General features: G+C 51.1%; 1 long non-coding RNA gene across 2 annotated transcripts; it reads left to right on the top strand.

The window, feature by feature from the left end:
- Window positions 1-84290: 84290 nt before the first annotated feature.
- On the top strand, window positions 84291-125174 carry LOC119717959 (uncharacterized). Of its 2 annotated transcripts, XR_011811849.1 has the most exons (5): window positions 84291-84503; window positions 113691-113802; window positions 122111-122252; window positions 123088-123178; window positions 124178-125174. It is a non-coding gene; the product is annotated as an uncharacterized lncRNA (long non-coding RNA). The 2 variants fall into 2 exon arrangements; XR_005268388.2 differs by having other exon boundaries at window positions 123088-125174.
- The last annotated feature ends 17068 nt before the right edge of the window (window positions 125175-142242 follow it).

Below are 142242 nucleotides of genomic sequence, written 5' to 3'. Positions count from 1 at the left end.
CGGTTCCTGCAGCTGCTCCAGCTCCAGCTCCAGCTCCTGCAGCTGCTCCAGTCCCAGCTCCTGCAGCCGCTCCAGTCCCAGCTCCTGCAGCTGCTCCAGTCCCAGCTCCTGCAGCCGCTCAAGCTCCTGCAGCCGCTCCAGCTCCAGCTCCTACTGCTGCTCCAGTCCCAGCTCCTGCAACTGCTCCAGCTCCAGCTCCTGTAGCCGCTACAGCTCCAGTTCCTGCAACTGCTCCAGCTCCTGCAGCCGCTCCAGCTCCTTTGGCCGTGTCAGAGAAACGAGCTGTAGCAGTGCAAGTTGACCCTGCAGAGGGTATTCCAACCTCTGTGGCAGACCCTGTAACAAAGTTAGAGAAACAAGCAGTAGCAGTGCAAGCTGCCCCTGCAGAGGGTATTCCAACCCCTGTAGCAGACCCTGTAACAAAGTCAGAGAAACGAGCAGTAGCAGTGCAAGCTGCCCCTGTAGAGAAGGTGAAAAAATGGTATAGAGATTCAGGTCGTTTAGAACGCAGAGAGTCTTCTGCCAATCCAGGTAAGGCTTCTGCCAAAACTAGGTATAGAGATGACGAAGATGACGACGACGCTGGGCCATCAAGGATTCAGGAGGAGGAAGATGAGGATGTCAAAAAATCAACAGTAACTACCCGAAGCCTAAACGAGCGCGAGCTACGAGATGTGCGAAAAGATTTTGGTCGCTGTATAGGTGAGCAGCTTGTCACCTGGCTGCTCCGGTGCTGGGACTCTGGAGCCAATTGTGTGGAATTAGACGGCAGGGAAGCCAAGCGGCTGGGATCCCTTGCTCGAGACGCCGGCATTGACAAAGCAATTGCAGATGGAGCACAATCCACCAGCCTCTGGAGGCATCTCCTCTCAACTGTGAGGGAAAGGTATCCCTTCAAGGAAGAACTTTTATGTCTACCAGGCAAGTGGACCACTATGGAGAAGGGAATCCAGTACCTGAGGGAATTAGCCGTACGGGAAGTGATTTATGAGGATCCAGACCTCAGACAAACATCCAAAGATCCAGATGAAGTCAAGTGTACACGACCCATGTGGCGGAAGTTTGTACGGAGTGCACCATCATCATATGCCAGCTCATTGGCAATAATGGCCTGGAAAGAGGATGAGGAACCCACAGTGGATGAAGCGGCTAAACAACTCCGGCAGTACGAAGAAAGTCTCTCCTCTTCCTTACAGGCCTGCGTCTCAGCTGTGGAGAAACTTTCTGAAAAGGTTCACCAACTTGAAGAGAATCTATTGTCCTCCCCACCTGAACCAAACAGTGTCCACCGACCAAAAGAGAACACCTGGGAGAAACTTTCTGAAAAGGTTCACCAACTTGAAGAGAGATTATTCTCCTCCGCACCTGTACAAAGCAGTGTCTCAGCTGTCAGGGGTAGGCGTTCACCCACACAAGGAAGACGATATGGTGGATACTCACCCCGTGCCACCCTGTGGTTTTACTTACGAGACCATGGAGAGGACACGAGAAAATGGGATGGAAAATCTACCGCGACCCTAGAGGCACGGGTACGTGAGTTGCAAAAGAAAACAATCAGGAAAAAGGAATTCTCCGAAAAGTTTGCTGCTCCAACTTCCAGCAGACAGTCCTTCAAACACAGAAACGAAGAAGATTCTGACCAGGATTAGGGGGGCCCTGCCTCCAGCCAGGGGGAGGAAAGGGATAATCGAGTTTATTGGATTGTGTGGATTCGATGGCCTGGCACATCACGTGCACAGAAGTATAAGGCTTTAGTAGACACCGGTGTACAATGTACTATAATGCCATCGAGCTATAAAGGACCAGAGCCCATCTATATTTGTGGAGTGACAGGAGGATCTCAGCAGTTGACTGTATTGGAGGCTGAAGTGAGTCTGACTGGGAATGAGTGGGAAAAGCACCTCATTGTGACTGGCCCGGATGCTCCATGTATCCTTGGCATAGACTATCTTAGAAGAGGATATTGCAAGGACCCAAAAGGGTTCCGGTGGGCTTTTGGTATAGCTGCCTTAGAGACAGAGGACATTAAACAATTATCTACCTTGCCTGGTCTCTCAGAGGACCCCTCTGTTGTGGGGTTGCTGAGGGTCGAAGAACAGCAAGTGCCAATCGCTACCACAACTGTGCACCGGCGGCAATATCGCACTAACCGAGACTCCCTGATCCCCATCCATAAGCTAATTCGTCAATTGGAGAGCCAAGGAGTGATCAGCAAGACCCATTCACCTTTCAATAGTCCCCTATGGCCAGTGAGAAAGTCTAATGGCGAGTGGAGACTAACAGTGGACTATCGTGGCCTGAACGAAGTCACGCCACCACTGAGTGCTGCAGTGCCGGACATGCTGGAACTTCAGTATGAACTTGAATCGAAGGCAGCCAAGTGGTACGCCACAATTGATATCGCTAATGCATTTTTCTCCATCCCTCTAGCAGCAGAGTGCAGGCCACAATTTGCCTTCACTTGGAGGGGAGTCCAATATACTTGGAATAGGCTGCCCCAGGGGTGGAAACACAGCCCTACCATTTGCCATGGACTGATCCAGTCTGCGCTAGAGCAGGGGGAAGCTCCTGAACACCTGCAGTACATCGATGACATTATTGTGTGGGGTGACACAGCAGAGGAAGTTTTCGAGAAAGGGAAGAAAATAGTCCAAATCCTTCTGAAAGCCGGTTTTGCCATAAAACAAAATAAAGTCAAAGGACCTGCACGAGAGATCCAGTTTTTAGGAATAAAATGGCAAGATGGACATCATCAAATCCCAATGGATGTGATCAACAAAATAACAGCTATGTCTCCACCAACTAACAAAAAAGAAACACAGACTTTCCTAGGTGTTGTGGGGTTTTGGAGAATGCACATCCCAAATTAGTCTGATTGTAAACCCACTCTACCAAGTAACCCGTAAGAAGAATGAGTTTGAATGGGGCCCTGAACAACGACAAGCCTTTGAACAAATCAAGCAGGAAATAGTCCATGCAGTAGCCCTTGGGCCAGTTCGAACAGGACCAGATGTAAAGAATGTGCTCTACACTGCAGCCGGGGAGAACGGCCCCACCTGGAGCCTCTGGCAGAAAGAACCTGGGGAAACTCGAGGTCGGCCCCTGGGGTTTTGGAGTCGGGGATACAGAGGATCTGAGGCCCGCTATACTCCAACTGAAAAGGAGATATTGGCAGCATATGAAGGAGTTCGATCTGCTTCGGAGGTGGTCGGTACTGAAGCGCAGCTCCTCCTAGCACCCCGATTGCCGGTACTAGGCTGGATGTCCAAGGGAAGGGTCCCCTCTACGCATCATGCAACTGATGCTACATGGAGCAAGTGGGTTGCACTGATTACTCAGCGGGCTCGAATAGGAAACCCCAGTCGCCCAGGAATATTGGAAGTGATCATGGACTGGCCAGAAGGCAAATACTTTGGGATATCATCAGAGGAGGAGGTGGGTCGTGCTGAAGAAGCCCCACTGTACAACCAGTTGCCAGAGAATGAAAAGAAATATGCCCTGTTCACTGATGGGTCCTGTCGTATTGTGGGGAAGCATCGGAGATGGAAGGCTGCTGTATGGAGTCCTACGCGACGAGTTGCAGAAGCTGCTGAGGGAGAAGGTGAATCGAGTCAGTTTGCAGAAGTGAAAGCCATTCAGCTGGCTTTAGACATTGCTGAACGAGAAAAATGGCCAGTTCTCTATCTCTACACCGATTCATGGATGGTAGCAAATGCCCTGTGGGGATGGTTACAGCAATGGAAGCAAAACAACTGGCAGCGTAGGGGCAAACCCATCTGGGCTGCTGCATTGTGGCAAGATATTGCTGCTCGGGTAGAGAACCTGGCTGTGAAAGTACGCCACGTAGATGCTCATGTGCCCAAGAATCAGGCTACTGAAGAACATCAAAACAACCAGTAGGTGGATCAGGCTGCTAAGATTGAAGTAGCTCAGGTGGACCTGGATTGGCAGCATAAAGGTGAATTATTTATAGCCCGATGGGCCCATGACACCTCAGGCCATCAAGGTAGAGACGCAACATACAGATGGGCTCGTGATCGAGGGGTGGACTTGACCATGGACGCTATAGCACAGGTTATTCATGACTGTGAAACGTGCTGCAATCAAGCAAGCCAAACGGTCAAAGCCTCTTTGGTATGGAGGACGATGGCTGAAATATAAATATGGAGAGGCCTGGCAGATTGATTACATCACACTCCCTCAAACTCGCAATGGCAAGCGCCACGTACTTACAATGGTGGAAGCAACCACCGGATGGCTGGAAACATATCCTGTGCCTCAGGCCACCGCCCGGAACACCATCCTGGGCCTTGAAAAGCAAGTCCTATGGCGACATGGCACCCCAGAAAGAATAGAATCAGACAATGGGACTCACTTCCGAAACAACCTTATAGACACTTGGGCCGAAGAACATGGTATTGAATGGGTGTATCACATCCCCTATCATGCACCAGCCTCCGGGAAAGTTGAACGATACAATGGCCTGTTAAAGACTACCTTGAAAGCAATGGGCGCTGGGACGTTCAAAAACTGGGATACGCATTTGGCAAAGGCCACCTGGTTAGTCAATACTAGGGGATCTACCAACTGAGCTGGACCTGCCCAATCAAACCTATTACGTACTGTAGATGGGGATAAAGTTCCTGTAGTGCATGTAAAAAATATGCTGGGTAAAACAGTCTGGGCTACTCCTGCCTCAGGAAAAGGCAAACCTATTCGTGGAATTGTTTTCGCTCAGGGACCTGGATACACTTGGTGGGTGATGCAAAAGAACGGAGAGGTGCGGTGTGTACCTCAAGGAGATTTAATACTGGGTGAGAATAGCCCATAAACTGAATTGTACCATGTTAATTAGTATATCACACTGTATGTTATCACTACCATGATTACTATAGGTGACTAATTAGAATGTATGGAAAAGAGTGTAACCTGAGCATGACATAAATGGTATGGAATAAGGGGTGGATAGATGTCCTGGTTTCAGTTAGCACAGAATTAATTTTCTTCCTAGTAGCTGGTGGAATGCTGTGTTTTGGCTTAGGATGAGAAGAGTGCTGATAACACCCCGATGCTTTAATTGTTGCAGAGCAGTGCTTATACTAAGCCAAAGACATCTCAGCCTTTTGCTCTGTCCTGCCAACGGGCAGGCTGGGGGTGCAGTAAGAGCTGGGAGGGGACAGACCCCGGACAGGTGACCCAAACTAGCCAAAGGGGTATTCCATACCATCTGACGTCATGCTAAACAATATATAGGGGTGGTTAGCCAGGGGAAGGGGGCCGGACTGCTCGGGGTTAGGCTGGGCATCGGTCAGCGAGTGGTGAGCAATTGCATTGTGCATCACTTGTTTGTACATATTTCCCTATTATCACCATTGTATTATTATTGTTATTATTGTTATTATTATTTTGTTATTATTATTTTCCTGTCTTATTAAACTGTCTTTATCTCAACTCACGGGCTTCACTTTCCATTTCTCTCCCCCGTCCCAGAGAGGGAGGGGGGAGGGTGAGCGAACGGCTGCGTGGTGTTTAGCTGCCGGCCGGGTTAAACCACGACAGGGTTAGGGTTAGATCTGTTACGGTTAGGGGGTTATGGTTGGGGGGTCGGGGGTTAGGGTTGGGGGTTTAGGGTTGGGGGTTAGGGCGTTGGGGGGTTAGGGTTAGGGGGTTTGGGGGTTGGGGTTAGGTACTTGGGGGGTTAGGGGTTGGGGGGTTAGGGTTAGAGGATTAGGGTTAGGGTTAGATCTATTAGGGTTGGGGGGTTAGGGTTAGATCCGTTAGGGTTAGGGGGTTAGGGTTGGGGGGTTAGGGGGTTGGGGGCTTAGGGTTAGAGGGTTAGGGTTAGATCCATTAGGGTTAGGGGGTTAGGGTTAGGGGGTTAGGGGGTTGGGGGGTTAGGGTTAGAGGGTTAGGGTTAGTTCCGTTAGGGTTAGGGGGTTAGGGGGTTGGGGGGGTTAGGGTTAGAGGGTTAGGGTTAGGCTTAGATCCGTTAGGGTTAGGGGGTTAGGGGGTTTGGGCGTTAGGGTTAGAGGATTAGGGTTAGATCCGTTAGGGTTAGGGGGTTAGGGTTGGGGGTTTAGGGTTGGGGGTTAGGGGGTTGGGGGGTTAGGGTTAGGGGGCTTGGGGGTTGGGGTTGGGTACTTGGGGGGTTAGGATGGGGGGTTAGGGTTAGAGGATTAGGGTTAGGGTTAGATCTGTAAGGGTTGGGGGGTTAGGGTTAGATCCGTTAGGGTTAGGGGGTTAGGGTTGGGGGGTCGGGGGTTAGGGTTGGGGGTTAGTGTTAGAGGGTTAGGGTTAGATCGGTTGGGGGGTCGGGGGTTAGGGGGTTGGGGGGTTAGGGTTAGGGGGTTTGGGGGTTGGGGTTGGGTACTTGTGGCCCGCGGGGCGCCCGGTGGCCCTACCGGCGTCACCAGCGGCCACCTTGGGGTCAACGGCGGCGGTTTTGGGGTCAACGGCAGCGGTTTTGGGGTTTTGGTCTGGAGGGTGCTGACATGCCCCCCCCCGCACCCCCCCAGGCATCCTGGCCCTGCAGCTGCCCCCGGGGAGGCTCGACGCCGAGTCCTACAGGTGAGAACCAGTCCCCTGCGCCCCCTAAATGCGCCCCCAGCCCCCAAAATGCCCCCAGACCCCCCCCAAATTGAACCCCCCAATTTATTCCCCCCCCTCCAGCGCTTGCCTCCACCTGGCTGAGATGCAGCATCGGGTGCGGAAGGCGCTGGCAGAGTGCGAGCGGCTGCTGCGGGCACGGGTAGGACGGGGGGAGAGACAAATTGGGGGGGGGGGACCAGGGGGGGGGGTCCATGGGGCTTGGGGGGACCCCAAGGGTGGGGGGGAACCAAAATGAGGGGGGAACCAAGTTTGCGGGGTGCGGTTGCCGGGGGGACGCATTTGCGGGGCGCACCGGGGGGGCGGTCCATGGGGCTAGGCGGGACCCCAACGGGGGGGCGGAAGGGGGGGGAACCAAAATGAGGGGGGAACCAAGTGTGCGGGGTTTTGTTTCCGGGGGGACACATTTGGGGGGCGCACCGGGGGGGGGAACCAAAATGAGGGGGGAACCAAGTGTGCGGGGTTTTGTTTCCGGGGGGACACATTTGTGGGGCGCACCGGGGGGGGGGAACCAAAATGAGGGGGGAACCAAGTGTGCGGGGTTTTCTTTCCGGGGGGACACATTTGTGGGGCGCACCGGGGGGGGGAACCAAAATGATGGGGGAACCAAGTGTGCGGGGTTTTGTTTCCGGGGGGACACATTTGTGGCGCGCACAGGGGGGGGGGGACCAAAATGAGGGGGGAACCACGTGTGCAGGGTTTTGTTTCCGGGGGGACACATTTGTGGGGCGCACCGGGGCGAGGGAACCAAAATGAGGGGGGAACCAAGTGTGCGGGGTTTTGTTTCCGGGGGGACACATTTGTGGGGCGCAACGGGGGGGGGAAACAAAATGAGGGGGGAACCAAGTGTGCGGGGTTTTGTTTCCGGGGGGACACATTTTTGGGGCGCACCGGGGGGGAACCAAAATGAGGGGGGAACCAAGTGTTCAGGGTTTTGTTTCCGGGGGGACACATTTGTGGCGCGCACAGGGGGGGGAACCAAAATGAGGGGGGAACCAAGTGTGCGGGGTTTTGTTTCCGGGGGGACACATTTGTGGGGCGCACCGGGGGGGGGAACCAAAATGAGGGGGGAACCAAGTGTGCGGGGTTTTGTTTCCGGGGGGACACATTTGTGGGGCGCACCGGGGGGGGGAACCAAAATGATGGGGGAACCAAGTGTGCGGGGTTTTGTTTCCGGGGGGACACATTTTTGGGGCGCACCGGGGGGGAACCAAAATGAGGGGGGAACCAAGTGTGCAGCGTTTTGTTTCCAGGGGGACACATTTGTGGCGCGCACAGGGGGGGGGAACCAAAATGAGGGGGGAACCAAGTGTGCGGGGTGCGGTTGCCGGGGGGACACATTTGTGGGGCGCACCGGGGGGGGAACCAAAATGAGGGGGGAACCAAGTGTGCGGGGTTTTGTTTCCGGGGGGACACATTTGTGGGGCGCACCGGGGGGGGAACCAAAATGAGGGGGGAACCAAGTGTGCGGGGTTTTGTTTCCGGGGGGACACATTTTTGGGGCGCACCGGGGGAACCAAAATGAGGGGGGAACCAAGTTTGTGGGGTGCGGTTGCCGGGGGGACGCATTTGCGGGGCGCACCGGTGGGGGCATAGGGTTAGGGTTAGGGTTAGGGTTAGATCCGTTAGGGTTAGGGGGTTAGGGTTGGGGTTCGGGGGTTAGGGTTGGGGGTTTAGGGTTGGGGGTTAGGGGGTTGGGGGGTTAGGGGGTTTGGGGGTTGGGGCTGGGTACTTGGGGGGTTAGGGGTTGGGGGGTTAAGGTTAGAGTGTTAGGGTTAGATCTGTTAGGGTTGGGGGGTTGGGGGTTAGGGTTGGGGGTTTAGGGTTGGGGGTTAGCGGGTTGGGGGGTTAGGGTTAGGGGGTTTGGGGGTTGGGGTTGGGTACTTGGGGGGTTAGGGGTTGGGGGGTTAGGGTTAGAGGATTAGGGTTAGGGTTAGATCTATTAGGGTTGGGGGGTTAGGGTTAGATCCGTTAGGGTTAGGGGCTTAGGGCTGGGGGGTCGGGGGTTAGAGTTGGGGGGTTAGAGGGTTAGGGGGTTAGGGTTAGAGGGTTAGGGTTGTCCTGGTTTCAGTTAGCACAGAATTAATTTTCTTCCTAGTAGCTGGTGGAATGCTGTGTTTTGGCTTAGGATGAGAAGAGTGCTGATAACACCCCGATGCTTTAATTGTTGCAGAGCAGTGCTTATACTAAGCCAAGGACATCTCAGCCTTTTGCTCTGTCCTGCCAACGGGCAGGCTGGGGGTGCAGTAAGAGCTGGGAGGGGACAGACCCCGGACAGGTGACCCAAACTAGCCAAAGGGGTATTCCATACCATCTGACGTCATGCTAAACAATATATAGGGGTGGTTAGCCAGGGGAAGGGGGCCGGACTGCTCGGGGTTAGGCTGGGCATCGGTCAGCGAGTGGTGAGCAATTGCATTGTGCATCACTTGTTTGTACATATTTCCCTATTATCACCATTGTATTATTATTGTTATTATTGTTATTATTATTTTGTTATTATTATTTTCCTGTCTTATTAAACTGTCTTTATCTCAACTCACGGGCTTCACTTTCCATTTCTCTCCCCCGTCCCAGAGAGGGAGGGGGGAGGGTGAGCGAACGGCTGCGTGGTGTTTAGCTGCCGGCCGGGTTAAACCACGACAGTCTTTTTGGCGCCCAACGTGGGGCCCGAAAGGTTGAGATAACGGCAGATCTGACCAGAGTGTGTTAAACTAAAATTGGTGTAAGGATTAGACCTGCTTAATAGTCACTTGTCATAATGCTGATTGCTTTAATCTCAACTCTGCTGCGCCTGTTTTCCAAATTGAGTATTATAGTACATTATTTTCCGTATTTGCTCTCTGTCGTGTTGTTTATCCTCTCCGGGCCCTGGTTTCAGATCATTATGGTACTGTGTGTTGTAGCAATGGCTTATGAGACGATGAAATATGTGGTCATGACTCTAACTTGTTATTTGTATTCAGTAACATCGTCGACTCTGTACTTTGGAAACTGTATCTTGGAAACTATTAGCAATTATACCTATTGTTTTTTTTTCATTAGGGAGTCAATCTGTGGAGGGGAAAGGGGAGGATATTTTTCCTTACTTGCTTACTCTCCCTTTCTCCTTCACCCCCCCTGTATCCTCCTGGATCACTCTGCCTTCCTCCTTCACCACTCTCTTATCCCCTGAGCTTGTCAAAATAGCTCTCCAAGATATTGAATATTTCTGGAATACTCAGAATACCATAGTCTTGTTGTTCTGCCTCATGAATGCACTTCAGATTCTGCTTAAAGTTAAACAACTACTTGGGGAGCTCATCTGGAGATCTGCCCGGAGGCAGGATAGTTGTGGGTGGCAGGGAGTATGGGCGGATATGGGCAGGCATCTAGAGCAGTTGGCACCCCCAGTGTGTTGGAAATTCACCCCTGAACAATGGCAAAATCCTCAAAAACTGGCAGAATGCTTGAAAAAAAGGTGTCATGATTCTGGCAGTTCCAAAGTAACACAAATCATTGTAACGTGCTGGGGCCTGGCTCATGCCTATCGAGCTGCCATTGATACTGCTATCAACTTAGTGACAGACCCTGCGGCCACTCCAAGCCCTGTGACAGATCCAACGGCCACTGTGACCCCTACGGTGGATTCTGCAGCCGCTCCAGCCCCAGCTCCTGCAGCCACTCCAGATCCGGTTCCTGCAGCTGCTCCAGCTCCAGCTCCAGCTCCTGCAGCTGCTCCAGTCCCAGCTCCTGCAGCCGCTCCAGTCCCAGCTCCTGCAGCTGCTCCAGTCCCAGCTCCTGCAGCCGCTCAAGCTCCTGCAGCCGCTCCAGCTCCAGCTCCTACTGCTGCTCCAGTCCCAGCTCCTGCAACTGCTCCAGCTCCAGCTCCTGTAGCCGCTACAGCTCCAGTTCCTGCAACTGCTCCAGCTCCTGCAGCCGCTCCAGCTCCTTTGGCCGTGTCAGAGAAACGAGCTGTAGCAGTGCAAGTTGACCCTGCAGAGGGTATTCCAACCTCTGTGGCAGACCCTGTAACAAAGTTAGAGAAACAAGCAGTAGCAGTGCAAGCTGCCCCTGCAGAGGGTATTCCAACCCCTGTAGCAGACCCTGTAACAAAGTCAGAGAAACGAGCAGTAGCAGTGCAAGCTGCCCCTGTAGAGAAGGTGAAAAAATGGTATAGAGATTCAGGTCGTTTAGAACGCAGAGAGTCTTCTGCCAATCCAGGTAAGGCTTCTGCCAAAACTAGGTATAGAGATGACGAAGATGACGACGACGCTGGGCCATCAAGGATTCAGGAGGAGGAAGATGAGGATGTCAAAAAATCAACAGTAACTACCCGAAGCCTAAACGAGCGCGAGCTACGAGATGTGCGAAAAGATTTTGGTCGCTGTATAGGTGAGCAGCTTGTCACCTGGCTGCTCCGGTGCTGGGACTCTGGAGCCAATTGTGTGGAATTAGACGGCAGGGAAGCCAAGCGGCTGGGATCCCTTGCTCGAGACGCCGGCATTGACAAAGCAATTGCAGATGGAGCACAATCCACCAGCCTCTGGAGGCATCTCCTCTCAACTGTGAGGGAAAGGTATCCCTTCAAGGAAGAACTTTTATGTCTACCAGGCAAGTGGACCACTATGGAGAAGGGAATCCAGTACCTGAGGGAATTAGCCGTACGGGAAGTGATTTATGAGGATCCAGACCTCAGACAAACATCCAAAGATCCAGATGAAGTCAAGTGTACACGACCCATGTGGCGGAAGTTTGTACGGAGTGCACCATCATCATATGCCAGCTCATTGGCAATAATGGCCTGGAAAGAGGATGAGGAACCCACAGTGGATGAAGCGGCTAAACAACTCCGGCAGTACGAAGAAAGTCTCTCCTCTTCCTTACAGGCCTGCGTCTCAGCTGTGGAGAAACTTTCTGAAAAGGTTCACCAACTTGAAGAGAATCTATTGTCCTCCCCACCTGAACCAAACAGTGTCCACCGACCAAAAGAGAACACCTGGGAGAAACTTTCTGAAAAGGTTCACCAACTTGAAGAGAGATTATTCTCCTCCGCACCTGTACAAAGCAGTGTCTCAGCTGTCAGGGGTAGGCGTTCACCCACACAAGGAAGACGATATGGTGGATACTCACCCCGTGCCACCCTGTGGTTTTACTTACGAGACCATGGAGAGGACACGAGAAAATGGGATGGAAAATCTACCGCGACCCTAGAGGCACGGGTACGTGAGTTGCAAAAGAAAACAATCAGGAAAAAGGAATTCTCCGAAAAGTTTGCTGCTCCAACTTCCAGCAGACAGTCCTTCAAACACAGAAACGAAGAAGATTCTGACCAGGATTAGGGGGGCCCTGCCTCCAGCCAGGGGGAGGAAAGGGATAATCGAGTTTATTGGATTGTGTGGATTCGATGGCCTGGCACATCACGTGCACAGAAGTATAAGGCTTTAGTAGACACCGGTGTACAATGTACTATAATGCCATCGAGCTATAAAGGACCAGAGCCCATCTATATTTGTGGAGTGACAGGAGGATCTCAGCAGTTGACTGTATTGGAGGCTGAAGTGAGTCTGACTGGGAATGAGTGGGAAAAGCACCTCATTGTGACTGGCCCGGATGCTCCATGTATCCTTGGCATAGACTATCTTAGAAGAGGATATTGCAAGGACCCAAAAGGGTTCCGGTGGGCTTTTGGTATAGCTGCCTTAGAGACAGAGGACATTAAACAATTATCTACCTTGCCTGGTCTCTCAGAGGACCCCTCTGTTGTGGGGTTGCTGAGGGTCGAAGAACAGCAAGTGCCAATCGCTACCACAACTGTGCACCGGCGGCAATATCGCACTAACCGAGACTCCCTGATCCCCATCCATAAGCTAATTCGTCAATTGGAGAGCCAAGGAGTGATCAGCAAGACCCATTCACCTTTCAATAGTCCCCTATGGCCAGTGAGAAAGTCTAATGGCGAGTGGAGACTAACAGTGGACTATCGTGGCCTGAACGAAGTCACGCCACCACTGAGTGCTGCAGTGCCGGACATGCTGGAACTTCAGTATGAACTTGAATCGAAGGCAGCCAAGTGGTACGCCACAATTGATATCGCTAATGCATTTTTCTCCATCCCTCTAGCAGCAGAGTGCAGGCCACAATTTGCCTTCACTTGGAGGGGAGTCCAATATACTTGGAATAGGCTGCCCCAGGGGTGGAAACACAGCCCTACCATTTGCCATGGACTGATCCAGTCTGCGCTAGAGCAGGGGGAAGCTCCTGAACACCTGCAGTACATCGATGACATTATTGTGTGGGGTGACACAGCAGAGGAAGTTTTCGAGAAAGGGAAGAAAATAGTCCAAATCCTTCTGAAAGCCGGTTTTGCCATAAAACAAAATAAAGTCAAAGGACCTGCACGAGAGATCCAGTTTTTAGGAATAAAATGGCAAGATGGACATCATCAAATCCCAATGGATGTGATCAACAAAATAACAGCTATGTCTCCACCAACTAACAAAAAAGAAACACAGACTTTCCTAGGTGTTGTGGGGTTTTGGAGAATGCACATCCCAAATTAGTCTGATTGTAAACCCACTCTACCAAGTAACCCGTAAGAAGAATGAGTTTGAATGGGGCCCTGAACAACGACAAGCCTTTGAACAAATCAAGCAGGAAATAGTCCATGCAGTAGCCCTTGGGCCAGTTCGAACAGGACCAGATGTAAAGAATGTGCTCTACACTGCAGCCGGGGAGAACGGCCCCACCTGGAGCCTCTGGCAGAAAGAACCTGGGGAAACTCGAGGTCGGCCCCTGGGGTTTTGGAGTCGGGGATACAGAGGATCTGAGGCCCGCTATACTCCAACTGAAAAGGAGATATTGGCAGCATATGAAGGAGTTCGATCTGCTTCGGAGGTGGTCGGTACTGAAGCGCAGCTCCTCCTAGCACCCCGATTGCCGGTACTAGGCTGGATGTTCAAGGGAAGGGTCCCCTCTACGCATCATGCAACTGATGCTACATGGAGCAAGTGGGTTGCACTGATTACTCAGCGGGCTCGAATAGGAAACCCCAGTCGCCCAGGAATATTGGAAGTGATCATGGACTGGCCAGAAGGCAAATACTTTGGGATATCATCAGAGGAGGAGGTGGGTCGTGCTGAAGAAGCCCCACTGTACAACCAGTTGCCAGAGAATGAAAAGAAATATGCCCTGTTCACTGATGGGTCCTGTCGTATTGTGGGGAAGCATCGGAGATGGAAGGCTGCTGTATGGAGTCCTACGCGACGAGTTGCAGAAGCTGCTGAGGGAGAAGGTGAATCGAGTCAGTTTGCAGAAGTGAAAGCCATTCAGCTGGCTTTAGACATTGCTGAACGAGAAAAATGGCCAGTTCTCTATCTCTACACCGATTCATGGATGGTAGCAAATGCCCTGTGGGGATGGTTACAGCAATGGAAGCAAAACAACTGGCAGCGTAGGGGCAAACCCATCTGGGCTGCTGCATTGTGGCAAGATATTGCTGCTCGGGTAGAGAACCTGGCTGTGAAAGTACGCCACGTAGATGCTCATGTGCCCAAGAATCAGGCTACTGAAGAACATCAAAACAACCAGTAGGTGGATCAGGCTGCTAAGATTGAAGTAGCTCAGGTGGACCTGGATTGGCAGCATAAAGGTGAATTATTTATAGCCCGATGGGCCCATGACACCTCAGGCCATCAAGGTAGAGACGCAACATACAGATGGGCTCGTGATCGAGGGGTGGACTTGACCATGGACGCTATAGCACAGGTTATTCATGACTGTGAAACGTGCTGCAATCAAGCAAGCCAAACGGTCAAAGCCTCTTTGGTATGGAGGACGATGGCTGAAATATAAATATGGAGAGGCCTGGCAGATTGATTACATCACACTCCCTCAAACTCGCAATGGCAAGCGCCACGTACTTACAATGGTGGAAGCAACCACCGGATGGCTGGAAACATATCCTGTGCCTCATGCCACCGCCCGGAACACCATCCTGGGCCTTGAAAAGCAAGTCCTATGGCGACATGGCACCCCAGAAAGAATAGAATCAGACAATGGGACTCACTTCCGAAACAACCTTATAGACACTTGGGCCGAAGAACATGGTATTGAATGGGTGTATCACATCCCCTATCATGCACCAGCCTCCGGGAAAGTTGAACGATACAATGGCCTGTTAAAGACTACCTTGAAAGCAATGGGCGCTGGGACGTTCAAAAACTGGGATACGCATTTGGCAAAGGCCACCTGGTTAGTCAATACTAGGGGATCTACCAACTGAGCTGGACCTGCCCAATCAAACCTATTACGTACTGTAGATGGGGATAAAGTTCCTGTAGTGCATGTAAAAAATATGCTGGGTAAAACAGTCTGGGCTACTCCTGCCTCAGGAAAAGGCAAACCTATTCGTGGAATTGTTTTCGCTCAGGGACCTGGATACACTTGGTGGGTGATGCAAAAGAACGGAGAGGTGCGGTGTGTACCTCAAGGAGATTTAATACTGGGTGAGAATAGCCCATAAACTGAATTGTACCATGTTAATTAGTATATCACACTGTATGTTATCACTACCATGATTACTATAGGTGACTAATTAGAATGTATGGAAAAGAGTGTAACCTGAGCATGACATAAATGGTATGGAATAAGGGGTGGATAGATGTCCTGGTTTCAGTTAGCACAGAATTAATTTTCTTCCTAGTAGCTGGTGGAATGCTGTGTTTTGGCTTAGGATGAGAAGAGTGCTGATAACACCCCGATGCTTTAATTGTTGCAGAGCAGTGCTTATACTAAGCCAAGGACATCTCAGCCTTTTGCTCTGTCCTGCCAACGGGCAGGCTGGGGGTGCAGTAAGAGCTGGGAGGGGACAGACCCCGGACAGGTGACCCAAACTAGCCAAAGGGGTATTCCATACCATCTGACGTCATGCTAAACAATATATAGGGGTGGTTAGCCGGGGGAAGGGGGCCGGACTGCTCGGGGTTAGGCTGGGCATCGGTCAGCGAGTGGTGAGCAATTGCATTGTGCATCACTTGTTTGTACATATTTCCCTATTATCACCATTGTATTATTATTGTTATTATTGTTATTATTATTTTGTTATTATTATTTTCCTGTCTTATTAAACTGTCTTTATCTCAACTCACGGGCTTCACTTTCCATTTCTCTCCCCCGTCCCAGAGAGGGAGGGGGGAGGGTGAGCGAACGGCTGCGTGGTGTTTAGCTGCCGGCCGGGTTAAACCACGACAGGGTTAGGGTTAGATCTGTTACGGTTAGGGGGTTATGGTTGGGGGGTCGGGGGTTAGGGTTGGGGGTTTAGGGTTGGGGGTTAGGGCGTTGGGGGGTTAGGGTTAGGGGGTTTGGGGGTTGGGGTTAGGTACTTGGGGGGTTAGGGGTTGGGGGGTTAGGGTTAGAGGATTAGGGTTAGGGTTAGATCTATTAGGGTTGGGGGGTTAGGGTTAGATCCGTTAGGGTTAGGGGGTTAGGGTTGGGGGGTTAGGGGGTTGGGGGGTTAGGGTTAGAGGGTTAGGGTTAGATCCGTTAGGGTTAGGGGGTTAGGGTTAGGGGGTTAGGGGGTTGGGGGGTTAGGGTTAGGCTTAGATCCGTTAGGGTTAGGGGGTTAGGGGGTTTGGGCGTTAGGGTTAGAGGGTTAGGGTTAGTTCCGTTAGGGTTAGGGGGTTAGGGGGTTGGGGGGGTTAGGGTTAGAGGGTTAGGGTTAGGCTTAGATCCGTTAGGGTTAGGGGGTTAGGGGGTTTGGGCGTTAGGGTTAGAGGATTAGGGTTAGATCCGTTAGGGTTAGGGGTTTAGGGTTGGGGGTTTAGGGTTGGGGGTTAGGGGGTTGGGGGGTTAGGGTTAGGGGGCTTGGGGGTTGGGGTTGGGTACTTGGGGGGTTAAGATGGGGGGTTAGGGTTAGAAGATTAGGGTTAGGGTTAGATCTGTAAGGGTTGGGGGGTTAGGGTTAGATCCGTTAGGGTTAGGGGGTTAGGGTTGGGGGTTAGTGTTAGAGGGTTAGGGTTAGATCGGTTGGGGGGTCGGGGGTTAGGGGGTTGGGGGGTTAGGGTTAGGGGGTTTGGGGGTTGGGGTTGGGTACTTGTGGCCCGCGGGGCGCCCGGTGGCCCTACCGGCGTCACCAGCGGCCACCTTGGGGTCAACGGCGGCGGTTTTGGGGTCAATGGCAGCGGTTTTGGGGTTTTGGTCTGGAGGGTGCTGACATGTCCCCCCCCGCAACCCCCAGGCATCCTGGCCCTGCAGCTGCCCCCGGGGAGGCTCGACGCCGAGTCCTACAGGTGAGAACCAGTCCCCTCCGCCCCCTAAATGCGCCCCCAGCCCCCAAAATGCCCCCAGACCCCCCCCAAATTGAACCCCCCAATTTATTCCCCCCCCTCCAGCGCTTGCCTCCACCTGGCCGAGATGCAGCATCGGGTGCGGAAGGCGCTGGCAGAGTGCGAGCGGCTGCTGCGGGCACGGGTAGGACGGGGGGAGAGACAAATTGGGGGGGGGGCACCAGGGGGGGGGGGTCCATGGGGCTTGGGGGGACCCCAAGGGTGGGGGGGAACCAAAATGAGGGGGGAACCAAGTGTGCGGGGTTTTGTTTCCGGGGGGACACATTTGGGGGGCGCACCGGGGGGGGGGAACCAAAATGAGGGGGGAACCAAGTGTGCGGGGTTTTGTTTCCGGGGGGACACATTTGTGGGGCGCACCGGGGTGGGAACCAAAATGAGGGGGGAACCAAGTGTGCGGGGTTTTGTTTCCGGGGGGACACATTTGTGGGGCGCACCGGGGGGGGAACCAAAATGATGGGGGAACCAAGTGTGCGGGGTTTTGTTTCCGGGGGGACACATTTGTGGGGCGCAACAGGGGGGAACCAAAATGAGGGGGGAACCAAGTGTGCAGGGTTTTGTTTCCGGGGGGACACATTTGTGGGGCGCACCGGGGGGGGGGGGAACCAAAATGAGGGGGGAACCAAGTGTGCGGGGTTTTGTTTCCGGGGGGACACATTTGTGGGGCGCACCGGGGTGGGAACCAAAATGAGGGGGGAACCAAGTGTGCGGGGTTTTGTTTCCGGGGGGACACATTTGTGGGGCGCACCGGGGTGGGAACCAAAATGAGGGGGGAACCAAGTGTGCGGGGTGCGGTTCCCGGGGGGACACATTTGTGGGGCGCACCGGGGGAACCAAAAAGAGGGGGGAACCAAGTTTGTGGGGTGCGGTTGCCGGGGGGACGCATTTGCGGGGCGCACCGGGAGGGCGGTCCATGGGGCTAGGCGGGACCCCAACGGGGGGGCGGAAGGGGGGGGAACCAAAATGAGGGGGGAACCAAGTGTGCGGGGTGCGGTTGGCGGGGGAACGCATTTGCGGAGCGCACCGGGGGGGCGGTCCATGGGGCTAGGCGGGACCCCAACGGGGGGGCGGAAGGGGGGGGGAACCAAAATGAGGGGGGAACCAAGTGTGCGGGGTTTTGTTTCCGGGGGGACACATTTGGGGGGCGCACCGGGGTGGGAACCAAAATGAGGGGGGAACCAAGTGTGCGGGGTTTTGTTTCCGGGGGGACACATTTGTGGGGCGCACCGGGGTGGGAACCAAAATGAAGGGAGAACCAAGTGTGCGGGGTTTTGTTTCCGGGGGGACACATTTGTGGGGCGCACCGGGGGGGGGAACCAAAATGAGGGGGGAACCAAGTGTGCGGGGTGCGGTTGCCGGGGGGACACATTTGTGGCGCGCACAGGGGGGGGGAACCAAAATGAGGGGGGAACCAAGTGTGCGGGGTTTTGTTTCCGGGGGGACACATTTGTGGGGCGCACCGGGGGGGGGAACCAAAATGAGGGGGGAACCAAGTGTGCGGGGTTTTGTTTCCGGGGGGACACATTTGTGGGGCGCACCGGGGGGGGAACCAAAATGAGGGGGGAACCAAGTGTGCGGGGTTTTGTTTCCGGGGGGACACATTTGTGGGGCGCACCGGGGGGGGGAACCAAAATGATTGGGGAACCAAGTGTGCGGGGTTTTGTTTCCGGGGGGACACATTTTTGGGGCGCACCGGGGGGGAACCAAAATGAGGGGGGAACCAAGTGTGCGGGGTTTTGTTTCCGGGGGGACACATTTGTGGCGCGAACAGGGGGGGGGAACCAAAATGAGGGGGGAACCAAGTGTGCGGGGTGCGGTTGCCGGGGGGACACATTTGTGGGGCGCACCGGGGGGGGGGGGAACCAAAATGAGGGGGGAACCAAGTGTGCGGGGTTTTGTTTCCGGGGGGACACATTTGTGGGGCGCACCTGGGGGGGAACCAAAATGATGGGGGAACCAAGTGTGCGGGGTTTTGTTTCCGGGGGGACACATTTTTGGGGCGCACCGGGGGAACCAAAATGAGGGGGGAACCAAGTTTGTGGGGTGCGGTTGCCGGGGGGACGCATTTGCGGGGCGCACCGGGGGGGGGGCATAGGGTTAGGGTTAGGGTTAGGGTTAGATCCGTTAGGGTTAGGGGGTTAGGGTTGGGGTTCGGGGGTTAGGGTTGGGGGTTTAGGGTTGGGGGTTAGGGGGTTGGGGGGTTAGGGGGTTTGGGGGTTGGGGCTGGGTACTTGGGGGGTTAGGGGTTGGGGGGTTAAGGTTAGAGTGTTAGGGTTAGATCTGTTAGGGTTGGGGGGTTGGGGGTTAGGGTTGGGGGTTTAGGGTTGGGGGTTAGCGGGTTGGGGGGTTAGGGTTAGGGGGTTTGGGGGTTGGGGTTGGGTACTTGGGGGGTTAGGGGTTGGGGGGTTAGGGTTAGAGGATTAGGGTTAGGGTTAGATCTATTAGGGTTGGGGGGTTAGGGTTAGATCCGTTAGGGTTAGGGGCTTAGGGTTGGGGGGTCGGGGGTTAGAGTTGGGGGGTTAGAGGGTTAGGGGGTTAGGGTTAGAGGGTTAGGGTTGTCCTGGTTTCAGTTAGCACAGAATTAATTTTCTTCCTAGTAGCTGGTGGAATGCTGTGTTTTGGCTTAGGATGAGAAGAGTGCTGATAACACCCCGATGCTTTAATTGTTGCAGAGCAGTGCTTATACTAAGCCAAGGACATCTCAGCCTTTTGCTCTGTCCTGCCAACGGGCAGGCTGGGGGTGCAGTAAGAGCTGGGAGGGGACAGACCCCGGACAGGTGACCCAAACTAGCCAAAGGGGTATTCCATACCATCTGACGTCATGCTAAACAATATATAGGGGTGGTTAGCTGGGGGAAGGGGGCCGGACTGCTCGGGGTTAGGCTGGGCATCGGTCAGCGAGTGGTGAGCAATTGCATTGTGCATCACTTGTTTGTACATATTTCCCTATTATCACCATTGTATTATTATTGTTATTATTGTTATTATTATTTTGTTATTATTATTTTCCTGTCTTATTAAACTGTCTTTATCTCAACTCACGGGCTTCACTTTCCATTTCTCTCCCCCGTCCCAGAGAGGGAGGGGGGAGGGTGAGCGAACGGCTGCGTGGTGTTTAGCTGCCGGCCGGGTTAAACCACGACAGTCTTTTTGGCGCCCAACGTGGGGCCCGAAAGGTTGAGATAACGGCAGATCTGACCAGAGTGTGTTAAACTAAAATTGGTGTAAGGATTAGACCTGCTTAATAGTCACTTGTCATAATGCTGATTGCTTTAATCTCAACTCTGCTGCGCCTGTTTTCCAAATTGAGTATTATAGTACATTATTTTCCGTATTTGCTCTCTGTCGTGTTGTTTATCCTCTCCGGGCCCTGGTTTCAGATCATTATGGTACTGTGTGTTGTAGCAATGGCTTATGAGACGATGAAATATGTGGTCATGACTCTAACTTGTTATTTGTATTCAGTAACATCGTCGACTCTGTACTTTGGAAACTGTATCTTGGGAACTATTAGCAATTATACCTATTGTTTTTTTTTCATTAGGGAGTCAATCTGTGGAGGGGAAAGGGGAGGATATTTTTCCTTACTTGCTTACTCTCCCTTTCTCCTTCACCCCCCCTGTATCCTCCTGGATCACTCTGCCTTCCTCCTTCACCACTCTCTTATCCCCTGAGCTTGTCAAAATAGCTCTCCAAGATATTGAATATTTCTGGAATACTCAGAATACCATAGTCTTGTTGTTCTGCCTCATGAATGCACTTCAGATTCTGCTTAAAGTTAAACAACTACTTGGGGAGCTCATCTGGAGATCTGCCCGGAGGCAGGATAGTTGTGGGTGGCAGGGAGTATGGGCGGATATGGGCAGGCATCTAGAGCAGTTGGCACCCCCAGTGTGTTGGAAATTCACCCCTGAACAATGGCAAAATCCTCAAAAACTGGCAGAATGCTTGAAAAAAAGGTGTCATGATTCTGGCAGTTCCAAAGTAACACAAATCATTGTAACGTGCTGGGGCCTGGCTCATGCCTATCGAGCTGCCATTGATACTGCTATCAACTTAGTGACAGACCCTGCGGCCACTCCAAGCCCTGTGACAGATCCAACGGCCACTGTGACCCCTACGGTGGATTCTGCAGCCGCTCCAGCCCCAGCTCCTGCAGCCACTCCAGATCCGGTTCCTGCAGCTGCTCCAGCTCCAGCTCCAGCTCCTGCAGCTGCTCCAGTCCCAGCTCCTGCAGCCGCTCCAGTCCCAGCTCCTGCAGCTGCTCCAGTCCCAGCTCCTGCAGCCGCTCAAGCTCCTGCAGCCGCTCCAGCTCCAGCTCCTACTGCTGCTCCAGTCCCAGCTCCTGCAACTGCTCCAGCTCCAGCTCCTGTAGCCGCTACAGCTCCAGTTCCTGCAACTGCTCCAGCTCCTGCAGCCGCTCCAGCTCCTTTGGCCGTGTCAGAGAAACGAGCTGTAGCAGTGCAAGTTGACCCTGCAGAGGGTATTCCAACCTCTGTGGCAGACCCTGTAACAAAGTTAGAGAAACAAGCAGTAGCAGTGCAAGCTGCCCCTGCAGAGGGTATTCCAACCCCTGTAGCAGACCCTGTAACAAAGTCAGAGAAACGAGCAGTAGCAGTGCAAGCTGCCCCTGTAGAGAAGGTGAAAAAATGGTATAGAGATTCAGGTCGTTTAGAACGCAGAGAGTCTTCTGCCAATCCAGGTAAGGCTTCTGCCAAAACTAGGTATAGAGATGACGAAGATGACGACGACGCTGGGCCATCAAGGATTCAGGAGGAGGAAGATGAGGATGTCAAAAAATCAACAGTAACTACCCGAAGCCTAAACGAGCGCGAGCTACGAGATGTGCGAAAAGATTTTGGTCGCTGTATAGGTGAGCAGCTTGTCACCTGGCTGCTCCGGTGCTGGGACTCTGGAGCCAATTGTGTGGAATTAGACGGCAGGGAAGCCAAGCGGCTGGGATCCCTTGCTCGAGACGCCGGCATTGACAAAGCAATTGCAGATGGAGCACAATCCACCAGCCTCTGGAGGCATCTCCTCTCAACTGTGAGGGAAAGGTATCCCTTCAAGGAAGAACTTTTATGTCTACCAGGCAAGTGGACCACTATGGAGAAGGGAATCCAGTACCTGAGGGAATTAGCCGTACGGGAAGTGATTTATGAGGATCCAGACCTCAGACAAACATCCAAAGATCCAGATGAAGTCAAGTGTACACGACCCATGTGGCGGAAGTTTGTACGGAGTGCACCATCATCATATGCCAGCTCATTGGCAATAATGGCCTGGAAAGAGGATGAGGAACCCACAGTGGATGAAGCGGCTAAACAACTCCGGCAGTACGAAGAAAGTCTCTCCTCTTCCTTACAGGCCTGCGTCTCAGCTGTGGAGAAACTTTCTGAAAAGGTTCACCAACTTGAAGAGAATCTATTGTCCTCCCCACCTGAACCAAACAGTGTCCACCGACCAAAAGAGAACACCTGGGAGAAACTTTCTGAAAAGGTTCACCAACTTGAAGAGAGATTATTCTCCTCCGCACCTGTACAAAGCAGTGTCTCAGCTGTCAGGGGTAGGCGTTCACCCACACAAGGAAGACGATATGGTGGATACTCACCCCGTGCCACCCTGTGGTTTTACTTACGAGACCATGGAGAGGACACGAGAAAATGGGATGGAAAATCTACCGCGACCCTAGAGGCACGGGTACGTGAGTTGCAAAAGAAAACAATCAGGAAAAAGGAATTCTCCGAAAAGTTTGCTGCTCCAACTTCCAGCAGACAGTCCTTCAAACACAGAAACGAAGAAGATTCTGACCAGGATTAGGGGGGCCCTGCCTCCAGCCAGGGGGAGGAAAGGGATAATCGAGTTTATTGGATTGTGTGGATTCGATGGCCTGGCACATCACGTGCACAGAAGTATAAGGCTTTAGTAGACACCGGTGTACAATGTACTATAATGCCATCGAGCTATAAAGGACCAGAGCCCATCTATATTTGTGGAGTGACAGGAGGATCTCAGCAGTTGACTGTATTGGAGGCTGAAGTGAGTCTGACTGGGAATGAGTGGGAAAAGCACCTCATTGTGACTGGCCCGGATGCTCCATGTATCCTTGGCATAGACTATCTTAGAAGAGGATATTGCAAGGACCCAAAAGGGTTCCGGTGGGCTTTTGGTATAGCTGCCTTAGAGACAGAGGACATTAAACAATTATCTACCTTGCCTGGTCTCTCAGAGGACCCCTCTGTTGTGGGGTTGCTGAGGGTCGAAGAACAGCAAGTGCCAATCGCTACCACAACTGTGCACCGGCGGCAATATCGCACTAACCGAGACTCCCTGATCCCCATCCATAAGCTAATTCGTCAATTGGAGAGCCAAGGAGTGATCAGCAAGACCCATTCACCTTTCAATAGTCCCCTATGGCCAGTGAGAAAGTCTAATGGCGAGTGGAGACTAACAGTGGACTATCGTGGCCTGAACGAAGTCACGCCACCACTGAGTGCTGCAGTGCCGGACATGCTGGAACTTCAGTATGAACTTGAATCGAAGGCAGCCAAGTGGTACGCCACAATTGATATCGCTAATGCATTTTTCTCCATCCCTCTAGCAGCAGAGTGCAGGCCACAATTTGCCTTCACTTGGAGGGGAGTCCAATATACTTGGAATAGGCTGCCCCAGGGGTGGAAACACAGCCCTACCATTTGCCATGGACTGATCCAGTCTGCGCTAGAGCAGGGGGAAGCTCCTGAACACCTGCAGTACATCGATGACATTATTGTGTGGGGTGACACAGCAGAGGAAGTTTTCGAGAAAGGGAAGAAAATAGTCCAAATCCTTCTGAAAGCCGGTTTTGCCATAAAACAAAATAAAGTCAAAGGACCTGCACGAGAGATCCAGTTTTTAGGAATAAAATGGCAAGATGGACATCATCAAATCCCAATGGATGTGATCAACAAAATAACAGCTATGTCTCCACCAACTAACAAAAAAGAAACACAGACTTTCCTAGGTGTTGTGGGGTTTTGGAGAATGCACATCCCAAATTAGTCTGATTGTAAACCCACTCTACCAAGTAACCCGTAAGAAGAATGAGTTTGAATGGGGCCCTGAACAACGACAAGCCTTTGAACAAATCAAGCAGGAAATAGTCCATGCAGTAGCCCTTGGGCCAGTTCGAACAGGACCAGATGTAAAGAATGTGCTCTACACTGCAGCCGGGGAGAACGGCCCCACCTGGAGCCTCTGGCAGAAAGAACCTGGGGAAACTCGAGGTCGGCCCCTGGGGTTTTGGAGTCGGGGATACAGAGGATCTGAGGCCCGCTATACTCCAACTGAAAAGGAGATATTGGCAGCATATGAAGGAGTTCGATCTGCTTCGGAGGTGGTCGGTACTGAAGCGCAGCTCCTCCTAGCACCCCGATTGCCGGTACTAGGCTGGATGTTCAAGGGAAGGGTCCCCTCTACGCATCATGCAACTGATGCTACATGGAGCAAGTGGGTTGCACTGATTACTCAGCGGGCTCGAATAGGAAACCCCAGTCGCCCAGGAATATTGGAAGTGATCATGGACTGGCCAGAAGGCAAATACTTTGGGATATCATCAGAGGAGGAGGTGGGTCGTGCTGAAGAAGCCCCACTGTACAACCAGTTGCCAGAGAATGAAAAGAAATATGCCCTGTTCACTGATGGGTCCTGTCGTATTGTGGGGAAGCATCGGAGATGGAAGGCTGCTGTATGGAGTCCTACGCGACGAGTTGCAGAAGCTGCTGAGGGAGAAGGTGAATCGAGTCAGTTTGCAGAAGTGAAAGCCATTCAGCTGGCTTTAGACATTGCTGAACGAGAAAAATGGCCAGTTCTCTATCTCTACACCGATTCATGGATGGTAGCAAATGCCCTGTGGGGATGGTTACAGCAATGGAAGCAAAACAACTGGCAGCGTAGGGGCAAACCCATCTGGGCTGCTGCATTGTGGCAAGATATTGCTGCTCGGGTAGAGAACCTGGCTGTGAAAGTACGCCACGTAGATGCTCATGTGCCCAAGAATCAGGCTACTGAAGAACATCAAAACAACCAGTAGGTGGATCAGGCTGCTAAGATTGAAGTAGCTCAGGTGGACCTGGATTGGCAGCATAAAGGTGAATTATTTATAGCCCGATGGGCCCATGACACCTCAGGCCATCAAGGTAGAGACGCAACATACAGATGGGCTCGTGATCGAGGGGTGGACTTGACCATGGACGCTATAGCACAGGTTATTCATGACTGTGAAACGTGCTGCAATCAAGCAAGCCAAACGGTCAAAGCCTCTTTGGTATGGAGGACGATGGCTGAAATATAAATATGGAGAGGCCTGGCAGATTGATTACATCACACTCCCTCAAACTCGCAATGGCAAGCGCCACGTACTTACAATGGTGGAAGCAACCACCGGATGGCTGGAAACATATCCTGTGCCTCATGCCACCGCCCGGAACACCATCCTGGGCCTTGAAAAGCAAGTCCTATGGCGACATGGCACCCCAGAAAGAATAGAATCAGACAATGGGACTCACTTCCGAAACAACCTTATAGACACTTGGGCCGAAGAACATGGTATTGAATGGGTGTATCACATCCCCTATCATGCACCAGCCTCCGGGAAAGTTGAACGATACAATGGCCTGTTAAAGACTACCTTGAAAGCAATGGGCGCTGGGACGTTCAAAAACTGGGATACGCATTTGGCAAAGGCCACCTGGTTAGTCAATACTAGGGGATCTACCAACTGAGCTGGACCTGCCCAATCAAACCTATTACGTACTGTAGATGGGGATAAAGTTCCTGTAGTGCATGTAAAAAATATGCTGGGTAAAACAGTCTGGGCTACTCCTGCCTCAGGAAAAGGCAAACCTATTCGTGGAATTGTTTTCGCTCAGGGACCTGGATACACTTGGTGGGTGATGCAAAAGAACGGAGAGGTGCGGTGTGTACCTCAAGGAGATTTAATACTGGGTGAGAATAGCCCATAAACTGAATTGTACCATGTTAATTAGTATATCACACTGTATGTTATCACTACCATGATTACTATAGGTGACTAATTAGAATGTATGGAAAAGAGTGTAACCTGAGCATGACATAAATGGTATGGAATAAGGGGTGGATAGATGTCCTGGTTTCAGTTAGCACAGAATTAATTTTCTTCCTAGTAGCTGGTGGAATGCTGTGTTTTGGCTTAGGATGAGAAGAGTGCTGATAACACCCCGATGCTTTAATTGTTGCAGAGCAGTGCTTATACTAAGCCAAGGACATCTCAGCCTTTTGCTCTGTCCTGCCAACGGGCAGGCTGGGGGTGCAGTAAGAGCTGGGAGGGGACAGACCCCGGACAGGTGACCCAAACTAGCCAAAGGGGTATTCCATACCATCTGACGTCATGCTAAACAATATATAGGGGTGGTTAGCCAGGGGAAGGGGGCCGGACTGCTCGGGGTTAGGCTGGGCATCGGTCAGCGAGTGGTGAGCAATTGCATTGTGCATCACTTGTTTGTACATATTTCCCTATTATCACCATTGTATTATTATTGTTATTATTGTTATTATTATTTTGTTATTATTATTTTCCTGTCTTATTAAACTGTCTTTATCTCAACTCACGGGCTTCACTTTCCATTTCTCTCCCCCGTCCCAGAGAGGGAGGGGGGAGGGTGAGCGAACGGCTGCGTGGTGTTTAGCTGCCGGCCGGGTTAAACCACGACAGGGTTAGGGTTAGATCTGTTACGGTTAGGGGGTTATGGTTGGGGGGTCGGGGGTTAGGGTTGGGGGTTTAGGGTTGGGGGTTAGGGCGTTGGGGGTTAGGGTTAGGGGGTTTGGGGGTTGGGGTTAGGTACTTGGGGGGTTAGGGGTTGGGGGGTTAGGGTTAGAGGATTAGGGTTAGGGTTAGATCTATTAGGGTTGGGGGGTTAGGGTTAGATCCGTTAGGGTTAGGGGGTTAGGGTTGGGGGGTTAGGGGGTTGGGGGGTTAGGGTTAGAGGGTTAGGGTTAGATCCGTTAGGGTTAGGGGGTTAGGGTTAGGGGGTTAGGGCGTTGGGGGGTTAGGGTTAGGCTTAGATCCGTTAGGGTTAGGGGGTTAGGGGGTTTGGGCGTTAGGGTTAGAGGATTAGGGTTAGATCCGTTAGGGTTAGGGGTTTAGGGTTGGGGGTTTAGGGTTGGGGGTTAGGGGGTTGGGGTTTAGGGTTAGGGGGCTTGGGGGTTGGGGTTGGGTACTTGGGGGGTTAAGATGGGGGGTTAGGGTTAGAGGATTAGGGTTAGGGTTAGATCTGTAAGGGTTGGGGGGTTAGGGTTAGATCCGTTAGGGTTAGGGGGTTAGGGTTGGGGGGTCGGGGGTTAGGGTTGGGGGTTAGTGTTAGAGGGTTAGGGTTAGATCGGTTGGGGGGTCGGGGGTTAGGGGGTTGGGGGGTTAGGGTTAGGGGGTTTGGGGGTTGGGGTTGGGTACTTGTGGCCCGCGGGGCGCCCGGTGGCCCTACCGGCGTCACCAGCGGCCACCTTGGGGTCAACGGCGGCGGTTTTGGGGTCAACGGCAGCGGTTTTGGGGTTTTGGTCTGGAGGGTGCTGACATGCCCCCCCCCGCACCCCCCCAGGCATCCTGGCCCTGCAGCTGCCCCCGGGGAGGCTCGACGCCGAGTCCTACAGGTGAGAACCAGTCCCCTCCGCCCCCTAAATGCGCCCCCAGCCCCCAAAATGCCCCCAGACCCCCCCCAAATTGAACCCCCCAATTTATTCCCCCCCCTCCAGCGCTTGCCTCCACCTGGCCGAGATGCAGCATCCGGTGCGGAAGGCGCTGGCAGAGTGCGAGCGGCTGCTGCGGGCACGGGTAGGACGGGGGGAGAGACAAATTGGGGGGGGGGCACCAGGGGGGGGGGTCCATGGGGCTTGGGGGGACCCCAAGGGTGGGGGGGAACCAAAATGAGGGGGGAACCAAGTTTGCGGGGTGCGGTTGCCGGGGGGACGCATTTGCGGGGCGCACCGGGGGGGCGGTCCATGGGGCTAGGCGGGACCCCAACGGGGGGGCGGAAGGGGGGGGAACCAAAATGAGGGGGGAACCAAGTGTGCGGGGTTTTGTTTCCGGGGGGACACATTTGGGGGGCGCACCGGGGGGGGGGGAACCAAAATGAGGGGGGAACCAAGTGTGCGGGGTTTTGTTTCCGGGGGGACACATTTGTGGGGCGCACCGGGGTGGGAACCAAAATGAGGGGGGAACCAAGTGTGCGGGGTTTTGTTTCCGGGGGGACACATTTGTGGGGCGCACCGGGGGGGGGAACCAAAATGATGGGGGAACCAAGTGTGCGGGGTTTTGTTTCCGGGGGGACACATTTGTGGGGCGCACCGGGGTGGGAACCAAAATGAGGGAGGAACCAAGTGTGCGGGGTTTTGTTTCCGGGGGGACACATTTGTGGGGCGCACCGGGGGGGGGGGGAACCAAAATGATGGGGGAACCAAGTGTGCGGGGTTTTGTTTCCGGGGGGACACATTTGTGGGACGCACCGGGGCGAGGGAACCAAAATGTGGGGGAAACCAAGTGTGCTGGGTTTTGTTTCCGGGGGGACACATTTGTGGGGCGCACCGGGGGGGGGAACCAAAATGAGGGGGGAACCAAGTGTGCGGGGTTTTGTTTCCGGGGGGACACATTTGTGGGGCGCTCCGGGGGGGGGGGAACCAAAATGAGGGGGGAACCAAGTGTGCGGGGTTTTGTTTCCGGGGGGACACATTTGTGGGGCGCACCGGGGGGGGGAACCAAAATGATGGGGGAACCAAGTGTGCGGGGTTTTGTTTCCGGGGGGACACATTTGTGGGGCGCACCGGGGGGGGGAACCAAAATGATGGGGGAACCAAGTGTGCGGGGTTTTGTTTCCGGGGGGACACATTTTTGGGGCGCACCGTGGGGGAACCAAAATGAGGGGGGAACCAAGTGTGCAGGGTTTTGTTTCCAGGGGGACACATTTGTGGCGCGCACAGGGGGGGGGAACCAAAATGAGTGGGGAACCAAGTGTGCGGGGTGCGGTTGCCGGGGGGACACATTTGTGGGGCGCACCGGGGGGGGGGAACCAAAATGAGGGGGGAACCAAGTGTGCGGGGTTTTGTTTCCGGGGGGACACATTTGTGGCGCGCACCGGGGGGGGGAACCAAAATGAGGGGGGAACCAAGTGTGCGGGGTTTTGTTTCCGGGGGGACACATTTTTGGGGCGCACCGGGGGAACCAAAATGAGGGGGGAACCAAGTTTGTGGGTTGCGGTTGCCGGGGGGACGCATTTGCGGGGCGCACCGGGGGGGGGCCATAGGGTTAGGGTTAGGGTTAGGGTTAGATCCGTTAGGGTTAGGGGGTTAGGGTTGGGGTTCGGGGGTTAGGGTTGGGGGTTTAGGGTTGGGGGTTAGGGGGTTGGGGGGTTAGGGGGTTTGGGGGTTGGGGCTGGGTACTTGGGGGGTTAGGGGTTGGGGGGTTAAGGTTAGAGTGTTAGGGTTAGATCTGTTAGGGTTGGGGGGTTGGGGGTTAGGGTTGGGGGTTTAGGGTTGGGGGTTAGCGGGTTGGGGGGTTAGGGTTAGGGGGTTTGGGGGTTGGGGTTGGGTACTTGGGGGGTTAGGGGTTGGGGGGTTAGGGTTAGAGGATTAGGGTTAGGGTTAGATCTATTAGGGTTGGGGGGTTAGGGTTAGATCCGTTAGGGTTAGGGGCTTAGGGTTGGGGGGTCGGGGGTTAGAGTTGGGGGGTTAGAGGGTTAGGGGGTTAGGGTTAGAGGGTTAGGGTTGTCCTGGTTTCAGTTAGCACAGAATTAATTTTCTTCCTAGTAGCTGGTGGAATGCTGTGTTTTGGCTTAGGATGAGAAGAGTGCTGATAACACCCCGATGCTTTAATTGTTGCAGAGCAGTGCTTATACTAAGCCAAGGACATCTCAGCCTTTTGCTCTGTCCTGCCAACGGGCAGGCTGGGGGTGCAGTAAGAGCTGGGAGGGGACAGACCCCGGACAGGTGACCCAAACTAGCCAAAGGGGTATTCCATACCATCTGACGTCATGCTAAACAATATATAGGGGTGGTTAGCTGGGGGAAGGGGGCCGGACTGCTCGGGGTTAGGCTGGGCATCGGTCAGCGAGTGGTGAGCAATTGCATTGTGCATCACTTGTTTGTACATATTTCCCTATTATCACCATTGTATTATTATTGTTATTATTGTTATTATTATTTTGTTATTATTATTTTCCTGTCTTATTAAACTGTCTTTATCTCAACTCACGGGCTTCACTTTCCATTTCTCTCCCCCGTCCCAGAGAGGGAGGGGGGAGGGTGAGCGAACGGCTGCGTGGTGTTTAGCTGCCGGCCGGGTTAAACCACGACAGTCTTTTTGGCGCCCAACGTGGGGCCCGAAAGGTTGAGATAACGGCAGATCTGACCAGAGTGTGTTAAACTAAAATTGGTGTAAGGATTAGACCTGCTTAATAGTCACTTGTCATAATGCTGATTGCTTTAATCTCAACTCTGCTGCGCCTGTTTTCCAAATTGAGTATTATAGTACATTATTTTCCGTATTTGCTCTCTGTCGTGTTGTTTATCCTCTCCGGGCCCTGGTTTCAGATCATTATGGTACTGTGTGTTGTAGCAATGGCTTATGAGACGATGAAATATGTGGTCATGACTCTAACTTGTTATTTGTATTCAGTAACATCGTCGACTCTGTACTTTGGAAACTGTATCTTGGGAACTATTAGCAATTATACCTATTGTTTTTTTTTCATTAGGGAGTCAATCTGTGGAGGGGAAAGGGGAGGATATTTTTCCTTACTTGCTTACTCTCCCTTTCTCCTTCACCCCCCCTGTATCCTCCTGGATCACTCTGCCTTCCTCCTTCACCACTCTCTTATCCCCTGAGCTTGTCAAAATAGCTCTCCAAGATATTGAATATTTCTGGAATACTCAGAATACCATAGTCTTGTTGTTCTGCCTCATGAATGCACTTCAGATTCTGCTTAAAGTTAAACAACTACTTGGGGAGCTCATCTGGAGATCTGCCCGGAGGCAGGATAGTTGTGGGTGGCAGGGAGTATGGGCGGATATGGGCAGGCATCTAGAGCAGTTGGCACCCCCAGTGTGTTGGAAATTCACCCCTGAACAATGGCAAAATCCTCAAAAACTGGCAGAATGCTTGAAAAAAAGGTGTCATGATTCTGGCAGTTCCAAAGTAACACAAATCATTGTAACGTGCTGGGGCCTGGCTCATGCCTATCGAGCTGCCATTGATACTGCTATCAACTTAGTGACAGACCCTGCGGCCACTCCAAGCCCTGTGACAGATCCAACGGCCACTGTGACCCCTACGGTGGATTCTGCAGCCGCTCCAGCCCCAGCTCCTGCAGCCACTCCAGATCCGGTTCCTGCAGCTGCTCCAGCTCCAGCTCCAGCTCCTGCAGCTGCTCCAGTCCCAGCTCCTGCAGCCGCTCCAGTCCCAGCTCCTGCAGCTGCTCCAGTCCCAGCTCCTGCAGCCGCTCAAGCTCCTGCAGCCGCTCCAGCTCCAGCTCCTACTGCTGCTCCAGTCCCAGCTCCTGCAACTGCTCCAGCTCCAGCTCCTGTAGCCGCTACAGCTCCAGTTCCTGCAACTGCTCCAGCTCCTGCAGCCGCTCCAGCTCCTTTGGCCGTGTCAGAGAAACGAGCTGTAGCAGTGCAAGTTGACCCTGCAGAGGGTATTCCAACCTCTGTGGCAGACCCTGTAACAAAGTTAGAGAAACAAGCAGTAGCAGTGCAAGCTGCCCCTGCAGAGGGTATTCCAACCCCTGTAGCAGACCCTGTAACAAAGTCAGAGAAACGAGCAGTAGCAGTGCAAGCTGCCCCTGTAGAGAAGGTGAAAAAATGGTATAGAGATTCAGGTCGTTTAGAACGCAGAGAGTCTTCTGCCAATCCAGGTAAGGCTTCTGCCAAAACTAGGTATAGAGATGACGAAGATGACGACGACGCTGGGCCATCAAGGATTCAGGAGGAGGAAGATGAGGATGTCAAAAAATCAACAGTAACTACCCGAAGCCTAAACGAGCGCGAGCTACGAGATGTGCGAAAAGATTTTGGTCGCTGTATAGGTGAGCAGCTTGTCACCTGGCTGCTCCGGTGCTGGGACTCTGGAGCCAATTGTGTGGAATTAGACGGCAGGGAAGCCAAGCGGCTGGGATCCCTTGCTCGAGACGCCGGCATTGACAAAGCAATTGCAGATGGAGCACAATCCACCAGCCTCTGGAGGCATCTCCTCTCAACTGTGAGGGAAAGGTATCCCTTCAAGGAAGAACTTTTATGTCTACCAGGCAAGTGGACCACTATGGAGAAGGGAATCCAGTACCTGAGGGAATTAGCCGTACGGGAAGTGATTTATGAGGATCCAGACCTCAGACAAACATCCAAAGATCCAGATGAAGTCAAGTGTACACGACCCATGTGGCGGAAGTTTGTACGGAGTGCACCATCATCATATGCCAGCTCATTGGCAATAATGGCCTGGAAAGAGGATGAGGAACCCACAGTGGATGAAGCGGCTAAACAACTCCGGCAGTACGAAGAAAGTCTCTCCTCTTCCTTACAGGCCTGCGTCTCAGCTGTGGAGAAACTTTCTGAAAAGGTTCACCAACTTGAAGAGAATCTATTGTCCTCCCCACCTGAACCAAACAGTGTCCACCGACCAAAAGAGAACACCTGGGAGAAACTTTCTGAAAAGGTTCACCAACTTGAAGAGAGATTATTCTCCTCCGCACCTGTACAAAGCAGTGTCTCAGCTGTCAGGGGTAGGCGTTCACCCACACAAGGAAGACGATATGGTGGATACTCACCCCGTGCCACCCTGTGGTTTTACTTACGAGACCATGGAGAGGACACGAGAAAATGGGATGGAAAATCTACCGCGACCCTAGAGGCACGGGTACGTGAGTTGCAAAAGAAAACAATCAGGAAAAAGGAATTCTCCGAAAAGTTTGCTGCTCCAACTTCCAGCAGACAGTCCTTCAAACACAGAAACGAAGAAGATTCTGACCAGGATTAGGGGGGCCCTGCCTCCAGCCAGGGGGAGGAAAGGGATAATCGAGTTTATTGGATTGTGTGGATTCGATGGCCTGGCACATCACGTGCACAGAAGTATAAGGCTTTAGTAGACACCGGTGTACAATGTACTATAATGCCATCGAGCTATAAAGGACCAGAGCCCATCTATATTTGTGGAGTGACAGGAGGATCTCAGCAGTTGACTGTATTGGAGGCTGAAGTGAGTCTGACTGGGAATGAGTGGGAAAAGCACCTCATTGTGACTGGCCCGGATGCTCCATGTATCCTTGGCATAGACTATCTTAGAAGAGGATATTGCAAGGACCCAAAAGGGTTCCGGTGGGCTTCTGGTATAGCTGCCTTAGAGACAGAGGACATTAAACAATTATCTACCTTGCCTGGTCTCTCAGAGGACCCCTCTGTTGTGGGGTTGCTGAGGGTCGAAGAACAGCAAGTGCCAATCGCTACCACAACTGTGCACCGGCGGCAATATCGCACTAACCGAGACTCCCTGATCCCCATCCATAAGCTAATTCGTCAATTGGAGAGCCAAGGAGTGATCAGCAAGACCCATTCACCTTTCAATAGTCCCCTATGGCCAGTGAGAAAGTCTAATGGCGAGTGGAGACTAACAGTGGACTATCGTGGCCTGAACGAAGTCACGCCACCACTGAGTGCTGCAGTGCCGGACATGCTGGAACTTCAGTATGAACTTGAATCGAAGGCAGCCAAGTGGTACGCCACAATTGATATCGCTAATGCATTTTTCTCCATCCCTCTAGCAGCAGAGTGCAGGCCACAATTTGCCTTCACTTGGAGGGGAGTCCAATATACTTGGAATAGGCTGCCCCAGGGGTGGAAACACAGCCCTACCATTTGCCATGGACTGATCCAGTCTGCGCTAGAGCAGGGGGAAGCTCCTGAACACCTGCAGTACATCGATGACATTATTGTGTGGGGTGACACAGCAGAGGAAGTTTTCGAGAAAGGGAAGAAAATAGTCCAAATCCTTCTGAAAGCCGGTTTTGCCATAAAACAAAATAAAGTCAAAGGACCTGCACGAGAGATCCAGTTTTTAGGAATAAAATGGCAAGATGGACATCATCAAATCCCAATGGATGTGATCAACAAAATAACAGCTATGTCTCCACCAACTAACAAAAAAGAAACACAGACTTTCCTAGGTGTTGTGGGGTTTTGGAGAATGCACATCCCAAATTAGTCTGATTGTAAACCCACTCTACCAAGTAACCCGTAAGAAGAATGAGTTTGAATGGGGCCCTGAACAACGACAAGCCTTTGAACAAATCAAGCAGGAAATAGTCCATGCAGTAGCCCTTGGGCCAGTTCGAACAGGACCAGATGTAAAGAATGTGCTCTACACTGCAGCCGGGGAGAACGGCCCCACCTGGAGCCTCTGGCAGAAAGAACCTGGGGAAACTCGAGGTCGGCCCCTGGGGTTTTGGAGTCGGGGATACAGAGGATCTGAGGCCCGCTATACTCCAACTGAAAAGGAGATATTGGCAGCATATGAAGGAGTTCGATCTGCTTCGGAGGTGGTCGGTACTGAAGCGCAGCTCCTCCTAGCACCCCGATTGCCGGTACTAGGCTGGATGTTCAAGGGAAGGGTCCCCTCTACGCATCATGCAACTGATGCTACATGGAGCAAGTGGGTTGCACTGATTACTCAGCGGGCTCGAATAGGAAACCCCAGTCGCCCAGGAATATTGGAAGTGATCATGGACTGGCCAGAAGGCAAATACTTTGGGATATCATCAGAGGAGGAGGTGGGTCGTGCTGAAGAAGCCCCACTGTACAACCAGTTGCCAGAGAATGAAAAGAAATATGCCCTGTTCACTGATGGGTCCTGTCGTATTGTGGGGAAGCATCGGAGATGGAAGGCTGCTGTATGGAGTCCTACGCGACGAGTTGCAGAAGCTGCTGAGGGAGAAGGTGAATCGAGTCAGTTTGCAGAAGTGAAAGCCATTCAGCTGGCTTTAGACATTGCTGAACGAGAAAAATGGCCAGTTCTCTATCTCTACACCGATTCATGGATGGTAGCAAATGCCCTGTGGGGATGGTTACAGCAATGGAAGCAAAACAACTGGCAGCGTAGGGGCAAACCCATCTGGGCTGCTGCATTGTGGCAAGATATTGCTGCTCGGGTAGAGAACCTGGCTGTGAAAGTACGCCACGTAGATGCTCATGTGCCCAAGAATCAGGCTACTGAAGAACATCAAAACAACCAGTAGGTGGATCAGGCTGCTAAGATTGAAGTAGCTCAGGTGGACCTGGATTGGCAGCATAAAGGTGAATTATTTATAGCCCGATGGGCCCATGACACCTCAGGCCATCAAGGTAGAGACGCAACATACAGATGGGCTCGTGATCGAGGGGTGGACTTGACCATGGACGCTATAGCACAGGTTATTCATGACTGTGAAACGTGCTGCAATCAAGCAAGCCAAACGGTCAAAGCCTCTTTGGTATGGAGGACGATGGCTGAAATATAAATATGGAGAGGCCTGGCAGATTGATTACATCACACTCCCTCAAACTCGCAATGGCAAGCGCCACGTACTTACAATGGTGGAAGCAACCACCGGATGGCTGGAAACATATCCTGTGCCTCATGCCACCGCCCGGAACACCATCCTGGGCCTTGAAAAGCAAGTCCTATGGCGACATGGCACCCCAGAAAGAATAGAATCAGACAATGGGACTCACTTCCGAAACAACCTTATAGACACTTGGGCCGAAGAACATGGTATTGAATGGGTGTATCACATCCCCTATCATGCACCAGCCTCCGGGAAAGTTGAACGATACAATGGCCTGTTAAAGACTACCTTGAAAGCAATGGGCGCTGGGACGTTCAAAAACTGGGATACGCATTTGGCAAAGGCCACCTGGTTAGTCAATACTAGGGGATCTACCAACTGAGCTGGACCTGCCCAATCAAACCTATTACGTACTGTAGATGGGGATAAAGTTCCTGTAGTGCATGTAAAAAATATGCTGGGTAAAACAGTCTGGGCTACTCCTGCCTCAGGAAAAGGCAAACCTATTCGTGGAATTGTTTTCGCTCAGGGACCTGGATACACTTGGTGGGTGATGCAAAAGAACGGAGAGGTGCGGTGTGTACCTCAAGGAGATTTAATACTGGGTGAGAATAGCCCATAAACTGAATTGTACCATGTTAATTAGTATATCACACTGTATGTTATCACTACCATGATTACTATAGGTGACTAATTAGAATGTATGGAAAAGAGTGTAACCTGAGCATGACATAAATGGTATGGAATAAGGGGTGGATAGATGTCCTGGTTTCAGTTAGCACAGAATTAATTTTCTTCCTAGTAGCTGGTGGAATGCTGTGTTTTGGCTTAGGATGAGAAGAGTGCTGATAACACCCCGATGCTTTAATTGTTGCAGAGCAGTGCTTATACTAAGCCAAGGACATCTCAGCCTTTTGCTCTGTCCTGCCAACGGGCAGGCTGGGGGTGCAGTAAGAGCTGGGAGGGGACAGACCCCGGACAGGTGACCCAAACTAGCCAAAGGGGTATTCCATACCATCTGACGTCATGCTAAACAATATATAGGGGTGGTTAGCCGGGGGAAGGGGGCCGGACTGCTCGGGGTTAGGCTGGGCATCGGTCAGCGAGTGGTGAGCAATTGCATTGTGCATCACTTGTTTGTACATATTTCCCTATTATCACCATTGTATTATTATTGTTATTATTGTTATTATTATTTTGTTATTATTATTTTCCTGTCTTATTAAACTGTCTTTATCTCAACTCACGGGCTTCACTTTCCATTTCTCTCCCCCGTCCCAGAGAGGGAGGGGGGAGGGTGAGCGAACGGCTGCGTGGTGTTTAGCTGCCGGCCGGGTTAAACCACGACAGTCTTTTTGGCGCCCAACGTGGGGCCCGAAAGGTTGAGATAACGGCAGATCTGACCAGAGTGTGTTAAACTAAAATTGGTGTAAGGATTAGACCTGCTTAATAGTCACTTGTCATAATGCTGATTGCTTTAATCTCAACTCTGCTGCGCCTGTTTTCCAAATTGAGTATTATAGTACATTATTTTCCGTATTTGCTCTCTGTCGTGTTGTTTATCCTCTCCGGGCCCTGGTTTCAGATCATTATGGTACTGTGTGTTGTAGCAATGGCTTATGAGACGATGAAATATGTGGTCATGACTCTAACTTGTTATTTGTATTCAGTAACATCGTCGACTCTGTACTTTGGAAACTGTATCTTGGAAACTATTAGCAATTATACCTATTGTTTTTTTTTCATTAGGGAGTCAATCTGTGGAGGGGAAAGGGGAGGATATTTTTCCTTACTTGCTTACTCTCCCTTTCTCCTTCACCCCCCCTGTATCCTCCTGGATCACTCTGCCTTCCTCCTTCACCACTCTCTTATCCCCTGAGCTTGTCAAAATAGCTCTCCAAGATATTGAATATTTCTGGAATACTCAGAATACCATAGTCTTGTTGTTCTGCCTCATGAATGCACTTCAGATTCTGCTTAAAGTTAAACAACTACTTGGGGAGCTCATCTGGAGATCTGCCCGGAGGCAGGATAGTTGTGGGTGGCAGGGAGTATGGGCGGATATGGGCAGGCATCTAGAGCAGTTGGCACCCCCAGTGTGTTGGAAATTCACCCCTGAACAATGGCAAAATCCTCAAAAACTGGCAGAATGCTTGAAAAAAAGGTGTCATGATTCTGGCAGTTCCAAAGTAACACAAATCATTGTAACGTGCTGGGGCCTGGCTCATGCCTATCGAGCTGCCATTGATACTGCTATCAACTTAGTGACAGACCCTGCGGCCACTCCAAGCCCTGTGACAGATCCAACGGCCACTGTGACCCCTACGGTGGATTCTGCAGCCGCTCCAGCCCCAGCTCCTGCAGCCACTCCAGATCCGGTTCCTGCAGCTGCTCCAGCTCCAGCTCCAGCTCCTGCAGCTGCTCCAGTCCCAGCTCCTGCAGCCGCTCCAGTCCCAGCTCCTGCAGCTGCTCCAGTCCCAGCTCCTGCAGCCGCTCAAGCTCCTGCAGCCGCTCCAGCTCCAGCTCCTACTGCTGCTCCAGTCCCAGCTCCTGCAACTGCTCCAGCTCCAGCTCCTGTAGCCGCTACAGCTCCAGTTCCTGCAACTGCTCCAGCTCCTGCAGCCGCTCCAGCTCCTTTGGCCGTGTCAGAGAAACGAGCTGTAGCAGTGCAAGTTGACCCTGCAGGGGGTATTCCAACCTCTGTGGCAGACCCTGTAACAAAGTTAGAGAAACAAGCAGTAGCAGTGCAAGCTGCCCCTGCAGAGGGTATTCCAACCCCTGTAGCAGACCCTGTAACAAAGTCAGAGAAACGAGCAGTAGCAGTGCAAGCTGCCCCTGTAGAGAAGGTGAAAAAATGGTATAGAGATTCAGGTCGTTTAGAACGCAGAGAGTCTTCTGCCAATCCAGGTAAGGCTTCTGCCAAAACTAGGTATAGAGATGACGAAGATGACGACGACGCTGGGCCATCAAGGATTCAGGAGGAGGAAGATGAGGATGTCAAAAAATCAACAGTAACTACCCGAAGCCTAAACGAGCGCGAGCTACGAGATGTGCGAAAAGATTTTGGTCGCTGTATAGGTGAGCAGCTTGTCACCTGGCTGCTCCGGTGCTGGGACTCTGGAGCCAATTGTGTGGAATTAGACGGCAGGGAAGCCAAGCGGCTGGGATCCCTTGCTCGAGACGCCGGCATTGACAAAGCAATTGCAGATGGAGCACAATCCACCAGCCTCTGGAGGCATCTCCTCTCAACTGTGAGGGAAAGGTATCCCTTCAAGGAAGAACTTTTATGTCTACCAGGCAAGTGGACCACTATGGAGAAGGGAATCCAGTACCTGAGGGAATTAGCCGTACGGGAAGTGATTTATGAGGATCCAGACCTCAGACAAACATCCAAAGATCCAGATGAAGTCAAGTGTACACGACCCATGTGGCGGAAGTTTGTACGGAGTGCACCATCATCATATGCCAGCTCATTGGCAATAATGGCCTGGAAAGAGGATGAGGAACCCACAGTGGATGAAGCGGCTAAACAACTCCGGCAGTACGAAGAAAGTCTCTCCTCTTCCTTACAGGCCTGCGTCTCAGCTGTGGAGAAACTTTCTGAAAAGGTTCACCAACTTGAAGAGAATCTATTGTCCTCCCCACCTGAACCAAACAGTGTCCACCGACCAAAAGAGAACACCTGGGAGAAACTTTCTGAAAAGGTTCACCAACTTGAAGAGAGATTATTCTCCTCCGCACCTGTACAAAGCAGTGTCTCAGCTGTCAGGGGTAGGCGTTCACCCACACAAGGAAGACGATATGGTGGATACTCACCCCGTGCCACCCTGTGGTTTTACTTACGAGACCATGGAGAGGACACGAGAAAATGGGATGGAAAATCTACCGCGACCCTAGAGGCACGGGTACGTGAGTTGCAAAAGAAAACAATCAGGAAAAAGGAATTCTCCGAAAAGTTTGCTGCTCCAACTTCCAGCAGACAGTCCTTCAAACACAGAAACGAAGAAGATTCTGACCAGGATTAGGGGGGCCCTGCCTCCAGCCAGGGGGAGGAAAGGGATAATCGAGTTTATTGGATTGTGTGGATTCGATGGCCTGGCACATCACGTGCACAGAAGTATAAGGCTTTAGTAGACACCGGTGTACAATGTACTATAATGCCATCGAGCTATAAAGGACCAGAGCCCATCTATATTTGTGGAGTGACAGGAGGATCTCAGCAGTTGACTGTATTGGAGGCTGAAGTGAGTCTGACTGGGAATGAGTGGGAAAAGCACCTCATTGTGACTGGCCCGGATGCTCCATGTATCCTTGGCATAGACTATCTTAGAAGAGGATATTGCAAGGACCCAAAAGGGTTCCGGTGGGCTTTTGGTATAGCTGCCTTAGAGACAGAGGACATTAAACAATTATCTACCTTGCCTGGTCTCTCAGAGGACCCCTCTGTTGTGGGGTTGCTGAGGGTCGAAGAACAGCAAGTGCCAATCGCTACCACAACTGTGCACCGGCGGCAATATCGCACTAACCGAGACTCCCTGATCCCCATCCATAAGCTAATTCGTCAATTGGAGAGCCAAGGAGTGATCAGCAAGACCCATTCACCTTTCAATAGTCCCCTATGGCCAGTGAGAAAGTCTAATGGCGAGTGGAGACTAACAGTGGACTATCGTGGCCTGAACGAAGTCACGCCACCACTGAGTGCTGCAGTGCCGGACATGCTGGAACTTCAGTATGAACTTGAATCGAAGGCAGCCAAGTGGTACGCCACAATTGATATCGCTAATGCATTTTTCTCCATCCCTCTAGCAGCAGAGTGCAGGCCACAATTTGCCTTCACTTGGAGGGGAGTCCAATATACTTGGAATAGGCTGCCCCAGGGGTGGAAACACAGCCCTACCATTTGCCATGGACTGATCCAGTCTGCGCTAGAGCAGGGGGAAGCTCCTGAACACCTGCAGTACATCGATGACATTATTGTGTGGGGTGACACAGCAGAGGAAGTTTTCGAGAAAGGGAAGAAAATAGTCCAAATCCTTCTGAAAGCCGGTTTTGCCATAAAACAAAATAAAGTCAAAGGACCTGCACGAGAGATCCAGTTTTTAGGAATAAAATGGCAAGATGGACATCATCAAATCCCAATGGATGTGATCAACAAAATAACAGCTATGTCTCCACCAACTAACAAAAAAGAAACACAGACTTTCCTAGGTGTTGTGGGGTTTTGGAGAATGCACATCCCAAATTAGTCTGATTGTAAACCCACTCTACCAAGTAACCCGTAAGAAGAATGAGTTTGAATGGGGCCCTGAACAACGACAAGCCTTTGAACAAATCAAGCAGGAAATAGTCCATGCAGTAGCCCTTGGGCCAGTTCGAACAGGACCAGATGTAAAGAATGTGCTCTACACTGCAGCCGGGGAGAACGGCCCCACCTGGAGCCTCTGGCAGAAAGAACCTGGGGAAACTCGAGGTCGGCCCCTGGGGTTTTGGAGTCGGGGATACAGAGGATCTGAGGCCCGCTATACTCCAACTGAAAAGGAGATATTGGCAGCATATGAAGGAGTTCGATCTGCTTCGGAGGTGGTCGGTACTGAAGCGCAGCTCCTCCTAGCACCCCGATTGCCGGTACTAGGCTGGATGTTCAAGGGAAGGGTCCCCTCTACGCATCATGCAACTGATGCTACATGGAGCAAGTGGGTTGCACTGATTACTCAGCGGGCTCGAATAGGAAACCCCAGTCGCCCAGGAATATTGGAAGTGATCATGGACTGGCCAGAAGGCAAATACTTTGGGATATCATCAGAGGAGGAGGTGGGTCGTGCTGAAGAAGCCCCACTGTACAACCAGTTGCCAGAGAATGAAAAGAAATATGCCCTGTTCACTGATGGGTCCTGTCGTATTGTGGGGAAGCATCGGAGATGGAAGGCTGCTGTATGGAGTCCTACGCGACGAGTTGCAGAAGCTGCTGAGGGAGAAGGTGAATCGAGTCAGTTTGCAGAAGTGAAAGCCATTCAGCTGGCTTTAGACATTGCTGAACGAGAAAAATGGCCAGTTCTCTATCTCTACACCGATTCATGGATGGTAGCAAATGCCCTGTGGGGATGGTTACAGCAATGGAAGCAAAACAACTGGCAGCGTAGGGGCAAACCCATCTGGGCTGCTGCATTGTGGCAAGATATTGCTGCTCGGGTAGAGAACCTGGCTGTGAAAGTACGCCACGTAGATGCTCATGTGCCCAAGAATCAGGCTACTGAAGAACATCAAAACAACCAGTAGGTGGATCAGGCTGCTAAGATTGAAGTAGCTCAGGTGGACCTGGATTGGCAGCATAAAGGTGAATTATTTATAGCCCGATGGGCCCATGACACCTCAGGCCATCAAGGTAGAGACGCAACATACAGATGGGCTCGTGATCGAGGGGTGGACTTGACCATGGACGCTATAGCACAGGTTATTCATGACTGTGAAACGTGCTGCAATCAAGCAAGCCAAACGGTCAAAGCCTCTTTGGTATGGAGGACGATGGCTGAAATATAAATATGGAGAGGCCTGGCAGATTGATTACATCACACTCCCTCAAACTCGCAATGGCAAGCGCCACGTACTTACAATGGTGGAAGCAACCACCGGATGGCTGGAAACATATCCTGTGCCTCAGGCCACCGCCCGGAACACCATCCTGGGCCTTGAAAAGCAAGTCCTATGGCGACATGGCACCCCAGAAAGAATAGAATCAGACAATGGGACTCACTTCCGAAACAACCTTATAGACACTTGGGCCGAAGAACATGGTATTGAATGGGTGTATCACATCCCCTATCATGCACCAGCCTCCGGGAAAGTTGAACGATACAATGGCCTGTTAAAGACTACCTTGAAAGCAATGGGCGCTGGGACGTTCAAAAACTGGGATACGCATTTGGCAAAGGCCACCTGGTTAGTCAATACTAGGGGATCTACCAACTGAGCTGGACCTGCCCAATCAAACCTATTACGTACTGTAGATGGGGATAAAGTTCCTGTAGTGCATGTAAAAAATATGCTGGGTAAAACAGTCTGGGCTACTCCTGCCTCAGGAAAAGGCAAACCTATTCGTGGAATTGTTTTCGCTCAGGGACCTGGATACACTTGGTGGGTGATGCAAAAGAACGGAGAGGTGCGGTGTGTACCTCAAGGAGATTTAATACTGGGTGAGAATAGCCCATAAACTGAATTGTACCATGTTAATTAGTATATCACACTGTATGTTATCACTACCATGATTACTATAGGTGACTAATTAGAATGTATGGAAAAGAGTGTAACCTGAGCATGACATAAATGGTATGGAATAAGGGGTGGATAGATGTCCTGGTTTCAGTTAGCACAGAATTAATTTTCTTCCTAGTAGCTGGTGGAATGCTGTGTTTTGGCTTAGGATGAGAAGAGTGCTGATAACACCCCGATGCTTTAATTGTTGCAGAGCAGTGCTTATACTAAGCCAAGGACATCTCAGCCTTTTGCTCTGTCCTGCCAACGGGCAGGCTGGGGGTGCAGTAAGAGCTGGGAGGGGACAGACCCCGGACAGGTGACCCAAACTAGCCAAAGGGGTATTCCATACCATCTGACGTCATGCTAAACAATATATAGGGGTGGTTAGCCGGGGGAAGGGGGCCGGACTGTTCGGGGTTAGGCTGGGCATCGGTCAGCGAGTGGTGAGCAATTGCATTGTGCATCACTTGTTTGTACATATTTCCCTATTATCACCATTGTATTATTATTGTTATTATTGTTATTATTATTTTGTTATTATTATTTTCCTGTCTTATTAAACTGTCTTTATCTCAACTCACGGGCTTCACTTTCCATTTCTCTCCCCCGTCCCAGAGAGGGAGGGGGGAGGGTGAGCGAACGGCTGCGTGGTGTTTAGCTGCCGGCCGGGTTAAACCACGACAGTCTTTTTGGCGCCCAACGTGGGGCCCGAAAGGTTGAGATAACGGCAGATCTGACCAGAGTGTGTTAAACTAAAATTGGTGTAAGGATTAGACCTGCTTAATAGTCACTTGTCATAATGCTGATTGCTTTAATCTCAACTCTGCTGCGCCTGTTTTCCAAATTGAGTATTATAGTACATTATTTTCCGTATTTGCTCTCTGTCGTGTTGTTTATCCTCTCCGGGCCCTGGTTTCAGATCATTATGGTACTGTGTGTTGTAGCAATGGCTTATGAGACGATGAAATATGTGGTCATGACTCTAACTTGTTATTTGTATTCAGTAACATCGTCGACTCTGTACTTTGGAAACTGTATCTTGGAAACTATTAGCAATTATACCTATTGTTTTTTTTTCATTAGGGAGTCAATCTGTGGAGGGGAAAGGGGAGGATATTTTTCCTTACTTGCTTACTCTCCCTTTCTCCTTCACCCCCCCTGTATCCTCCTGGATCACTCTGCCTTCCTCCTTCACCACTCTCTTATCCCCTGAGCTTGTCAAAATAGCTCTCCAAGATATTGAATATTTCTGGAATACTCAGAATACCATAGTCTTGTTGTTCTGCCTCATGAATGCACTTCAGATTCTGCTTAAAGTTAAACAACTACTTGGGGAGCTCATCTGGAGATCTGCCCGGAGGCAGGATAGTTGTGGGTGGCAGGGAGTATGGGCGGATATGGGCAGGCATCTAGAGCAGTTGGCACCCCCAGTGTGTTGGAAATTCACCCCTGAACAATGGCAAAATCCTCAAAAACTGGCAGAATGCTTGAAAAAAAGGTGTCATGATTCTGGCAGTTCCAAAGTAACACAAATCATTGTAACGTGCTGGGGCCTGGCTCATGCCTATCGAGCTGCCATTGATACTGCTATCAACTTAGTGACAGACCCTGCGGCCACTCCAAGCCCTGTGACAGATCCAACGGCCACTGTGACCCCTACGGTGGATTCTGCAGCCGCTCCAGCCCCAGCTCCTGCAGCCACTCCAGATCCGGTTCCTGCAGCTGCTCCAGCTCCAGCTCCAGCTCCTGCAGCTGCTCCAGTCCCAGCTCCTGCAGCCGCTCCAGTCCCAGCTCCTGCAGCTGCTCCAGTCCCAGCTCCTGCAGCCGCTCAAGCTCCTGCAGCCGCTCCAGCTCCAGCTCCTACTGCTGCTCCAGTCCCAGCTCCTGCAACTGCTCCAGCTCCAGCTCCTGTAGCCGCTACAGCTCCAGTTCCTGCAACTGCTCCAGCTCCTGCAGCCGCTCCAGCTCCTTTGGCCGTGTCAGAGAAACGAGCTGTAGCAGTGCAAGTTGACCCTGCAGAGGGTATTCCAACCTCTGTGGCAGACCCTGTAACAAAGTTAGAGAAACAAGCAGTAGCAGTGCAAGCTGCCCCTGCAGAGGGTATTCCAACCCCTGTAGCAGACCCTGTAACAAAGTCAGAGAAACGAGCAGTAGCAGTGCAAGCTGCCCCTGTAGAGAAGGTGAAAAAATGGTATAGAGATTCAGGTCGTTTAGAACGCAGAGAGTCTTCTGCCAATCCAGGTAAGGCTTCTGCCAAAACTAGGTATAGAGATGACGAAGATGACGACGACGCTGGGCCATCAAGGATTCAGGAGGAGGAAGATGAGGATGTCAAAAAATCAACAGTAACTACCCGAAGCCTAAACGAGCGCGAGCTACGAGATGTGCGAAAAGATTTTGGTCGCTGTATAGGTGAGCAGCTTGTCACCTGGCTGCTCCGGTGCTGGGACTCTGGAGCCAATTGTGTGGAATTAGACGGCAGGGAAGCCAAGCGGCTGGGATCCCTTGCTCGAGACGCCGGCATTGACAAAGCAATTGCAGATGGAGCACAATCCACCAGCCTCTGGAGGCATCTCCTCTCAACTGTGAGGGAAAGGTATCCCTTCAAGGAAGAACTTTTATGTCTACCAGGCAAGTGGACCACTATGGAGAAGGGAATCCAGTACCTGAGGGAATTAGCCGTACGGGAAGTGATTTATGAGGATCCAGACCTCAGACAAACATCCAAAGATCCAGATGAAGTCAAGTGTACACGACCCATGTGGCGGAAGTTTGTACGGAGTGCACCATCATCATATGCCAGCTCATTGGCAATAATGGCCTGGAAAGAGGATGAGGAACCCACAGTGGATGAAGCGGCTAAACAACTCCGGCAGTACGAAGAAAGTCTCTCCTCTTCCTTACAGGCCTGCGTCTCAGCTGTGGAGAAACTTTCTGAAAAGGTTCACCAACTTGAAGAGAATCTATTGTCCTCCCCACCTGAACCAAACAGTGTCCACCGACCAAAAGAGAACACCTGGGAGAAACTTTCTGAAAAGGTTCACCAACTTGAAGAGAGATTATTCTCCTCCGCACCTGTACAAAGCAGTGTCTCAGCTGTCAGGGGTAGGCGTTCACCCACACAAGGAAGACGATATGGTGGATACTCACCCCGTGCCACCCTGTGGTTTTACTTACGAGACCATGGAGAGGACACGAGAAAATGGGATGGAAAATCTACCGCGACCCTAGAGGCACGGGTACGTGAGTTGCAAAAGAAAACAATCAGGAAAAAGGAATTCTCCGAAAAGTTTGCTGCTCCAACTTCCAGCAGACAGTCCTTCAAACACAGAAACGAAGAAGATTCTGACCAGGATTAGGGGGGCCCTGCCTCCAGCCAGGGGGAGGAAAGGGATAATCGAGTTTATTGGATTGTGTGGATTCGATGGCCTGGCACATCACGTGCACAGAAGTATAAGGCTTTAGTAGACACCGGTGTACAATGTACTATAATGCCATCGAGCTATAAAGGACCAGAGCCCATCTATATTTGTGGAGTGACAGGAGGATCTCAGCAGTTGACTGTATTGGAGGCTGAAGTGAGTCTGACTGGGAATGAGTGGGAAAAGCACCTCATTGTGACTGGCCCGGATGCTCCATGTATCCTTGGCATAGACTATCTTAGAAGAGGATATTGCAAGGACCCAAAAGGGTTCCGGTGGGCTTTTGGTATAGCTGCCTTAGAGACAGAGGACATTAAACAATTATCTACCTTGCCTGGTCTCTCAGAGGACCCCTCTGTTGTGGGGTTGCTGAGGGTCGAAGAACAGCAAGTGCCAATCGCTACCACAACTGTGCACCGGCGGCAATATCGCACTAACCGAGACTCCCTGATCCCCATCCATAAGCTAATTCGTCAATTGGAGAGCCAAGGAGTGATCAGCAAGACCCATTCACCTTTCAATAGTCCCCTATGGCCAGTGAGAAAGTCTAATGGCGAGTGGAGACTAACAGTGGACTATCGTGGCCTGAACGAAGTCACGCCACCACTGAGTGCTGCAGTGCCGGACATGCTGGAACTTCAGTATGAACTTGAATCGAAGGCAGCCAAGTGGTACGCCACAATTGATATCGCTAATGCATTTTTCTCCATCCCTCTAGCAGCAGAGTGCAGGCCACAATTTGCCTTCACTTGGAGGGGAGTCCAATATACTTGGAATAGGCTGCCCCAGGGGTGGAAACACAGCCCTACCATTTGCCATGGACTGATCCAGTCTGCGCTAGAGCAGGGGGAAGCTCCTGAACACCTGCAGTACATCGATGACATTATTGTGTGGGGTGACACAGCAGAGGAAGTTTTCGAGAAAGGGAAGAAAATAGTCCAAATCCTTCTGAAAGCCGGTTTTGCCATAAAACAAAATAAAGTCAAAGGACCTGCACGAGAGATCCAGTTTTTAGGAATAAAATGGCAAGATGGACATCATCAAATCCCAATGGATGTGATCAACAAAATAACAGCTATGTCTCCACCAACTAACAAAAAAGAAACACAGACTTTCCTAGGTGTTGTGGGGTTTTGGAGAATGCACATCCCAAATTAGTCTGATTGTAAACCCACTCTACCAAGTAACCCGTAAGAAGAATGAGTTTGAATGGGGCCCTGAACAACGACAAGCCTTTGAACAAATCAAGCAGGAAATAGTCCATGCAGTAGCCCTTGGGCCAGTTCGAACAGGACCAGATGTAAAGAATGTGCTCTACACTGCAGCCGGGGAGAACGGCCCCACCTGGAGCCTCTGGCAGAAAGAACCTGGGGAAACTCGAGGTCGGCCCCTGGGGTTTTGGAGTCGGGGATACAGAGGATCTGAGGCCCGCTATACTCCAACTGAAAAGGAGATATTGGCAGCATATGAAGGAGTTCGATCTGCTTCGGAGGTGGTCGGTACTGAAGCGCAGCTCCTCCTAGCACCCCGATTGCCGGTACTAGGCTGGATGTTCAAGGGAAGGGTCCCCTCTACGCATCATGCAACTGATGCTACATGGAGCAAGTGGGTTGCACTGATTACTCAGCGGGCTCGAATAGGAAACCCCAGTCGCCCAGGAATATTGGAAGTGATCATGGACTGGCCAGAAGGCAAATACTTTGGGATATCATCAGAGGAGGAGGTGGGTCGTGCTGAAGAAGCCCCACTGTACAACCAGTTGCCAGAGAATGAAAAGAAATATGCCCTGTTCACTGATGGGTCCTGTCGTATTGTGGGGAAGCATCGGAGATGGAAGGCTGCTGTATGGAGTCCTACGCGACGAGTTGCAGAAGCTGCTGAGGGAGAAGGTGAATCGAGTCAGTTTGCAGAAGTGAAAGCCATTCAGCTGGCTTTAGACATTGCTGAACGAGAAAAATGGCCAGTTCTCTATCTCTACACCGATTCATGGATGGTAGCAAATGCCCTGTGGGGATGGTTACAGCAATGGAAGCAAAACAACTGGCAGCGTAGGGGCAAACCCATCTGGGCTGCTGCATTGTGGCAAGATATTGCTGCTCGGGTAGAGAACCTGGCTGTGAAAGTACGCCACGTAGATGCTCATGTGCCCAAGAATCAGGCTACTGAAGAACATCAAAACAACCAGTAGGTGGATCAGGCTGCTAAGATTGAAGTAGCTCAGGTGGACCTGGATTGGCAGCATAAAGGTGAATTATTTATAGCCCGATGGGCCCATGACACCTCAGGCCATCAAGGTAGAGACGCAACATACAGATGGGCTCGTGATCGAGGGGTGGACTTGACCATGGACGCTATAGCACAGGTTATTCATGACTGTGAAACGTGCTGCAATCAAGCAAGCCAAACGGTCAAAGCCTCTTTGGTATGGAGGACGATGGCTGAAATATAAATATGGAGAGGCCTGGCAGATTGATTACATCACACTCCCTCAAACTCGCAATGGCAAGCGCCACGTACTTACAATGGTGGAAGCAACCACCGGATGGCTGGAAACATATCCTGTGCCTCATGCCACCGCCCGGAACACCATCCTGGGCCTTGAAAAGCAAGTCCTATGGCGACATGGCACCCCAGAAAGAATAGAATCAGACAATGGGACTCACTTCCGAAACAACCTTATAGACACTTGGGCCGAAGAACATGGTATTGAATGGGTGTATCACATCCCCTATCATGCACCAGCCTCCGGGAAAGTTGAACGATACAATGGCCTGTTAAAGACTACCTTGAAAGCAATGGGCGCTGGGACGTTCAAAAACTGGGATACGCATTTGGCAAAGGCCACCTGGTTAGTCAATACTAGGGGATCTACCAACTGAGCTGGACCTGCCCAATCAAACCTATTACGTACTGTAGATGGGGATAAAGTTCCTGTAGTGCATGTAAAAAATATGCTGGGTAAAACAGTCTGGGCTACTCCTGCCTCAGGAAAAGGCAAACCTATTCGTGGAATTGTTTTCGCTCAGGGACCTGGATACACTTGGTGGGTGATGCAAAAGAACGGAGAGGTGCGGTGTGTACCTCAAGGAGATTTAATACTGGGTGAGAATAGCCCATAAACTGAATTGTACCATGTTAATTAGTATATCACACTGTATGTTATCACTACCATGATTACTATAGGTGACTAATTAGAATGTATGGAAAAGAGTGTAACCTGAGCATGACATAAATGGTATGGAATAAGGGGTGGATAGATGTCCTGGTTTCAGTTAGCACAGAATTAATTTTCTTCCTAGTAGCTGGTGGAATGCTGTGTTTTGGCTTAGGATGAGAAGAGTGCTGATAACACCCCGATGCTTTAATTGTTGCAGAGCAGTGCTTATACTAAGCCAAGGACATCTCAGCCTTTTGCTCTGTCCTGCCAACGGGCAGGCTGGGGGTGCAGTAAGAGCTGGGAGGGGACAGACCCCGGACAGGTGACCCAAACTAGCCAAAGGGGTATTCCATACCATCTGACGTCATGCTAAACAATATATAGGGGTGGTTAGCCGGGGGAAGGGGGCCGGACTGCTCGGGGTTAGGCTGGGCATCGGTCAGCGAGTGGTGAGCAATTGCATTGTGCATCACTTGTTTGTACATATTTCCCTATTATCACCATTGTATTATTATTGTTATTATTGTTATTATTATTTTGTTATTATTATTTTCCTGTCTTATTAAACTGTCTTTATCTCAACTCACGGGCTTCACTTTCCATTTCTCTCCCCCGTCCCAGAGAGGGAGGGGGGAGGGTGAGCGAACGGCTGCGTGGTGTTTAGCTGCCGGCCGGGTTAAACCACGACAGGGTTAGGGTTAGATCTGTTACGGTTAGGGGGTTATGGTTGGGGGGTCGGGGGTTAGGGTTGGGGGTTTAGGGTTGGGGGTTAGGGCGTTGGGGGGTTAGGGTTAGGGGGTTTGGGGGTTGGGGTTAGGTACTTGGGGGGTTAGGGGTTGGGGGGTTAGGGTTAGAGGATTAGGGTTAGGGTTAGATCTATTAGGGTTGGGGGGTTAGGGTTAGATCCGTTAGGGTTAGGGGGTTAGGGTTGGGGGGTTAGGGGGTTGGGGGGTTAGGGTTAGAGGGTTAGGGTTAGATCCGTTAGGGTTAGGGGGTTAGGGTTAGGGGGTTAGGGGGTTGGGGGGTTAGGGTTAGGCTTAGATCCGTTAGGGTTAGGGGGTTAGGGGGTTTGGGCGTTAGGGTTAGAGGGTTAGGGTTAGTTCCGTTAGGGTTAGGGGGTTAGGGGGTTGGGGGGGTTAGGGTTAGAGGGTTAGGGTTAGGCTTAGATCCGTTAGGGTTAGGGGGTTAGGGGGTTTGGGCGTTAGGGTTAGAGGATTAGGGTTAGATCCGTTAGGGTTAGGGGGTTAGGGTTGGGGGTTTAGGGTTGGGGGTTAGGGGGTTGGGGGGTTAGGGTTAGGGGGCTTGGGGGTTGGGGTTGGGTACTTGGGGGGTTAGGATGGGGGGTTAGGGTTAGAGGATTAGGGTTAGGGTTAGATCTGTAAGGGTTGGGGGGTTAGGGTTAGATCCGTTAGGGTTAGGGGGTTAGGGTTGGGGGTTTAGGGTTGGGGGTTAGGGGGTTGGGGGGTTAGGGTTAGGGGGCTTGGGGGTTGGGGTTGGGTACTTGGGGGGTTAGGATGGGGGGTTAGGGTTAGAGGATTAGGGTTAGGGTTAGATCTGTAAGGGTTGGGGGGTTAGGGTTAGATCCGTTAGGGTTAGGGGTTTAGGGTTGGGGGTTTAGGGTTGGGGGTTAGGGGGTTGGGGGGTTAGGGTTAGGGGGTTTGGGGGTTGGGGTTGGGTACTTGTGGCCCGCGGGGCGCCCGGTGGCCCTACCGGCGTCACCAGCGGCCACCTTGGGGTCAACGGCGGCGGTTTTGGGGTCAACGGCAGCGGTTTTGGGGTTTTGGTCTGGAGGGTGCTGACATGCCCTCCCCCGCACCCCCCCAGGCATCCTGGCCCTGCAGCTGCCCCCGGGGAGGCTCGACGCCGAGTCCTACAGGTGAGAACCAGTCCCCTGCGCCCCCTAAATGCGCCCCCAGCCCCCAAAATGCCCCCAGACCCCCCCCAAATTGAACCCCCCAATTTATTCCCCCCCCTCCAGCGCTTGCCTCCACCTGGCCGAGATGCAGCATCGGGTGCGGAAGGCGCTGGCAGAGTGCGAGCGGCTGCTGCTGGCACGGGTAGGACGGGGGGAGAGACAAATTGGGGGGGGGGCACCGGGGGGGGGGTCCATGGGGCTTGGGGGGACCCCAAGGGTGGGGGGGGAACCAAAATGAGGGGGGAACCAAGTTTGCGGGGTGCGGTTGCCGGGGGGACGCATTTGCGGGGCGCACCGGGGGGGCGGTCCATGGGGCTAGGCGGGACCCCAACGGGGGGGCGGAAGGGGGGGGGAACCAAAATGAGGGGGGAACCAAGTGTGCGGGGTTTTGTTTCCGGGGGGACACAATTGTGGGGCGCACCGGGGGGGGGGAACCAAAATGAGGGGGGAACCAAGTGTGCGGGGTTTTGTTTCCGGGGGGACACATTTGTGGGGCGCACCGGGGCGGGGGAACCAAAATGAGGGGGGAACCAAGTGTGCGGGGTTTTGTTTCCGGGGGGACACATTTGTGGGGCGCACCGCGGGGGGAACTAAAATGAGGGGGGAACCAAGTGTGCGGGGTTTTGTTTCCGGGGGGACACATTTGTGGCGCGCACGGGGGGGGAACCAAAATGAGGGGGGAACCAAGTGTGCGGGGTTTTGTTTCCGGGGGGACACATTTGTGGGGCGCACCGGGGGGGGGAACCAAAATGAGGGGGGAACCAAGTGTGCGGGGTGCGGTTGCCGGGGGGACACATTTTTGGGGCGCACCGGGGGGGGAACCAAAATGAGGGGGGAACTAAGTTTGTGGGGTGCGGTTGCCGGGGGGACGCATTTGCGGGTCGCACCGGGGCGGTCATAGGGTTAGGGTTAGGGTTAGGGTTAGATCCGTTAGGGTTAGGGGGTTAGGGTTGGGGTTCGGGGGTTAGCGTTGGGGGTTTAGTGTTGGGGGTTAGGGGGTTGGGGGGTTAAGGGGTTTGGGGGTTGGGGCTGGGTACTTGGGGGGTTAGGGGTTGGGGGGTTAAGGTTAGAGTGTTAGGGTTAGATCTGTTAGGGTTGGGGGGTTGGGGGTTAGGGTTGGGGGTTTAGGGTTGGGGGTTAGGACGTTGGGGGGTTAGGGTTAGGGGGTTTGGGGGTTGGGGTTGGGTACATGGGGGGTTAGGGGTTGGGGGATTAGGGTTAGAGGATTAGGGTTAGGGTTAGATCTATTAGGGTTGGGGGGTTAGGGTTAGATCCGTTAGGGTTAGGGGCTTAGGGTTGGGGGGTCGGGGGTTAGAGTTGGGGGGTTAGAGGATTAGGGGGTTAGGGTTAGAGGGTTAAGGTTAGGGTTAGATCCCTAGATACTAGTTTGTGTATTTTCCTAGGGTGTTTTCAGTTACTTTAATGCCTCTCCTTCTGTGGCTGGATCACAAGTAAGGCACAGTGTGGCTGCAAATATTCTACAATAAAATATTGTGGAGCGCGTGCTTAAAACTGATTTTTTTCAAAGTCTTTCTTCTTTAAAAGATGTTGCTGCACATCCAGGAAGATTCATGGCAGAAGGCCATGAAAAGCAGTGATTTCACCATTTCTTATTTAAATTTTCAAAGGATCTTATATGATTCATTATTCACTGAAATTTTACATACATTCATTACTGGTTTTAGTTATAACTGCAGACAATTAGAAAAGACATTCTGAAGCTTCGCTTGAGCAGGCAAAGTGCATCATTCTCTACATGAAATAACTACTCTCTTCTTTCTCATGCAGAAACTAAAGCAGTGGCAGATGTACACTTCCCTTTATAATGATGTCTGTTTGGGAAAATGTACCACTGGTTTGGCTATTTCAGTTTAGAGAAGTAGTACATTTGATCCCTGATATATAGAATATATCTGTGACCATTCAGCTGACCAACAGAAGCTAGTAGGTGACACATAGAAGATGCTTAGTTCTTAGCAGAATTTTATATATTTATATATAATATGTGTGTTCATAATATTGCACTACTTCACTCTCTGCATGCATGTGTACACACACACACAAGATACTTTTTGTTTGCCTAGAGAGACTGTAATTCACTTGCGTTAACAGACTGTAATTTCAAATGGTGTTAGAAGTTTGTTAGGAAAGGCATGGGCATGTTTTAGGGGACCCTCTTGAGGTCCTTTCCTAAGGAATCTTCCACTGTATCAGCAGCTCCTCATGAAGCACTTCTATTCAATGTGTAAAATGCAGACTTTGTATTGAGTATTAAGACTCTCTCTGTACCTATTTCTGCACTCAACTGTCCATTCTAAGCTTTTTATGACAGCTTCAGGAGCTCTTAATGTCATCCTGATATTGAATGGTATTTGTTTTGCAGGCATGTCAAGTTACTTTTCTGAGCCAGTTTAATTCAATACCTTTGGCAGTCTCTATGGCCATGTATGTACTATCCCTGTTGTTACATTTCAGCTCCCTGAAAAGAAAGCTGGAAAAGCAGCCTAAAAGGGAAGTACTATAAAATAGTGTGAATAATGGGAAATCAGGACAGGCATGTTATGGAGTGAAGTTATTCTGTATCCTAGACATACATGTATATCAACAGAGAGAAGCTGCTCTGGCTGAAGGCATGCTCACATATTATGTACATGTATGTTTCTCAGATCTTTTGTGAATCTCAGTAAATTGATTCAGAGGAAAAAATTCAATGACAAGACGTGGATTCTAATTACTTTAGAGGGTGAATTCTTTGACTGGGCAACTCCAGTAGAACTGTGGCTCAGAGAGCACTCATACTAACACATTTTATTATTCAAGCCATTTAGTTTACTTCTTGATTTATTTTCTTGCATTAATGGAGCAGTGGGTCACCCTGAGCCTCTAATTTATTAATTTCTACACTGAGTTTCAAGCAAATGATATTTGAGTGCCCATTGCTTCCATTTTCCAAATTAATATAATTTTTTTTATTATTTATAGAAACTTAATTCTTAATGTAGCAACATTACTTCCACATATTCCAATTCACTTGCCCTTTTTAATATAAAGCATAAAAGATGCTCTGTGTGCTTCAATCCTTTTCTACAGTGTACTAACTAGACTAAGCAGAACAGTTTGCAGTAATTTTACTACAACTTATTTTTAGTTTGTAAAGTCAAATATAAAAACAAGTATGTACATATGAAAAATCACAAACCATTTTCTATTTCCTCTTAAGGAAAATATTTTGGCATTTTTTTTTTGTGAATTGCCATTTCAAAATTGGCATGTAACCCTTTGGAATTTATGCCATGATTATTAGTCACTTCAGCAAAATATATTTACCAACTCTTTTATGTTCTTGCAATAAATAAGAAATACCCAGATATTTGGTGTAAGCATAATGCACTTTGTGGTGAGTTTCCCATGCATTCAGAACTTCTGTGATATCTTATGAGGGGAAAACAACAACAACAACAACAAAATTTTCCATTTACCATTTTCAAGATGTACAATGACGTCCTGTTTTGGTATCTTATCTTTTCATGAAAAGATTGAGCAGAACAGTTTTGATGTTAGTGTGGTACAATTCATATAGCCATACAGAACTCGACTGAAGCAATTAAATGCAGAAAAAAAATACATTTAACAAATTTATTGTTGGTTAAAGTCTTCAACAGTACAAAGAGACAACTGACAGTAATGTGAATGCATCCTCTTGTTTCTCAAGTGTCAGACCAAGTGTTAGTGAGATTTCACTGGTGGAATCTTAGTAGTATTTGAATACTGTATTGTATAGCTCACAGTTTGCAGAGACAAACTTCAGGTAAGGGAACAAATATTTACGTTCCAGAGGCCTCAGTCTACCTGCCCTCAAGGATGAACCTGGCCTCCAGATCAAAATGAGTATCAAAATGTCAAAATTAGTGGCTATTTGTCCACTACTTCTTTCCCATTCTTTGCCCTAGAAGCAACAACCTTCTATCCACTTTCCCTCCTTCCTCAATACAATTTCTCTTCCAATTCACTGACGATATTGATGGGCCGATAATAGCTTTTAGCAAAAGTATGTTAGAACAGGAATAAAGCATTGTGCTAATGAAATGGTGTGCATTTGGTTAAAAGCAAAGAAAGCGTCTCTCTAGACTAAGAATGTTATTGGTGTTTAGCTCATTACCGGTGATAGCTTGGGTAGGAGTTATTGTAATTAATTTAGTCTAGTTTTATTAGATAATCTGTTTGTTGGGACATTAAAGAAAAATCAAACTTCAGAAGCTCCTCCTAGGAGCTACACTGATATCTTTAATGATATATGAAGCAATATGCAAGCTGCTAATGTATTTCTGCATGTGCAGGTTTTTTGCTGTTATAGTGCTACATTTTAGCTTTGCTTTGGGATGTCTGACTCACTTGACCACAGTCACAGCATAGAATTTAACTCAGAAAGAAGCACCTTGTAAAATAGCTAATATCTACTCAGCGTGTGTGAATGAAGGAATCTATGAGGTACTTCCTATTACTGACTGCCTACATAATCCCCTCTTCGGAATATCACTCTAAAATACTTTCATATTGTAATTGTTGTCTTGAAAGCTACAAATTTGTTCTTTTCCTTTTTACTCTAGCTTTAAACATTGGAGAAAGCTCTGTGTGTGTGTGTGTGTTTTGATTGTTGTCTCCTTGACAAAGAAATTAACACAAAAATGGAGGGACTAAACTGAGAGAAAACAAAGAGGTAGCTTGAAATGAATGGGGATTTTTCTGAGCTCAGTAAAAATTAGTGCTAATGCCCCAATCTCCCTTTAGCTTGTGCAATAGCATTTGACTCCTTATTTCCTATTTTCTGCTAAGAGTTTAACTTTCTGCACTGTCATTGCAAAACCCTTCAAATTTTAAGTTCATCTTTATTTCCAGACTTTGTGAAGTGTTGAGAATGATTCTTGTCAACTAGGTAGCTAAGGCTAGCTTCTTTCTCCTTTCGCTCTCCCTTCAGCTTCTATCAAACTTTCTCATCCCCATTTCAAATGTACAGCTGAAAGACTCCCCCTTTTTGTGTTAGGGCTCTACACTACAGAAAGATACCAAGTCAACTTGGCAACTGGAAGTCTAAGGGAGAGCAGCTGTAGATGTACCCAAAATGAGGTTTAGGAGATAACAGAAAAACTAGATATGCCCACATGGAAGGAAGTTGTCACTTTAAAAGCTGCTTAGATATTGTAGGTTAAACAAAACCTACCTGCAATCTCTTGGAATTGTGTGGAGATCATCAGCATTTCTAAATATATGAACAGTAGGTGAGAAACATCAGTTTTGTCTTACTGGAGGCAGTGTTGTGCAGAAAGATGCAGCAGAAGAGAGAATAAAGGGAATATTTGTGACAAGAGGCTAACAGTCATCTTCATCTCAACCTTTTCAAGTCTTGTATACGCCTACTCAGCAGTACGTAATAAGAGATTTTTATTTTTTTCTGGCACATAGTTGATACCTTTCTGACTTCTATAACCACTAATTCAGGAAGTACAAACAGCACACCATCTGCTTCATTTCTTCATTAGAATATACTCAGTGACGACTATTCAAACTTCTTTTGCAAAGCTCAGCTAATTTGGACTGCTGCAGGCACTTATACATCATTATTTTTACAGTAGCATATGCCTTTCCTAGCATAAATGCTAGTTTTTGGTGCTGCCAATATCTAAAACAACTGTGTTTTAGATTGGAATATTCCAGAGCATGCCTTTATTTCTTTACAAATATATCCTGAGTGGCTGAAGGTATATTTTACCTAATCACGACTAATGTTTAAATAGCAGGATTCCCAAAGTCACCTCAATATACTTCAGTTTGGGCAGGGATGAAGTGGTGGGGAACATTAGGAAAAATAATGCTCCTTATCTGTTAGAGCTAAGGATCCAGTTTTGGAGGATGTAATATACTGGTTAATGTCTAGAAAAAAAAATGTAATACCACAGCAATACTATATTAGCCAATTTTCATCTAGAAGGTCTTTTTTTTTTTTTTTTTTTTTTTTTTTTTTTTCCATTATGGGCCTCCTTACAGATACTATTGAGGATGTAACTAAAGCATGAAAGATATGGATGTCAATAGTATAGGAAATTATGGTTAAAATGTTCATGTGCCTGAAGGTTCCTGTTTACCTGGGGATACCTGGTATGATATAACACCCTCCTCAAGTCATTAACAGTGCTATTGCCCACGTATGGCTGATTATGGAATGAAGATGTAGTGTATTTACATTCTTTTGACCTTATGCTGATTAAAAATATGATGATAATTTTTATTACCCTGTGTGTGTGAGTCTTAATATGATTATTTCTCACTGAAGGGCACAAAAGGGTGATAGTGATTTAAAAATTGCATTTGTCAGTCTACAGATCTCCCATAACAAACTGGAGATTCCTCCTTTTCCCATCCAGCTTGCCAACTAGCCTTGGAGGTTAGGTGCGAGAAGGATTTTTAATTCTGCCAACTCTGCTATTCCAGAAAAACTGCCTTTTATGCAGACACAAAAGCCTATTTTTTTACAGCTGTAACTCAAAATATAATGTGCTGAAGTAGTCATTTCTTGTCAACACAGAGCAGCTAGGCTCTGTTAATCATATATTTAACTAGCCTAATGATTTTAAAAACCAAGCAGAGGAATATAGACAGTTTCCTTTGAGCTGCAGAGACCAGTGAAGTAGTTGCCAGTGCTGGTGGATACTAGGGTTTTCTGTAAGCTTAAGACATAAAATATTTATAACATATAATAACATTATAACATACTATGATCTTTAGAAACCTAAAAAGGAAAGTGTAAGAATAAGCCCAGAATAGCAATGATTTCCAAAAAGGTGAATCAAGATATGGAAATTACGAGGCTGCGTCTCCTAAAAATTTTATTTTGGGAAAGAGCAAGAATTTGAAAGGGGAAAAAAGAAATCTGATCATTTCAAGAATTAGTATAGAAGTTGTTGTTTTAAATAGCTGTGGTGATCCATCCTTTTTTTTTTGCCAGAAATTTTCAGAACAAAAAATAAGATTTTTCAGTCATGCTACTTTATCAATTATGTCAACTGCTATCTCTTTGGGAGCAAATGGAATAAAAAAGATACAAAAACATGGTGTTTCTGTGTAACCAGAGCAAAGAGCGTGTATTTGTGTGTGATATGTGTAAATCTAGACATGTTTTGGGGGGGGTGGGGATTAGACCTGCTGAATTTGTGGTGCTATCTGTTTTACAGCTTAAATGTAAAATCTGCAGATGGAAATCAAAACAATTATATTCTATACTATACATTTCCCAAAGTCATGCAGTTTCTCTCTCTCTCTCTTTTTTTTTTTTTTTCTTCCAATAGGTTAGCAGGTTACAAAGGCTGATAAAGGTACAGGATGCAGTACAACGTTGGCATCTGTCCATGAAATGTAAATCCGTAACTTTCCCAGCCTCTTTCCTAGCACTGTTGATATGGCTAACAGTAATGAAGTCAAGTAGCAGTTTCAATCTCTCTTTGCGTAGTTGCAAATGACCAAAGAGGAGTCAAAGTGCAAGTTAGTTGCATCCAAGCTCTAAACTCCAGGTAGTTTCATTTTATGATTAATAATACACACAGTTCATTTTCAATTATGTAGTTTATTTTCTTTTTATATAATGCAATCATAGACATACAATGTGTTTCTCAGATCTAAATAAACTATTTCAAATGGGACACTAAAATCCATGATTAATTACGTTATAATGCTCAAATCAGATTCTATTTTGTAGCTGGTCAAAAAAACAGTTTCATTACAAGATTAGAAACCTTTTAAAATTAAGTAGCAATGGACATCCATAGATGTACAAGCTAACACTAACGCAGTTAAGGATGTATGATTACTAAACCGTATCTTCAGAAGGTTATACCTTGGCCACAAAGCTTTATCTGTCTTTCTGCATATCACTGAATTTTCATCAAAAGGTAGACTTTCTTTTTTTTTTTTTTAATATATATTTGGAAAGATATTTTCCAGAACTTTATTCTTTGGTTTGGGGGCTGAATTTTCAAAGATCTGACTCTTCTTGACTGTCGTGGTTTAACCCGGCTGGCAGCTAAACACCACGCAGCCGTTCGCTCACCCTCCCCCCCTCCCTCTCTGGGACGGGGGAGAGAAATGGAAAGTGAAGCCCGTGAGTTGAGATAAAGACAGTTTAATAAGACAGGAAAATAATAATAACAAAATAATAATAACAATAATAACAATAATAATACAATGGTGATAATAGGGAAATATGTACAAACAAGTGATGCACAATGCAATTGCTCACCACTCGCTGACCGATGCCCAGCCTAACCCCGAGCAGTCCGGCCCCCTTCCCCTGGCTAACCACCCCTATATATTGTTTAGCATGACGTCAGATGGTATGGAATACCCCTTTGGCTAGTTTGGGTCACCTGTCCGGGGTCTGTCCCCTCCCAGCTCTTACTGCACCCCCAGCCTGCCCGTTGGCAGGACAGAGCAAAAGGCTGAGATGTCCTTGGCTTAGTATAAGCACTGCTCTGCAACAATTAAAGCATCGGGGTGTTATCAGCACTCTTCTCATCCTAAGCCAAAACACAGCATTCCACCAGCTACTAGGAAGAAAATTAATTCTGTGCTAACTGAAACCAGGACATCTATCCACCCCTTATTCCATACCATTTATGTCATGCTCAGGTTACACTCTTTTCCATACATTCTAATTAGTCACCTATAGTAATCATGGTAGTGATAACATACAGTGTGATATACTAATTAACATGGTACAATTCAGTTTATGGGCTATTCTCACCCAGTATTAAATCTCCTTGAGGTACACACCGCACCTCTCCGTTCTTTTGCATCACCCACCAAGTGTATCCAGGTCCCTGAGCGAAAACAATTCCACGAATAGGTTTGCCTTTTCCTGAGGCAGGAGTAGCCCAGACTGTTTTACCCAGCATATTTTTTACATGCACTACAGGAACTTTATCCCCATCTACAGTACGTAATAGGTTTGATTGGGCAGGTCCAGCTCAGTTGGTAGATCCCCTAGTATTGACTAACCAGGTGGCCTTTGCCAAATGCGTATCCCAGTTTTTGAACGTCCCAGCGCCCATTGCTTTCAAGGTAGTCTTTAACAGGCCATTGTATCGTTCAACTTTCCCGGAGGCTGGTGCATGATAGGGGATGTGATACACCCATTCAATACCATGTTCTTCGGCCCAAGTGTCTATAAGGTTGTTTCGGAAGTGAGTCCCATTGTCTGATTCTATTCTTTCTGGGGTGCCATGTCGCCATAGGACTTGCTTTTCAAGGCCCAGGATGGTGTTCCGGGCGGTGGCATGAGGCACAGGATATGTTTCCAGCCATCCGGTGGTTGCTTCCACCATTGTAAGTACGTGGCGCTTGCCATTGCGAGTTTGAGGGAGTGTGATGTAATCAATCTGCCAGGCCTCTCCATATTTATATTTCAGCCATCGTCCTCCATACCAAAGAGGCTTTGACCGTTTGGCTTGCTTGATTGCAGCACGTTTCACAGTCATGAATAACCTGTGCTATAGCGTCCATGGTCAAGTCCACCCCTCGATCACGAGCCCATCTGTATGTTGCGTCTCTACCTTGATGGCCTGAGGTGTCATGGGCCCATCGGGCTATAAATAATTCACCTTTATGCTGCCAATCCAGGTCCACCTGAGCTACTTCAATCTTAGCAGCCTGATCCACCTACTGGTTGTTTTGATGTTCTTCAGTAGCCTGATTCTTGGGCACATGAGCATCTACGTGGCGTACTTTCACAGCCAGGTTCTCTACCCGAGCAGCAATATCTTGCCACAATGCAGCAGCCCAGATGGGTTTGCCCCTACGCTGCCAGTTGTTTTGCTTCCATTGCTGTAACCATCCCCACAGGGCATTTGCTACCATCCATGAATCGGTGTAGAGATAGAGAACTGGCCATTTTTCTCGTTCAGCAATGTCTAAAGCCAGCTGAATGGCTTTCACTTCTGCAAACTGACTCGATTCACCTTCTCCCTCAGCAGCTTCTGCAACTCGTCGCGTAGGACTCCATACAGCAGCCTTCCATCTCCGATGCTTCCCCACAATACGACAGGACCCATCAGTGAACAGGGCATATTTCTTTTCATTCTCTGGCAACTGGTTGTACAGTGGGGCTTCTTCAGCACGACCCACCTCCTCCTCTGATGATATCCCAAAGTATTTGCCTTCTGGCCAGTCCATGATCACTTCCAATATTCCTGGGCGACTGGGGTTTCCTATTCGAGCCCGCTGAGTAATCAGTGCAACCCACTTGCTCCATGTAGCATCAGTTGCATGATGCGTAGAGGGGACCCTTCCCTTGAACATCCAGCCTAGTACCGGCAATCGGGGTGCTAGGAGGAGCTGCGCTTCAGTACCGACCACCTCCGAAGCAGATCGAACTCCTTCATATGCTGCCAATATCTCCTTTTCAGTTGGAGTATAGCGGGCCTCAGATCCTCTGTATCCCCGACTCCAAAACCCCAGGGGCCGACCTCGAGTTTCCCCAGGTTCTTTCTGCCAGAGGCTCCAGGTGGGGCCGTTCTCCCCGGCTGCAGTGTAGAGCACATTCTTTACATCTGGTCCTGTTCGAACTGGCCCAAGGGCTACTGCATGGACTATTTCCTGCTTGATTTGTTCAAAGGCTTGTCGTTGTTCAGGGCCCCATTCAAACTCATTCTTCTTACGGGTTACTTGGTAGAGTGGGTTTACAATCAGACTAATTTGGGATGTGCATTCTCCAAAACCCCACAACACCTAGGAAAGTCTGTGTTTCTTTTTTGTTAGTTGGTGGAGACATAGCTGTTATTTTGTTGATCACATCCATTGGGATTTGATGATGTCCATCTTGCCATTTTATTCCTAAAAACTGGATCTCTCGTGCAGGTCCTTTGACTTTATTTTGTTTTATGGCAAAACCGGCTTTCAGAAGGATTTGGACTATTTTCTTCCCTTTCTCGAAAACTTCCTCTGCTGTGTCACCCCACACAATAATGTCATCGATGTACTGCAGGTGTTCAGGAGCTTCCCCCTGCTCTAGCGCAGACTGGATCAGTCCATGGCAAATGGTAGGGCTGTGTTTCCACCCCTGGGGCAGCCTATTCCAAGTATATTGGACTCCCCTCCAAGTGAAGGCAAATTGTGGCCTGCACTCTGCTGCTAGAGGGATGGAGAAAAATGCATTAGTGATATCAATTGTGGCGTACCACTTGGCTGCCTTCGATTCAAGTTCATACTGAAGTTCCAGCATGTCCGGCACTGCAGCACTCAGTGGTGGCGTGACTTCGTTCAGGCCACGATAGTCCACTGTTAGTCTCCACTCGCCATTAGACTTTCTCACTGGCCATAGGGGACTATTGAAAGGTGAATGGGTCTTGCTGATCACTCCTTGGCTCTCCAATTGACGAATTAGCTTATGGATGGGGATCAGGGAGTCTCGGTTAGTGCGATATTGCCGCCGGTGCACAGTTGTGGTAGCGATTGGCACTTGCTGTTCTTCGACCCTCAGCAACCCCACAACAGAGGGGTCCTCTGAGAGACCAGGCAAGGTAGATAATTGTTTAATGTCCTCTGTCTCTAAGGCAGCTATACCAAAAGCCCACCGGAACCCTTTTGGGTCCTTGCAATATCCTCTTCTAAGATAGTCTATGCCAAGGATACATGGAGCATCCGGGCCAGTCACAATGAGGTGCTTTTCCCACTCATTCCCAGTCAGACTCACTTCAGCCTCCAATACAGTCAACTGCTGAGATCCTCCTGTCACTCCACAAATATAGATGGGCTCTGGTCCTTTATAGCTCGATGGCATTATAGTACATTGTACACCGGTGTCTACTAAAGCCTTATACTTCTGTGCACGTGATGTGCCAGGCCATCGAATCCACACAATCCAATAAACTCGATTATCCCCTTCCTCCCCCTGGCTGGAGGCAGGGCCCCCCTAATCCTGGTCAGAATCTTCTTCGTTTCTGTGTTTGAAGGACTGTCTGCTGGAAGTTGGAGCAGCAAACTTTTCGGAGAATTCCTTTTTCCTGATTGTTTTCTTTTGCAACTCACGTACCCGTGCCTCTAGGGTCGCGGTAGATTTTCCATCCCATTTTCTCGTGTCCTCTCCATGGTCTCGTAAGTAAAACCACAGGGTGGCACGGGGTGAGTATCCACCATATCGTCTTCCTTGTGTGGGTGAACGCCTACCCCTGACAGCTGAGACACTGCTTTGTACAGGTGCGGAGGAGAATAATCTCTCTTCAAGTTGGTGAACCTTTTCAGAAAGTTTCTCCCAGGTGTTCTCTTTTGGTCGGTGGACACTGTTTGGTTCAGGTGGGGAGGACAATAGATTCTCTTCAAGTTGGTGAACCTTTTCAGAAAGTTTCTCCACAGCTGAGACGCAGGCCTGTAAGGAAGAGGAGAGACTTTCTTCGTACTGCCGGAGTTGTTTAGCCGCTTCATCCACTGTGGGTTCCTCATCCTCTTTCCAGGCCATTATTGCCAATGAGCTGGCATATGATGATGGTGCACTCCGTACAAACTTCCGCCACATGGGTCGTGTACACTTGACTTCATCTGGATCTTTGGATGTTTGTCTGAGGTCTGGATCCTCATAAATCACTTCCCGTACGGCTAATTCCCTCAGGTACTGGATTCCCTTCTCCATAGTGGTCCACTTGCCTGGTAGACATAAAAGTTCTTCCTTGAAGGGATACCTTTCCCTCACAGTTGAGAGGAGATGCCTCCAGAGGCTGGTGGATTGTGCTCCATCTGCAATTGCTTTGTCAATGCCGGCGTCTCGAGCAAGGGATCCCAGCCGCTTGGCTTCCCTGCCGTCTAATTCCACACAATTGGCTCCAGAGTCCCAGCACCGGAGCAGCCAGGTGACAAGCTGCTCACCTATACAGCGACCAAAATCTTTTCGCACATCTCGTAGCTCGCGCTCGTTTAGGCTTCGGGTAGTTACTGTTGATTTTTTGACATCCTCATCTTCCTCCTCCTGAATCCTTGATGGCCCAGCGTCGTCGTCATCTTCGTCATCTCTATACCTAGTTTTGGCAGAAGCCTTACCTGGATTGGCAGAAGACTCTCTGCGTTCTAAACGACCTGAATCTCTATACCATTTTTTCACCTTCTCTACAGGGGCAGCTTGCACTGCTACTGCTCGTTTCTCTGACTTTGTTACAGGGTCTGCTACAGGGGTTGGAATACCCTCTGCAGGGGCAGCTTGCACTGCTACTGCTTGTTTCTCTAACTTTGTTACAGGGTCTGCCACAGAGGTTGGAATACCCTCTGCAGGGTCAACTTGCACTGCTACAGCTCGTTTCTCTGACACGGCCAAAGGAGCTGGAGCGGCTGCAGGAGCTGGAGCAGTTGCAGGAACTGGAGCTGTAGCGGCTACAGGAGCTGGAGCTGGAGCAGTTGCAGGAGCTGGGACTGGAGCAGCAGTAGGAGCTGGAGCTGGAGCGGCTGCAGGAGCTTGAGCGGCTGCAGGAGCTGGGACTGGAGCAGCTGCAGGAGCTGGGACTGGAGCGGCTGCAGGAGCTGGGACTGGAGCAGCTGCAGGAGCTGGAGCTGGAGCTGGAGCAGCTGCAGGAACCGGATCTGGAGTGGCTGCAGGAGCTGGGGCTGGAGCGGCTGCAGAATCCACCGTAGGGGTCACAGTGGCCGTTGGATCTGTCACAGGGCTTGGAGTGGCCGCAGGGTCTGTCACTAAGTTGATAGCAGTATCAATGGCAGCTCGATAGGCATGAGCCAGGCCCCAGCACGTTACAATGATTTGTGTTACTTTGGAACTGCCAGAATCATGACACCTTTTTTTCAAGCATTCTGCCAGTTTTTGAGGATTTTGCCATTGTTCAGGGGTGAATTTCCAACACACTGGGGGTGCCAACTGCTCTAGATGCCTGCCCATATCCGCCCATACTCCCTGCCACCCACAACTATCCTGCCTCCGGGCAGATCTCCAGATGAGCTCCCCAAGTAGTTGTTTAACTTTAAGCAGAATCTGAAGTGCATTCATGAGGCAGAACAACAAGACTATGGTATTCTGAGTATTCCAGAAATATTCAATATCTTGGAGAGCTATTTTGACAAGCTCAGGGGATAAGAGAGTGGTGAAGGAGGAAGGCAGAGTGATCCAGGAGGATACAGGGGGGGTGAAGGAGAAAGGGAGAGTAAGCAAGTAAGGAAAAATATCCTCCCCTTTCCCCTCCACAGATTGACTCCCTAATGAAAAAAAAACAATAGGTATAATTGCTAATAGTTTCCAAGATACAGTTTCCAAAGTACAGAGTCGACGATGTTACTGAATACAAATAACAAGTTAGAGTCATGACCACATATTTCATCGTCTCATAAGCCATTGCTACAACACACAGTACCATAATGATCTGAAACCAGGGCCCGGAGAGGATAAACAACACGACAGAGAGCAAATACGGAAAATAATGTACTATAATACTCAATTTGGAAAACAGGCGCAGCAGAGTTGAGATTAAAGCAATCAGCATTATGACAAGTGACTATTAAGCAGGTCTAATCCTTACACCAATTTTAGTTTAACACACTCTGGTCAGATCTGCCGTTATCTCAACCTTTCGGGCCCCACGTTGGGCGCCAAAAAGACTGTCGTGGTTTAACCCGGCCGGCAGCTAAACACCACGCAGCCGTTCGCTCACTCTCCCCCCCTCCCTCTCTGGGACGGGGGAGAGAAATGGAAAGTGAAGCCCGTGAGTTGAGATAAAGACAGTTTAATAAGACAGGAAAATAATAATAACAAAATAATAATAACAATAATAACAATAATAATACAATGGTGATAATAGGGAAATATGTACAAACAAGTGATGCACAATGCAATTGCTCACCACTCGCTGACCGATGCCCAGCCTAACCCCGAGCAGTCCGGCCCCCTTCCCCTGGCTAACCACCCCTATATATTGTTTAGCATGACGTCAGATGGTATGGAATACCCCTTTGGCTAGTTTGGGTCACCTGTCCGGGGTCTGTCCCCTCCCAGCTCTTACTGCACCCCCAGCCTGCCCGTTGGCAGGACAGAGCAAAAGGCTGAGATGTCCTTGGCTTAGTATAAGCACTGCTCTGCAACAATTAAAGCATCGGGGTGTTATCAGCACTCTTCTCATCCTAAGCCAAAACACAGCATTCCACCAGCTACTAGGAAGAAAATTAATTCTGTGCTAACTGAAACCAGGACATCTATCCACCCCTTATTCCATACCATTTATGTCATGCTCAGGTTACACTCTTTTCCATACATTCTAATTAGTCACCTATAGTAATCATGGTAGTGATAACATACAGTGTGATATACTAATTAACATGGTACAATTCAGTTTATGGGCTATTCTCACCCAGTATTAAATCTCCTTGAGGTACACACCGCACCTCTCCGTTCTTTTGCATCACCCACCAAGTGTATCCAGGTCCCTGAGCGAAAACAATTCCACGAATAGGTTTGCCTTTTCCTGAGGCAGGAGTAGCCCAGACTGTTTTACCCAGCATATTTTTTACATGCACTACAGGAACTTTATCCCCATCTACAGTACGTAATAGGTTTGATTGGGCAGGTCCAGCTCAGTTGGTAGATCCCCTAGTATTGACTAACCAGGTGGCCTTTGCCAAATGCGTATCCCAGTTTTTGAACGTCCCAGCGCCCATTGCTTTCAAGGTAGTCTTTAACAGGCCATTGTATCGTTCAACTTTCCCGGAGGCTGGTGCATGATAGGGGATGTGATACACCCATTCAATACCATGTTCTTCGGCCCAAGTGTCTATAAGGTTGTTTCGGAAGTGAGTCCCATTGTCTGATTCTATTCTTTCTGGGGTGCCATGTCGCCATAGGACTTGCTTTTCAAGGCCCAGGATGGTGTTCCGGGCGGTGGCATGAGGCACAGGATATGTTTCCAGCCATCCGGTGGTTGCTTCCACCATTGTAAGTACGTGGCGCTTGCCATTGCGAGTTTGAGGGAGTGTGATGTAATCAATCTGCCAGGCCTCTCCATATTTATATTTCAGCCATCGTCCTCCATACCAAAGAGGCTTTGACCGTTTGGCTTGCTTGATTGCAGCACGTTTCACAGTCATGAATAACCTGTGCTATAGCGTCCATGGTCAAGTCCACCCCTCGATCACGAGCCCATCTGTATGTTGCGTCTCTACCTTGATGGCCTGAGGTGTCATGGGCCCATCGGGCTATAAATAATTCACCTTTATGCTGCCAATCCAGGTCCACCTGAGCTACTTCAATCTTAGCAGCCTGATCCACCTACTGGTTGTTTTGATGTTCTTCAGTAGCCTGATTCTTGGGCACATGAGCATCTACGTGGCGTACTTTCACAGCCAGGTTCTCTACCCGAGCAGCAATATCTTGCCACAATGCAGCAGCCCAGATGGGTTTGCCCCTACGCTGCCAGTTGTTTTGCTTCCATTGCTGTAACCATCCCCACAGGGCATTTGCTACCATCCATGAATCGGTGTAGAGATAGAGAACTGGCCATTTTTCTCGTTCAGCAATGTCTAAAGCCAGCTGAATGGCTTTCACTTCTGCAAACTGACTCGATTCACCTTCTCCCTCAGCAGCTTCTGCAACTCGTCGCGTAGGACTCCATACAGCAGCCTTCCATCTCCGATGCTTCCCCACAATACGACAGGACCCATCAGTGAACAGGGCATATTTCTTTTCATTCTCTGGCAACTGGTTGTACAGTGGGGCTTCTTCAGCACGACCCACCTCCTCCTCTGATGATATCCCAAAGTATTTGCCTTCTGGCCAGTCCATGATCACTTCCAATATTCCTGGGCGACTGGGGTTTCCTATTCGAGCCCGCTGAGTAATCAGTGCAACCCACTTGCTCCATGTAGCATCAGTTGCATGATGCGTAGAGGGGACCCTTCCCTTGAACATCCAGCCTAGTACCGGCAATCGGGGTGCTAGGAGGAGCTGCGCTTCAGTACCGACCACCTCCGAAGCAGATCGAACTCCTTCATATGCTGCCAATATCTCCTTTTCAGTTGGAGTATAGCGGGCCTCAGATCCTCTGTATCCCCGACTCCAAAACCCCAGGGGCCGACCTCGAGTTTCCCCAGGTTCTTTCTGCCAGAGGCTCCAGGTGGGGCCGTTCTCCCCGGCTGCAGTGTAGAGCACATTCTTTACATCTGGTCCTGTTCGAACTGGCCCAAGGGCTACTGCATGGACTATTTCCTGCTTGATTTGTTCAAAGGCTTGTCGTTGTTCAGGGCCCCATTCAAACTCATTCTTCTTACGGGTTACTTGGTAGAGTGGGTTTACAATCAGACTAATTTGGGATGTGCATTCTCCAAAACCCCACAACACCTAGGAAAGTCTGTGTTTCTTTTTTGTTAGTTGGTGGAGACATAGCTGTTATTTTGTTGATCACATCCATTGGGATTTGATGATGTCCATCTTGCCATTTTATTCCTAAAAACTGGATCTCTCGTGCAGGTCCTTTGACTTTATTTTGTTTTATGGCAAAACCGGCTTTCAGAAGGATTTGGACTATTTTCTTCCCTTTCTCGAAAACTTCCTCTGCTGTGTCACCCCACACAATAATGTCATCGATGTACTGCAGGTGTTCAGGAGCTTCCCCCTGCTCTAGCGCAGACTGGATCAGTCCATGGCAAATGGTAGGGCTGTGTTTCCACCCCTGGGGCAGCCTATTCCAAGTATATTGGACTCCCCTCCAAGTGAAGGCAAATTGTGGCCTGCACTCTGCTGCTAGAGGGATGGAGAAAAATGCATTAGCGATATCAGTTGTGGCGTACCACTTGGCTGCCTTCGATTCAAGTTCATACTGAAGTTCCAGCATGTCCGGCACTGCAGCACTCAGGGGTGGCGTGACTTCGTTCAGGCCACGATAGTCCACTGTTAGTCTCCACTCGCCATTAGACTTTCTCACTGGCCATAGGGGACTATTGAAAGGTGAATGGGTCTTGCTGATCACTCCTTGGCTCTCCAATTGACGAATTAGCTTATGGATGGGGATCAGGGAGTCTCGGTTAGTGCGATATTGCCGCCGGTGCACAGTTGTGGTAGCGATTGGCACTTGCTGTTCTTCGACCCTCAGCAACCCCACAACAGAGGGGTCCTCTGAGAGACCAGGCAAGGTAGATAATTGTTTAATGTCCTCTGTCTCTAAGGCAGCTATACCAAAAGCCCACCGGAACCCTTTTGGGTCCTTGCAATATCCTCTTCTAAGATAGTCTATGCCAAGGATACATGGAGCATCCGGGCCAGTCACAATGAGGTGCTTTTCCCACTCATTCCCAGTCAGACTCACTTCAGCCTCCAATACAGTCAACTGCTGAGATCCTCCTGTCACTCCACAAATATAGATGGGCTCTGGTCCTTTATAGCTCGATGGCATTATAGTACATTGTACACCGGTGTCTACTAAAGCCTTATACTTCTGTGCACGTGATGTGCCAGGCCATCGAATCCACACAATCCAATAAACTCGATTATCCCCTTCCTCCCCCTGGCTTGAGGCAGGGCCCCCCTAATCCTGGTCAGAATCTTCTTCGTTTCTGTGTTTGAAGGACTGTCTGCTGGAAGTTGGAGCAGCAAACTTTTCGGAGAATTCCTTTTTCCTGATTGTTTTCTTTTGCAACTCACGTACCCGTGCCTCTAGGGTCGCGGTAGATTTTCCATCCCATTTTCTCGTGTCCTCTCCATGGTCTCGTAAGTAAAACCACAGGGTGGCACGGGGTGAGTATCCACCATATCGTCTTCCTTGTGTGGGTGAACGCCTACCCCTGACAGCTGAGACACTGCTTTGTACAGGTGCGGAGGAGAATAATCTCTCTTCAAGTTGGTGAACCTTTTCAGAAAGTTTCTCCCAGGTGTTCTCTTTTTTTAGTTTTGGCAGAAGCCTTACCTGGATTGGCAGAAGACTCTCTGCGTTCTAAACGACCTGAATCTCTATACCATTTTTTCACCTTCTCTACAGGGGCAGCTTGCACTGCTACTGCTCGTTTCTCTGACTTTGTTACAGGGTCTGCTACAGGGGTTGGAATACCCTCTGCAGGGGCAGCTTGCACTGCTACTGCTTGTTTCTCTAACTTTGTTACAGGGTCTGCCACAGAGGTTGGAATACCCTCTGCAGGGTCAACTTGCACTGCTACAGCTCGTTTCTCTGACACGGCCAAAGGAGCTGGAGCGGCTGCAGGAGCTGGAGCAGTTGCAGGAACTGGAGCTGTAGCGGCTACAGGAGCTGGAGCTGGAGCAGTTGCAGGAGCTGGGACTGGAGCAGCAGTAGGAGCTGGAGCTGGAGTGGCTGCAGGAGCTGGAGCTGGAGCGGCTGCAGAATCCACCATAGGGGTCACAGTGGCCGTTGGATCTGTCACAGGGCTTGGAGTGGCCGCAGGGTCTGTCACTAAGTTGATAGCAGTATCAATGGCAGCTCGATAGGCATGAGCCAGGCCCCAGCACGTTACAATGATTTGTGTCACTTTGCAACTGCCAGAATCATGACACCTTTTTTTCAAGCATTCTGCCAGTTTTTGAGGATTTTGCCATTGTTCAGGGGTGAATTTCCAACACACTGTGGGTGCCAACTGCTCTGTCCGGCTAAATTACCAGCTACATTGCTCTCAAATTTTCATCTGTCTAGTAACAGCAGAAAAAAACAAATAACATAAAAAAAAAAAAAAAAAAAATAAAAGGATTTTCTTGAAATAAATAGAGCGACTCTGCGCCCCAGCGACTCTGCGCCCCAGCGACTCTGCGCCCCAGCGACTCTGCGCCCCAGCGACTCTGCGCCCCAGCGACTCTGCGCCCCAGCGACTCTGAAAAGAGGCGGCTGACGGGAGGCCTCCTCACAGTCTACAGCTTCCTCACGAGGGGGAGTGGAGGGGCAGGTTTCGATCTATTCTCTCCAGACACCAATGATAGGACCCACTGTGAATGGTTTCAGCCTGAGGCTGGGGAGGTTTAGGCTAGACATCAGGAAGAGGTTCTTCACGGAGAGGGTGGTCGCACACTGGAACGCGCCCCCAGCGACTCCGCACCCCCTGCAACTCCGCGCCCCCCGCTTCACACACCCGTTTTTCAATCTTCCAAATACTTAAGAACCTCCTTCAATTTCAGGCTGACCTGTGTGCACTTGGGTTTCTGCGGCCTTTTTTTTTCCTCCAGTGCTTGGAAGGGAGCTTACAAGCCACCTAAGTAATTTCACAGGAAACTGACAAGGTGAAGGAAGTACTCAAACTCCTCAACAGTAACAACCACAGAACCCAGGAACTCTTACCTGCTGTCTCCTGAACTCGAGTCACTTCCAACGTGCTTCGCAGTGAAGCAGTCCCACCAGGGTTTTTCTGAAGAAGGCACCACCAATGTAACTGGCTCATAGAGTCTCTAAAACTATTTCACAGAGAGGGCAGAAAACTTGAAGGAAAAGCAGCCTAGTAGGGAACACTGAGCCACGAGAGAAAAACACCCTAGGCTACCCAAGCCTCAGTTTCTCCTGGGGAGGCAATTCCCCCACCCGTCCTCAGGCTTCCTATATAACAAAGGTCAAATGACCCACACCTGGCAGGTTGCACTTAACAAGGGTGAAGCCAAGAGACCTTGTGGAATAAGCTCGTCTATCTGGCTTCAAAGTTTTAAGGTCTATTGCTCCTTATCACTTGTAGAAATAACCTGACAAGGGGCTTAGTGGTTACAGTTGACCTAATGAATTAACTACAAAAGGTGCACAAGGGTCATATTTCTGTTATGTGAGCAAAATTAGTACAGAGCCTGTTAAAAAAATAAATACAAATAAATAAAAGAAATGAATAAAAATAAAATGACCTTAAAGGCAAACTTGCCATCATAGATTTTCATCTGTCTAGTCATGACAGATAAACAATTTAGCAATCAGAATTCCTTTTCTTGATATTAATGCTATCTACATTTTCTTCTCTGAGATCCCTTCTTTATGCAGGACTTTTCTAAATCTAGCCCCATGACCTCTGACTGCACTATTTATAGAATCATAGAATATCCCGAGCTGGAAGGGACCCATAAGGATCATCAAGTCCAACTCCTGGCACCGCACAGGTTTACCCAAAAGTTTAGACCACGTGACCAAGTGCACAGTCCAATCGCTTCTTAAATTCAGACAGGCTTGGTGCAGTGACTAGTTCCCTGGGGAGCCTGTTCCAGCGTGCAACCACCCTCCTCTCGGTGAAGAACCTCTTCCTGACGTCCAGCCTAAACCTTCCCTGCCTCAGCTTAACACCATTCCCATGGGTCCTATCACTGGTGATTACGGAGAATAGGTCAGCACCTGCCTCTGCACTCCCCCTCGCGAGGAAGTTGTACGCTGCAATGAGGTCCCTCCTTAGCCTCCCCTTCCCCAGACTGAACAGGCCCAGTGCCCTCAGCTGCTCCTCATGCGGCTTCCCCTCTAGGCCTTTCACCATCTTCGTCGCCCTCCTCTGGACACTCTCCAACAGTTTCATGTCCTTTTGTACTGTGGTGCCCAGAACTGCACACAGTACTCGAAGTGAGGCCGCACCAGCGCAGAGTAGAGCGGGACAATCACTTCCCTCAATCGACCAGCAATGCCGTGCTTGATGCACCCCAGGACACGGTTGGCCCTCCTGGCTGCCAGGGCACACTGCTGGCTCATGTTCAACTTGCTGTCGACCACCACGCCCGGATCCCTCTCTGCGGGGCTGCTCTACGGCATCTCATCACCCAGTCGGTACGTATAGCCAGGGTTGCCCCATCCCAGGTGCAGGACCCGGCACTTGCTCTTGTTAATCTTCATGCGGTTGGTGATCGCCCAGCTCTCCAATCTACCCAGATCTCTCTGCAAGGCCTTTCCACCCTCATCTGAGTCTACAACTCCTCCAAGTTTGGTGCCATCAGCAAATTTGCTCAAAACACCTTCTAGTCCTACATCTAAATCGTTTATAAAAACATTGAAGAGGACCGGCCCTAAAATGGAGCCTTGAGGGACCCCACTAGTGACCGTGCGCCAGCCTGATGTGGCCCCATTTACCACAAGCCCTTGAGCCCTGCCTGCCAGCCAATTGCTCACCCATCGCAAGATGTTTTTGTTAGGTTGTATGCTGGACATTTTGTCCAGTAGGATCCCACGGGAAACCATGTCGAAAGCTTTGCTCAAGTCCAAAAAGATCACGTCAGCCGGTTTCCCTTGATCAACCAGATGGGTGATCTTATCATAAAAGGAATTCAGATTTGTTAGGCAGGACCTACCCCTCATGAACCCATGTGGGCTGGGACCAATGACTGCATTGTCCCCCAGGTGCGCTTCAATACCTTCAAGGATCATCTTCTCCAGAATTTTACCAGGCGCTGATGTGAGACTAACAGGCCTGTAGTTGCCACGGTCTATTTTCTTGCCCTTCTTGAAAATTGGTACGACATTTGCTAGCTTCCAGTCTACTGGGACCTCTCCAGATTCACAAGATCATTGAAAAATAATTGAGAGAGGTCCTGCGATGGCGTCAGCCAGCTCCTTATGCACCCTGGGATGAATCCCATCTGGACCCATGGACTTGTATAGATCCAGGTGGAGCAGCAAATCCCGCACACGTTCAGGGTCGGTTGGGAGTTTATCGTGCCCACCGTCGTGGTCCTCCAGCTCAGGGCACCCGGGGTGTATTTACTTCGACTGCGTAGAAGCTATCGCGCATAAATGCCAGGATCCGGATCCTCACTCACTATTCAGGTCAAGGACTGGGCTGGCAAGTTTTGGCTTTAATTTGGTTACCTGCCTACGTTGCTGTTTCCTGGCAGGTCATGGGAAGAAGATTGGCTGGCTTGCGGCAGCTTACATACACGTGGCTTTTAGGCCGCAGTCAAAGCGTTCCTCTAGATTTGGAAATTTAAAGCTGGTTGGAAAAGCCATCTGAGTGGTTAGAAAGCTGCCTGGCAGAGAAGGACCTGGGAGTACTGGTGGCTAGTCGACTCAGTATGAGCCAGCAGTGTGCTCAGGTGGCCAAGAAGGCCAACAGCATCCTGACTCCTACAAGAAACAGCATGGCCAGCAGGACTAAGGAAGGTGATTGTCCCCCTGTACTTGGCTCTGGTGAGGCCGCACCCCAAGTACTATGTTCAGTTCTGGGCCTCTCACTACAAGAAGGATATTGAGGGGCTCCAGTGAGTCCAGGGAAGGGCAACAAAGCTGGTGAGGGATCTGGAGAACAAGTCTTATGAGGAGCGGCTGAGGGAGCTGGGATTGTTTGGTCTGGTGAAGAGGAGTCTCAGGGGCGACCTTATCACTCTCTACAGATACCTCAAAGGAGGCTGTAGCGAGGTGGGGGCTGGCCTGTTCTCCCACGTGCCTGGTGACAGGACGAGGGGGAATGGGCTAAAGTTGCACCAGGGGAGGTTTAGGTTGGGTGTCAGGAAGAACTTCTTTACCGAAACGGTTGTTAGGCATTGGAACAGGCTGCCCAGGGGAGTGGTCGAGTCACCATCCCTGGAGGTCTTTGAAAGATGTTTAGGTGTAGAGCTTAGGGATACGGCTTAGTGGAGGACTTGTTAGTGTTACATCAGAGGTTGGACTACGTGATCTTGGAGGTCTCTTCCAACCTAGGTGATTCTGTGTTGTGGTCTCCGAGCTGGGATACAACCACCTGTTAGTTCGGCATAACTGAATTTTGCATTCCTTGCACTAGCTGTTCCTTCGCCTCCTCTTCAGAGACAAGGACATGCATCTCTTTCATGCTCCTTCATCAGTAAACAAACCAGGATAGATAAAGCCCCTTTCTTCACGTCAGTAAGATACCTGCCTTTGGTTTCAGTGAAAATTCAGGCCCTAACAACTGAAGTTACGACAGCTACGACATCATTGGGGTAAGCAAAACCCGGTGGCATGAGTCCTGTGCCCTGTGTGCTGCAGTAGATGGTTACAGGCTCTTCAGGATGGACACGCAGGGTAGGCGAGGTGGGGGGGTGGCAATGTACATGAAGCAGGGGCTGGACTGTGTGAACTTCAAGTTGGCGATGGCAAAGTTGAGAGCCTCTGGGTAAAGATTAAGGGACGAACAGATAAAGGGGATGTCGTTGTGGGAGTCTATTACAGACCACCCAGTCAGGATGACAACGCTGTTAAATTATTCTCTGTGAATTGAGATGCCTCAAGATCAACTCCCCTTGTCCTTATGGGGGACTTCAACTTGCCAGACATCAACTGTGATTACCATACGGCCAACACGAGCAAGTGCAGGAGGTTCCTAAATTTCCTGCAACTTCTTGGTGCAGGTGCTAAGGGAGCCAACTAGGAAAGGTGCCCTCCTAGATCTGCTGTTGGAGAACAGAGACGGTCTTGTGGGGGAATTGGCATGGCCAATTGTCAGCCGTCTTGGTCATAGCAACCATGAAGTAGTTGAGTTTAAAATTTTTGGTGACAGAAGGGAAACTGCCACCAAAACTTCAGCCGGGGATATGGGGAAAGCAGGCTTCAGGCTGCTCAGGGAACTAGTCAGCAAGGTCCCCTGGGAAACTGCTTTTGAAGGCATCGGCGTCCATCAGTGCTGGTCAATCTTTAAGCACTGCCTCCTAAAAGCACAGCATCAGGCAATTCCAAAATACCAGAAGACAGGCAGGTGGGGCACAAGGCCGGCCTGGCTGACCAGGGATCTTCTACTGGAGCTTAGGCAAAAACAGAAAATGTATTGTTGCTGGAAGGTGGGTCAGGCAACGTGGAAGGAATACAGGGACACTGGTCGTGTTTGTAGGTAGAAAATTCATGTGGCCAAAGCCCACCTAGAGTTGAAGCTGGCCACATCTGTGGGAGACAATAAAAAGGGTTTTTTAGATACATTAACAGAAAAAGGAGGACCAAGGAAAACATAGGTCCTCTACTTAATGGGGAAGTTCTCCTCACAGACAAGGACATAAGCAAAGCAGAGACAAGCAAAGCAAGTCGATGGGGCCGGATGGGATCCACCCAAGGGTACTGAGAGAACTGGCAGAGGAGCTGGCCAAGCCCCTATCCATCATTTATCAGCAGTCCTGGCTATTGGGGGAGGTCCCAGCTGACTGGCGGCTAGCAAACGTGACGCCCATCTACAAGAAGGGCCGGAGGGAAGACCCGGGAAACTACAGGCCTGTCAGTTTGACCTCAGTGCCAGGGAAGCTCATGGAGCAGATTCTCTTGAGAGTCATCACGCAGCACTTGCAGGGCAAGCAGGCGATCAGGCCCAGTCAGCATGGGTTTATGAAAGGCAGGTCCTGCCTGACGAACCTGATCTCCTTCTGTGACAAAGTGACGCGCTGGGTGGATGAGGGAAAGGCTGTGGATGTGGTCTACCTTGACTTCAGCAAGGCTTTTGACACCGTCTCCCACAGCATTCTCCTCAAGAAACTGGCTGCTCTTGGCTTGGACTGGCGCACGCTTCGTTGGGTTAGAAACTGGCTGGATAGCCGGGCCCAAAGAGTCGTGGTAAATGGAGCCAAGTCCAGTTGGAGGCTGGTCACTAGTGGCGTCCCCCAGGGCTCGGTGCTGGGGCCGGTACTCTTTAATATCTTCATCAATGATCTGGACGAGGGCATTGAGTGCATCCTCAGTAAGTTTGCAGATGACACCAAGCAAAGTGTGTGTGTCGATCTGCTTGAGGGTAGGAAGGCTCTGCAGGAGGATCTGGATAGGCTGCACCGATGGGCTGAGGTCAATGGCATGAAGTTCAACAAGGCCAAGTGCCGGGTCCTGCACCTGGGGCGCAATAACCCCAAGCAGAGCTACAGGCTGGGAGATGAGTGGTTGGAGAGCTGCCAGGCAGAGAAGGACCTGGGAGTGATGGTTGACATTCGGCTGAATATGAGCCAGCAGTGTGCTCAGGTGGCCAAGAAGGCCAACGGCATCCTGGCTTGTATCAGAAACAGTGTGACCAGCAGGGCTAGGGAGGTGATCGTCCCCCTGTACTCGGCTCTGGTGAGGCCGCACCTCGAGTACTGTGTTCAGTTTTGGGCCCCTCGCTACAAGAAGGACATAGAGGTGCTTGAGCGGGTCCAGAGAAGGGCGACGAAGCTGGTGAGGGGCCTGGAGAACAAGTCCTACGAGGAGCGGCTGAGGGAGCTGAGCTTGTTCAGCCTGGAGAAGAGGAGGCTCAGGGGCGACCTTATCACTCTCTACAGATACCTCAAAGGAGGCTGTACAGAGGTGGGGGTTGGCCTGTTCTCCCACGTGCCTGGTGACAGGACGAGGGGGAATGGGCTAAAGTTGCACCAGGGGAGGTTTAGGTTGGATGTTAGGAAGAACTTCTTTACCGAAACGCTTGTTAGACATTGGAACGGGCTGCCCAGGGAAGTGGCGGAGTCACCATCCCTGGAGGTCTTTAAAAGACGTTTAGATGTAGAGCTTAGGGATATGATTTAGTGGGGACTCTTAGTGTTAGGTCAGAGGTTGGACTCGATGATCTTGAGGTCTCTTCCAACCTAGAAATTCTGTGATTCTGTGACTCTGTGAATTGTGGCGCAGAATTGTGGCGCTTCTCTGGGTCTGGCTGGAATGTTAACTTTCCCGGCAGCAGCCCATACAGTGCTGTACTCTGCACTTGTAGCTGGAACAGCAGAGTTATCACACCAGTGTTGTGTCTACTGCTGAGCAGCAGTGGCACAGTATCGGGCCTTTCTCTAACTCTCCTAGGGGGTGGGCAAAAAGTGAGGAGAGAAACATCACCAGGGCAGCTGACCTAAACCAACCAAAGGGATATTCCATACCATGTGATGTCACACTCAGCAATAAAAGGTGGAAACAGGAAGAAGAGGGGAGGGGTGGGCTCTCGTTGGGAAAATGTCAGTCCTCCTCTCGAACACTGGCTGCGTGCGTTGAGGCCCTGCTTCAAGGACGTGGTCAATCATCGCTCATTTGTGGGAAGAAGAGAGCAATTTCTTTTCTCTGCACTTCCATATAGCCTTCATTTATTTTATTTGTTTTCCTCCCTTTTTATTTTTTCCCTTTCCCCCTCCCTTTTCCCCTTTCCCTTTTTATTTCCCTTTAGTTAAATTGTTTAGTTCATAATAATCTTTATTTAATTGTTATTATTATTTCCCTTTAATTAAATTATCCTTATCTCGACCCGTGAGTTGTTCTTTGCTTTACTTCTCCCCCTCCTCATCTAAAAGAGGGGGAGTGAAAGAGCGGTTGTGGGGTTTAGCTGCCCAGCACGGTAAAACCACCACACAGAAGTCTGCCGCAGAAGTCGCTCATAGGGTTGTTCAACAATCCTTTCCACACTCTTTAGCCATAATGTCTAATCTGTGGTGGCTTGCAAAGGAGTTTCTGTGCCTGCAGGGATACGTTAAAGTAGTTTTGTGGCAATGCAATGTAGTTTTGGAAGTTGTCTTGCCCTTTTATACGTCTGTAACCTCTCTCCTGCATCCAGAGGAGAAGCTGTGAAGCTTGACGTTACGAATGTCTTATGCAGAATATCAACCCCACATAGTTAAGGTAGTTGTTCATCTTGGAGGGGGTACATTTGAATCCAAAACTCATCTTTAGAACAGAAGCAAGTGTGAGATATGTTCACCTGATTCGTGTCAGTATGGAACAACGCTAGGGCCGCATTGTATGATGAATGTGACCTTCTGTCTTGCATCCCCTTGTATAACCACAAGTCTAAGAAAAACAGTGGTTAATGTATATAGTTCTTGTATCTTGCAAAGGAATGTTTTAGCAATTCATGTCAATAGAGAGCTTGAAGGGAAATGTATTTGTAGACTTTTCCTTGAAGTCTCTGGTATCTGGGGGGTTTCAGAATAACTGCTAACTATGATGACTATTGCGTGGGACACTATGCAAGTCTCTGATATCTGGGCAGGAGATCAAGGAGACAGGGAGAGCTGAAGAACAACTAAAAGACAAAGCTTGCAGGGAACGTTGCACAAGTCTCTGACATACAGCCAAGTTGGAAAAGAGGGAGGAAGACTATGAGCCTTCAGCACGAGAGACCACCAGAGGGACCACCGGAGACTGATACGCATGCTCCAGTAGGAGGGTTTGGATTCCGGAATCTAATTATAATAACCCTGATTTTTTTTTTTAGAAGTAGTAATGAATATGTATTAGCCTAGGAGCATAAAAATCAGCTGCTTGATGTAACTGGTGTGCGTCTTGGTGGAGCAGAGACTCCTGGTGCACCCAGTGCTGTTTGCTTACCTGTATTCCTTTAATAAATTGTAAACTTTGATTATAGTCCTATTTTGAATACTGAGCTATTTATTACACAAGGTATTAAGCTCTTTATGTTAATAGGAACGTGAGTCTTTCTGCCTGGAACACAATTCAACAGAGCAGTCAACCATTTCTTTAGCTTTGAAGATGCTGAAATGGACCCTGGGTTAATAAGAACCGGTCCAGAGAAGGGCGACGAAGGGCGACGAAGCTGGTGAGGGGCCTGGAGAACAAGTCCTATGAGGAACGGCTGAAGGAGCTGAGCTTGTTCAGCCTGGAGAAGAGGAGGCTCAGGGGCGACCTTATCGCTCTCTACAGATACCTTAAAGGAGGTTGTAGCGAGGTGGGGGTTGGCCTGTTCTCCCACGTGCCTGGTGACAGGATGAGGGGGAATGGGCTAAAGTTGTGCCAGGGGAGGTTTAGGTTGGATGTTAGGAAGAACTTCTTTACCGAAAGGGTTGTTAGACTCTGGAACAGGCTGCTCAGGGAAGTGGTGGAGTCACCATCCCTGGAGGTCTTTGAAAGATGAGAAGCAAAAAACCTGAGAAGCAACAGGTAGTTTCTACGTTGCCCTTGGGGATAGTGTACTCTTCTGTACTTTGCTTCTATACAAACAGCTCAAAATTTTAAAGTCATGTTGTCAGTCATACCACCAAACAACCTTGCACGGCATTACACGTTCCCCCCCCAGATAGATCTTGCCGTGAATGCGAGACCAGACAAGGAAATAATGCCGGTACATAAAACTAACTTGTAGATATATCCCTTGTTGGCATTCTTTTTTTTTTTGTTTTGTTTTGACGCTTTGTGGGGCTTAGCTGTACCTCAGGGAGAAGAATGTTTTCTGGTGTGAACTGAAATTATACCTCTCTGCCACAATGTCTCTCTATTTATTTATTTATTTTTTTTGGGGGGGGAGGGCTGGGGAGGGGAGAGAAGGGTGTTGATAATTCCTTGGGGACACCTGAAGGAGTTGCAAAATAATAAAATTTAGGTGAAGGAAAAGTTCCTTCTCTTAATTTTTGTCATTGTTGTTTTTCTTTTCCATCTGGTCATAAAATGAAGGTCCCATTTTCTGGCTTTTGGCAGATTGCAAGCATGCTGGAACCATTCACGTTACGTAGACTGTATTTGTCTGAAATGATAATATCATACCTATAGTCTGCTGCAGGCTCAAAAGCAGCCTATGCCTCCTGGTCTGTTTTATGCCTTTGCTATTGTTACTACATCCTTGTAAGTCTTCAACAGGGAAATGAAATTACCCTATACAAAAGAAACACCATCCAGAAGAAACTTCAGGTGCTAGGGCCTGAATTTTCACTGAAACCAAAGGCAGGTATCTTACTGACGTGAAGAAAGGGGCTTTATCTATCCTGGTTTGTTTACTGATGAAGGAGCGTGAAAGAGATGCATGTCCTTGTCTCTGAAGAGGAGGCGAAGGAACAGCTAGTGCAAGGAATGCAAAATTCAGTTATGCTGAACTAACAGGTGGTTGTATCCCAGCTCGGAGACCACAACACAGAATCACCTAGGTTGGAAGAGACCTCCAAGATCACGTAGTCCAACCTCTGATGTAACACTAACAAGTCCTCCACTAAGCCGTATCCCTAAGCTCTACACCTAAACATCTTTCAAAGACCTCCAGGGATGGTGACTCGACCACTCCCCTGGGCAGCCTGTTCCAATGCCTAACAACCGTTTCGGTAAAGAAGTTCTTCCTGACACCCAACCTAAACCTCCCCTGGTGCAACTTTAGCCCATTCCCCCTCGTCCTGTCACCAGGCACGTGGGAGAACAGGCCAGCCCCCACCTCGCTACAGCCTCCTTTGAGGTATCTGTAGAGAGTGATAAGGTCGCCCCTGAGACTCCTCTTCACCAGACCAAACAATCCCAGCTCCCTCAGCCGCTCCTCATAAGACTTGTTCTCCAGATCCCTCACCAGCTTTGTTGCCCTTCCCTGGACTCACTGGAGCCCCTCAATATCCTTCTTGTAGTGAGAGGCCCAGAACTGAACATAGTACTTGGGGTGCGGCCTCACCAGAGCCAAGTACAGGGGGACAATCACCTTCCTTAGTCCTGCTGGCCATGCTGTTTCTTGTAGGAGTCAGGATGCTGTTGGCCTTCTTGGCCACCTGAGCACACTGCTGGCTCATACTGAGTCGACTAGCCACCAGTACTCCCAGGTCCTTCTCTGCCAGGCAGCTTTCTAACCACTCAGATGGCTTTTCCAACCAGCTTTAAATTTCCAAATCTAGAGGAACGCTTTGACTGCGGCCTAAAAGCCACGTGTATGTAAGCTGCCGCAAGCCAGCCAATCTTCTTCCCATGACCTGCCAGGAAACAGCAACGTAGGCAGGTAACCAAATTAAAGCCAAAACTTGCCAGCCCAGTCCTTGACCTGAATAGTGAGTGAGGATCCGGATCCTGGCATTTATGCGCGATAGCTTCTACGCAGTCGAAGTAAATACACCCCGGGTGCCCTGAGCTGGAGGACCACGACGGTGGGCACGATAAACTCCCAACCGACCCTGAACGTGTGCGGGATTTGCTGCTCCACCTGGATCTATACAAGTCCATGGGTCCAGATGGGATTCATCCCAGGGTGCATAAGGAGCTGGCTGACGCCATCGCAGGACCTCTCTCAATTATTTTTCAATGATCTTGTGAATCTGGAGAGGTCCCAGTAGACTGGAAGCTAGCAAATGTCGTACCAATTTTCAAGAAGGGCAAGAAAATAGACCGTGGCAACTACAGGCCTGTTAGTCTCACATCAGCGCCTGGTAAAATTCTGGAGAAGATGATCCTTGAAGGTATTGAAGCGCACCTGGGGGACAATGCAGTCATTGGTCCCAGCCCACATGGGTTCATGAGGGGTAGGTCCTGCCTAACAAATCTGAATTCCTTTTATGATAAGATCACCCATCTGGTTGATCAAGGGAAACCGGCTGACGTGATCTTTTTGGACTTGAGCAAAGCTTTCGACATAGAATCATAGAATAATAGAATATCCTGAGTTGGAAGGGACCCTTAAGGATCATCAAGTCCAACTCTTGACACCGCACAGGTCTACCCAAAAGTTCAGACCATGTGACTAAGTGCACAGTCCAATCTCTTCTTAAATTCAGACAGGCTCGGTGCAGTTACCACTTCCCTGGGGAGCCTGTTCCAGCGTGCAACCACCCTCTCTGTGAAGAACCCATGGTTTCCCGTGGGATCCTACTGGACAAAAATGTCCAGCATACAACTTAGCAAAAACACCATACGATGGGTGAGCAATTGGCTGACAGGCAGGGCTCAAGGGCTTGTGGTAAATGGGGCCACATCAGGCTGGCGCACGGTCACTAGTGGGGTCCCTCAAGGCTCCATTTTAGGGCCGGTCCTCTTCAATGTTTTTATAAACGATTTAGATGTAGGACTAGAAGGTGTTTTGAGCAAATTTGCTGATGGCACCAAACTTGGAGGAGTTGTAGACTCAGATGAGGGGTTGAGTGTGGAAAGGCCTTGCAGAGAGATCTGGACAGATTGGAGAGCTGGGCAATCACCAACCGCATGAAGATTAACAAGAGCAAGTGCCGGGTCCTGCACCTGGGACGGGGCAACCCTGGCTATACGTACCGACTGGGTGACGAGATGCTAGAGAGCAGCCCCGCAGAGAGGGATCCGGGCGTGGTGGTCGACAGCAAGTTGAACATGAGCCAGCAGTGTGCCCTGGCAGCCAGGAAGGCCAACCATGTCCTGGGGTGCATCAAGCACAGCATTGCTGGTCGATTGAGGGAAGTGATTGTCCCGCTCTACTCTGCGCTGGTGCGGCCTCACCTCGAGTACTGTGTGCAGTTCTGGGCGCCACAGTATAAAAAGGACATGAAACTGTTGGAGAGTGTCCAGAGGAGGGCGACGAAGATGGTGAAGGGCCTAGAGGGGAAGCCGCATGAGGAGCAGCTGAGGGCACTGGGCCTGTTCAGCCTGGGGAAGGGGAGGCTAAGGAGGGACCTCATTGCAGCGTACAACTTCCTCGCGAGGGGGAGTGCAGAGGCAGGTGCTGACCTATTCTCCGTAATCACCAGTGATAGGACCCATGGGAATGGTGTTAAGCTGAGGCAGGGAAGGTTTAGGCTGGACGTCAGGAAGAGGTTCTTCACCGAGAGGAGGGTGGTTGCACGCTGGAACAGGCTCCCCAGGGAACTAGTCACTGCACCAAGCCTGTCTGAATTTAAGAAGCGATTGGACTGTGCACTTGGTCACGTGGTCTAAACTTTTGGGTAGACCTGTGCGGTGCCAGGAGTTGGACTTGATGATCCTTATGGGTCCCTTCCAGCTCGGGATATTCTATGATTCTATAAATAGTGCAGTCAGAGGTCATGGGGCTAGATTTAGAAAAGTCCTGCATAAAGAAGGGATCTCAGAGAAGAAAATGTAGATAGCATTAATATCAAGAAAAGGAATTCTGATTGCTAAATTGTTTATCTGTCATGACTAGACAGATGAAAATCTATGATGGCAAGTTTGCCTTTAAGGTCATTTTATTTTTATTCATTTCTTTTATTTATTTGTATTTATTTTTTTAACAGGCTCTGTACTAATTTTGCTCACATAACAGAAATATGACCCTTGTGCACCTTTTGTAGTTAATTCATTAGGTCAACTGTAACCACTAAGCCCCTTGTCAGGTTATTTCTACAAGTGATAAGGAGCAATAGACCTTAAAACTTTGAAGCCAGATAGACGAGCTTATTCCACAAGGTCTCTTGGCTTCACCCTTGTTAAGTGCAACCTGCCAGGTGTGGGTCATTTGACCTTTGTTATATAGGAAGCCTGAGGACGGGTGGGGGAATTGCCTCCCCAGGAGAAACTGAGGCTTGGGTAGCCTAGGGTGTTTTTCTCTCGTGGCTCAGTGTTCCCTACTAGGCTGCTTTTCCTTCAAGTTTTCTGCCCTCTCTGTGAAATAGTTTTAGAGACTCTATGAGCCAGTTACATTGGTGGTGCCTTCTTCAGAAAAACCCTGGTGGGACTGCTTCACTGCGAAGCACGTTGGAAGTGACTCGAGTTCAGGAGACAGCAGGTAAGAGTTCCTGGGTTCTGTGGTTGTTACTGTTGAGGAGTTTGAGTACTTCCTTCACCTTGTCAGTTTCCTGTGAAATTACTTAGGTGGCTTGTAAGCTCCCTTCCAAGCACTGGAGGAAAAAAAAAGGCCGCAGAAACCCAAGTGCACACAGGTCAGCCTGAAATTGAAGGAGGTTCTTAAGTATTTGGAAGATTGAAAAACGGGTGTGTGAAGCGGGGGGCGCGGAGTTGCAGGGGGTGCGGAGTCGCTGGGGGCGCGTTCCAGTGTGCGACCACCCTCTCCGTGAAGAACCTCTTCCTGATGTCTAGCCTAAACCTCCCCAGCCTCAGGCTGAAACCATTCACAGTGGGTCCTATCATTGGTGTCTGGAGAGAATAGATCGAAACCTGCCCCTCCACTCCCCCTCGTGAGGAAGCTGTAGACTGTGAGGAGGCCTCCCGTCAGCCGCCTCTTTTCAGAGTCGCTGGGGCGCAGAGTCGCTGGGGCGCAGAGTCGCTGGGGCGCAGAGTCGCTGGGGCGCAGAGTCGCTGGGGCGCAGAGTCGCTGGGGCGCAGAGTCGCTGGGGCGCAGAGTCGCTGGGGCGCAGAGTCGCTGGGGCGCAGAGTCGCTGGGGCGCAGAGTCGCTGGGGCGCAGAGTCGCTGGGGCGCAGAGTCGCTGGGGCGCAGAGTCGCTGGGGCGCAGAGTCGCTGGGGCGCAGAGTCGCTGGGGCGCAGAGTCGCTGGGGCGCAGAGTCGCTGGGGCGCAGAGTCGCTGGGGCGCAGAGTCGCTGGGGCGCAGAGTCGCTGGGGCGCAGAGTCGCTGGGGCGCAGAGTCGCTGGGGCGCAGAGTCGCTGGGGCGCAGAGTCGCTGGGGCGCAGAGTCGCTGGGGCGCAGAGTCGCTGGGGCGCAGAGTCGCTGGGGCGCAGAGTCGCTGGGGCGCAGAGTCGCTGGGGCGCAGAGTCGCTGGGGCGCAGAGTCGCTGGGGCGCAGAGTCGCTGGGGCGCAGAGTCGCTGGGGCGCAGAGTCGCTGGGGCGCAGAGTCGCTGGGGCGCAGAGTCGCTGGGGCGCAGAGTCGCTGGGGCGCAGAGTCGCTGGGGCGCAGAGTCGCTGGGGCGCAGAGTCGCTGGGGCGCAGAGTCGCTGGGGCGCAGAGTCGCTGGGGCGCAGAGTCGCTGGGGCGCAGAGTCGCTGGGGCGCAGAGTCGCTGGGGCGCAGAGTCGCTGGGGCGCAGAGTCGCTGGGGCGCAGAGTCGCTGGGGCGCAGAGTCGCTGGGGCGCAGAGTCGCTGGGGCGCAGAGTCGCTGGGGCGCAGAGTCGCTGGGGCGCAGAGTCGCTGGGGCGCAGAGTCGCTGGGGCGCAGAGTCGCTGGGGCGCAGAGTCGCTGGGGCGCAGAGTCGCTGGGGCGCAGAGTCGCTGGGGCGCAGAGTCGCTGGGGCGCAGAGTCGCTGGGGCGCAGAGTCGCTGGGGCGCAGAGTCGCTGGGGCGCAGAGTCGCTGGGGCGCAGAGTCGCTGGGGCGCAGAGTCGCTGGGGCGCAGAGTCGCTGGGGCGCAGAGTCGCTGGGGCGCAGAGTCGCTGGGGCGCAGAGTCGCTGGGGCGCAGAGTCGCTGGGGCGCAGAGTCGCTGGGGCGCAGAGTCGCTGGGGCGCAGAGTCGCTGGGGCGCAGAGTCGCTGGGGCGCAGAGTCGCTGGGGCGCAGAGTCGCTGGGGCGCAGAGTCGCTGGGGCGCAGAGTCGCTGGGGCGCAGAGTCGCTGGGGCGCAGAGTCGCTGGGGCGCAGAGTCGCTGGGGCGCAGAGTCGCTGGGGCGCAGAGTCGCTGGGGCGCAGAGTCGCTGGGGCGCAGAGTCGCTGGGGCGCAGAGTCGCTGGGGCGCAGAGTCGCTGGGGCGCAGAGTCGCTGGGGCGCAGAGTCGCTGGGGCGCAGAGTCGCTGGGGCGCAGAGTCGCTGGGGCGCAGAGTCGCTGGGGCGCAGAGTCGCTGGGGCGCAGAGTCGCTGGGGCGCAGAGTCGCTGGGGCGCAGAGTCGCTGGGGCGCAGAGTCGCTGGGGCGCAGAGTCGCTGGGGCGCAGAGTCGCTGGGGCGCAGAGTCGCTGGGGCGCAGAGTCGCTGGGGCGCAGAGTCGCTGGGGCGCAGAGTCGCTGGGGCGCAGAGTCGCTGGGGCGCAGAGTCGCTGGGGCGCAGAGTCGCTGGGGCGCAGAGTCGCTGGGGCGCAGAGTCGCTGGGGCGCAGAGTCGCTGGGGCGCAGAGTCGCTGGGGCGCAGAGTCGCTGGGGCGCAGAGTCGCTGGGGCGCAGAGTCGCTGGGGCGCAGAGTCGCTGGGGCGCAGAGTCGCTGGGGCGCAGAGTCGCTGGGGCGCAGAGTCGCTGGGGCGCAGAGTCGCTGGGGCGCAGAGTCGCTGGGGCGCAGAGTCGCTGGGGCGCAGAGTCGCTGGGGCGCAGAGTCGCTGGGGCGCAGAGTCGCTGGGGCGCAGAGTCGCTGGGGCGCAGAGTCGCTGGGGCGCAGAGTCGCTGGGGCGCAGAGTCGCTGGGGCGCAGAGTCGCTGGGGCGCAGAGTCGCTGGGGCGCAGAGTCGCTGGGGCGCAGAGTCGCTGGGGCGCAGAGTCGCTGGGGCGCAGAGTCGCTGGGGCGCAGAGTCGCTGGGGCGCAGAGTCGCTGGGGCGCAGAGTCGCTGGGGCGCAGAGTCGCTGGGGCGCAGAGTCGCTGGGGCGCAGAGTCGCTGGGGCGCAGAGTCGCTGGGGCGCAGAGTCGCTGGGGCGCAGAGTCGCTGGGGCGCAGAGTCGCTGGGGCGCAGAGTCGCTGGGGCGCAGAGTCGCTGGGGCGCAGAGTCGCTGGGGCGCAGAGTCGCTGGGGCGCAGAGTCGCTGGGGCGCAGAGTCGCTGGGGCGCAGAGTCGCTGGGGCGCAGAGTCGCTGGGGCGCAGAGTCGCTGGGGCGCAGAGTCGCTGGGGCGCAGAGTCGCTGGGGCGCAGAGTCGCTGGGGCGCAGAGTCGCTGGGGCGCAGAGTCGCTGGGGCGCAGAGTCGCTGGGGCGCAGAGTCGCTGGGGCGCAGAGTCGCTGGGGCGCAGAGTCGCTGGGGCGCAGAGTCGCTGGGGCGCAGAGTCGCTGGGGCGCAGAGTCGCTGGGGCGCAGAGTCGCTGGGGCGCAGAGTCGCTGGGGCGCAGAGTCGCTGGGGCGCAGAGTCGCTGGGGCGCAGAGTCGCTGGGGCGCAGAGTCGCTGGGGCGCAGAGTCGCTGGGGCGCAGAGTCGCTGGGGCGCAGAGTCGCTGGGGCGCAGAGTCGCTGGGGCGCAGAGTCGCTGGGGCGCAGAGTCGCTGGGGCGCAGAGTCGCTGGGGCGCAGAGTCGCTGGGGCGCAGAGTCGCTGGGGCGCAGAGTCGCTGGGGCGCAGAGTCGCTGGGGCGCAGAGTCGCTGGGGCGCAGAGTCGCTGGGGCGCAGAGTCGCTGGGGCGCAGAGTCGCTGGGGCGCAGAGTCGCTGGGGCGCAGAGTCGCTGGGGCGCAGAGTCGCTGGGGCGCAGAGTCGCTGGGGCGCAGAGTCGCTGGGGCGCAGAGTCGCTGGGGCGCAGAGTCGCTGGGGCGCAGAGTCGCTGGGGCGCAGAGTCGCTGGGGCGCAGAGTCGCTGGGGCGCAGAGTCGCTGGGGCGCAGAGTCGCTGGGGCGCAGAGTCGCTGGGGCGCAGAGTCGCTGGGGCGCAGAGTCGCTGGGGCGCAGAGTCGCTGGGGCGCAGAGTCGCTGGGGCGCAGAGTCGCTGGGGCGCAGAGTCGCTGGGGCGCAGAGTCGCTGGGGCGCAGAGTCGCTGGGGCGCAGAGTCGCTGGGGCGCAGAGTCGCTGGGGCGCAGAGTCGCTGGGGCGCAGAGTCGCTGGGGCGCAGAGTCGCTGGGGCGCAGAGTCGCTGGGGCGCAGAGTCGCTGGGGCGCAGAGTCGCTGGGGCGCAGAGTCGCTGGGGCGCAGAGTCGCTGGGGCGCAGAGTCGCTGGGGCGCAGAGTCGCTGGGGCGCAGAGTCGCTGGGGCGCAGAGTCGCTGGGGCGCAGAGTCGCTGGGGCGCAGAGTCGCTGGGGCGCAGAGTCGCTGGGGCGCAGAGTCGCTGGGGCGCAGAGTCGCTGGGGCGCAGAGTCGCTGGGGCGCAGAGTCGCTGGGGCGCAGAGTCGCTGGGGCGCAGAGTCGCTGGGGCGCAGAGTCGCTGGGGCGCAGAGTCGCTGGGGCGCAGAGTCGCTGGGGCGCAGAGTCGCTGGGGCGCAGAGTCGCTGGGGCGCAGAGTCGCTGGGGCGCAGAGTCGCTGGGGCGCAGAGTCGCTGGGGCGCAGAGTCGCTGGGGCGCAGAGTCGCTGGGGCGCAGAGTCGCTGGGGCGCAGAGTCGCTGGGGCGCAGAGTCGCTGGGGCGCAGAGTCGCTGGGGCGCAGAGTCGCTGGGGCGCAGAGTCGCTGGGGCGCAGAGTCGCTGGGGCGCAGAGTCGCTGGGGCGCAGAGTCGCTGGGGCGCAGAGTCGCTGGGGCGCAGAGTCGCTGGGGCGCAGAGTCGCTGGGGCGCAGAGTCGCTGGGGCGCAGAGTCGCTGGGGCGCAGAGTCGCTGGGGCGCAGAGTCGCTGGGGCGCAGAGTCGCTGGGGCGCAGAGTCGCTGGGGCGCAGAGTCGCTGGGGCGCAGAGTCGCTGGGGCGCAGAGTCGCTGGGGCGCAGAGTCGCTGGGGCGCAGAGTCGCTGGGGCGCAGAGTCGCTGGGGCGCAGAGTCGCTGGGGCGCAGAGTCGCTGGGGCGCAGAGTCGCTGGGGCGCAGAGTCGCTGGGGCGCAGAGTCGCTGGGGCGCAGAGTCGCTGGGGCGCAGAGTCGCTGGGGCGCAGAGTCGCTGGGGCGCAGAGTCGCTGGGGCGCAGAGTCGCTGGGGCGCAGAGTCGCTGGGGCGCAGAGTCGCTGGGGCGCAGAGTCGCTGGGGCGCAGAGTCGCTGGGGCGCAGAGTCGCTGGGGCGCAGAGTCGCTGGGGCGCAGAGTCGCTGGGGCGCAGAGTCGCTGGGGCGCAGAGTCGCTGGGGCGCAGAGTCGCTGGGGCGCAGAGTCGCTGGGGCGCAGAGTCGCTGGGGCGCAGAGTCGCTGGGGCGCAGAGTCGCTGGGGCGCAGAGTCGCTGGGGCGCAGAGTCGCTGGGGCGCAGAGTCGCTGGGGCGCAGAGTCGCTGGGGCGCAGAGTCGCTGGGGCGCAGAGTCGCTGGGGCGCAGAGTCGCTGGGGCGCAGAGTCGCTGGGGCGCAGAGTCGCTGGGGCGCAGAGTCGCTGGGGCGCAGAGTCGCTGGGGCGCAGAGTCGCTGGGGCGCAGAGTCGCTGGGGCGCAGAGTCGCTGGGGCGCAGAGTCGCTGGGGCGCAGAGTCGCTGGGGCGCAGAGTCGCTGGGGCGCAGAGTCGCTGGGGCGCAGAGTCGCTGGGGCGCAGAGTCGCTGGGGCGCAGAGTCGCTGGGGCGCAGAGTCGCTGGGGCGCAGAGTCGCTGGGGCGCAGAGTCGCTGGGGCGCAGAGTCGCTGGGGCGCAGAGTCGCTGGGGCGCAGAGTCGCTGGGGCGCAGAGTCGCTGGGGCGCAGAGTCGCTGGGGCGCAGAGTCGCTGGGGCGCAGAGTCGCTGGGGCGCAGAGTCGCTGGGGCGCAGAGTCGCTGGGGCGCAGAGTCGCTGGGGCGCAGAGTCGCTGGGGCGCAGAGTCGCTGGGGCGCAGAGTCGCTGGGGCGCAGAGTCGCTGGGGCGCAGAGTCGCTGGGGCGCAGAGTCGCTGGGGCGCAGAGTCGCTGGGGCGCAGAGTCGCTGGGGCGCAGAGTCGCTGGGGCGCAGAGTCGCTGGGGCGCAGAGTCGCTGGGGCGCAGAGTCGCTGGGGCGCAGAGTCGCTGGGGCGCAGAGTCGCTGGGGCGCAGAGTCGCTGGGGCGCAGAGTCGCTGGGGCGCAGAGTCGCTGGGGCGCAGAGTCGCTGGGGCGCAGAGTCGCTGGGGCGCAGAGTCGCTGGGGCGCAGAGTCGCTGGGGCGCAGAGTCGCTGGGGCGCAGAGTCGCTGGGGCGCAGAGTCGCTGGGGCGCAGAGTCGCTGGGGCGCAGAGTCGCTGGGGCGCAGAGTCGCTGGGGCGCAGAGTCGCTGGGGCGCAGAGTCGCTGGGGCGCAGAGTCGCTGGGGCGCAGAGTCGCTGGGGCGCAGAGTCGCTGGGGCGCAGAGTCGCTGGGGCGCAGAGTCGCTGGGGCGCAGAGTCGCTGGGGCGCAGAGTCGCTGGGGCGCAGAGTCGCTGGGGCGCAGAGTCGCTGGGGCGCAGAGTCGCTGGGGCGCAGAGTCGCTGGGGCGCAGAGTCGCTGGGGCGCAGAGTCGCTGGGGCGCAGAGTCGCTGGGGCGCAGAGTCGCTGGGGCGCAGAGTCGCTGGGGCGCAGAGTCGCTGGGGCGCAGAGTCGCTGGGGCGCAGAGTCGCTGGGGCGCAGAGTCGCTGGGGCGCAGAGTCGCTGGGGCGCAGAGTCGCTGGGGCGCAGAGTCGCTGGGGCGCAGAGTCGCTGGGGCGCAGAGTCGCTGGGGCGCAGAGTCGCTGGGGCGCAGAGTCGCTGGGGCGCAGAGTCGCTGGGGCGCAGAGTCGCTGGGGCGCAGAGTCGCTGGGGCGCAGAGTCGCTGGGGCGCAGAGTCGCTGGGGCGCAGAGTCGCTGGGGCGCAGAGTCGCTGGGGCGCAGAGTCGCTGGGGCGCAGAGTCGCTGGGGCGCAGAGTCGCTGGGGCGCAGAGTCGCTGGGGCGCAGAGTCGCTGGGGCGCAGAGTCGCTGGGGCGCAGAGTCGCTGGGGCGCAGAGTCGCTGGGGCGCAGAGTCGCTGGGGCGCAGAGTCGCTGGGGCGCAGAGTCGCTGGGGCGCAGAGTCGCTGGGGCGCAGAGTCGCTGGGGCGCAGAGTCGCTGGGGCGCAGAGTCGCTGGGGCGCAGAGTCGCTGGGGCGCAGAGTCGCTGGGGCGCAGAGTCGCTGGGGCGCAGAGTCGCTGGGGCGCAGAGTCGCTGGGGCGCAGAGTCGCTGGGGCGCAGAGTCGCTGGGGCGCAGAGTCGCTGGGGCGCAGAGTCGCTGGGGCGCAGAGTCGCTGGGGCGCAGAGTCGCTGGGGCGCAGAGTCGCTGGGGCGCAGAGTCGCTGGGGCGCAGAGTCGCTGGGGCGCAGAGTCGCTGGGGCGCAGAGTCGCTGGGGCGCAGAGTCGCTGGGGCGCAGAGTCGCTGGGGCGCAGAGTCGCTGGGGCGCAGAGTCGCTGGGGCGCAGAGTCGCTGGGGCGCAGAGTCGCTGGGGCGCAGAGTCGCTGGGGCGCAGAGTCGCTGGGGCGCAGAGTCGCTGGGGCGCAGAGTCGCTGGGGCGCAGAGTCGCTGGGGCGCAGAGTCGCTGGGGCGCAGAGTCGCTGGGGCGCAGAGTCGCTGGGGCGCAGAGTCGCTGGGGCGCAGAGTCGCTGGGGCGCAGAGTCGCTGGGGCGCAGAGTCGCTGGGGCGCAGAGTCGCTGGGGCGCAGAGTCGCTGGGGCGCAGAGTCGCTGGGGCGCAGAGTCGCTGGGGCGCAGAGTCGCTGGGGCGCAGAGTCGCTGGGGCGCAGAGTCGCTGGGGCGCAGAGTCGCTGGGGCGCAGAGTCGCTGGGGCGCAGAGTCGCTGGGGCGCAGAGTCGCTGGGGCGCAGAGTCGCTGGGGCGCAGAGTCGCTGGGGCGCAGAGTCGCTGGGGCGCAGAGTCGCTGGGGCGCAGAGTCGCTGGGGCGCAGAGTCGCTGGGGCGCAGAGTCGCTGGGGCGCAGAGTCGCTGGGGCGCAGAGTCGCTGGGGCGCAGAGTCGCTGGGGCGCAGAGTCGCTGGGGCGCAGAGTCGCTGGGGCGCAGAGTCGCTGGGGCGCAGAGTCGCTGGGGCGCAGAGTCGCTGGGGCGCAGAGTCGCTGGGGCGCAGAGTCGCTGGGGCGCAGAGTCGCTGGGGCGCAGAGTCGCTGGGGCGCAGAGTCGCTGGGGCGCAGAGTCGCTGGGGCGCAGAGTCGCTGGGGCGCAGAGTCGCTGGGGCGCAGAGTCGCTGGGGCGCAGAGTCGCTGGGGCGCAGAGTCGCTGGGGCGCAGAGTCGCTGGGGCGCAGAGTCGCTGGGGCGCAGAGTCGCTGGGGCGCAGAGTCGCTGGGGCGCAGAGTCGCTGGGGCGCAGAGTCGCTGGGGCGCAGAGTCGCTGGGGCGCAGAGTCGCTGGGGCGCAGAGTCGCTGGGGCGCAGAGTCGCTGGGGCGCAGAGTCGCTGGGGCGCAGAGTCGCTGGGGCGCAGAGTCGCTGGGGCGCAGAGTCGCTGGGGCGCAGAGTCGCTGGGGCGCAGAGTCGCTGGGGCGCAGAGTCGCTGGGGCGCAGAGTCGCTGGGGCGCAGAGTCGCTGGGGCGCAGAGTCGCTGGGGCGCAGAGTCGCTGGGGCGCAGAGTCGCTGGGGCGCAGAGTCGCTGGGGCGCAGAGTCGCTGGGGCGCAGAGTCGCTGGGGCGCAGAGTCGCTGGGGCGCAGAGTCGCTGGGGCGCAGAGTCGCTGGGGCGCAGAGTCGCTGGGGCGCAGAGTCGCTGGGGCGCAGAGTCGCTGGGGCGCAGAGTCGCTGGGGCGCAGAGTCGCTGGGGCGCAGAGTCGCTGGGGCGCAGAGTCGCTGGGGCGCAGAGTCGCTGGGGCGCAGAGTCGCTGGGGCGCAGAGTCGCTGGGGCGCAGAGTCGCTGGGGCGCAGAGTCGCTGGGGCGCAGAGTCGCTGGGGCGCAGAGTCGCTGGGGCGCAGAGTCGCTGGGGCGCAGAGTCGCTGGGGCGCAGAGTCGCTGGGGCGCAGAGTCGCTGGGGCGCAGAGTCGCTGGGGCGCAGAGTCGCTGGGGCGCAGAGTCGCTGGGGCGCAGAGTCGCTGGGGCGCAGAGTCGCTGGGGCGCAGAGTCGCTGGGGCGCAGAGTCGCTGGGGCGCAGAGTCGCTGGGGCGCAGAGTCGCTGGGGCGCAGAGTCGCTGGGGCGCAGAGTCGCTGGGGCGCAGAGTCGCTGGGGCGCAGAGTCGCTGGGGCGCAGAGTCGCTGGGGCGCAGAGTCGCTGGGGCGCAGAGTCGCTGGGGCGCAGAGTCGCTGGGGCGCAGAGTCGCTGGGGCGCAGAGTCGCTGGGGCGCAGAGTCGCTGGGGCGCAGAGTCGCTGGGGCGCAGAGTCGCTGGGGCGCAGAGTCGCTGGGGCGCAGAGTCGCTGGGGCGCAGAGTCGCTGGGGCGCAGAGTCGCTGGGGCGCAGAGTCGCTGGGGCGCAGAGTCGCTGGGGCGCAGAGTCGCTGGGGCGCAGAGTCGCTGGGGCGCAGAGTCGCTGGGGCGCAGAGTCGCTGGGGCGCAGAGTCGCTGGGGCGCAGAGTCGCTGGGGCGCAGAGTCGCTGGGGCGCAGAGTCGCTGGGGCGCAGAGTCGCTGGGGCGCAGAGTCGCTGGGGCGCAGAGTCGCTGGGGCGCAGAGTCGCTGGGGCGCAGAGTCGCTGGGGCGCAGAGTCGCTGGGGCGCAGAGTCGCTGGGGCGCAGAGTCGCTGGGGCGCAGAGTCGCTGGGGCGCAGAGTCGCTGGGGCGCAGAGTCGCTGGGGCGCAGAGTCGCTGGGGCGCAGAGTCGCTGGGGCGCAGAGTCGCTGGGGCGCAGAGTCGCTGGGGCGCAGAGTCGCTGGGGCGCAGAGTCGCTGGGGCGCAGAGTCGCTGGGGCGCAGAGTCGCTGGGGCGCAGAGTCGCTGGGGCGCAGAGTCGCTGGGGCGCAGAGTCGCTGGGGCGCAGAGTCGCTGGGGCGCAGAGTCGCTGGGGCGCAGAGTCGCTGGGGCGCAGAGTCGCTGGGGCGCAGAGTCGCTGGGGCGCAGCGTCGCTGGGGCGCAGAGTCGCTGGGGCGCAGAGTCGCTGGGGCGCAGAGTCGCTGGGGCGCAGAGTCGCTGGGGCGCAGAGTCGCTGGGGCGCAGAGTCGCTGGGGCGCAGAGTCGCTGGGGCGCAGAGTCGCTGGGGCGCAGAGTCGCTGGGGCGCAGAGTCGCTGGGGCGCAGAGTCGCTGGGGCGCAGAGTCGCTGGGGCGCAGAGTCGCTGGGGCGCAGAGTCGCTGGGGCGCAGAGTCGCTGGGGCGCAGAGTCGCTGGGGCGCAGAGTCGCTGGGGCGCAGAGTCGCTGGGGCGCAGAGTCGCTGGGGCGCAGAGTCGCTGGGGCGCAGAGTCGCTGGGGCGCAGAGTCGCTGGGGCGCAGAGTCGCTGGGGCGCAGAGTCGCTGGGGCGCAGAGTCGCTGGGGCGCAGAGTCGCTGGGGCGCAGAGTCGCTGGGGCGCAGAGTCGCTGGGGCGCAGAGTCGCTGGGGCGCAGAGTCGCTGGGGCGCAGAGTCGCTGGGGCGCAGAGTCGCTGGGGCGCAGAGTCGCTGGGGCGCAGAGTCGCTGGGGCGCAGAGTCGCTGGGGCGCAGAGTCGCTGGGGCGCAGAGTCGCTGGGGCGCAGAGTCGCTGGGGCGCAGAGTCGCTGGGGCGCAGAGTCGCTGGGGCGCAGAGTCGCTGGGGCGCAGAGTCGCTGGGGCGCAGAGTCGCTGGGGCGCAGAGTCGCTGGGGCGCAGAGTCGCTGGGGCGCAGAGTCGCTGGGGCGCAGAGTCGCTGGGGCGCAGAGTCGCTGGGGCGCAGAGTCGCTGGGGCGCAGAGTCGCTGGGGCGCAGAGTCGCTGGGGCGCAGAGTCGCTGGGGCGCAGAGTCGCTGGGGCGCAGAGTCGCTGGGGCGCAGAGTCGCTGGGGCGCAGAGTCGCTGGGGCGCAGAGTCGCTGGGGCGCAGAGTCGCTGGGGCGCAGAGTCGCTGGGGCGCAGAGTCGCTGGGGCGCAGAGTCGCTGGGGCGCAGAGTCGCTGGGGCGCAGAGTCGCTGGGGCGCAGAGTCGCTGGGGCGCAGAGTCGCTGGGGCGCAGAGTCGCTGGGGCGCAGAGTCGCTGGGGCGCAGAGTCGCTGGGGCGCAGAGTCGCTGGGGCGCAGAGTCGCTGGGGCGCAGAGTCGCTGGGGCGCAGAGTCGCTGGGGCGCAGAGTCGCTGGGGCGCAGAGTCGCTGGGGCGCAGAGTCGCTGGGGCGCAGAGTCGCTGGGGCGCAGAGTCGCTGGGGCGCAGAGTCGCTGGGGCGCAGAGTCGCTGGGGCGCAGAGTCGCTGGGGCGCAGAGTCGCTGGGGCGCAGAGTCGCTGGGGCGCAGAGTCGCTGGGGCGCAGAGTCGCTGGGGCGCAGAGTCGCTGGGGCGCAGAGTCGCTGGGGCGCAGAGTCGCTGGGGCGCAGAGTCGCTGGGGCGCAGAGTCGCTGGGGCGCAGAGTCGCTGGGGCGCAGAGTCGCTGGGGCGCAGAGTCGCTGGGGCGCAGAGTCGCTGGGGCGCAGAGTCGCTGGGGCGCAGAGTCGCTGGGGCGCAGAGTCGCTGGGGCGCAGAGTCGCTGGGGCGCAGAGTCGCTGGGGCGCAGAGTCGCTGGGGCGCAGAGTCGCTGGGGCGCAGAGTCGCTGGGGCGCAGAGTCGCTGGGGCGCAGAGTCGCTGGGGCGCAGAGTCGCTGGGGCGCAGAGTCGCTGGGGCGCAGAGTCGCTGGGGCGCAGAGTCGCTGGGGCGCAGAGTCGCTGGGGCGCAGAGTCGCTGGGGCGCAGAGTCGCTGGGGCGCAGAGTCGCTGGGGCGCAGAGTCGCTGGGGCGCAGAGTCGCTGGGGCGCAGAGTCGCTGGGGCGCAGAGTCGCTGGGGCGCAGAGTCGCTGGGGCGCAGAGTCGCTGGGGCGCAGAGTCGCTGGGGCGCAGAGTCGCTGGGGCGCAGAGTCGCTGGGGCGCAGAGTCGCTGGGGCGCAGAGTCGCTGGGGCGCAGAGTCGCTGGGGCGCAGAGTCGCTGGGGCGCAGAGTCGCTGGGGCGCAGAGTCGCTGGGGCGCAGAGTCGCTGGGGCGCAGAGTCGCTGGGGCGCAGAGTCGCTGGGGCGCAGAGTCGCTGGGGCGCAGAGTCGCTGGGGCGCAGAGTCGCTGGGGCGCAGAGTCGCTGGGGCGCAGAGTCGCTGGGGCGCAGAGTCGCTGGGGCGCAGAGTCGCTGGGGCGCAGAGTCGCTGGGGCGCAGAGTCGCTGGGGCGCAGAGTCGCTGGGGCGCAGAGTCGCTGGGGCGCAGAGTCGCTGGGGCGCAGAGTCGCTGGGGCGCAGAGTCGCTGGGGCGCAGAGTCGCTGGGGCGCAGAGTCGCTGGGGCGCAGAGTCGCTGGGGCGCAGAGTCGCTGGGGCGCAGAGTCGCTGGGGCGCAGAGTCGCTGGGGCGCAGAGTCGCTGGGGCGCAGAGTCGCTGGGGCGCAGAGTCGCTGGGGCGCAGAGTCGCTGGGGCGCAGAGTCGCTGGGGCGCAGAGTCGCTGGGGCGCAGAGTCGCTGGGGCGCAGAGTCGCTGGGGCGCAGAGTCGCTGGGGCGCAGAGTCGCTGGGGCGCAGAGTCGCTGGGGCGCAGAGTCGCTGGGGCGCAGAGTCGCTGGGGCGCAGAGTCGCTGGGGCGCAGAGTCGCTGGGGCGCAGAGTCGCTGGGGCGCAGAGTCGCTGGGGCGCAGAGTCGCTGGGGCGCAGAGTCGCTGGGGCGCAGAGTCGCTGGGGCGCAGAGTCGCTGGGGCGCAGAGTCGCTGGGGCGCAGAGTCGCTGGGGCGCAGAGTCGCTGGGGCGCAGAGTCGCTGGGGCGCAGAGTCGCTGGGGCGCAGAGTCGCTGGGGCGCAGAGTCGCTGGGGCGCAGAGTCGCTGGGGCGCAGAGTCGCTGGGGCGCAGAGTCGCTGGGGCGCAGAGTCGCTGGGGCGCAGAGTCGCTGGGGCGCAGAGTCGCTGGGGCGCAGAGTCGCTGGGGCGCAGAGTCGCTGGGGCGCAGAGTCGCTGGGGCGCAGAGTCGCTGGGGCGCAGAGTCGCTGGGGCGCAGAGTCGCTGGGGCGCAGAGTCGCTGGGGCGCAGAGTCGCTGGGGCGCAGAGTCGCTGGGGCGCAGAGTCGCTGGGGCGCAGAGTCGCTGGGGCGCAGAGTCGCTGGGGCGCAGAGTCGCTGGGGCGCAGAGTCGCTGGGGCGCAGAGTCGCTGGGGCGCAGAGTCGCTGGGGCGCAGAGTCGCTGGGGCGCAGAGTCGCTGGGGCGCAGAGTCGCTGGGGCGCAGAGTCGCTGGGGCGCAGAGTCGCTGGGGCGCAGAGTCGCTGGGGCGCAGAGTCGCTGGGGCGCAGAGTCGCTGGGGCGCAGAGTCGCTGGGGCGCAGAGTCGCTGGGGCGCAGAGTCGCTGGGGCGCAGAGTCGCTGGGGCGCAGAGTCGCTGGGGCGCAGAGTCGCTGGGGCGCAGAGTCGCTGGGGCGCAGAGTCGCTGGGGCGCAGAGTCGCTGGGGCGCAGAGTCGCTGGGGCGCAGAGTCGCTGGGGCGCAGAGTCGCTGGGGCGCAGAGTCGCTGGGGCGCAGAGTCGCTGGGGCGCAGAGTCGCTGGGGCGCAGAGTCGCTGGGGCGCAGAGTCGCTGGGGCGCAGAGTCGCTGGGGCGCAGAGTCGCTGGGGCGCAGAGTCGCTGGGGCGCAGAGTCGCTGGGGCGCAGAGTCGCTGGGGCGCAGAGTCGCTGGGGCGCAGAGTCGCTGGGGCGCAGAGTCGCTGGGGCGCAGAGTCGCTGGGGCGCAGAGTCGCTGGGGCGCAGAGTCGCTGGGGCGCAGAGTCGCTGGGGCGCAGAGTCGCTGGGGCGCAGAGTCGCTGGGGCGCAGAGTCGCTGGGGCGCAGAGTCGCTGGGGCGCAGAGTCGCTGGGGCGCAGAGTCGCTGGGGCGCAGAGTCGCTGGGGCGCAGAGTCGCTGGGGCGCAGAGTCGCTGGGGCGCAGAGTCGCTGGGGCGCAGAGTCGCTGGGGCGCAGAGTCGCTGGGGCGCAGAGTCGCTGGGGCGCAGAGTCGCTGGGGCGCAGAGTCGCTGGGGCGCAGAGTCGCTGGGGCGCAGAGTCGCTGGGGCGCAGAGTCGCTGGGGCGCAGAGTCGCTGGGGCGCAGAGTCGCTGGGGCGCAGAGTCGCTGGGGCGCAGAGTCGCTGGGGCGCAGAGTCGCTGGGGCGCAGAGTCGCTGGGGCGCAGAGTCGCTGGGGCGCAGAGTCGCTGGGGCGCAGAGTCGCTGGGGCGCAGAGTCGCTGGGGCGCAGAGTCGCTGGGGCGCAGAGTCGCTGGGGCGCAGAGTCGCTGGGGCGCAGAGTCGCTGGGGCGCAGAGTCGCTGGGGCGCAGAGTCGCTGGGGCGCAGAGTCGCTGGGGCGCAGAGTCGCTGGGGCGCAGAGTCGCTGGGGCGCAGAGTCGCTGGGGCGCAGAGTCGCTGGGGCGCAGAGTCGCTGGGGCGCAGAGTCGCTGGGGCGCAGAGTCGCTGGGGCGCAGAGTCGCTGGGGCGCAGAGTCGCTGGGGCGCAGAGTCGCTGGGGCGCAGAGTCGCTGGGGCGCAGAGTCGCTGGGGCGCAGAGTCGCTGGGGCGCAGAGTCGCTGGGGCGCAGAGTCGCTGGGGCGCAGAGTCGCTGGGGCGCAGAGTCGCTGGGGCGCAGAGTCGCTGGGGCGCAGAGTCGCTGGGGCGCAGAGTCGCTGGGGCGCAGAGTCGCTGGGGCGCAGAGTCGCTGGGGCGCAGAGTCGCTGGGGCGCAGAGTCGCTGGGGCGCAGAGTCGCTGGGGCGCAGAGTCGCTGGGGCGCAGAGTCGCTGGGGCGCAGAGTCGCTGGGGCGCAGAGTCGCTGGGGCGCAGAGTCGCTGGGGCGCAGAGTCGCTGGGGCGCAGAGTCGCTGGGGCGCAGAGTCGCTGGGGCGCAGAGTCGCTGGGGCGCAGAGTCGCTGGGGCGCAGAGTCGCTGGGGCGCAGAGTCGCTGGGGCGCAGAGTCGCTGGGGCGCAGAGTCGCTGGGGCGCAGAGTCGCTGGGGCGCAGAGTCGCTGGGGCGCAGAGTCGCTGGGGCGCAGAGTCGCTGGGGCGCAGAGTCGCTGGGGCGCAGAGTCGCTGGGGCGCAGAGTCGCTGGGGCGCAGAGTCGCTGGGGCGCAGAGTCGCTGGGGCGCAGAGTCGCTGGGGCGCAGAGTCGCTGGGGCGCAGAGTCGCTGGGGCGCAGAGTCGCTGGGGCGCAGAGTCGCTGGGGCGCAGAGTCGCTGGGGCGCAGAGTCGCTGGGGCGCAGAGTCGCTGGGGCGCAGAGTCGCTGGGGCGCAGAGTCGCTGGGGCGCAGAGTCGCTGGGGCGCAGAGTCGCTGGGGCGCAGAGTCGCTGGGGCGCAGAGTCGCTGGGGCGCAGAGTCGCTGGGGCGCAGAGTCGCTGGGGCGCAGAGTCGCTGGGGCGCAGAGTCGCTGGGGCGCAGAGTCGCTGGGGCGCAGAGTCGCTGGGGCGCAGAGTCGCTGGGGCGCAGAGTCGCTGGGGCGCAGAGTCGCTGGGGCGCAGAGTCGCTGGGGCGCAGAGTCGCTGGGGCGCAGAGTCGCTGGGGCGCAGAGTCGCTGGGGCGCAGAGTCGCTGGGGCGCAGAGTCGCTGGGGCGCAGAGTCGCTGGGGCGCAGAGTCGCTGGGGCGCAGAGTCGCTGGGGCGCAGAGTCGCTGGGGCGCAGAGTCGCTGGGGCGCAGAGTCGCTGGGGCGCAGAGTCGCTGGGGCGCAGAGTCGCTGGGGCGCAGAGTCGCTGGGGCGCAGAGTCGCTGGGGCGCAGAGTCGCTGGGGCGCAGAGTCGCTGGGGCGCAGAGTCGCTGGGGCGCAGAGTCGCTGGGGCGCAGAGTCGCTGGGGCGCAGAGTCGCTGGGGCGCAGAGTCGCTGGGGCGCAGAGTCGCTGGGGCGCAGAGTCGCTGGGGCGCAGAGTCGCTGGGGCGCAGAGTCGCTGGGGCGCAGAGTCGCTGGGGCGCAGAGTCGCTGGGGCGCAGAGTCGCTGGGGCGCAGAGTCGCTGGGGCGCAGAGTCGCTGGGGCGCAGAGTCGCTGGGGCGCAGAGTCGCTGGGGCGCAGAGTCGCTGGGGCGCAGAGTCGCTGGGGCGCAGAGTCGCTGGGGCGCAGAGTCGCTGGGGCGCAGAGTCGCTGGGGCGCAGAGTCGCTGGGGCGCAGAGTCGCTGGGGCGCAGAGTCGCTGGGGCGCAGAGTCGCTGGGGCGCAGAGTCGCTGGGGCGCAGAGTCGCTGGGGCGCAGAGTCGCTGGGGCGCAGAGTCGCTGGGGCGCAGAGTCGCTGGGGCGCAGAGTCGCTGGGGCGCAGAGTCGCTGGGGCGCAGAGTCGCTGGGGCGCAGAGTCGCTGGGGCGCAGAGTCGCTGGGGCGCAGAGTCGCTGGGGCGCAGAGTCGCTGGGGCGCAGAGTCGCTGGGGCGCAGAGTCGCTGGGGCGCAGAGTCGCTGGGGCGCAGAGTCGCTGGGGCGCAGAGTCGCTGGGGCGCAGAGTCGCTGGGGCGCAGAGTCGCTGGGGCGCAGAGTCGCTGGGGCGCAGAGTCGCTGGGGCGCAGAGTCGCTGGGGCGCAGAGTCGCTGGGGCGCAGAGTCGCTGGGGCGCAGAGTCGCTGGGGCGCAGAGTCGCTGGGGCGCAGAGTCGCTGGGGCGCAGAGTCGCTGGGGCGCAGAGTCGCTGGGGCGCAGAGTCGCTGGGGCGCAGAGTCGCTGGGGCGCAGAGTCGCTGGGGCGCAGAGTCGCTGGGGCGCAGAGTCGCTGGGGCGCAGAGTCGCTGGGGCGCAGAGTCGCTGGGGCGCAGAGTCGCTGGGGCGCAGAGTCGCTGGGGCGCAGAGTCGCTGGGGCGCAGAGTCGCTGGGGCGCAGAGTCGCTGGGGCGCAGAGTCGCTGGGGCGCAGAGTCGCTGGGGCGCAGAGTCGCTGGGGCGCAGAGTCGCTGGGGCGCAGAGTCGCTGGGGCGCAGAGTCGCTGGGGCGCAGAGTCGCTGGGGCGCAGAGTCGCTGGGGCGCAGAGTCGCTGGGGCGCAGAGTCGCTGGGGCGCAGAGTCGCTGGGGCGCAGAGTCGCTGGGGCGCAGAGTCGCTGGGGCGCAGAGTCGCTGGGGCGCAGAGTCGCTGGGGCGCAGAGTCGCTGGGGCGCAGAGTCGCTGGGGCGCAGAGTCGCTGGGGCGCAGAGTCGCTGGGGCGCAGAGTCGCTGGGGCGCAGAGTCGCTGGGGCGCAGAGTCGCTGGGGCGCAGAGTCGCTGGGGCGCAGAGTCGCTGGGGCGCAGAGTCGCTGGGGCGCAGAGTCGCTGGGGCGCAGAGTCGCTGGGGCGCAGAGTCGCTGGGGCGCAGAGTCGCTGGGGCGCAGAGTCGCTGGGGCGCAGAGTCGCTGGGGCGCAGAGTCGCTGGGGCGCAGAGTCGCTGGGGCGCAGAGTCGCTGGGGCGCAGAGTCGCTGGGGCGCAGAGTCGCTGGGGCGCAGAGTCGCTGGGGCGCAGAGTCGCTGGGGCGCAGAGTCGCTGGGGCGCAGAGTCGCTGGGGCGCAGAGTCGCTGGGGCGCAGAGTCGCTGGGGCGCAGAGTCGCTGGGGCGCAGAGTCGCTGGGGCGCAGAGTCGCTGGGGCGCAGAGTCGCTGGGGCGCAGAGTCGCTGGGGCGCAGAGTCGCTGGGGCGCAGAGTCGCTGGGGCGCAGAGTCGCTGGGGCGCAGAGTCGCTGGGGCGCAGAGTCGCTGGGGCGCAGAGTCGCTGGGGCGCAGAGTCGCTGGGGCGCAGAGTCGCTGGGGCGCAGAGTCGCTGGGGCGCAGAGTCGCTGGGGCGCAGAGTCGCTGGGGCGCAGAGTCGCTGGGGCGCAGAGTCGCTGGGGCGCAGAGTCGCTGGGGCGCAGAGTCGCTGGGGCGCAGAGTCGCTGGGGCGCAGAGTCGCTGGGGCGCAGAGTCGCTGGGGCGCAGAGTCGCTGGGGCGCAGAGTCGCTGGGGCGCAGAGTCGCTGGGGCGCAGAGTCGCTGGGGCGCAGAGTCGCTGGGGCGCAGAGTCGCTGGGGCGCAGAGTCGCTGGGGCGCAGAGTCGCTGGGGCGCAGAGTCGCTGGGGCGCAGAGTCGCTGGGGCGCAGAGTCGCTGGGGCGCAGAGTCGCTGGGGCGCAGAGTCGCTGGGGCGCAGAGTCGCTGGGGCGCAGAGTCGCTGGGGCGCAGAGTCGCTGGGGCGCAGAGTCGCTGGGGCGCAGAGTCGCTGGGGCGCAGAGTCGCTGGGGCGCAGAGTCGCTGGGGCGCAGAGTCGCTGGGGCGCAGAGTCGCTGGGGCGCAGAGTCGCTGGGGCGCAGAGTCGCTGGGGCGCAGAGTCGCTGGGGCGCAGAGTCGCTGGGGCGCAGAGTCGCTGGGGCGCAGAGTCGCTGGGGCGCAGAGTCGCTGGGGCGCAGAGTCGCTGGGGCGCAGAGTCGCTGGGGCGCAGAGTCGCTGGGGCGCAGAGTCGCTGGGGCGCAGAGTCGCTGGGGCGCAGAGTCGCTGGGGCGCAGAGTCGCTGGGGCGCAGAGTCGCTGGGGCGCAGAGTCGCTGGGGCGCAGAGTCGCTGGGGCGCAGAGTCGCTGGGGCGCAGAGTCGCTGGGGCGCAGAGTCGCTGGGGCGCAGAGTCGCTGGGGCGCAGAGTCGCTGGGGCGCAGAGTCGCTGGGGCGCAGAGTCGCTGGGGCGCAGAGTCGCTGGGGCGCAGAGTCGCTGGGGCGCAGAGTCGCTGGGGCGCAGAGTCGCTGGGGCGCAGAGTCGCTGGGGCGCAGAGTCGCTGGGGCGCAGAGTCGCTGGGGCGCAGAGTCGCTGGGGCGCAGAGTCGCTGGGGCGCAGAGTCGCTGGGGCGCAGAGTCGCTGGGGCGCAGAGTCGCTGGGGCGCAGAGTCGCTGGGGCGCAGAGTCGCTGGGGCGCAGAGTCGCTGGGGCGCAGAGTCGCTGGGGCGCAGAGTCGCTGGGGCGCAGAGTCGCTGGGGCGCAGAGTCGCTGGGGCGCAGAGTCGCTGGGGCGCAGAGTCGCTGGGGCGCAGAGTCGCTGGGGCGCAGAGTCGCTGGGGCGCAGAGTCGCTGGGGCGCAGAGTCGCTGGGGCGCAGAGTCGCTGGGGCGCAGAGTCGCTGGGGCGCAGAGTCGCTGGGGCGCAGAGTCGCTGGGGCGCAGAGTCGCTGGGGCGCAGAGTCGCTGGGGCGCAGAGTCGCTGGGGCGCAGAGTCGCTGGGGCGCAGAGTCGCTGGGGCGCAGAGTCGCTGGGGCGCAGAGTCGCTGGGGCGCAGAGTCGCTGGGGCGCAGAGTCGCTGGGGCGCAGAGTCGCTGGGGCGCAGAGTCGCTGGGGCGCAGAGTCGCTGGGGCGCAGAGTCGCTGGGGCGCAGAGTCGCTGGGGCGCAGAGTCGCTGGGGCGCAGAGTCGCTGGGGCGCAGAGTCGCTGGGGCGCAGAGTCGCTGGGGCGCAGAGTCGCTGGGGCGCAGAGTCGCTGGGGCGCAGAGTCGCTGGGGCGCAGAGTCGCTGGGGCGCAGAGTCGCTGGGGCGCAGAGTCGCTGGGGCGCAGAGTCGCTGGGGCGCAGAGTCGCTGGGGCGCAGAGTCGCTGGGGCGCAGAGTCGCTGGGGCGCAGAGTCGCTGGGGCGCAGAGTCGCTGGGGCGCAGAGTCGCTGGGGCGCAGAGTCGCTGGGGCGCAGAGTCGCTGGGGCGCAGAGTCGCTGGGGCGCAGAGTCGCTGGGGCGCAGAGTCGCTGGGGCGCAGAGTCGCTGGGGCGCAGAGTCGCTGGGGCGCAGAGTCGCTGGGGCGCAGAGTCGCTGGGGCGCAGAGTCGCTGGGGCGCAGAGTCGCTGGGGCGCAGAGTCGCTGGGGCGCAGAGTCGCTGGGGCGCAGAGTCGCTGGGGCGCAGAGTCGCTGGGGCGCAGAGTCGCTGGGGCGCAGAGTCGCTGGGGCGCAGAGTCGCTGGGGCGCAGAGTCGCTGGGGCGCAGAGTCGCTGGGGCGCAGAGTCGCTGGGGCGCAGAGTCGCTGGGGCGCAGAGTCGCTGGGGCGCAGAGTCGCTGGGGCGCAGAGTCGCTGGGGCGCAGAGTCGCTGGGGCGCAGAGTCGCTGGGGCGCAGAGTCGCTGGGGCGCAGAGTCGCTGGGGCGCAGAGTCGCTGGGGCGCAGAGTCGCTGGGGCGCAGAGTCGCTGGGGCGCAGAGTCGCTGGGGCGCAGAGTCGCTGGGGCGCAGAGTCGCTGGGGCGCAGAGTCGCTGGGGCGCAGAGTCGCTGGGGCGCAGAGTCGCTGGGGCGCAGAGTCGCTGGGGCGCAGAGTCGCTGGGGCGCAGAGTCGCTGGGGCGCAGAGTCGCTGGGGCGCAGAGTCGCTGGGGCGCAGAGTCGCTGGGGCGCAGAGTCGCTGGGGCGCAGAGTCGCTGGGGCGCAGAGTCGCTGGGGCGCAGAGTCGCTGGGGCGCAGAGTCGCTGGGGCGCAGAGTCGCTGGGGCGCAGAGTCGCTGGGGCGCAGAGTCGCTGGGGCGCAGAGTCGCTGGGGCGCAGAGTCGCTGGGGCGCAGAGTCGCTGGGGCGCAGAGTCGCTGGGGCGCAGAGTCGCTGGGGCGCAGAGTCGCTGGGGCGCAGAGTCGCTGGGGCGCAGAGTCGCTGGGGCGCAGAGTCGCTGGGGCGCAGAGTCGCTGGGGCGCAGAGTCGCTGGGGCGCAGAGTCGCTGGGGCGCAGAGTCGCTGGGGCGCAGAGTCGCTGGGGCGCAGAGTCGCTGGGGCGCAGAGTCGCTGGGGCGCAGAGTCGCTGGGGCGCAGAGTCGCTGGGGCGCAGAGTCGCTGGGGCGCAGAGTCGCTGGGGCGCAGAGTCGCTGGGGCGCAGAGTCGCTGGGGCGCAGAGTCGCTGGGGCGCAGAGTCGCTGGGGCGCAGAGTCGCTGGGGCGCAGAGTCGCTGGGGCGCAGAGTCGCTGGGGCGCAGAGTCGCTGGGGCGCAGAGTCGCTGGGGCGCAGAGTCGCTGGGGCGCAGAGTCGCTGGGGCGCAGAGTCGCTGGGGCGCAGAGTCGCTGGGGCGCAGAGTCGCTGGGGCGCAGAGTCGCTGGGGCGCAGAGTCGCTGGGGCGCAGAGTCGCTGGGGCGCAGAGTCGCTGGGGCGCAGAGTCGCTGGGGCGCAGAGTCGCTGGGGCGCAGAGTCGCTGGGGCGCAGAGTCGCTGGGGCGCAGAGTCGCTGGGGCGCAGAGTCGCTGGGGCGCAGAGTCGCTGGGGCGCAGAGTCGCTGGGGCGCAGAGTCGCTGGGGCGCAGAGTCGCTGGGGCGCAGAGTCGCTGGGGCGCAGAGTCGCTGGGGCGCAGAGTCGCTGGGGCGCAGAGTCGCTGGGGCGCAGAGTCGCTGGGGCGCAGAGTCGCTGGGGCGCAGAGTCGCTGGGGCGCAGAGTCGCTGGGGCGCAGAGTCGCTGGGGCGCAGAGTCGCTGGGGCGCAGAGTCGCTGGGGCGCAGAGTCGCTGGGGCGCAGAGTCGCTGGGGCGCAGAGTCGCTGGGGCGCAGAGTCGCTGGGGCGCAGAGTCGCTGGGGCGCAGAGTCGCTGGGGCGCAGAGTCGCTGGGGCGCAGAGTCGCTGGGGCGCAGAGTCGCTGGGGCGCAGAGTCGCTGGGGCGCAGAGTCGCTGGGGCGCAGAGTCGCTGGGGCGCAGAGTCGCTGGGGCGCAGAGTCGCTGGGGCGCAGAGTCGCTGGGGCGCAGAGTCGCTGGGGCGCAGAGTCGCTGGGGCGCAGAGTCGCTGGGGCGCAGAGTCGCTGGGGCGCAGAGTCGCTGGGGCGCAGAGTCGCTGGGGCGCAGAGTCGCTGGGGCGCAGAGTCGCTGGGGCGCAGAGTCGCTGGGGCGCAGAGTCGCTGGGGCGCAGAGTCGCTGGGGCGCAGAGTCGCTGGGGCGCAGAGTCGCTGGGGCGCAGAGTCGCTGGGGCGCAGAGTCGCTGGGGCGCAGAGTCGCTGGGGCGCAGAGTCGCTGGGGCGCAGAGTCGCTGGGGCGCAGAGTCGCTGGGGCGCAGAGTCGCTGGGGCGCAGAGTCGCTGGGGCGCAGAGTCGCTGGGGCGCAGAGTCGCTGGGGCGCAGAGTCGCTGGGGCGCAGAGTCGCTGGGGCGCAGAGTCGCTGGGGCGCAGAGTCGCTGGGGCGCAGAGTCGCTGGGGCGCAGAGTCGCTGGGGCGCAGAGTCGCTGGGGCGCAGAGTCGCTGGGGCGCAGAGTCGCTGGGGCGCAGAGTCGCTGGGGCGCAGAGTCGCTGGGGCGCAGAGTCGCTGGGGCGCAGAGTCGCTGGGGCGCAGAGTCGCTGGGGCGCAGAGTCGCTGGGGCGCAGAGTCGCTGGGGCGCAGAGTCGCTGGGGCGCAGAGTCGCTGGGGCGCAGAGTCGCTGGGGCGCAGAGTCGCTGGGGCGCAGAGTCGCTGGGGCGCAGAGTCGCTGGGGCGCAGAGTCGCTGGGGCGCAGAGTCGCTGGGGCGCAGAGTCGCTGGGGCGCAGAGTCGCTGGGGCGCAGAGTCGCTGGGGCGCAGAGTCGCTGGGGCGCAGAGTCGCTGGGGCGCAGAGTCGCTGGGGCGCAGAGTCGCTGGGGCGCAGAGTCGCTGGGGCGCAGAGTCGCTGGGGCGCAGAGTCGCTGGGGCGCAGAGTCGCTGGGGCGCAGAGTCGCTGGGGCGCAGAGTCGCTGGGGCGCAGAGTCGCTGGGGCGCAGAGTCGCTGGGGCGCAGAGTCGCTGGGGCGCAGAGTCGCTGGGGCGCAGAGTCGCTGGGGCGCAGAGTCGCTGGGGCGCAGAGTCGCTGGGGCGCAGAGTCGCTGGGGCGCAGAGTCGCTGGGGCGCAGAGTCGCTGGGGCGCAGAGTCGCTGGGGCGCAGAGTCGCTGGGGCGCAGAGTCGCTGGGGCGCGGAGTCGCTGGGGCGCGGAGTCGCTGGGGCGCGGAGTCGCTGGGGCGCGGAGTCGCTGGGGCGCGGAGTCGCTGGGGCGCGGAGTCGCTGGGGCGCGGAGTCGCTGGGGCGCGGAGTCGCTGGGGCGCGGAGTCGCTGGGGCGCGGAGTCGCTGGGGCGCGGAGTCGCTGGGGCGCGGAGTCGCTGGGGCGCGGAGTCGCTGGGGCGCGGAGTCGCTGGGGCGCGGAGTCGCTGGGGCGCGGAGTCGCTGGGGCGCGGAGTCGCTGGGGCGCGGAGTCGCTGGGGCGCGGAGTCGCTGGGGCGCGGAGTCGCTGGGGCGCGGAGTCGCTGGGGCGCGGAGTCGCTGGGGCGCGGAGTCGCTGGGGCGCGGAGTCGCTGGGGCGCGGAGTCGCTGGGGCGCGGAGTCGCTGGGGCGCGGAGTCGCTGGGGCGCGGAGTCGCTGGGGCGCGGAGTCGCTGGGGCGCGGAGTCGCTTTTTTTTTTTTATTTTTTTAGGTTATTTTTTTTTTCTGCTGTTACTAGACAGATGAAAATTTGAGAGCAATTTAGCCGGTAATTTAGCCGGACAGATCATTTGGCACCCCCAGTGTGTTGGAAATTCACCCCTGAACAATGGCAAAATCCTCAAAAACTGGCAGAAAGCTTGAAAAAAAGGTGTCATGATTCTGGCAGTTGCAAAGTGACACAAATCTTTGTAACGTGCTGGGGCCTTGCTCATGCCTATCGAGCTGCCATTGATACTGCTATCAACTTAGTGACAGACCCTGCGGCCACTCCAAGCCCTGTGACAGATCCAACGGCCGCTGTGACCCCTACGGTGGATTCTGCAGCCGCTCCAGCTCCAGCTCCTGCAGCCGCTCCAGCTCCAGCTCCTGCAGCCGCTCCAGCTCCAGCTCCTGCAACTGCTCCAGTCCCAGCTCCTGCAACTGCTCCAGCTCCAGCTCCTGTAGCCGCTACAGCTCCAGTTCGGGCTGTTTGGGGCGACAACTTAGAGGTTCAGGCGCGCAGGTTGTGTTTGCCTCTGTCCTTCCGATAGGGGGGATCGAAACAGAAAGGTGCGCTGTTCACATAAACTCGTGGCTTCGAGACTGGTGTGACCGGCAGAACTTTGGGTTCTTTGATCACGGGAAGGTCTATGCTACACCGGGCCTGATGGCACAGAATGGGATGGGCCTCTCTTGGAGAGGGGTAAGGATCTTTGGTCAGGAGTTGGCAGGGCTGATAGATAGGGCTTTAAACTAGAGTCGAAGGGGGAAGGGGCTAAAACCAGGTACGCCGGTGAAGACCTAAGGGATGGTACACTAGAATCAGAGGGGCTGTGTGCCAGTGAGGTCCTTCAGTTAGATCCACAAGGTGCTGAGTGTAAGGAGACGCACCTGAAATGCTTCTACACGAACGCACGCAGTGTGAGGAATAAAATGGATGAGCTAGAAGTCCTGGCCCAGTCCCGCAACTACGACATCATCGGCATAAGCGAAACCTGGTGGGATGAGTCCTGTGACTGGGGTGTTGCGATAGATGGTTACAGGCTCTTCAGGAGGGACAGGCATGGTAGGCGAGGTGGTGGGGTGGCGATGTATGTGAAGCAGGGGCTGGACTGTGTGGAACTCCAGGTCGGCGATGGCAAAGTTGAGAGCCTCTGGGTAAGGATCAAGGGACGAACGAATAAAGGGGATGTCGTTGTGGGAGTCTATTACAGACCGCCTGGCCAGGACGATAGCGCCGATAAATTATTCTTTACAGAACTAAGAGAGGCCTCGAGATTAACTCCCCTTGTCCTTATGGGGGACTTCAACTTGCCAGACGTTAACTGGGAGTGCCACATGGCTGACACGAGCAAGTCCAGGAGGTTCATGAAGCACCTAGATGATAACTTCTTGGTGCAGGTGCTAACGGAGCCAACTAGGAAAGGTGCCCTCCTAGACCTGTTGCTGGAAAACAGAGAGGGTCTGGTGGGAAATGTGGTGATTGGTGGCCGCCTCGGTCATAGTGACCATGAAGTGGTTGAGTTCAAAATTTACGGTGACAGAAGGAAAAGTGCCACTAAAACCTCATCCCTGGATATGGGGAAGGCGGACTTCAGGCTGCTCGGGGAACTAGTCAGCAAGGTTCCCTGGGAAGCTGCTCTTGAAGGCCTTGATGTCCACCAGTGCTGGTCATTCTTTAAGCGATGCCTCCTAGAAGCACAAGATCAGGCAATTCCTAAATATCACAAGTCAGGCAGGCGCGGCAGAAGGCCGGCGTGGCTGACCAGGAACATTCTTATGGAGATTAGGCGGAAACAGAGAGTGTTTTGCTACTGGAAGGAGGGCCAGGTGACATGGAAAGAATACAGGGATGCTGTTCGTGTTTGTAGGAAGAAAATTCGTGTGGCTAAAGCACACCTAGAGTTGAAGCTGGCTGTGTCTGTGAGAGAAAATAAAAAGGGTTTTTTTAGATATGTGAATGGAAAAAGGAGAACCAAAGAATGCATAGGGCCGCTCCTTGATAGGGAAGGTCTCCTCACAGACAATGACATAGGCAAAGCAGAGACGCTTAACGCCTTCTTTGCCTCTGTCTTCAATGCCGATGATGGGCTTCGGGACCCAGGGTGCCCTGAGCTGGAGGACCGGGACGGTGGGGATGACAAACTCCCAACCGACCCTGAACGTGTGCGGGATTTGCTACTCCACCTGGATCCTTACAAGTCCATGGGTCCGGATGGGATTCATCCCCGGGTGCTGAAGGAGCTGGCGGACGTCATCGCGGAACCTCTCTCAATTATTTTTCAACGATCCTGGGAGTCTGGAGAGGTCCCAGTAGACTGGAAGCTGGCAAATGTTGTGCCGATTTTCAAGAAGGGTCAGAAAGAAGACCCTAGCAATTACAGGCCTGTCAGTCTCACGTCAGTGCCTGGTAAAATCATGGAGAAGATGGTTCTCAAACGTATTGAGGCGCACCTGGGGGACAAAGCAGTCATTGGTCCCAGCCAGCATGGGTTTGTGAAGGGTAGGTCCTGCCTAACTAACCTGATTTCCTTTTATGATAAGATCACCCGTATGGTGGACCAAGGGAAACCAGCTGATGTGATTTTTTTGGACTTCAGCAAGGCTTTTGACACGGTTTCCCATAGGATCCTACTGGACAAAATGTCCACCATACAGCTAAATAAAAACATCATACGATGGGTGAGCAATTGGCTAACGGGCAGGGCCCAAAGGGTTATGGTAAATGGGGCTGCGTCAGGCTGGCGGGCGGTCACTAGTGGGGTCCCTCAAGGCTCCATTTTAGGGCCGGTCCTCTTCAATATTTTTATAAACGATCTGGATGTAGGAATAGAAGGTATTTTGAGCAAGTTTGCTGATGACACCAAACTTGGAGGAGTTGTGGACTCGAATGAGGGTGGAAAGGCCTTGCAGAGGGATCTGGATAGGTTGGAGAGCTGGGCGATCGCCAACCGCATGAAGTTCAATAAGAGCAAGTGCCGGGTCCTGCACCTGGGACGGGGAAACCCTGGCTGCACGTACAGACTGGGCGATGAGACGCTGGAGAGCAGCCTAGAAGAGAGGGATCTGGGGGTCGTGGTAGACAGCAAGTTGAATATGAGCTGGCAGTGTGCCCTGGCAGCCAGGAGGGCCAACCGTGTCCTGGGGTGCATCAAGCACGGCATCGCTAGTAGGTTGAGGGAGGTGATTGTCCCGCTCTACTCTGCGCTGGTGCGGCCTCACCTCGAGTACTGTGTGCAGTTCTGGGCACCACAGTATAAAAAGGACATGAAACTGTTGGAGAGTGTCCAGAGGAGGGCTACGAAGATGGTGAAAGGCCTGGAGGGGAAGACGTACGAGGAACAGCTGAGGGCACTGGGCCTGTTCAGCCTGGAGAAGAGGAGGCTGAGGGGAGACCTCATCGCAGTCTACAACTTCCTCGTAAGGGGGTGTCGAGAGGCAGGAGACCTTTTCTCCATTAACACCAGCGACAGGACCCGCGGGAACGGGGTTAAGCTGAGGCAGGGGAAGTTTAGGCTTGACATCAGGAGGGGGTTCTTCACAGAGAGAGTGGTTGCACACTGGAACAGGCTCCCCAGGGAAGTGGTCACTGCACCGAGCCTGACTGAATTTAAGAAGAGATTGGACTGTGCACTTAGTCACATGGTCTGAACTTGGGTAGACCTGTGCGGTGTCAAGAGTTGGACTTGATGATCCTTAAGGGTCCCTTCCAACTCAGGATATTCTATGATTCTATGATTCTACAGCTCCAGTTCCTGCAACTGCTCCAGCTCCTGCAGCCGCTCCAGCTCCTGTGGCCGTGTCAGAGAAACGAGCTGTAACAGTGCAAGTTGACCCTGCAGAGGGTATTCCAATCCCTGTAACGGGGTCAGAGAAACGAGCTGTAGCAGTGCAAGTTGACCCTGCAGAGGGTATTCCAACCTCTGTGGCAGACCCTGTAACAAAGTTAGAGAATGGCCCCACCTGGAGCCTCTGGCAGAAAGAACCTGGGGAAACTCGAGGTCGGCCCCTGGGGTTTTGGAGTCGGGGATACAGAGGATCTGAGGCCCGCTATACTCCAACTGAAAAGGAGGAACGTTGCACCCCCATGCTGCGTCTCGAACCCGTGACCTCAGATCTCTCTCCACGTCGCGAGGTCAGGGTTATGCGAGCGCCTCAAGCCGGTGAGCCACCGACGCCTCCTCAAAATTTTCTGTTAAAATATATTAAAACAATATTCCTCCTCCTCCCTCCCCTTCAACTCCATCCGGCGCCACAATTTTAGTGATCTGAGAGATTTGTATTGGCCTATACAATATTAACAACCAGCATATGAGAAAATCCTGTGCTGTTTGCTTAACTTTGATTTGTTGAAATCTGTCTATTAATGTTTTGCATGAAAACTTTGGTATAATTCTTGTTTAGGAGCACTGCAGAAAGACTTCCTGTTTTCAATGGGCAAATCAATGACTTTCATGTAGAAATGTCTTGTAATCTTTTTGGCTTTTCATTTATATTTTTATATTAAATTAATTAAATAATACTAGCCCAAATCCTGGTTATATAATTTAATTCTATTAAATCACATGATACATGGACTAAATAAAGAGCTTGTATTCTCTACAAGAAATGATTTTTAATAACGTTTACTGTAACTTTCCTGAGATGATGCAATATAATCCAAATTTTGTACTAACTCACTAATATTTTAATTTGTTTTAAAATGTTTTAAAATATAAGTATTGCTATAACATTGAACTCCTTTATAAGCTTCTAAGTTTTACATAGCATGAAAGGGGTTAATAGAGGAAGCAATCAAGGAACAACTGAAAGTTGCCCGATGTCAGAGATAAAGATTAGGAACAGTTAAATAAAATAGACGTTTATCATGGATGGAGGGGAGTTAGTGGGACTTGTTCCTCAATTAACAGTGAGCTAAGGATCCAGAATTTGCTGAACTGAAGGTAGACTTAGGGGGACTTTTATTAATGTGATGCGTAAGAAAACAACGGTGTTATAGCAACATTTTAGCTGGATGCCTTTTTAACAGGAATGGTCTTCAAGTGTTACACAATCCTCATAATGTGAATCTACATAAAGGTTGGGAATCAATAGGCCAAGAAAGTTTCAGCTTCTTCGTACTAGGTGAAAGCATGCTAGATGCTATGAAGATGCATTGAATTTACAGTATATCAAATAATGAAGTTTGTTTTTCTGGCATATCTCAAACTGTATGGTTCAACTTACATTATTATCTATTGAGCCCAGTAATCCCATGTTCAGCTGATATAATGGCATCTTCCTGCAAAATAAACAAAAAAAAAAATGAAGGATCAACCTCTTATCTGGCCATAATGAAGAAAAACTAGAATATAAGTAGAAGCAAAAATTTAGTATAGTATACACAATGTAGAAAGAAAACAGTCATGTCTCTTAAACAAAGAAGCTGGTCTGATTTGCTAAAATGTTTAAGCTTCTGCATGTGAGCTATAACAGCCACCTAGAAAGTATATCATGATTATGTTTCTTAATTACCACAGAAACAATAAGAAGCCCCACCTACTCATTTTACTGATTGGAGTGATTGGTATCAGAAATATGCTGAAGCCTAGCCAAAAGACATTTCAAGTAGTTCATAGACTTCCAGCAGCCTTCAGCATGTGTCTCTAACCAGGTGTTTCAAGGTTACCTACAGCTGTTTTGAAGCACAGAATTCTCTAGGTTGAAAATATTTTTCTAAAAATCTATATCTAAGCTTGACTCTCATCTCCACAGATAAGGGCATTTTCTGTTTAGTAGGGGAATTTTGACACAGTTTTAACACAGACCAGGACACCTCCATTCTTCTGAACTTCACAAGATGGAGTATTTTGCAGAGATTGTTTTTTTAGCACTTTTCTAATCAGTAGGCTAAGTATTCAGGCGATGTAAAACAGTCTTGGGTCATCTTACTTCAGCTGTCAACACTGATTTACACCAACTGAGAATTTGCTTCTCTCTATTTAATTCATCTCCTGTTGTGTTTCTTTCTTGCTGTCATCTGATGTTTGTTACCTATCCATGTATGTTCCGGGTTACTATCTAAAATTTATGCAGAATGAAAGAAAATTGTAAGGGATGTTACAATTGATGTTCTTTATGGGATCTGGCCAAGTGGTACTCAGTGCAGGATCAAATTTGGGGGTAGGACATAAAATAGCTTTTATATTAACTTCACATATTTGATTCTACAGCTAAGTGCTGAATGGGCCCTTCAGCTCAAATTAAATCACCCTGTGGCATCAGAAAGAACCAATTCTAAAGAGCATCTAGGATGTGTGACTTCCTATTTTCTCCTTTTTCTAGGTGAGTACTTTTTATTCCCCAGATACTGCTAACTTCAGATTAATGTGGAAGTCATTCCACATTTTACTACTAAGAGAAGGCTGAGAGAAGTAACAAATTCAACTGGAAAAATATAAAATAGAGGGAAGAGACTCTTTTAGCTAGATCTTTCTTGGTATCTAATGGGAAAGACAAATCTATAGTCCATGTGCTTTGGAAACTATATCTCATTTTTTGTTCCTTTGTTCTTAACGTCTCAATAATAAGATGAATTGTGTACCTTAAACCTCAACATGATGTGCTGGCCTTCCTTCAGCCGACAAAACTAGTTTTCTGTGGTAGCTTCTCCTTGGGATCAAATGCACTGTTAATGTAGCATGGAGGCATGTACATACTGAAATGTGTATGTACTTTTTTGTTTCCTGTGCTGTGACTGGAATGCATTATAAAAAGTAATTTGGGTTTGGAAATTATACACTTTGCTCCAGGCTTCATTGCAACAGCAGGGTTCTTAATTTCTCTGTTTTCCTGGTGATGCTCATCAGTGTCCATCTGGTAGTATACTGATGAAAAGAGCTAGTGATGATACACCATTTCTCAATTTAAAGAAGATTGATTTGTTGGTCTAGATGTAGGTAGGGAAAAGTAGGTTAAGTAGTAAATGTGTGACTGGACCGAAACTAGAGTTTGGTTCAAATGTAAAACTGACATGGAGAAGATACTACCAGGTGTAATAGATTGTCTCAGACAAGTTTTGTCCTCATGGCTTCACTTCCTATTTGTGCAAAGAAGCAGTAACCATCACTGGCCTATTGCCTTTTTCATCTGTAGAATGTTTATAAGTACTGTTCCATTCTTTGGTAGTAAGTCAACTGATGCCCAGGAATGTGGGTTGTGGGGTTACTTTCGTTTCCCCTGATGTTATCAGGCATGTGTATGCTTGATCATTGGTAAGCTTGTCATCACTACCCTCTTCCTCACTTCACTTGATCCCACTAACCTTTTTTAGTCTTTTCTTATTTGCTTGAAATCAGAAACCACCAAGACACTTTCAAGAATCTGCTCAACTTTCAGCAAATAAAATGCCTCTGAAGAAACCTCACATAAAAATCTGTTGGAAGATTTACTCTTTAATCTTAAAGTTTTTGAGATACAACTATAAAGTAAGCCAATGGGTTTGAGAAATCCACTCTGATTTTTCCTTCAGGATGTACCTCTAGCTCAAGGACACTTTGGATCAAAGATGTCTTGATTTTCTTTATTTATTTATCCTGGTGTTTGATCAGAATTGGCATTTAAGTGAAAAGTTTCTTTGAAATTTCTCTTTGACTTAAATATCTACTTTCATTTCTCAGTAAATTGTCTTGATTAATGAGAGGAACTGAATAATTTCCTGTTGTCTTGTACTACCTTTTTTTTTTCCTCTAAAAATCTGTCCTCTGATGGCACTAATTCAAAACAATCTGTTCTTAAAACAACAAAAGTGCCAACTTCATGTTTCTTTAATTTCAGTGACTATAGATGAGTTATTTTGAGTTATGAAGCAGTTCTTATATGTAAAAATAAACCTACACCACTATGGTGTGGGAAGAAAAAATAATTAATGCTTTCTGTAATATTTATAAATAGTTGTTTGTTTGTTTTCAACTACAGGATCTGAGATTGTCACATCAAATTGAGTCACATCAAAATGAGTATGCAATAATAATTATGTTTGTTTGTTTTTGTTTGTTTTGTTTTGTTTTGCTTTGCTTTGTTGGAATTATATTATGAACTGCATGATTTTTTGTCTAGACTCCACCACCAAGATAAAGGTTGTTTGTAGGCAGACATGTTGTATTATGAACAGATATATTCAGTTAACATATATAATAACAGTTTATTCATCAGTAACAGACCATCTTACCAAAAACTGGAAAGGAAACATGAGCTTCTCCCTTCCTAGAATATCATTAAAAAACAGTTGTGCCATTTTTCTTACATTAGTGAGGCCAGAATATAGTGATGTCTGGTTTTTTTTTCTTTCTGCTCCCCAGCCTTTCCCTTCTCACAAACAGGGAAATGTGAGACTAAGACATTGTGAGCTTTTCATTACAGAAAGAAGAGTTGGAATGATAGTGTGTAGGCAATGGTGCTCTACAAGACATCTTTCTGAAAGTATTTATAAACTAGCCTTTCTATAGATTTATCAGCCCTATCTAACTTCTTACATAAAGATATTTTATTTAAAAAGAAACAAATAACCCACAAGCTCTCAGATCACATCTAAAAGTATGTGATCGTTCTCCATTAGCTTTGAGTAGATTTGCACAGAATTAGGCTGTACGTTATAACTAATAGGTGGAAAGCTAATAGGTGGGATAATTTATCACTGAAGTGAACATTGATGGGATTATAACTACCAGAAGGCTTTATTAGTATAGAGTTGCCTAAAGAAAATAGCAATCTGAGACTTACTCTGTGCTGTATGAAAACAAATCATTCTCTGAATATAGTTTTTGGTGACTTTGCAAATTAGGCTAGATGATACAGAATAATTTGTTTTCGGGTTATGCAGGGACACCTCTTAATGTTTCTGTCACTATATGCTGGTTTAGTGTAATGGAAGTTGGATTATTTTGCTTTATGTGATACAGGCAACGTCTTGCAGCAGCATCTTTTGCTTTGAGGCCTGAGAGTTGTGAAACAGAGAAAGAGGCAGCTGGAGGCAGCAGCAGATGTTGATTGCCTTGTCAGAACTAAACCTAGTCTTTTTGTTCCTGATAACACAGTCCAGAAACTTTCTATTCAGTTCCAGAAAATAGGATAAGCTGTTTCAGAAGAGCTGTTATCTTGGCTTTTGTTTATTTATCTTGAACTGCTAAATTAAATCGGCATAGCAACAGACAGACCCCAGTTGTAAATACCCCAGTTGTATTCAATATTGCTGCCTGACCAGTAACACTTGGATCACGGGAGGTACTCTGGATCCTAAAAGACATCCCTAGTGATAGTCCTGTCTTCTCTGCTAGATTCTAAATAATCAGAGGTTGTTTAGGGCATTTCCACTGCCACTGCTCTTGGCAATTTTGAATTGCCTAAATAGAGGAATTTACAGAGGAAAAGCTATTAAATTTTCGATCTCAGGTAAAAAGTATGCCTGTTCATGAATGGTTTAGACAGTCAGTGCAAGTGTCATCAGCATGTCCTTTTTTCATATCTGACTAAAAGAAGTGCTATGCTTGAGCAGAGATATTTGCAAATAAGACACTATTGATGTTGTGAGTGCTACTTTGACTGTGATAAGAAAATTTCATCAGATTGGAACATTTTATTTCTTAATGGTGATCAGATTCTAAAAAGAAAAAAGGAAAAAAAAAAAAAGTAACCATTGACTTACTTGAATGATTTTAATTCAAAAAAATATGTGCATTTAGGCTGTGGCTCTGTGCTTTACCAAACTCCCACTCCCTAGAATGAAACACAATGTCAGCTGGGGCACTTGTGCTCCATACCTGCTGCCAGTGACGTAGTCTACTTTAAATCAAAGAGGATGTCTGCTTCTTAGAACCTGTCCAGGGGGTTGTTTCACTTCATTCACAAAGTGAATCCTTTACGTAGAGTTAAATTTCGCTGACAATAAGCACTGCAAGGTTATTTTTCTTAAAGGTAGTACAAATGTGTTTCCTTTTTCACAGTGTTTCTTTCTGTAAAATCTGAGCTTTAGGATTTCACTAATTTGGTCAACTTTATTTGCTTGCAGTGATTTGAAGTCAATGAAAGAGAAAATTTTCTTAGCTACTTGAAGAAGTGTTTTAGAAGTGTAGTTCTGAACATGGTAGAATGTTTATTCTTGATATCAGCAATCTGATTATTTCCCTTCCCTCAGATGGAAAAAGCAACTTATCAGAAAGACATGACATATGCTAAGAGCCAGAGGAAAAAACAAATATATGGTCCTAATTGATGTCAGTCTATAAGAACCCAGCTAGAGCAGTCCATTGTCCATATCCTTAGAAGCTTTAAATTTAATCTACCACATCATGATGATTTACAGGAATTGTCTTCTCTTCAATTTACTGACCATGTCACCCTTCCTAATGTATTTTTGATTGTTTTCAGATCCATTCTTCTGATAGAGAAATCATATTTTGAACCTTTTCCCCCCTCTCCCCCCCCCCAAATTTCTTAACATTGAAAGAGCTAGTGTAATCATGTAATCTCATTTTCCATGGTTATGCCTTTTTTTTTTTTTTTAAATGCACTGGCATAGAGAGAGAGCATAGAGGAGTAAAGTCTTTTGTTTTGCCTATACATAATGTTTTTATACATGCACTAGAATTTGCGGTTACAAATTACGTTTTTAAAAAAAAATCCTTACATGAAAAAGTCTTAAATATGTAACAGAAGACTAACTACATGATCAGGAAGAAGATTTGACCGAAGACTGCTTTGTTAACCTGAGCATTCATGATTACCCATCCTATTGTTTATGATAGCTTTGGAGCATTCATATTATTTGCATGGTTATGCGTTACTTCTAATATTGTTATAACTTTCCGTGCTGTGTTCCAGTAATCAGAATTGTCAGGATATCAACTGGAACAATAACTGTCCGATTGCTTAAGAAAATAAATATATAAAAGGCAACTTAATTAGCAAAAACAAAGTGCCCAGAGTGGTTAGGACAAAATGTTTTAATTCAGAGAGAGATCTCCTGCCACTCAAATCTATTTTTAGTGGTATTTCACTTTTTGTTGTTGTTTTATTCAGCAAGATCATTTGAAGAAACTTTTCACCAAGTATGAGTAAGAGAATGTGCCATGTGAACTGATGATTGAAAGTTCCTTTAAATTTTGTTTATACCTCTGAGGAAAAATTCTGTTATTTTCTAAAGATTTGTTTGTTTGGGGGGAGGGGAGGCGGGTTGGTCGGTTGTGTGGTGTTTGTTTCTTTACATTTGCTTGCCTTTTTTTTTTTTTCCCCTTTTAATTCCATCCCAGTGTCTTTAAATTCAAGGATATTTAACTTTTAAGGAAATAGAGCAAACATTTGAGACCACTTGTTCTGATGGTTAGTGTGAGATTACCTCCCATGCTGCTCTATCTTCATGGCTGTGGTTACCCCTGTTGGAAAGATCAAACCAAAATGAATGTAGTAGTGTATGGTGTAGGCTTATAGTTGTGTTGCTTTTTCCAGGGAGCTTTGTCAATGGCACAGAAAAATGTCCAAAAAACTCAATCTCACACACTCAAAGTTCATTGGTTTTGTTTCTGGTTGGCTGATTGTGGGTGGGTTTTGTTTGTTTGTTGTGTTTTGTTTCTGCCTCTAAATTATCAAGCCAAAAAGCTGAAATCAGGGTCTCTGAGGGACTTCTTATGTGCTGGAGATTAAGATATAAGTCATTGCAACTGTATGCAAGATAGTGAATTAATACAAAGCATGTATATTTTATTAGTGTGGATATTACTGCTGTACTGTTTTGAACTCAAGCTTAGGTTCAAAGCTGGCTGTGGTAGCTCCGTGTCCTTGTACTTCATCAAATAGTAAGTTTCAGAGAGTCTTTCACATGTTGAAAGAAAGACCATCATGTGTAATTTGCCATATAATCTTTTATGTGTTGGAAAAGGCTTTTTCTTTCTGTTGTTATACCTGCCGTGTGCACTGAATAAACTTAAAAGCAATTTAATAGCTATTCATGATGTGATGTCAAGCAGACCTCAGGGAAAGAGGCTTGTATTTTTCAGGCTAACCGGCTTGCCAGACTGTTATTTCCCAGGTTATGTACAACGTGTCATGTCACATCTCTAAGCACTTGGTGTCAAATGTAGCTGTGCTCCTCCTACAGTGCAGTCAGCTCTCATTGTCTTAATACACATTGCATTAGGTATGAGAGCTGAGATGAGCAACTTTATAGAAGGTAATTTTCTTCCAGCTGAGATAACGAATTCATAGGTTTAAGATAACTATCTACAGCACTTGAGATAACACTAACCCCCACTTGAACAAATTACCCAGTGTGCAAGCCTTTACCTGTAACAAAAGCCTTAGGTTGTGTTTTTTCTAAACCTGCTGTGTTAAAGTGGAAGGAGATTGACACAGTCAAACTCCTCAGAAAGTGTCCCAGAAAACAGTACTCTGGCAGAGGGCCACATCAAAGTAGTTCCAATAAAGCAGAAATATATCATTAAAAATAGAAATGTAGAGCAGTACAATTATTCATTTTGTAGCACGTGCTGGCTCAGAATAGACAAACAGGTACCGGGAACAACTCGTGAGTCTGGTGCACCTGAATGAAAAGCCAGAAGACTGAACAGGGTGATTCTTACAGGTTTAAGTAGTGACCTCTTCCAATACACACATATTCCATTATTGCTGTCAGCCCAGAAACTGAAAAAGGTGGTGTAACAGTCTTGTGATGGACTTCAGAATCAGATTTCCATTGTATTTTTCTAGGCCATACAAAAAACATGTAGCTAATGAAACTGTGGCTGAATCACGTTTCTTGGAAGGTCACAGCAAAATCAAGTCTCCTGGAATGACAAGGTGGCAACTCATTATGTGAGACAAGTTATTTTTCACTCCTTGAATATACATTATAATATCATTATTCATGATGCATAATTTCAGAAGACTTTCAATTTATTCTAGCACTGTTCAACATCCACTGCAAAGTATCTATCCTGATGTTAGTGTACAGAAGAGGCGGTAATATTTCTGCTTTGGTTATGAAATGAGCTCTCCTTTCCTAAAGACAAATCAAAATACTGCATATTAATTTAGAGTAAAAATGTGGACAATAGCATGAACAGTTATATCACATAAAAATTTGAATCATTTAGCATAGCCAAAATGGATTTCACACAGACATTTATATTTTCCATTTTCTTCTAGCTAAGAATCTTTTTCATTGTCAATACCCCCCAACTTTTTTATTTAGAACTTTGGCATGTTTCATAGATAACTACAAATGTTACAGATTACATGTCCTACCTTAATTAAAAGACAATAGTTTAGCCAGTATCTAGTACCATTTTAGATTTATTGCTGTTAGAAGGTAAACATTTACCCACTTATCTTGCAGTAGATTATCAGGAGTGTTTCTGTGTTTCTGAGCATTAATTTCTTTTGAATATACAGAGTTCAATACTGTGTTATCGTAGGATGCCACAGTGTGGTGCTGTTGGTAAATGCTGTTGGGCTTCTTGGTTTGATTTGTTTTTTTCATGTGTGCGCCTTGGGATGTTTTAGTGTGTGTTTTGTTGTGGTTTTTGTGTGTGTCTGTTTTGCCTTTTTATAAATCACTTTCTTAAAATCATGTTCCAAGTTTTCATGGATTTACTTGGTAACTTACTTCTAAAATATTACTTCTTTTTCTACAAAATGGACCCCATTTCACTACATCGTACTTCTGTTTTGTGATGTATTATATTTTTGGCTATTTTCCAGTAGCCCTCATATGTTATTTACAGAGACACAAAATAAAGCATTGTTATTAGATGAGAGTGGAGAGTTCAGCATGCACTGAACCAGATTCTGTTCTTCACCAGGACTCCTTCAGTAGCAGATCATGGATTCAGGTTCAAAGCTGGCTGTGGTAGCTCCGTGTTCCTTGATTTGAAGTCTTAGTGATGCTTATATGAGCCACAGGGGGCCATTCATAGACATGTTAGATGTTACAGTATCTGAGGAACAGTGGAAATCAGGCACTTCCCAGACAACCCCTTTTAGACTACAGGAGTAGTAAAAGCAGCATAGGGGCATAAGGTAGTGGTTTTGGAATAAATTCTGCTTTCTGTATTTGTCCTTCTGCATTTACATTGCAAAAGAGCTGTGAGGAAAAAATTCTTTCATATCAGATCTAGGCAGAAGTGACTATACAGGGTACATAAACAGTGAGGGGTCAGATGCTCAGCATCTGCATTGTATAGAGTAGAATGCAAATGCAATACTCATGTATCTATCACTGTGCTTATGGGAGCTCAAAATTGCAATCAATATAGGGCTGGTGACTAGCATGAAGCTTGCAAGAGGTCTAAAATCTACTCACCTCTGCTTCCTTGTGAAAGGTTTGCTGCTTTAGTTATGTTGATGCTAATACTTATTTTTGTTGTAGACCAAGCTTTTTAAAATTTCATATCTTTTGATAGCAAGACAAGGAAAGAGTTTGTTTGTTTGTTATTTGTGTTGGTTTTGTTGCTGTTATTTTGTTTTTTAATACCTCCCTGGTTGAGAGAGGCTTAGGATATATATTTACTTTGTTTATTAGCTTGTCAATATGTTTTCTGTGTTTAGAACTACTTACTTTCCGGTTATGGTCCGTTACTCTGACTGATCACTTTCGTCTCAGAACAGGGCTAATGGAGAGAAATGAAACTGTGCTTTGTCAAGAGAGTCATCTCCGGCTTCTTCAGGTGATGGAAAGCATGTTGTAGGCTGTACTTCAAGTGCTGCAGAAAAGAATGGCACAATCCCCATTGTAACTGATGATGGTAAATCAGATTTATCCTTGCTTTTGTTGCTTCTCCAAAGCTAGTAGAAGTGCACTTGTAAAGAACTTTTCTCCATTCCCCAAGGCTCCAGAAGGATAATAGAAACAAATTTCTGTCCTAGCCATTGATGAGTCCCTGACCATTGCCAATCCACAGAACCTGAGATGATACCTTACTACATGAACTGGAGCTCTTATTTGGCTACTCTTTGTGCTCAGAGCTGTTTTCCTTTCAGTTAAGCAATCAAAGGGGCTCTGTCTGAATCAAGTCATGGTATCACATTGTATTTAACTGCTTTGCTTGACTAACATCTCCCTGAGGGAATTTCAACAAAGGAGACTACTTCCATTGCCACCAGGATTTTAAACAAATCTAGACATACAGGCTGTATATCATGTGGATTGAGGGGGGAGGGAGGAAGGAGGAGGGAGAAGAGCAAAGGGGGGGGGGGGGGGGGGGAAGTTGTCCATATTATTTTAGTTGGTTTCTTGGCTTATGTTGTGTTGTGGTTGGGTTTTGTTAGTTTGTTTGTGTTTTTGCTTGCTAGAGCTTCCCACACAACTTGTCAGTGTTTCTCAAGGAGTGAGACAAAAGAATTGAAAAAGAAATTGAACGTGTTCTCAATACAGTAAAAGCAGGAGAATGACAGTCACTGACTGAGAATTAGAACTAAAAATACTCCCCTCTATTCTGAAGGTGAATCTTTGGGATAAGACTCATTTTGCTAATAAAAAGCAGTACAAACAGCTAGTTTAACAAGTACAAAAAAACTGAGGTCCCTTTCAAAACAGATTTGATGCAGCTTATTCTGACAGCAGTTTCTGTTCCTGTGTAGGTTTGGGTTTTGCTTAGAAAAACGTTGAGAAGAGTTGAGCATTTGTGAGCAAAACAGTTGTCCTTTCAATTATTTGTTACCACTGCTTCAGGTAAGTTGATAACACATGATTGAGGAGACTAACTTTTTAACTACCCCCAAAAAGTGCTGTTTGGCTTTCTTCACACTGAATGACTTGGTCTACTGACCAGGGATAGGACAATTGACCCAACAGTAACCACAAGCAAAGATGAACACGAGTGATACATCTCACAGTTCTTTTAAAATATAAACTTTCTTTTTGTACATATTCCTTTTGGAATTGGCTGCTGTGTTGCATAAGACCAGACTGACAGAAGAGGCCTCTGAGCTCTTTGGTTGTGAGTAATTTTTGAACAACACATACTGCCAAGAGTAAAACAAACTCAGAAAAATACTGAGCAGAAAAATGGCCCAGTGAAAAGTGCTGTCAGGTGAATCACTCTTGAACTGCAGCAAAGCAGAATTTATCCTTTTTGTCTGAAAACAGTGGTTGCAAGAATTTAAATAAGTAAAAAATGTAGTTTTATGTCTGATAATACATATTGCTTGAATGAAGCCACGTCAATTAAAACCATTAACTCAGAGAAAGCGAGTTAAAGGAGTGCAGTACACAATGTGACATAATGTGGTCTAAAACAAAGCACATAAAAATACAGAAAAGTCCTGAACGTGCTTAAGCAGTTAATCTGCTGTGCAAATCACTAAGGTGTAAGGTGAGAACACAATATTCTTACACCATCCATTCTGAATTTTTCTAATCATAACTCAAGAAAATAAAACAATACAAAAGGAGGTTCCTCACCTAAACTTATAGCTGTGTGCATATTGCAAGAAATACCAAAAGAGACCCAGAATAAGAGGGGCAAAGGGGACTTCAATCTTTCCATGCAATCCCACTTGGCTGAAAAGCGTAGAAGAGTGGTCTATCCTGCATAAACTAGAAGGAGTTTGCCTGTGGCATTACAAGCCCAGGCGGGTTGTACTGTTACTCAGGTTGGGATAAAGGAAAAATGTTCTTAAAAGGGTTTATTGAGAGAGCTTACACTGCCTGGTATTGCTTATTTTCCAGTACTATCTTGATACCAGCTGATCAATGCATGGAGCAAGACTGTACTGAATTCCTAGGCTGGGAGTGATTACTTAACATCAGATACCCAACACCAAATTCAAAAGATGGTTATTCAGTCCAGAATGTGTTTGTACTTACAAACTACAGATGTACTTCTCAGTATATATCAACATTCATGGTATTAGAGAACTGCAGGGTACTGTTGTGATTTAACTGCCAAAAGCCAGACAAGTACTTTAATTCAAGGGGAATCTCTGGAGGTCTAGTCTCTGTCCAAGGCAGGTCAAAATTTCAAAGTTAGATCAGGCTGCTGCAGTTTTGAATACCTCCAAGGATGAAGATTCCCCAAGTCTCTATTGGTTCCTATTTTTCCTTTCAAAGTGCATCCCTAAGTTAAAGAGTGTAGTAACTGGATAATGAGAAAACTCTGAGAACCTTGACTCAAACCTCACTGTTTAAATATGAACTTCATTTCTGGAAGCACTGGGTTTCTGCGAAAATATGTATATATACTGTTCAAATATGTGTTTGAGGCATGCAACATTTTGTAATTATCCCTTTCTTTCATAACAACACAATTGAGGTGTCATGTCTGTTGGATCTGCCTGTAAAATAATTCTTTTAGTTCAGACATACTTGCAACTAAAACAAGTATAATGAACCACGTTTCTCCCTACATGTTCTTTATGATCAGAATGGTGTGAATAGGGGAAATTTTATGCCATTTCAGCTTCTGTATGTGTTTGCAAAGATATTTGGAAAGGGAGGCAATATGAAGCACTGAACACCACCACCACACCCTGAGGCTTTATGGGTGGGGAAGAAAACTGCTATTTTAGCTTTAGAAATATGCATATGGTTTCTTTCCCTCTGAGCAGTAAATTGGGGTTGATGATGCTTCAAGAGTGCAGATGGAGCTGTACAAGTGGAAGAGATGAGTAGTGCTAGGGGGTAACTATTTTAATAAAGAACTTACCTGTGAGCTGGAAGAAAGTCACTTGTTGCTCTGCCATTCTTTTGTCATTGGTATTTGAGGACATCCTTCAGGAGACACTAGAGTAAATTCTCGTTTGTCATGAGAAGCTTTAAATTGATGCAAGGTATTTTAAAGTAAAGAAAACATACTATGGATAATAAAAAGGGAACAGATCGGCTCAGTTACAAACAGCAGATTTAAAAAAAAAAAAACAAAAAAAAAAAAACAACAAACATTTAAGCAACTTAAGATGCAGTCACATTTCCAGAGAAAAGCAAACAAACTGTAAAAGCTACTTGCATTAGTAGTTAGGTATACATGTCCTAGCATGAGTAGTAAGAATTTTTCAGAAGGGATTTTTGTGCTGTTCAGCAGATAAATACTTTTCGGGGGGAAGGGGAATGTTGAAGGTTCTGAAATCCTTCCATCTGTTCAAAGAGTCTGTCATTGACTTTAGATACAGTATGTCTTGGACTAGGCCCAATGCAGCTGAAAAGTCCCAGCGCCTGCTATAGAGCAAAAGTGAAAATTCTTTGAAGTTCAAGCGTGTCTGGCTGCAATTTCTCCAGCCAGGAAGAGCTCTGAATGAAGGTGAATTGTATAATTAATATTCTTTTCCATTCATTGAGCTTCATCCACTGCTGTTATAAAAAGAAAATATAATGTGCTTCAACAGCTTTCTAGGATGAGAACCTGAATACTCTTAGACTTCTGATTTACCAAATCACCAATGAATTCCAATGGAAAAAATCGTCTTAAATTGCTGCACAAACATAAACATGTTCATCAAAGGCATGCTATCAGCCAGATGCTTTGTCTGTTGAATTTGTATTTTGCAATCTCAGACTTCTGCAATAAGTCTTATTGGTGTGATTACTTAAATATATGACAGGATGCAGTTACTAACTTCATGCAAATATCTGGGTTAGTTTTTCAGCCTTAACAAGGTCTCAGGAGACTACATTAGCCTGAAAAAGCATTCTTACATATGACTCTTCCACTGAATTTTTTTTGAAACTTACTTCAGGTCTTACAAGGTTTTGTCTAACCATCTTACAAAGTGTTTCATATTTATTGCAGCAATAGAATGTTCAGAGTGATAAATAAGGCAAACACTTTCCTATCATTTATTCTGATTGCCTTGTGCTCAAAAGACACATGGGTCACTTCCAAAAATGTTTTATAAGTTGTCTTTGATTACATATTTTGAGTATTTTCTTCTAGGTATGTTGTCTGCTAAAAGAAAAGTCATACCATTTTAAAATTAGTCATAGTTATAATTTTTAACAAGCCTTGATGCTCTGTAGATTTTGAGTGACTGCTGTGACGTAATTTGCTTTTGAAATATCAAATATACAGCCAGTTTTGGTGGTAATAGTTCTTCAAACAGTTTTGTTCACAATGGAGTACTTCAAAGAGAGGAAAAAAAAATAATGACCTTAATGTCATCTTCTGAAGAACATTGTGATTATATGCATTGCTTCTTAGTATCTTGGCTACACAGTGGGTCAAATCTATTTTGTACTGCACAAGTTTAGGTTTCAACAAGATTGCAAGAGTTCAGTTATTTTGTCTCTTTTAAAAAGGAAGATGGTAGACTCATGAAATCTCAGGTCAATATTTAGGTGAAAAGCTTTTTCTATTAACTATATTTGAGACCTTAATGTGTTCTTATTTAAATTGACTCCGCTTGGGATAATACAAGATCTTTGCCAATTCTCTGTCCTCTGCCATCACCTTTTTTGAAATTTGATCACAAGCATCCAACTCAGCTTTTCCAATAAAATAAATAAATAAAAAGGAGCATCCATCTCTTTCATCTACTTGCTCTCATCTGTATGAATCAAAATGGAGAGCAGCAGGGGAAAAAAAATAACTTCTTCCTTCTACCCTTGCATATGTACAATGATGACATTTAATTTTAAATTCTATTTTGGAAGTGTTTCCATGAGTTTCCATATTCAAGGAAACTGTCTAATGTCTTAATAGATTCAGACAAATGATTTTCACATAACCTGACAAACAATTAGTTCTGATGTGTAAGATGATTGCATCTGACCAAGTGTACCATGCCTTTTCTGTTGAGAAGCTGAACGTAAATGTATTGAACCAGAACCCTTACTGAGGAGCCAGAACCCAAGGACGGTGAGAATGGATGGGTGGATGCACTATGCCAGCAGAAGCTGGGAATACTCAGAGCTCCCTACAAGCTTGGTGAGGTTCATATCCTGTTTTGAAAGTGGCATATATACAAGTACACAAGGCAAATTATATCTGTGCTTTCAAGAGATGTGCTGTGTTCAGTAAATGTAAGTAATACAATACTGAGCCGCCCTAGACACCAGCAGATACGGTCAATTTTGACAAATTTTGTCCTGCTTCACTCATCGATACACAAAAGGAGATTGGAATGCTTTTGAAACGTGAGTGAAAATGTTCTTCAGAATGTGCTGGATTTTAAATAATTCTTTTAACACTCAATTGCTTTAAAACCTTATAATTTCTTAAAAAGAAATCACATTTGAAAATGTTCTGTCTTTGCCTTTGAGGAGCCCTGGTCAGAGCAATAAAATCAAGAAGATGATGTATGTAACTGAGAGTAGACCTTAATATATAGTTTTTAAAATGACTTCCATTAAAGCATGTGTTCTGAAAGAGCTGTAATAGATTTTACTGTGGTTGAAGTCCTGTTTCTATAGAAGCTGACAGAATTGTGTGGCTGATTTTAACAGGGGTCAGAGTACTACTTCAAGTACATTTGTACTTATGAAAAAAATATTTTTTTTCTTGGAAGTTAAGAAGGTTTTATTTCCTTCAAAAACTCCAGTTATCTACTACCTGTGCCCTGTTTGTACATCTCTGTTCAGAAGTGCCCGAAAAAAGGTGAAGCATCCAGCATGAAGCAGAGAGCTGCAGTCTACTGTCTTGTGGCACAGTGGTTGTTAGAGGTCTTCTGGAGCCTGTTTAATTCAGCAGCCTCAAGCCTCTGAGTTGAAGTCCAGAACAGTTTGCTGTCACAACAAATGTTCTTGTTATAGTGTACTATGACTTATATTATTATAGCTTGTATGTGAAATGAAGTTTTGTGCACTTCCAAATTTAATCCAAAAATATTATTCAGACAAATGTCCTCCATTCTGGATCTGTCAGTTGAAAGGATTTGAGGATTCTTCAGCAAGAAAACAGACCAGATATTCCTCTGGGTTTTAGTTGCTGCTTCACTACAAAGACAATCCTTATGGGCAAGGATTTTCCAAAGAGTTTCCAGCTGAAACTCTACAAAACACCAGAGAAGGCTCATTATGAGGCAATTCAGGTGAAGAATCCAAAGTTCTAGGCAGTTGGCTGCCTACACCTACAGCTTGGCTGAGGACAAGGGCAGCTCCAGAGATGTTGGATTGAAGGTAGTGGCACGGGAGTCCCAGATGAGGTTTCTCATTGCTCTTTCTCATGATTTCATGATCTGAGATTACACAGAGCAGACTTTCAGCACAAGCTGCTGAGCTCCTGGAACTGTGATGGAAAAAGTTGCAGATTACAGAGAAAGGAGGCTGCAGATGCTTCAGGGCAGTAAGTCTGTTGATGCACTCCTGACATGAGAAATATATGTCAGATCCTCTTGTCTTTATTGGCGGTAGCTCCATTAGTAATAAAATAGCATTTATTTAAATAAGCTGAGCTGTTTGCATATATTCTGCTGACCACAATTCTTACATCTTGCTACAAATCTGACACTGCTTCAGAGCACTAGGACACAAAAATAGAAGGGCAGATGTTACAAATAACTGCAGCTATTCAGCTGATTTTTTTTGAGGGTAAGGAAAAAACTCATATGCTTTGGTTGTTTGAATTTGAAAATGTGAACAGTTCTCTGATGAGAAAGTTACCGCAACATTTACAATCAATTTTTATTATACATAAAAATGATAAATACGATATATTTATCATGTTACATGAAAGCTTTGTACAAACAAAAACAGTTGAAATTAACATGTACCTATACTACATAATTACACCATCCTGACCAACAAGATAAATTTTGCTGCCTTCCTCTAAGATTTTTTAATTGTAGTTAATAACTCTATCAAAAATTGCAAGCTGATTGCAATATAAATGATTCATTGGCACCTGACAGTGTCATGCCTGGAATGTTTCTGACTGCACACAAATCAAAGTTTCTCAGATTTTGAAGGAGACATCTGTGAGTACTTAATGATCAGCAACTTGCTTTTCAGAGTGGTTGCTTGACCACATGTCAGGTATCTGTAAGCACTGAAGGAAAACAATTTATTTCAAGAAGTGAAACCACCCTCTTAAGGTTCCAATCCAGTGAAAGTGGAAAGCTTTTTTTTTTTTATACTTATAATAATGTATGTAAAAATAAGGCTGATTTTAATACCTCTTAAATTCATTAATTTTAAACTGGATGTGATGAGCCTTAAGTTATATCCATAGTCTCTTCTTTCATCAGCAGAAGATGAAAGATTCTGGAAGTATGTAGTTTTAATGGAAAAAATAATACCGTTGGGTTTAGTTCTTTGTGGTATTGCCAGTTATTATTCAACACTTCTAACTTAACAGTAAAATGAGAAATATGTCAAATAAGAGAATTTTGCTCTATCTTAGTTAATGCTGTATTTTTTTTAATTAAATTAAAAAAAAAATAAAAAAAATTGTCCATGGCAGGAAAAAAACAAACAACAAACTGTGGCTTACAAATATTTGCATGTCAGAAGTTTCAGGAAATAAAGGATTCTTCTGCAAATGTGTTGATTAATTTTGTAACAGATATCTTCATTAGGCACCAACAATAGTGAATACTATTTGTATCTGCTGAGTCTTGATTGTATATCATACATGTATATATTTTCACTGATATCTTGGGTTCTGCAGGATAACAATTCCAAAACTGGAATAATGGAATACAAATCTAACTAGATATATTCAGTTTTCTTATGGTCATAGGCTGCCATTGATGATTTTTTGTGAACTACAGCTTTCTTCTGATTAATAATCATAAAATGACATTTTGAGAACTTTGAATATTATTGAGAAATGTTCTATGCTATTTCTGCTTCGTTCTTCCCAAGATTACTTGATTTTTTTCAAACATCCTGCCCTTAATTTGGTGGATTTTCCACTGAATTTGTTGTGCCCTTTCCAGAGGCCAGAAATATATAAACATTCTTCTCTTGAACTCCGTGACGCTTGTTCTCAGCCATTCCTGCGTGTGTGACAACATGATTGTATACCTGCTGTCCTCATCAGTAATTTATCTGTTACATCCACAAAGAAGTGCATAAACTGTCATCTAGGAAAACTGTGCAATTGCCTAGGAATAAGGGGACAGCACTTACCCATATGTACTCAATCATTTTTGACTGCCACCTTGATATCTTCCACATTTAGTGGAGGAGGCAAAACATGGCCTGCCACCTGAAACACTAAACAACTGCAGCTATTTTTGATCATACAAATACACATGAACAGCATCTGCACAGGGTCAAGGATCAGAAAGCTCAAAAACCCTAAGAAAAACAAAATATATCTGCGGGCAGTAGCCTGGACTCTGGACAGCAAAGCTTGTTAAGTAGCTTGAGTTGTGTAAGGAGGGCTCACCTGCTTTTTGTCACAGCAGTAACTTACTTGGGATAACACCATCTTCCATGTTGCTTTAGAGATGTACCCAAGAAGTCCTATTAAAAACAGTTGGACTATTTCCTTGTTTAAAAATATCCAAAGACATGTACAAAATTAGAGACCAATTTTAGTCTGTAAACTCTCTGGGTAGAGATGTTCTTATCTGTTGATGGTACAGAGCTTAGCATGCTATGATTTTGATTCAGCCTCTGACTTCTGCTGTCACATAAATAATGAAATGTTATGCTGGAGTTATTCAGATTACTCCTAAATGTTCAGTACAGGCTAACTCAAATGAGATAGGTCCTCAACTGACATTTTCTTCCCATCATTCTACTTTAAAAAGAGAACAGGAAGCTAGAAAGGGCATAAACTTTATTACTAATGTTTCAAGCCTTCTCAAACAGTGCCTAATAAAATCTCCCGAATGTAAGTAATGTTCAGTCTTTCCAAACCCAAATGTGCAGTAGAAGGCAAAAAACTAACATATATACATTTCTTTCTCTATTTCCTCTGAAATAAAATCTTGTTAACTCCCAGCGTAGCTGTAAAAGAAAGTGATTGTATGATTTCATCAACCTCTGGTTATAGCTAATTTTGCTTTAATGTGAATATGTGAACTTTCCCTCAATTTAGATGTTATTTTCCCAGCACACGGAATATTGTTTGTAGGGTTGGTACATATTATGGCTTGATAGATATTTCTTCTGTAAATGGTATTTGCAAAAGCTAAGTCCTTCTGCTAAAAAAGAAGGTACTATAGCATTTTTAATATGCAAACGTATGTTCATCTTAATACCATCCTTTTTGCTAATAGCCTCAAGCCGGTATCTGCTTCAGTTAGCAAGCCTTGCCTAGGTCTCAAATAGCTATTTGGACATGAAAGCTTGTGCTTGGATGTAGTATTAAGACTATGAAGAAATTTTAGCTATTTGATCTATAAGTTCTGGAGAAAATGCTTATTGAGAATGCAAAAGCTTTCTGAAGCTAAATGGAGTAGCTTAGACCAATCGATACAGGACACCAAGATGCTTTTTTAGAAACTGATGTTGAAGCATAAGTTTCAGTGTACTATATTCTATACTCACTGTGGAAGTGTTTCAAAGTCAAAAACAATTAGACAGTTTAATGACTGGATCACCCAATTAGTTTGCACCCCTAACATGTCAGTGGAACAAACAGCTGTTCCTTTCATATAAATATTACTTAACTGCCAAGGACAGCCAGAGTGCAGCTGTCATTTCACAGATATTATTGCTGGTGACTATGTCAATATATCTTCAGTGTCCATTGGCTCCAGTCCCTTTTCTACACTGCTTTCTCAGTCGTTCATTCCTTCAAACGCCTGGATTGAAGTACAGTACACTACAATAGACCAGATAAAAGCTTCCTATTCTATTTAGAGGGCTGTCAGTTTATTCTTGGACTTACACTGTTGAGGCGGAGGCAAGAGGCAGAAAGGAAGAGAAGTGTGATACCGAAAGTGTTTGTCTGTGTAAACAGACAGTAGTACTCACTTCCTTTAAGATCTGCTTCTACAGGTGTTTAGGCTAGAAAAGCTTGTTGTAGGCTAATCTTCTATTACACTGATCCAAAAGCAATATTGTGTTGATGTAAGCATTGCAATTGCTTTAGGTTTGGACAGCCCCATTTTCTTTCTCCTCTCATGTGCAGGAGATATTTCTTGTTGTGGTTAGCAATGAATATCTTTACAAAGACTTGAAGTTACTGAACTTCTGCCTTTATTTTCTAGCTCTACTGCAAAAGTTAGTGGATAAACTTGGTAAAACTCAGTAACATTCCTTCTCCAAGTACAAGCCTTGCCTCCACTTGTCTGCATGTATAGTCCTAGACCATTTATAATCTTAATTAAGATTTCAGTTAATTTGTATCTTATGCACTGGAATTCATAATTTTCATGAAGCCTTGCCAGCCTGGGTGAATCCTGTCCCAGCCCTTTTCAAATGATATGTAATCCTTACAGTCAGTCCAATTATGCTATTTAAAAGTATGTGTTGTCATAACGTTACTTTAGGCTGTGAGGTTTTCTTCTCTCTGTCTTTCAGAGGCTTTTAGCAGTATCAGCATCTCAAGCAGTCTTTGATAACCTTGCCATGACATCAGGGAAAAAGATCCTGTCAAGAATTCAACTGAAATTTTATATTTTACAGTTGTAAAGGAATACTGACAATAGTTAAGCTCTCTTGTAATTTAAACTACTAAAAAGATGACTTTGTGTTGTCATCTGCAAACTGATAAAATTTATAGCAGCATTGACAGAAAGAGTCTGGCTGTTCCTCTTACACTAAGCTCCATATTTTCTTTGTGAAGAGTCCAATTTCCACCAGTTTCTACAATATTTGCTCTTAAAACAAACAAACAAACAACAAAAAAAAAAAAGCTACTGTAATTGAGACCAAATCTGTGTGGGTTGCATCTCCCAAACAATGCCATGAGTAAGGGGCAGAGTTTGCCACCCTGTGCTCTTGCTGTATTTTACACAGCCTCTTAAACAAAACAGGTGTTTTTTATGAGGGAAGAACAGACAAGATGCCAAAGACACCAGGTATTAATTAGCCATGAGTGACTCCAGAGGGAAGACAGAGACTCTGAAGAATTTGTAAGCTTAGTCTGGGGAAGAGTTTTCACCACACAAAATCTCTGATTTGTGGGGACTTGGAGAAGGAAAGCATGGGCTAGATGCTTGATGCTGTAATGCCTCATGGTGGCAACTCCAAAGCCCTGCAAGAGTTTTGAAATACCTCTTCTATGGAAATAAACTGTAAAAATTGAAAACATATATATTTAAAATTAAAAAAAAAAAAAAAAGTTTTATAAATATGCCTAGTGACAGAGATCAAAGAAAGATGAAAAAAACTTTTTCTAATTCAAGAAGTGGCAGAACTACATGAGGTCTATCTGATAGCTTTCAGTAACAGCTTCTGAAATGCGCTGTCACAGAGTGTAATTGCTGTTGATTGCAGTTTTTTTGTTGTTGTTGAAAATATTTAGACAGTGGCTGGAGAAAAAAAAGGTAATTAAAATACATAATTTTTGTGATGGATGGAGTAAAGGCAGCAAAATATAACAGTTTGTGACCAGGTAAATTATAATCTTGGGAAGAAACTGGGATTGTGTATGACCTGTAATCATTTGGACCAGAGGGGAGAGGGCCGTATTCTTCCATAGAGATTGAAGCTTACCTGGTGGCTGATAAGCAGCTTAAGCTCTCTGCTCTAGAATCTCAATTAGGTAGAAATATTCTACTCTCAAGGACTCCTGCTTTAGTTATGCCCTTGAGTAATGTAAGTACTATATATTCACCTACTGTACTGTAGTGACCCAGCACGTGTTGCCCAGATTCTCTTGGTTGTCATTTTTACCCATGTTATTAACTCAGAAAGTTTCTCTTCTGTCTTAAACAAGCAATACTCCCAGAAAGACTCTGTATTAATTAGCACAAAGCAAGCATTTGAAGTCTGTAAGAAAAAAATAATAATTTTAGTTTTCAGAGTTCTCAGGAAGTGTTTTATTTTAGTTCGGTATGTTTTTCTTTTATGTATGTATTTAATTACTTTTATTTGATGTCTGATATTTCTGTGGCATTATTTTAGTTTAAAAATTAGCCCCTCTGAAGAAATAAACTATTTATCACTTGTACCTTAAGAAGTACTAAGGATCCCTAGCCCAGATGTCAAGGGGTGCCCTGCTTATGTGTTTTGTTGTTGTTTTGCCTGATATCTCTAGGTATAGGGTGTCCTTCTTGCTTGATGCATGAGAAACTGAAGGGTCAAGATCTGCTCTGTGACTTTGCTCTTTTCTTCTTTGCTCCCCTCAATAGCTAGCTTCTAATATTATAATATTTCCACTCACAAGTATTGGCTGATCCCTTAGTTACCTTCAATGCAGTGGGGCAAAGCTCTTTTCATTTACTAGAATTAGCAAGGTGAACAAATTTATAAAACCTGAATAAGGCAACCTAGAGGACATGACTTTGAAATAAAGAAGCTTGATTATGCTTTGGGATTTTATCATTAATCTGAACTTCATAATTAGCATATGGACCTATACTAATCTGAATTTAATCTCTTCAAATTGAGTGTCAATCTCTCTCTCAACAAAATGCCATTTGAGGGCTCCTTTTTACTTTATTTTAATTTAAATCTTCTTATGAAGCTGATTTATCAAAGTCCAGAATAATTCCTTTTTAAATTAAAAATAATACCTTATTCTCTTAGCCAGAAATTGATGGTTTTATGTTTCCTTCCAATTCTGTGAAAAGTGGAGGTGCAAAGTTCTTGCCTTTTTATATTAGTTCCTAGATGCTTTATTTTTTTCTAAGAGGAAAATACCTGCAAACAACCTATTGCTCCATACAGGACATACATATTAGGTGGGCTACATGTTGTTTTTTGTTGTTGCTGTTCTTGTCTTTTTTAAAGCGCTATTGATTATAGCACCTTAAAGTTATAGCATAATTACGTTTTTCAGGTAGTTAATATTTGTTGCTTGTTATGTCGTGTGCCAAACAATGTTTGTTTGTTTTAAAGACTGGGAGGTTTGCCTCCTTTAGGTAAAGTAATGTTTTGTTTGTTTTATTAGGGTGTTTTTTACATATTAACTTCTGCGATCTCAATTGCAGAAAATAGAAGGTAGGTAGCATATGGAGCAGGAGATTGTAGAAGGAAAAAAAGGATAGTCCCATTACTATGATAATAACAATAATAATGCCATGGTTATGAGGAGATGTTTCTCCCTTCCTCTGCAGGTGTTTCTCTGCAATCCTAAGCCAGCCTTTTTGAGACGTCATTATGTGGGTCTTCAAACTTTTCTGTAAGTCCCATTTTCAAAACATTCAAGCTCTGCAGCGTTCATCAGAACATCACCTGCAGGCAAAGACGAGCTTAGGCCCAGCCAGACACATACCATCTCCGGTCCAGATACAAACAATTGTATTAACGCTGAGTTGTGTCTGCTGCAGTACCTTGCTTGGACCCAAAGCCTGTTAGTGTAGGTACATTGTTTCTTCACCAGATTTGCTTACATATACTGATGCCTTTATAGAACCTAGCTCTATATAGTGCCCAAGAGGCAGTATAGAAACCTAAATTTTCTGATAAGGATAGACTGAGTACCTTAAGCTACTGACTATTTCAAAGCAAATAAACACTAAAGACTCTTTGACTCAGTCATACATCCTTAAAATATGGGAATAAGGTCACACTTTATCTTTCAAGGGTGTAAAATTAAAAATTAGAAGGGAGATTTTCACCCCAGATGAAACTCTGAAGGGTGCAGTGTGGGCAAAAAGGAGATATAAGAAAAAAAAATAAATAAATGACTGATGAGCATTTTCATTAGCTAGTCCTTGTCCCGTTCCCACTACAATTCAAATGACAGGTTTCAGTAACTACAGTGTAAATAAATTCTTTGGTGGTCTTTAGCTTCATGGGTTTCATGCATATGACAAGATGCAACACTTGCATGTCCACTGTTAGAAAGAACAAACACTTCTCTGGGCTTTCAATGGTGATAATGTTCAAATTATCTATTATACAGAATGCGGGAATAAAACGTAAAGGGTTTGTTGTGGTCTTGTTTGGGTTTGTTTTTCTTTCAGCAAATGACAGTTTAATTTAGGAAGGAAAATAAGAGTGTGAAGAAAGTGAAGTCATTCCTCCTGTTGCAGATGAATAGGATCGAGCACTCAGCTGTGCAGACTCTATGAGATTAGGATGCTGTCTTTGTTTTTATTGTTCATTAACAGTTTCCTGACTTTTTATTAATGGCAGAAATTTATAGAAATCCATCTCTTGGCTTGATCTGAACTGGATATAAAACTTCACATTTTTTAATGACTCAAATATACCCTGTTCATAGATTTTTCTCATAGGGACAGACCATCCACACTAGGTTGGTGCCCCATGATAGTCAACTAAAAGTAATAGGATTCCCTAGAGACATGGGGCTCCAATATCATGCATCTAATTGCAGAATCAAGGTCTTGAGGATTTCTCTCCACCTAATGAATTTCCTTGTGACCTCATTTTATAAATCATCAGCAGATTTTTTCTCCTTACTTCTTTCCATTAAGAATTGGACTGCAGGAAAGTTACTTGTGTGACTTTGAAGGACTGAGTTGTTCAGTTATTCACAGAAATGATTAACAGGTATGGTTTCACATGAACTATTTTGCTTGTACAACAGATACAATTGCTATCTAGATTTTAAATCATCTGCAAACATTAATGAAGAAACAACAAAAAAGCCAACCAACCAGAATTAAAGTAGGCTCTTATTCTTAACACTGAAAGGTAAATTTTCTTTTGTGTTAGATGACTAAGTAGCTACATCCAGAAATAAAATGTTTGAGTATGAAACAGCTAACCGTGTTAAATAAGGAAAATAGAAGAAGACAACCACTGCTGGAACTGCAATAGAGCCACTAGCTCAGGTGTTAGGAGACTTCTGTAGCATCAGTTTGGTGCAGAGGCATTTGAAAGAATCTATAGACCTCTGTAATTTTCCTTTTAGCTTTTCATTGATAGGAAAAGGTGACATCTATAAGAAGTTTAATTAACCTTCTGCTGAGGTCAAAAAGATGCTTTTCCCCCAAGGCCTTTGTTACAATGGATATGCACTGCTAGTGCCTTAACCTGCCCTCAGCATGGGCCGAGGGAGGGTAGCAAGAGCTGTTCTGGGAAGTGTTGCTCTCCCTCCAGGGCATCGGCAGGGTGCAGCACTTTGAAATATATACACTGCAGCCTGGAGTAAGGAGGCTTCAAAGCACATTATAAAAGCAAAGTTTTTATTTCACTGGTTTGTCTTTTTAAGCTATATAATGATCACGTTTTAAAAAACTCTGTTATATGCGTTATGTGCTACACAAACTGTATAAACTAAAAATTTAATTTGTTTCAGGGTGTATAGAAAAATAGGCACATTAATGAAGAATTCCATCCTTCCAGCTTTTTTTCCATAGCAGGTGTGTGGACTTGATCATGCAGAGTCTAATCGTCAGGTCTTACTAAAATTCAGCTGGACTGCACATAAGCCAGCTTTTAAATGGGAATTAGATTTAAAAAATAAATAAATCCTACAGTAGTTTATAAAAATATTTCTACTTCAGTAATGAGTGCAGGAGAAACTTACTACCTGAGATTTTTAGATCAACTCTTTCTTAATCTGTCATTACTGCCTATGATGTTTTCAAACTCAACTGGAAGTTTATCATATAGCATTTGGTATCAGCTATAAAATTGTCCAGTGTTAGATTGAATGGCAAATTTTATTATCCTTGCAAAAGGTTTTAATTAACATGTTTGGAGGCCAAACAGCTGTGTGTGGAAATGATTACTTCAGCTGAAACAAACAAACAAACAAGATCCACACCACTTTAGAACCCTTAGTCTCAAATATTTAATTTATATATCATAATTTCTGTTTTTTATAGAGAAACAAAATAATTGAACTAGGAGAAATCACAGGTGCACTTCTGCTGGCACAAACTTGGGAACTGAAAATTAAAATGAACCTGGGAGATGTCATCTTTTTCCATTTGCAGAACATCAGGTTGCTACACTTTGGTGTGAGTGAGTCTCTCAACAAGACATGATTGAGCCCAGGGCACTGGGGGTTAAGATTAGAAAAACAGGAAGACTTGAGGTAGTGCAACTGGGTAGTTAAAATTAAAGATTGCTTAGGTATCATATTTTTCCTATGATTTTTTGGGGGGAATGTTTTTCCTGTATTCATAACCTGTGTGTGTAGGTCATCTTGTGATCTATCCTTATGATTTCTTTTTTTCTAATTTTAGATACTTTTTTTCAGGCTGCATCTGTCTCACTCAATTTTCATTTTTGACTGAATCTGAATTGGTACTTGTATACCAAACTTCAGGAATATTGTGTGGGTTCCCTGTTGTTTTTTTTCTGTTACAGGATGGAGGTAAATTTACAAAGCAAAAAAATCCTCTGCAGCCTATGCTGTGAGCTGCAGCTGGCCCGAGGTTCCTAGGAGTTCTGGCATGTGTTGAATGAAATTGCTTTAATTTTTCCTAGTTTTCTGACTAAAGAGGTTTGAAAATTGGAAGTAGCCTGGAAAAGCGAGCAGAGAGATGAAGTGTTCTGTGCCCACTAGAGGATAAAGAGGTGCCCAAAGCCAGGGTATTGGAACAGTTTGCTAGCACATGTCTTGTGGCAAGGGCTGGATCCTTCCAGGGTATGAAAGCGAATGTAGATAGTGAAATAGTTGTGCAAGAGTTGGGCACTTTTTTCTGTCTCTGTGCTTTTCATCCTCTCTGTGCCTGTCTCACCTTTCTGTTCCTTTCCTGAAACAAATTCCTAAGACATATCTGAAGAGCTATATATATATGTATATTACCTCTGTAAATTAAAAAAACAATAGATGGTCCATTTAAAAGCCGATCTCCTGGGAAACACAACTCATCTGTCATAGGAATCTAATTCAGAAGTACAGTAGGTTTCTAGCTATTAGCAGATGTTGTAGGTTACATTCCATTCACTAACCTTGTAAAGAATGCCCTGTACATTTTGATAAGGAGAACTGTGTCTCTTGGGAAGGTGCTTGCCATGCTCTTGATTTAAAATAAATAAATCAATCAAAAAGGTAGGGATGTAGGTGATCTGCTATATTGGAAAGGCAAGAAATCAAATGTTCACACACACGTTCAACTTCCATTTTGCAAGAGTTGCTTCCCAAAGTAAAATAAAAATTAAATCAGAACAGAATGCTAGTAATTCTAGTGGCAATAAAATATAATCATTTTCGTACCAGTGTCTTTCATTTGAATTTCAGAATGTATTTTCTTCCCTGTTGGACTCCCCTGCAATTGATACAGCAATGGTTGACATCTCAGTGAGAGAATAGAAATCAAATTTATGGTGGTGTCCTCTCCTCATCTTCACCTCCAATGTCTCATTTAACTCACATGTGGATCCTAGACGATGGAGGGTAGAATTCCTTTCGAGTTCAGGAGATAATGATGAATTATCTCCTACCACTAGGAGATGAATTATCTCTTACTTAGAGATGAATTATCTCTTACCACTACTTTCAAGAAACAGCTAGAAGATAATATCATAGAGTCTGAAAGTAAACTGTCAGTCAAAAGAAGTGTTAGTCTGGCTCTTCTGCATTTCATAGCTAAAGGCAACAGAGATCAGAGAGGCAAATGCATCATGGCAAGGGTAGAGCTGTGTTTGACAGCCTTCCTGAAGCTTGTGGAAGGACCCGACCACAGTCTAAAGGTGTCCTCTCTTGCCTCTGCGCCACTTGCAGCATAGTTGTCTGTACTTGGAACTCTCACATTTTCCTGTGCCAAGGTGTTGCTTTGGATAAGGGCACAAACTTTAGCCAACAGCAGTGAGGTGAGAATAAAACAGTCCAAACTGTTTCATCTGTAGTCCTACTAAGCTGTTGGTGTTTACCAGAGGGATTTCTGTATTGTCGGAAACCTCAAACGAGTCTTGCTAATGTACCAGAATGCTTTATATGCAAGCAGCAATTCTAAATACTTGTAACGGAAGTCTCAAGTCAGCACTGAGAGTTATGATCCTCATGGTGAAAAGCAAAATGTTCCGTTATGGTAGGAAGTAATGGATATCATCTTGGCTAACTGTTATGGTCTATGATCCATCTCTTCTGTACCTGGATCACTTCAGCATGGAAGAAAAGGAAGCCCCCTGTGCCTGAGCAGTGCTCTAACAGAACAGGGCCTGGCCTTTATTTCCCTGACTAGCCCAGTTATGTTCTTTGTGCAGAGAAAGCATATGTCAGAGAAAGCTTAGGGTATTTTCATCTCCTTTCTCTGTCTGTCTGCTCTGATATAGCACAGACATTAAATAACGTACTCTAGTTCTAGTTTTGTAGATTCAGTTGTCTTGTTTTGAGCTCAGAAGTTGACAATAGTGTAAAGACTGACTAGAAGATGATGTTTTTGTAAAATTGGAGATAGTACAGTAGTAATCTTGACAAAGTAGCACAATATTCAAATAACAATTGTGCAATATGGTACTTACTAAGGCAGGCTGGAGTATCCAGATTTCTAAAGCCTTATTGATCAGTCAGGATAATGCAGCTAGGATCCTAATTTAAATAAAAAAATAGCTTCATATTTTTTTCTGTTTGCAGAATTTAGGGTATGAATAAAAATATGCTTTAAAAAAAGTAAATTAGAAAATGTCTATGTGAGATCCAGTGAGCAGCCCACAACAGAACAATTTAAGAGGCCCAGATAGTTTGAAAAGTACTCCTGTACTGTTCAATTTTCTATCTGACTTTTCAAGTTTGAAACTGCAGTAGACCAGTGATTAATATAGAAAGAAATCATATGAGATCAAAATGTAATTTTTCTCCTAATTTAAATGATAGTTTAAATTGTGAAAGGAACTTGATTTATGATAGGCAAAATCTGCTGTACATGTTATCTGTGGATGGCTTCAGGTTTCTTACGGAACTAAGTTATTCAGTACTTTTTGTGATTATATTTTTTTCTGTGGTTATTCTGAAGCAAAGATTTATTTTTGAATATGTAAAACCTCCTGCTAAACAAAGGAAATATTAGCTTTTCATCTCCATTTTATCTGTATGAAAGCCTACTTATGACAGTAGCACAATTCAAGTAATAAGAAACTTTAAAATAGTCTGTATTTGAGATTACATAAAGATTATATGAAGTTTAAAATAAGAGCTTAGTTTTCCAAGATCTGGATTTTAAAAATATATGTTTAAAAAAAGGCCTGTGCCAAAGCCTACAGAATATCTTGTAAGTTGCTTTTTGTACAAGGATAGTTTTTATCTAGGTAGGACTACATCCCCAGTAATAGGAAATAGGCAAATATCCTTTATGTTACAGGATTAGGCCTTTCAAATTACAGGTAATTTCAGCCTCACCTGTGAATTTGTGACAAGTTGCTTCCTTTAAGGTTTATCCATTGATAGTTCTACGTTTTAAGTTCTGTCTGCAGCTCTCTTAGGAAGAAATGCACAAATTTCATAACGTGAAAGAAACTAGAATTGTCCAGCAGCCTTGGCCCTGCTGGATGGCGATAGTTAATGAAGTCAGATGGCTGCCTGCTTCCAGAGAGTGCTGGAGATCCTATGCTGCCTGTGAAACTCCCATCCACAATCTGCGAGGTAGTGAGTGATCACTTCAGCTGGGTACAGTAAATACATTTCTTCTGAATGATCTCATCTTGTTTATGCCTTTGTAAAAGGGCAAAAACATGAACACTTGCAACATCTTCGTGCTTCAGTACCAGCATCTGGATATATTTGGATACAACAGCAGCAACGAGACCTGCTGATTCTGTGCTATTACTCCTGTAAGGGTTCTTACAATAATAGTTTTAAAGTAAATTGATATGAAAGCAGCAAGATGTAAGATTTAGCTTGACATGCTCAACCTATAATAAACCTCATCATATGT

Source organism: Anas platyrhynchos, chromosome 10 (assembly GCF_047663525.1).
Source record: "Anas platyrhynchos isolate ZD024472 breed Pekin duck chromosome 10, IASCAAS_PekinDuck_T2T, whole genome shotgun sequence".
NCBI classification, from domain to species: domain Eukaryota; kingdom Metazoa; phylum Chordata; class Aves; order Anseriformes; family Anatidae; genus Anas; species Anas platyrhynchos.
The sequence above is the reverse complement of the archived record's forward strand: the minus strand, read 5'-3'. Positions and strand labels throughout refer to the sequence as shown.